Below are 134977 nucleotides of genomic sequence, written 5' to 3'. Positions count from 1 at the left end.
GTAGAAAGAACATTACTCTGAATCTTACATTTCAGTGCTCATGTTAGTTCTCACTCTCCAGTGTTCTGTATTGTTTAAAGATTTATGATCACACTCTTGATGTCACCCAAATGAAGATGGGTTCCCTTTTGGTTCCTCTCAAGGTTTTTTCCTCATAACATCTAAGGGAGTTTTTCCTTGCCACAGTCGCCATGGCTGCTCATCAGGGATAAATACACACCATTCACTTTAACTGTTTATTTCTGTAAAGCTGCTTTGAGACGATATCTGTTGTGAAAAGCGCTATAGAAATAAACTTGACTTGACTTGACTTTACTTGACTTGACTTGAACTGACTTGACTTAATAAAGATAAATCTATAATGAATGGACATTTTGTGCCACCCAGATGATGATTTTTGAGTCTGGTTCCTCTCAGGGTACCTTCCTCATACCATCTTAAGGAGATTTTCCTTGCCACAGTTTCCACTGGCTCGCTCATTTTAAAATGATCAAATTAAAATGACAAGGAACAAACAGAGGCACTAAACTTTCTAAATGTATAACCTGTAAAGCTCTCTGTAAAGCTGCTTTGAGACAATTTCCATTGTTAAAAGTGCTATACAAATACAATTGAATTTAATTAATCACCAATCCAGTGTTCTTTCCCCAAGCAATCACCCTCACTAACAACTGACCATAATTATATTCCATGCTCATATCTATGAGTACTGCACAAAACTGTCACTCATCACATTATCTGTATATGTTACACACACTAATGCTTCTATATACTGTACAAAGTTTTATAGTAACCTCTCTCATCATACCTGGCACACAATACTGTCATTTGCACTACCATGCACTCCCACACTTTATGTACATTACTGGTCTGTATCCCTATTTATTACCCACACTGTCTATACTGTCTCATATTGTCTGTTTTTGTCTTGTTGTGTCTGTTTTGTCATGTATAGGTTTTTATTTATGTCTGTACTTTTGAGTGTAACAAACAGCTGGAACCAAATTCCTTGTGTGTGTCAACACACTTGGCCAATAAACCTGATTCTGATTCTGATTCTGATTTAAAATGTACAGTAAGTAGTGCTGTGTTAATCTACTGTGATTCCTCCTGTAGTTACCTTTTCAGTCTGGATCATTCAATACACATTTTACAAGATTCAGAGGATTTTGTTTGATAAAGTGAATCCTCTGCCAGGCATCTATTGCAACTTGTTATGCTTCCCAGTCATTGTAATAATTTAATTTAATCAACAGTGACCAAATTATAATATTGTGATCTGTTCCTCCTTTTCCCCTTCTTTTAAATGTTGGAAAGTTGTTTTCATTTCTCTTACTTTCACACTTCTGCTTCTAATAATTCCACATAAAGATGGTGAATTTATGATTTACTTAGCAGTGTCTAAATATTAACTGTATCATGGCTGCTTGTTTAACTGCTCTGTCAACACTCTTTCTGTCCTCATAATCTCACTTAAATCTTTTTAATGATTGCTAGAAGTGTGTCAGTTTATGTGAGATGTTTTTGTCTGAAGACTTGGCAATCATTATCTGGATTGTTATGGTAAAGCCACAATGTCATTGTTGAAAGACATCTGTTTATTTTTCCTATTATTTATAATCCATCATTATCATTAATACTATATCAGACTTCATCAACAGAGCAGCAGATTTATTTGGCTCCAGTGTTCTGAACACTGTTAAAACTCGTTAAGGTTCATTCACCACAATTCACCTCCTGCAAATCGCTGCTTACTTTGCTCGTTAGTGTTGCCAGGTCCATATATTTCCTTCTTTAATCTGTCGACCTTTGTCTGAGACATGACGGTTGGAAATTTTGCATACATTGGATAAAGCCAAACATTAAGGCTGAACTAACAAAAAAAACGACTAATGGTAAATGTTTAGGCTGCCGAGTACTGTGAATAAACAAAAGGGTCCTCCATCATTGTTTGGCCTAATGTTTGTGGACACTTTGCCCTCACATTCATATAAACTTTTTGAGCATTTATTAATTCCAGTCATTATTTGCTCTTATAATAACCTACACTCTTCTGGAAAAAAAGGCTTTTCACTATATTTTGGAGCGTGACTGTGGGAATTCTGCCTCATGAGCTGAAGAGAATTAAAATTTATTATTGAAAACATTTTGGAAGGTGCTCTAGAGATAACCAAATCCAGTCTTTAATGAATTAGCAAAGTGCCCAGATACATCGCCCTGGTATTGTAGTTGCATTAATAAGCTACTAGAAAATAATATGAGTAGCTACTGACTTGCAGAGATGGGAAATAATGAGGTACAAATACTTTGTTACTGTACTAAAGTAGATTTTTCTGGTATGAGTATTTTACTTCACTACTGATTTTTGGACAACATTACTTTCACTCATTACATTTTACACAAACATCTGTACTTTCTACTTCTTCTTGAAAACAATATATTACTATATATACTATACTATATAGCTGTAATTCCACCCTGCAATTGACCATTTCCATTAGCAGGAAATACCTTTTCTAAAAGCCGCACCCCTTTTCCCTTTATTTTTGTACTCTGTAATCCAGCTCAGGAAATAAATCATATCAAAATATCATATCTATAAATAAGATAACTTATGTTACTAATGTCAGAAGGTCACAAAAAAGTAGCAATCATCTAGGAATAGGTCTAGTTTCACAATCAAGTGAGAAATACAGGGAATAAAAATAATCTAAGTCAATTCTTTACATTTTAGTTTGTATCGTACTTTAAACAATGGACATTGCCTCAAAACAACTTTACACAGATAATGCAGTAATAAAGAATAAATAATATATATTATTCTTTATAATATATATATATATATATATATATATATATATATATATATATATATATATATATATATATATATATATATATATATATTCTTTATTTTATATATATATATATATATATATATATATATATATATATATATATATATATATATATATATATATAAACTTTATAATATATATAAAATATAAAGTTTGTCCCTTATGAGGTGGCGATTGTGGCAAATAAAAACTCCCTGAGATGGCATAAGGAAAAAAAAACTGAGAGGAACCAGACTCAAGAGGGAACCCATCCTCATCTGGGTGGCACTGAATGTCCATGTATTACAGATAAACGTGTGATCAAATGCAACCTGCAATCCTGAGCCATTGTAGCCGACTGTTAACTACAGTCCAAATCCATCCTCAAAGCTCCTGTGGGAGCTGGGAAGATCCATGGAGGGAAGAGAGGCTGGAACAGTGGTCACTGGAACCTCAGGAGCATGTTTAACTTGACCAAAATATTGTATATATTATATGTGTTTATGTATTGGAGTTCATTTCAATGAATGTTTGAATGCTGTTTAATTAAAGTGTGTTGTATGATACTGAAAACAACAGGGCTGCTGTTAAGAAAAATAAAGCAGTGGTGTGATACAGGCCAAAACAATGCAAAAGTTACCTGCAGTGTTATTAATAATTTAAAAAGAAAACATCATTTCTGACACAGTCTATTGTTATCTTTAATGTTGTGGAATATTTGTGAGACAAGTTAGTTAGTACTTACAATAAAGGATCTGTAAACAGTTGTTACTTCTGGCCTCTCTTTTTCCTATATCTTTTAAAAATATTAAAACATATGGGAAAGTAAGAAAATGTAAATTCCTGAGGACACTCCCATGACAGAAAACTTTCACAGAAAACCGATAATGGAGACTTCTTTGATAAACGTTAAATGAAGAAACCTTTACCACATTGCTGCACATTACTATACTGATTTTACTGCCAGTAATCATCATGCAGCTCTGCTCCACTATATATATATATATATATATATATATATATATATATATATATATATATATATATATATATATATATAAGTGTATATGATCGTCATTTAATAGCATATCCTAGATTATCATCTACATATTTATATGTCATCTGTATTACACTGTATATAACTTTTTGTATCAGCATACACAGGATATCTCATGTTGAAAATTAAAATAGCTCATATTTCTCCACATATAGTGCCTTACACGCATCTTGTTCTAGGTTCATTTTCTCAAATTGTTTTTTTCTTCACACACACACACACACACACACACACACACACACACACACACACACACACACACACACACACATTTGTTTGTCTATTGTTAGATGATGAGACGTCCCTGTGAATGGCTTCTTTCTGTAGAAACAGAAATGTAAAACACATCATGCACTATTGTCAGAGTTGCTGTTGGTAATGAAAATGAATCAGCAGCTCCTGGGCAGTGAAATCTGATGTTTCAATGTGATGCTTTGAGCCCACAGAGCGGAGGCTTTTGTAATACCTGGCAACCCCGCGCATCTCCAGCGCTCTGCCTGCTGGTCTGTTTGTGTTGCTTAGCTTAGCCTGCTAGTGCTGCGGGAGGATCAGGGCAATCTGCTCAGTTCATTTGGGCTTAAAATGGACGTTTTTGCACATTTCCTCTGGACGTGCTGGTGAGATGCGTTTGCACTGTTTATTTATCTGATGATACAAGTAACTGTGTTTTATTTTCATTAAAGTGCAGAGGTTTTTCTCTGGACAGTGGCCTCCGCATGTATAGACGTTTTAAATGGACTGGTTGCTAACAGTTTCTCAGAGTGTCACGAAGCAAAATGATTATTTTGAAATGATGAAATGCAGAGAAACTGTAGATCAAGAGCTAGAAACTGATTTTCTTGCTGTGTGCTGTCACTGTCATGAAACAGCAGTAATGATGGCGAAGGAAAATGTCTTTGCCTTGTAGTTACAGCACACAAACATCTCAGAGGTACTGCATATATGTATATATGTATATATGATGTTTATAACGTGTCAGACATGAAGATGTCATGTATCATTACTGTATTGATCAAAACAGGATGATGGCAAACATTATTCAAGAAATAAAGCCGAGGTCTTGCTTGTCCAGCATGTTTACCTCTTGTCTGATGTGATGGTGTCTGATGGTGACTGTCTGATGAATATCTGAGCTTTAACACTGTAAACATTGTCTGAAATCATTCTGCAGCACTATACCGGTCAGATTACCATTTAATGCAAGTCTGTTTATTATCTATTTGATTTTATAATTGGCAATTATATTATACATACTGTATTCAGACATATAATCCCTAAACAGATGTGTTTTTATTTTTATTTGACTGTAAAGCCACTCAAGACACAAAAGTCTGACGGAAAATCATTTCTTCAACCAAGAAAACACTGCGCACGGATATAAAATTCTGTCATTCAGAATCAAATCTAACATCAAACCAGAAACGAACAGTGTTGTGAGTGATATATCTGTAATGTAATATTATTGAGGGATAAGAGAACATTTAAAATGCTTTCAGTGTTTGTGAAATATTAATCATACAATTGGAAAGCAGTTGTTTTTCCTATCATCAGTTGGAGGCAATTAAATCGGCTAAGAAATCATTCTGGTTTCATCGGAAAGCTTCCAGATTGCTCCGTTGTGAAAGGCAGAAAATGGAAACTTGATCATGCTGAACGTCCTTTCACTTCACTGGAAATTATCCCTTTTATAAACATGCATTTAAAAATGAATCTCAAGCATTTATAACAAACATGACATGCAACTAGGCATTGCTCTGGGTTTTATTCCTGTGTTAACCAAGGTCCTTCGGTTTCCTCCCACCTTCCAGAAACATGCGGATAGTTGGAATGAATGCACTGGATTGTGCTTTGGTTTAAATCAGTGTCTGGGCCTCTCTGTGATGGACCTGATATTCCTGGGTTATAGGCTCCAAATCCACAGTGTCCCTGACCAGGACAAAGTGAAACCACTGAATAAATACCTTACAAGCTCCTTTTAACAAGCCTTTTCATAGATTCTACAAGTCCCTGAACATATTGCTTGATCTGCATGAGGTCTCTGTGCTTGGATGCTTGCCCCGGCTTTCTCAAACCATTCCTAAGTCATGTTTTACTGGCCAAGTGATGTTTACACAACACCTAGTGATGGTTCTGAGACTTAAGTAAAAAAGTAAATGGTTCTTTTTTCACCCTCCACCACATGTTATGTAGTTTATCTGACAAACACAGTAAAGGGGTTTATTTTTATTTTATTATTTCAGAGCCTAAAGATGACAGACTGTGGAGACAGTTGTCCTCATCTGGACTCCATAGGTGAAGTGACTAAGGAGGAACTTCTGCAAAAATCTAAGGTAAAGCTTGAATGACAATACAACACATATGAAATCTGGTTACTTGTAGTTCTTTCTAAAGATTGAATCAATATGCTGCAGATACACTGTAAAAACTTTAGCATGTACAGGCAGAATGTTACATGACATATAGATGAAAGGCATTTCAGCACTGGATTTTCCTTTACCTTTAGGGTACCTGTCAATCATGCGGTGTAGGTGGTCCTAACCTCTGGGCATGTCTTCAGGTGAGAAGAAAAATAGAAAAATGTTGTTTCCGCACTTGAAAAAATAATGTTCGGCTTGCATTTGCTACACTATTCCTAAATTTAGAGTGTTAGTGGGGTAGTCCATCAAAAGAATGCTAGTCTCCGAAAACCCCATGTGATGTTACTCTGAGTGAGTTCTAGCAAGCAGATAGAGATGGAAATTAGTCAAAGATCTTCTGGCTATAACATACTCTGACACATTTAACACACACATTGACCTATTTATGAATAGGGCACCAGTGTCTTTGTTTTGCTTTTTATGGTGCTGTTGGTGGATTATTTTTTATTTATTATTATGATTATTATTTTTTTAGCACAATTTCTCAAGGATTGGTTTAGTGTTTAGAAGATAATTATTATAACCAGCAGATGTCCTGATCAGATTTTGGAACGAATCCAAACAAGATCAAGGTTATAGCATGGTCAAATGTCTGATTATTATTATTATTTTTTTTTTTAATAGCTCCCCAGTAGCAGGATTTTTCTCCCTAATTTATTCTTGGCCAGTTCTCCTCTAACAGCCGGCTCTTCCATATCATACAGCTACCATGTGGGAAGGCTTCATGTGTCACTTTTAAAACTGTTGATGTAACACATTTGCAGTAAAGTGCTATCCACCCTGTTACATGCATAAGCTTACAGACACATCCACCATTAGCTATTACCACTGTAATTAACGAAAGAGAAATGAATCTATTCTTCCCATAGCCAGATTTGCACTCTTGGTCTCTTAGCCACAGATGGAAGTAGAATAGTCAGGATTAAATTTATGATGACCCTGCTGCATGTCTCCTTAAAGCTCCTTAAAGTATTTTTTTGTTGAGTGTTTTTTGGCATATAAATTATTAATAAGAAGGGTTAAACTTGGCAGTGGTGCTAAAATTATCTCTGTAAATGCTGTTAAAATCAAGTTCTACTTGTTTAAATTAGAACCTGACAAGTCACAGTGAGCAAGCATCCAGTGTAATGTACAATGTATAATTATTGATAGAGCTGTTTATGAACAAAGGCTGTATTGTAATTACTTATCAAGATTGTTTATAAATGTTATTTATTATTTTGTAGTGTGACTGTCCCTATGTGGGATGTGGAGAGTCGTATTCAGACCACAGCACCACACATGCCCAGGTAACTCTGAACCTCACATACATCCTCACCGCTCTCCATCGTCTATCAGTGTCATCTTTCAGTACCTATTCTGTTTATTCATTCATCTGTGTAACTTCCCTTTTATCCCAAGGCGAAGAAACACAATCTGACAGTGAATCTGACAACATTCAGGGTGTGGTGTTATGTGTGTGAGAGAGAGGTGTTTCTGGAGCAGAGGCCTATAAGCCCATTGGCAGCAACTCAACGGTACAAATCTCTTGAACAGGTATCCCCTTATCTCCTATCTAGAAGAACTTCCCTTATGATAACAGAAAAATATTTTATTTAGGTGTTTTTTGTTTTGTTTTGCCTTACTGGCATCTGACTTCTACTCATGTTTGAAAGCATCACTGCCAACACATTCTTTTTTCTAGAGAGTGCTAAGAAAAGTCAATGGTTAAAATGGAAACCACTAACATGAGTGTAATTTTTTTTTCAACTTTGATCTTTTTCTTGACCCTATTTTAGCTTTTTCTTTTCAAATGATCTTTAAAACCCTAGTTTTAAACATGCAAGACATGTCTTCTCTGGGATTTTTTTTGTTTTATTCATCACACTCATACCCATAATATATGATTGTTTTTTTTCCAGGATTCTTCTTCCCAGAGCACATGCCACCCACTGAAGGCAGTTCCAATTGCTGTGGCAGATGATGAAGGTTCAGAGTCAGAGGAAGATGAGTTTAAGCCCAGAGGTAAATAAATAACAAAATTATTATATATATACGCAATTTTATATGCAATTATTTTTAAAACCATACAAAATGCTAGTAGAGTAATCCTAATTGTTTATTCGTTGAAGTGTCCTATGACGTCAAAAGGATACCAGTCACCGCATTCTTTTCTTTCTGTCCTGTATTAACATTTTACTTCATTTTATGATTAATAATTATAGTTTTATTAATACATTTCATTATTTCAACATAAAACTCCATAAAAACAATTCCCTATAAGTTTTTTGGTCTAACGTTCTATCCGGGAGAGACCGGGGAAATCAACGAAACAAATTAGTTAAGTGGCAAATGCAATTCCACGATAAACCGGGGCGCGAGACTCGAACCGCGGTAAAGCGGGGGGGTTACTGTAGATGGATTTGTGTGAATATGTACATGAGGAGAAATGTACACTATATAAACAAATGTGTATAGACATCTGACCTTCACACCGTTATGTGCTATTTTAAACATTTCAGTAATTTTCATTCCCTTTTGGCTGTTATAATAATCTCCCCTCTTCATGTAAAGGCTTTCCACTAGATTTTCCAGCATGGCTGTTGGCATTTGTGCCCATTTAGCCACAAGAGAATTAGTGAGGCACATTCAGCATTCTAGTTCATCCCAAAGGTTTTTGGTGGGGTTGAGGTTCACTAAAGTTCTTCTACTGCAACCTTGGCATGTCTTCATGGAGCTTGCCTTGTGCACCGGGGCAGAGTCAGGCAGGAACAGGTTTGGGCCTGCTAATTCCAGTAAAGAAACACTGTAGTGCTACTGTAATGATACTTTGTGGCACCAGTTTGAGGGAGAAGCATAATTAGGTATGCTGGTCAGGTGTCCACAAGCTCTTCGCCACATAGTTTGTCATTTATTTATTCTCATTTAATTGAATGCATATGCAATCACATTAATTCGAAAATAGTCAGTTCAACACCAGCTCCAATGTAGTAGCCCAGGTGTTTTGCTTCTTATTTGCATAAGGCTAAACAGTTTGCCATCTCAGCATGTGTCACCTCTTCTCCCTTTTACAATTCAAATGTATATCACTTATATCAATAGACATTGTCACATAACAGATCATTGATTTAAAAATCTCATAAAACCATATTTTCTTCACAATAGAACATAAAATACAGTGGTGTGAAAAAGTGTTTTGCCCTGCCTCAAAGATTCAAAGAAATTTAGAAACAAATGAAAAAGAAAGTAATTGAGATCTATCAGTCTGGAAAAGGTTATAAAGCCATTTCTAAAGCTTTGGAACTCCAGTGAACCACAGTGGGAGCCATTATTCACAAATGGCAAAAACATGGAACAGTGGAGATCCTTTCCAGGAGTGGCCGGTTGACCAAAATTACCCCAAGAGCACAGCAACGACTCACCCAAGAGGTCACGAAAGACCCCACAACAATATCCAAAGAACCTCAGTTAAGGTCAATGTTCATGACTCCACCATAAGAAAGAAACTGGGCAAAAATGGTCTGCATGGCAGAGTTCCAAGACAAAAACCACTTGATCATCAAGACTTTGGGGAAAATACTCTGTGGACTGACGAGACAAAAACTTTTTGGAAGGTGTGTGTCCCATTACATCTGGCGTAAAAATTACACCGCATTTCAGAAAAAGAACATCATATCAACAGTAAAATATGGTGGTGGTAGTGTGATGGTCTGAGGCTGTTTTGCTGCTTCAGGACCTGGAAGACTTGCTGTGATAAAAGGAACAATGAATTCTGCTGTTTACTAAAACATCCTGAAGGAGAATGTCCAGAAATCTGTTTGTGACCTAAAGCTGAAGCGAACTTCAGCAGGACAATGATCCAAAACACACCAACAAGTCCACCTCTGAATGACTGAAGAAAAACAAAATAAAGATTTTGGAGTGACCTAGTCAAAGTCCTGACCTGAATCCTACTGAGATGCTGTAGCATGACCTTAAAAAGGCGGTTCATGCTTGAAAATCCTCCAATGTGGCTGAATTACAACAATTCTGCATAGATGAGTGGACCAATATTCCTCCACAGTGCTGTAACAGACTCATTGCAAGTTATCGCAAATGCTTGATTGCAGTTGTGGCCCAAGCAGTTATTAGGTTTAGGGGCAAACACTTTTTCACACAGGGCCATGTAGTTTTGGATTTTGTTTTCCCTCAATAACAAAAACATTCATTTAAAAACTGCATGTTGTGTTTACTTGTGTTATCTTTTACTAATATTTAAATTAGTTTGATGATCTGAAACATTAAAGTGTGAAAAACATGCAAAAAAAAGAAGAAATCAGGAACACTTTTTTCTACCACTGTATATCTCAAATGAATTTTTTATAAAAATAAGGTAATTTTGGTTTGAATGGCCGCATTATGTGTCAAAAAAGTTGTGGTGAGGCAACAAAAGCATAGAAAAGTAAGTGTTACCTAAAAGAAACAGCCAAACATTTAGCAACTAATTAGGTCACACCTCAGTAACATGATTGGGTATAAAAATAGTATCTAAGTGTGGCAGAGTTTCAGAAAGAGATTCACCAATTTGTGAAAAACTGTGGAACAATTTCAGATTAATTTCCCTCAACATCAAATTATAAAGACCTTGAATTTCTCATCATCTACAGAACATAATATCTTTAAAAGTTTCAAAGGTTCTGGAGAAAACTTACATGAGACAAGAGTGAAAACAATACTGAATGCTCGAGATCTTCTGGTTATCAAGCAGGACTCCATAAAAACAGGCATAATTGTGTAATGGAGAGCACTGCATGGGCTCAGAAACATCTGAAATCATTAGGTGTGAACACCATGTTCACCACGTCATCCACAAAAGCAGGTTAGGTGGTCAGACGAATCTTAATTGGAATTCTTTTTGGAATCCATGGTACATGCCTTCGACTAAAGAGCAGAGGCGCTATTCAGCTTGTTATCAGCGCTTAGTTTAAAAGCCTGCATTTCTGATTGTATCGGAGTGCATTAGTGCCTCTGGAATGCGCAATTAGAAAGGCTCTAACAATGCTGAAAGGTATATACAGATTTTAGAGCAGCATATGCATCCGTTTAGATGGCAACCTTTGCAGGAAAGGCTTTGCATATTTTAACAAGATAATGCTAAACCTCATAGTCTATCTAATACAACAGCATGGCCTCATAGAAGAAGAGTTCAGGTGCTGAACTGACTTGTCTGCAGTCCAGACCTTCTACCATTTGAAAGTATTTGGTGCATCATGAAATGAAAATTACAACAAAAAAGACCCTGCAAGAACCCAAGCTAAAATCCGATATCAGACATAAATTGGGCAACATTCCTTACCCGAAACTCCAGCAACTGGTCTCCTCAGATCCCAGATTTATTATATAGACTGTTGTTAAAAGAAGAGGGGATGCTTCACAGTTGTAAACATGTCCCTGTCCCATGTTTTTTTTTAGATGTGTTGTGGCCATAAAATTCTAAATTACCTTTTTTTTCTTAAAATGGTACATCCCCCCAGTTTTTTGGGAATTGGGGTTTTTAAGAGTCCTGTAGAAAGGTTGAGACTTAGGCATGAACTGTCTAAAAAAAATTCAGTCTTTAGGTTATTCATGTTTGTGTATTTAAATTTTCTTCCCCCATTTTGCAGGCCTCACAGGGATGAAGAACATTGGAAATTCTTGTTATATGAATGCAGCTCTGCAGGCTCTCTCAAACTGGTTGGTTCAACATTACTTATATACTTATTAGAAACATGAAAAGAGTTTATGGATTGGTTGAAAATAATGGGAAGGAATTCTACTGCATATCCTGTATTGCAAATATTTTTCCATTGTGTGTCTAAAAAATGAATTTCTCTCAAATTCTCATCATTCTTTTCAATTCTGTGTCTTTACCAGTCCTCCTTTGACTCAGTTTTTCTTGGACTGCAGTGGACTGGTGCGTACAGATAAGAAACCTGCACTGTGCAAAAGCTATCAGAAACTGATTTCTGAGCTCTGGCATAAAAAACGGTACACACACACACACACACACACACACACACACACACACACACACACACACACACACACACACACACACACACACTGCTGCTATTCAATATGGATAGGTTGAAAATAGCCTTTCTATTTTTAGGTCTTGTCTAATAGATTCAGTCATAACAATAATAGTTTTATTACCTCCATTTGGTCCAAGATTATAATTTTTTCTGTGTCCTTTTTTAGCCCTTGCCACATTGTTTTCCATCAGCCTGTTTTCTTTCTTCCTGTCTAGGCCCAGTTATGTGGTCCCAACTAGTCTGTTTCATGGCATCAAACTGGTGAATCCTATGTTTCGTGGCTACGCACAACAGGTTTGTTATGAATGCTTTTCATATATCTACAAGCACCAACTCACTGTGCTTTAACTACAAAAGCAGTGAACAATGTTTCTGTTAGGGAAGTACGTTGAACTTTGGATCAGATGTTCGTGAGTTCAAATCCTAGCACCACCAATTAAGGCATTTAACTCTCAATTGCTCAAATGTATGAAAGAGTATTTGGATAAGGCTGGATACAGACCTATATACTATTGTTTATCATGTATCATGTATGAATACATTATTCAAAATGTACAATAGAAACAAAAATAGGTGTATAGTGAAAATGTCAGATAAGAAAATCATGGTTTAAACAAAGACCACACAAGTGTCCATGAAGCATTTGTCCTGCATTGTCCTGCAGCATGTAGTATCCATAGTTAATGCCTGATTAGGGTCAGAGAAGCCAAAATGGGATTTCTGAAATGGTTATATTTTGTACATTAGAATTAATATAATTTATTAGAAAATATTGCATGTACAAATAAAAGTTGCACACACATCTGTATTTGAGACCAGTTATGAACTCAGGCTGTGGATTTTTTTTTAGAGCCAAAATTCCCACACCCTGCTAACACCAGTTTAAATTTCTCGTTGTGTTTGGCTGTTGTAAAACATGAGTTTTCCACTTCATGGTGGTTCAGAGCAACTCAGTGCTGTGACTATCCAGTTTCTCACTAGGATTTGCCTTGACTTCGACTGCACTGCACATATTGCCCAAGGCATGATCTGCTAATGGTACAATCGTTTTTTTCTAGCCAGATTACATAGTGTGAATGAATAACTGACAATATTTTTAGAAAAGAAAAATCTTTTCAGGAACCCAGAGTTATGTGGATTTTTTAAGTTTGACAGATTATATCTTAAATATTCAACATTTGTCTAACGAATTGCTGACTTGGATAACTAACTAGCCTGGGAAATTACTTTTCTCATTAGAACCATTTTCATGGTGATCCATCTACTAACTATGATTTATCCATCCATGCAACATGTGAAAACAGTCCAGTGTATAGCATTCAGCATGTTCTGTGCTCTTCAGGACACTCAGGAATTCCTGCGCTGTCTGATGGATCAGCTGCACGAGGAACTGAAGGAGCCTTTCATTGACTACAGCAACTCCATTACTGACAATGACACAGAGAGCAACCATGACAACCAAAACCATGCTGATGGAGATCGTAGCCCGTCTGAAGATGACTTCTTGTCATGTGACTCTGGTTCAGGGAGCGAGAGAGGTGACGGAGATAGAGCAGGAGGTGAGACAGAGCTTCTTATTCAGGATGAATGCACAGGAACGCGGGAGAGCAGTGGGATCTCTGAGAAAGAGAAGCTGAAGGAGAGACGTCGAGAGGACCGAGGAGAAGAGAGAACACCGGAGATGGATGAAGACGCTGATGTAGACACGGCAGTGCAGGAGGATCAGAATGAAAGAGTTGGAGAGCAGATTGGGGATGTCAGAACTCAGGGAAATACAGGTGCAAAACTGTAAAACAAAATTGTGTTAAGGATAATTTATAAAAAAGAATTTAAATAAATTTTATAGATTAGTTTATAGAACCTATATTATTCATATAATTTAATATAAAATTCTAAAAATTACAGACCACCTGGCTATGAGGACCATGGCTCTTTTTTTCTTTGCGAGTTAAAAATTAGACTTTGAGGTATGCGAGCCGAAAATACCAAACAGTATAATGACAACCTCAATTCTAAAAAAGTTGAAAAGAGAATGCAATGATTTGCAAATCCTTTAAACCCATAGTTTATTCTCAACAGAACACATATCAAATTGGTAAATTATGGAAATGTACAATTTTGAGAAAAATATGTTACCATTGAATTTGATGGCTGCAACACATCTCAAAAACTTCGGAACAGGGCCATGTTTGCCACTGTGTAGATTCTTTTTTCACACCAGTCTGTATATATCTGGGAACTGAAAAGACCAGTTTCTGAAGTTTTAGAAAAGGAATGTTTGCTCATTTGTGTCTTTTTACAGGATTCAAGCTGCTCAACAGTCCTGAGTCTGTTTTGTTGCTCTAAATACGTTTTTCTTAAAACTAGTGCCTTTCTAGATGTGCAAGCAGCCCATTCCATAGGCACTATGCACTCCCATACCATCAGAGATGCTGAACTGATGTTTAACTGAGCGCTGATGATTAGCCGGAGGGTCCCTCTTCTCTTTAGTTTAGAGGACATGCATGCGGAGGACATGCCATTCATGATTTACAAAAAAGATTTTAAATGTCGACTTTGCCTCAAACCACTTTAGTGCAGATAAGACAACAGCATTTTAAGATCATGTTGACATATGACTTTGCATGATAGAGCTTTAACCTGCATTTGTGGATGACACAGCAGACGGTGATTTCTGGAAGTGTTTCTTCCATGCAGTAATTTCCAATGCAGAATCATTCCTGTTGTTAATGCAGTTCTGTCTGAAGATCACTGCCATCCATAATTGATTTTCAGTATTGTCCCTTGTGCACAGAGATATCTCCAGATTCTCAAAATCTTTTGATGATATTATATACTGTAAATGATAGTCTTCACAATTTTATATTGAGGCATATTATTCTGAAATTGTTTCTGTATCTTTTTAATAACTTACTATCCTTTACTTTTGCTGCTTCATCCCAAATTTTTTGAGAAGACATCAAATTCAAAATGATCTTATTTTTACCCAAATGGTATATGTCCTCAGTTTAAACATTTGATATGTTTTCTATGTTTTATTGTAAATAAAATATGGGTTTATAAGATTTGCAAACAATTTCATTTTTTTTATTAACATTTTACATTTTTCCCAACATTTTGGAATTGTGGTTCTAAAATGAAAGTTGCCATGGTTGCAGTTTTTCAATGTCTAAAGTTTTTCAGTTCAGGAAAACTTATAGTACAATTAAAACATAGAAACAATCCCATTTATAGTACAACATAGTTCAATGCCTAATACAGTACAATTCAAGCTATAATACAATACAGCCAAATGCTTGTAATATCAAAGACCTCTAATGAAAGACTATTCTGGACTATAAGGACTACTTAAGTTTTTCCAAATTAGGCTTCAGCTGCTTTACTGACAAAGTCAGGATATGTAAGTTGTATTATGTAATTATGGTTTTCCTTTTTTTTACCCCTTGTTCTAATACACGGCATAGAAGGCCCTTGTATGAAACTCTACATCCTATTGCCATTGTCTCAAGGACATTCTGTTTAGCAAAACATTTCAGACAAATGAGTCTGGATTTATGATTCTCTTTCCACTGGGCCCACATTGTTTTAAAAGTTAATTTAGTTTTTATCCTCTTCACATTTTCTCTTCTTCAGAACCAGACAATGAGGTATCCATGCATCGGCCGTCTTCTCGTCCCTGTAGCCCCACTCAAAACTTGCAGGAATTTCATTCAAAACTGTCTAGCAGCCCTCCAAGGTCCAGCCCTCTGCGAGCCAGCCCCGCCTATGCCTTCAAAAAAGGTCTGACATATGATTCCAGGTTTCATGTAATCAAATCACTATTTACAGTTAATTCATATATATTTTAGCTCAAATGTAAAGTATTGTGCAAAAATTTGAGGTAGTTGTGAAAATGCTGTGAAGTAAAATCTTTTTTGTACAAAGTGTCCAAAAATATATATTAAATCCAAAGGATAGTCACAACACATTGATTTGATTAGGATTGCATTTTTTTCACAACTGCCTAAAATTGTTGCACTGTGCTGCATTTCTAAAGATAATTTTAGTTTATATAGATGAAAACTCATTTGTAATTGATGCTTAGGTGCAGTGGTTGAGGTGATGCTGGTCTGTAGTAAAAGTTGTTGATTATAAAGGCAGTGGATAAAGAGTTGGTTAAAAATGCAAGACTTTTTCCTAAAATAAACAAAATCAATTTCAATTTATTTTTATTTGTATAGCGCTTTTAACAATGAACATTTTCTCCAAGCAGCTTTACACAGATAATGTGGTGATAAAGAATGAATAAGGTGTCTTTTATAAGTGTAAGTTTGTCCCTTATGAGCGGGACGGTGGCGACTGTGGCAAGGAAAAACTCCCTGAGATGGCAATAGGAAGAAAACCTGAGAGGAACCAGATTCAAGAGGGAACCCATCCTCATCTGGGTTGCACCGAATGTCCATTTATTACAAATAAACAATGTTGAGGTGTGCAGTGAGGTATTCTTATTTATTTGTTTTGATTTGTTTTTGATGTGAATTTTTGTTAAACCTACAGCTCAGATGCTACTGGGAACCAAGAAGAAGAAGCAGTCCCGGTTCCGCAGCGTTATATCTGACATTTTTGATGGTTCCATTCTGAGCCTAGTCCAGTGTTTGACTTGTGATCGGGTGAGGGAGCGATTGCGTTTCCACTAGAGGGCAGCACTTGTAACGTGTATAAGAAATAAGTTGGTGCACTTTGTCAAAATATTTCAAATGAAATCAATTAAATTATTATTATGCAATTATACTGTAATTAGCATAATTCCATAGCTATATTAATGCATTAATGGCTTTTATGTTTGTAAATATTAACAATGCTATTTCGTCTCCAGGTGTCAACAACAGTTGAGACTTTTCAGGATTTATCTCTGCCCATTCCGGGCAAGGAAGACCTGGCTAAACTCCACTCCTCCATCCACCAGAGCACTCCAGCCAAGATGGGTGTGTGCACAGACACCTACGCTTCCCAGGGCTGGCTCTCCTACATTATGGAGTCGATACGCAGGTGTGAATATGAATATATTCTGAGCTTGCACTGCTTATATACCTCTGCACTACATTGGGGATTCATGTCTACTTAGTTACTCCCAGTTGCTATAGATTTCTTGCAGCTTTCTTGTAATGAGTACATAGCTATACCTCTGTAATACATCAGATGCATTTTTGTCCAGGATTTTAAAAAATTATTTAGAAAATTGCATTTTTCAAAGTGCAGCTATGCAGTTTTTTAGCACAAATTATTGCTGATTATTTGCATCCAAAAACACCAGTGCCATTTTATTTAGGATGTATAAAATACTTAAAAAAAAAATGCTATGTCTTATTCTATAGAAGATATATTTGGCAGGTGGGAGGGGGTGAGAATGTTGCTTCCTTTCGCCACCATCTCTTTAGTGCTCATTCTCATTAGTGTTTTGTTGATGGTGGTGCTGACTAAAAGTTAAATCTATAATCTTTTAAAGGTGTTTAACCGAGTTGAGATCCAGGGATTATAGAGGTCATTGCATATAATATACTTCATTTTCATTAATTATTCAGTGAGTCCTTGTGTCCTTTGGATGTGACGGGGTCATCCTTAAAAAAGACATCTGCCATCACAATATTAGCGTTTCAGTATAGGTAAATTTTATCAGCCATAAATGATTTGTTTTAGTGATTATTTCCTTTCATGGGACCATGCCAGAAAAAAATCCCTCTCACCATAAAATTAGTTTTTCTTTTAATCTGAAATGTGTGTACATTCAGGTTTGTAGTGTCCTGTATCCCCAGCTGGTTTTGGGGTCCAATGGTGACACTGGAGGACTGCCTTGCTGCTTTCTTTGCTGCAGATGAACTGAAAGGTGAAACACTAATATTATTTTATTATTTTAGTCTCAATTCTTGAAGCTTGTCCTCTGTGATAACAAGAATTTATCATGCTTAAATGACTATTTTCTGTTTTAGGGGATAACATGTACAGCTGTGAACGATGTAAAAAGTGAGCAACGCCTTAAATGTTATAAAAAAAAACTTTTATTGTTAGAAAATACATGATTGTGAAAAATTCTATAATATTAAACAAATTTGCCCATCTGACCAAATATGAATTTTTCCATACAGGTTGAGAAATGGTGTGAAATATTGTAAGGTCCTACAACTCCCAGAGGTAAGCTTGAACTCACTTAACCCACTTTAAGTTTAAAGCATTTGTGTGTCCCTTCAACTGTATGTATTTCTCTCTATGTTGGACACAGATTTTGTGCATTCACCTAAAGCGCTTTCGGCACGAGGTCATGTACTCCTTTAAGATTAGCAGCCATGTTTCTTTCCCACTGGAGGGTTTGGACCTGCAGCCGTTCTTGGCCAAAGACAGCCCTTCTCAGATAACTACTTATGATCTCCTTTCTGTCATCTGCCACCATGGCACAGCCGGAAGTGAGTCAACACAGTCACTAATATGTTTCTCTCAGAATTTAAAAACCTGAAACTGAAACCTGAAGCAATAAAAGTGTTTTTTTGTTCTGTGCTTGTTATTTCTGGAGCTAATCTGTGGTTGTGGGCATTGCTAATGTTAAGGGTGTCATGTTGGCGTTTTTATGGTGCAGTTATACAAAGCGTTACGGCAGAGATAAGACGACAAGCACAATTGTGTATTTTCTTAGGGGAAAGTTTTATGATAAGAATCAGATTGAAAATAATGTTGACATTAAAGATAGCATGTAGTATAAAGGTAAATATCTAAGCTGCTTGAGAGTTTGAAAGCATTTGTCCTGTTCTCAGATATAAAAAGCTTAAATCCATTTTGTATCAGTTTAACATTTATACCCCAACCGTTTTTTTTATGCACTGAAGACATTTGGGGTTGTCTTTCCAGTTCTTGCTGATGTTGACTGGTTTGTATCTTGTGGTTTGCCCTCTCTATTTCTGCTTGAGCAGCTACTTCCCTTTCAATTCTCCCAGTTTACACTTCAACCACTATTTCATTTTATGTTTTAGAGTTTGGAATAACCAGGTTTTTTGTTCTTATGCCGATACAAAGGAAACAAAATGGTTGTGCTAATCACAAATGCAATAGATAGAGAATAGGCTAAAAATCTCTGATGTTCCTTTAAGCTACGAATGAACGAAGTAGTGTAAAGAATTTGGCATTGTGCACTATATTTATTTCTAAACCCTTAATTGATTTGACCTTCTCTTAGGTGGCCATTACATAGCATATTGTCAGAACGTTATCAATGGCCAGTGGTACGAGTTTGATGATCAGTATGTAACAGAGGTCCATGAGACAGTCATACAGAATGCAGAGGCCTATGTCCTTTTTTACAGGTAAGACATTTTTAGTTTGCAATAAATGGCTTTCCTATCTCTTACCTGTTGATTAGTTAGACCTGTTTATTGGATTGAAAGCTACAACCTGTTATCATACCGTTATTTTAAGGTAATCTTAAGACTGTTTACAGATGAGGAGTTGATAATCCCTTTTTACACTTGCCGTGGGCTTGACATGTTTGCTCATGTGTGTGTTTTTTTTTTCTTTTTTAAGAAAGAGCAGTGAGGAATCAGTAAGAGAACGGCAGAAAGTCATAGCTCTGGCTAATCTGAAGGAGCCCAGTCTACTACAGTTCTACATTTCCAGAGAATGGCTTAACAAATTTAACACATTTACTGAACCAGGACTCATCACTAATCATACTTTCCTGTGTCAGCATGGAGGTAAACAAATACTACACACAAACACAGTCTCCTCTCTGATGCATATTTCACTTGTTTCTGATATTTTAATGGAAATGTCAGGAATATAATGATTTTTCATTTCATTCACAGTACAGATTTCATTATTTAGACACAAATATTCTGAATAAGCAACTGCATTCAAGTAAAATCTATTTGGGTTGGAAACTTTTCACTATTAAAGAATCTGCTATTAGACCCACTATGAACATTTAACTAAGATGATATGATAAGTGGACAACATGAAATGTAGGGGTGAACTGTGTATTGTGACCAGTTCTGGGACACATGTGGCACCATCACATTTTGTAATGTCCCTGACATTAAAAGAACATCACTTAGTCAAATACAATGGAATCAATACATTTTTTAATTGCTTAACCACGCTTTATAATCATATTATATTAATAACATATATAACATATATTAAAGCGTGGTTGAGCAATTTATGTACACAATACACTAATTAAATATTTTTAATAAAGCCAGCAAGGTCTCAATTCACACCAGATGCATAGATTTGCTAATTACTATATGAATACAATTTATTTGAAGTGGAATTTCCAGGAGACAGTAATTATACAAACACACACACACACTTTTTATATATATAAGTAAATAAAAAAATATATTTATACTGCATCCTAGTTTATCCAAAGATTAGGAAATATAAAATTATAAATGTGAAAAAGAACAACCTTTTTGTGAAAACATTTTCTCATTTAAAAATGTTATATTTCCTATTTTACTGGTCCCAGCATTTCTTATTTCTTAATTTACCCAGACAGTGAGTGGCATATGCAGACCTCACTGCTTTAGGTCTGACACTGATTGTTAATAAAACTTAAGATGAGACAAACTGCTGACAATGGGAGTGATTCCCATGAAATCATGTAAATACCAGTAAACAGGTACTTGTAATTGACTCACCTGAGACAGACGTTAATACTATGTCCGGAAAGGGTCAGTGGCTGTGTTGTTGGATGAATGCTTACTTAGGTTGCTATGTTATTCAGGAATTCCTCCTACAAAATATCACTATGTGGATGATCTGGTGGTGATTCTGCCTCAGAATGTATGGGAATACCTTTATAACAGGTGAGTAGAACAGTCAATTCTGAGTTTATTTAAATAAATTAGGGTTGCTTGTTTTTTTCCTGAGGCTTTTGTGGTGTTCAAGCCTACATGCTGATAGCACATAACTTGCTAAAAGATTTGAAAAGGAAACATGTTAAAAGATTTGTCTGTGGTAATCCCACATATTCTACACAGAGATTTATGTGAAAAAAGATTTAAATATTCCAAACAGAATAGTTAGAGGAAATATCAGAAAAGGGTGGATTCGGCTGGATGTAACACTACACAGCACTGTTGGTACAGCATCATCCCACGTGTCCTCTTTCATAATCAGTTCATAATCTAGACAGCAGTAAAATGGTGCAACATGCTTGCGTTCTCCAATGATGCAGGTTTGGAGGAGGTCCGGCTGTAAATCACCTGTATGTGTGCACTATATGCCAAGTGGAGATTGAGGCCGTAGCCAAACGAAGGAAAACTGAAATCGACACCTTCATCAAGGTCAGAGCATGAACATACACAAGTACATGCACAAGTATGTAATGATCATTTGTTTCCTTTGGTGGTATGACTTTCAAAATTTTTACTTTTCCTTGTCTATAGCTCAATAAGGAGTTCCAGGCCGAGGAAGCTCCTACAGTTATTTTGTGCATCAGCATGCAGTGGTTTAGGGAGTGGGAGAACTTTGTCAAGGGTAAAGACAATGGTAAGAGTATATATATCTTTATATAATTGATAATAATAATAACTATAATTATAACTACTATATTGTGCTATACAAGCTTGCTTTTACTTTCTATATGCAAAGCTGCATTTTGTGTATTTTTATATACACAAAATTCCTAAGAGCTGCTTCTGTGAATATAAACACTATTCTAGGTTCATCTCAGGACTCCTATTTATAATACAATCATATAGAACAATCCATCAACACAACACAGTTCTGCCTCAAGACGTTTTTATTTTTTAACAGGGGTCTAAATCTGTAACTGTAAAGGTTGTTTGGGACAATGTCATTGTAATCTCATTATTCATACATATATTCATATATGACTTTATTGTTGAAACAGTCCTTTTTCTACTAAAACATCCCACATCATGATGCAGACAACCCCATTTTTTCCACTTGAGATGGTGTTCTTCAATTTTTTCCCCCTACATAGCACTTCTTTTATGACCAGAGATCATTATTTTAAAAGGCTGGTGATACCTGTCATCTTCAGTCTGGATTTATTCTATTTTATGCTGATTTTAGAATAAGGGCTTCCTACTTTCATAATAAGCTTTCAAACAGACAATCTTAATGGTGGATGTACATATTTATATACCTGATACCTCCAACATTTTCATCTGTTGCTTTGTTGCTGTCGGACTGAAGTTGCTGTTATTGTCTGCTTCTTTCCTGAAGTGTCTATGTGGTGTCAAGATTTTTTGTTTGTACAGAAACTCTGAAGTTGTTTGTAAAGTTCTCCTGAGGAATAACCACAGTAGCCCACAAATAATTTTCTGAGGTCTTGGCTAAATTGCTTGCATTCTCCTGTGGTTTCAAAAAGTCTTTAAACGAAGGCTACAGATGTGCTTTTATTAGACAGCTGTCCAATCAGAAGCTTTTCAAAGCCAACTTTTGGCCAACTAGAATTCTGAAATCTCAACTAAAGATGAAATAAAACTCGTCTTTTTTTGTTTTAACAAATCACTTGTTTTAAAACATCTCTGATGTGAATGAAGCAGATGCCCTGATTAACTTGAGATTTAATTTGTTTACCTTCAGAGAACAAAACATTTCCTAGTGATTTGTACTTATATATATGACAAATACAAATATATATATTTATATATTTTAAATGTATACTTAAAACTGGCAAATTAAATGTAATTGAGCTAACACTATTAAGAACACAACACCCACAGTAAAGCACAGAGGTGGAAGCATCATGATATGGGACTGCTTTTCAGAAAACAGTACTGGAGAATTCCAAGCCATAAATGGAGCATATGAAAGCACATATGACAAAACATGAATGGTGTGATGTGCCAGGGCATATTAAAGGAAAATATAATCTGATTGGTGGAGAAACTCTTCAAAACTTGCAGCCAGCATACCTACGGAAAGCCTTGAACATCCTGAACTGAATTCCACTGCCTGGCAAAAACAAAAAGGACACACACACCAATATTTCACTTAATATTTTGCTTTGATTCCAGCACACATTTGCTGTGGCATCATTTTGATAGGCAGTGTTGTATTATTTATTTCCATTCAGCATTCAGTTCTTGCCTAGATCTTAGATCCTAGATCTATTGTTGATGGGACTGTCTGACTGCTGTGCAAGGTCTTCTCCAGCACGATTCTCAGTGGGTTAAATGTTTGGACTCTGCCAATCCATGTGTGAAAATTCTGTTCATGCTTCCTGAACCACTGTTTCACAAAAGACAAAAATCTTTTTGTAAGTTTAAAGTGAACAAATGTACAGAAAGTGTATTAAATTACCAAAACAAAAGCTATGCAACTAATGTAGCTAGCAAATAATGGAGCTTTTGGCCACAAGCTTAGCACTGCATGCCTGAATCATCACACACTGAAGTGATCTATAAACAAACAGCCTTTACGAGCTGCAAGCAGACTCCACTCTTGCCTATCCGATCTCCCTCACAGCCATATACTGGCTATAAGTATATATAACATTCTGATACTGCCAAAGGCTTTCCAAGACCACCTACATACTTGATTAAAAAATATAACTGCTAAAATGTAAGCCACTTTTTATCTTTTATTCCTAACCTCATTCCTTTTATTAGCAGTCGTTTTTCTCCTGTGCCTTGATTTAGAGCCTCCAGGCCCAATTGACAACAGCAAGATTACAGTGATGAAGGGGGGACATGCACAGTTAAAACATGGTGAGTTTGATTGACAAGTGCAAATCCAAAGACAATGTTTAACTATTTTAATGTTTGTATTGTACATTGACTGACCTGTGTGTGTGTGTGTGTGTGTGTGTGTGTGTGTGTGTGTGTGTGTGTGTGTGTGTGTGCGTGTGTGCGTGCGTGTGTGCGCGTGTGCGCGCATGTACGTGTTTCTGTACATGAAAAGGGGCTGACTATGGGCAAATCTCTGAGGAGACATGGCAGTACTTGTTGGGAATTTATGGTGGCGGTCCTGAAATTGCTGTGAGGCAGAACGTCAGTTCTCCTGAATCAGACACACATGGAGAGAGGAAGATCGAGGCAGAAACTAGAGCACTCTGAGTGAGTAAGGCTTAACATGGTCACTTTATTTTTACATGATTTGACCATAGAGATAGCAGTTACGCTGCAGTCACACCAGCAAGGTTCATGTCACTGATTTGTTCCAAATTGGTCTTTTCTGTGGGCACTAAGCAACCTCTGTTGTTATTTTTTGGTGGTCTGGTCAGCTTCAAGTTCTGTTAATAAGCATTATGTTCTGGGCGACCAGTATTTCATTCAAAGTTGCCCATGGAACAAGCATGCTTTTAATATTGTTATACTGAAAATACTCCATATAGACATTTTGATATATTTGTTTAATTGTAACATAATTGTTTTATAATTTTTTTTAATGCATTGATGCTATGGCTTATTGAAAAGGATTCATTTTCCTTACTGTTTTATTGAATCCTTTTCAATAAGCCTACAGATTTCCCCTGTACATACTGAGGATTTGCTCTGTTTTTTAGAAGGAACTGTTTTTCTATTTATATAAATTATATTGAATGTAAATACAGTCTTTCCATAAACACTTAAATATTATGTGAAGAAACTGTAGTGGAAAAGTAAGAGTTCATTACATTTCCTAGTAGTTATAAGATGAGACATGGTATGTGTTATTCCTTTTTATGTCACTTAGAAGTGAGTATATAAAAGTATGGCATTTGCATTAGGAATCTGTTGCTGTTAACGCTTTATATTAAGTCCAAAAAGCTGTCAGTGGCCGTGAAGCAAGCCATCATTCTTCTAAGAGTAATCCAAACAAACCCAGCAGAGATATAGTAAAAATATTAGGAGTGGCCAGATCACTTTTCATTACCTAACACGCACAGAGTATAGTGCACTTGTGCTCAGAAACACTATAAGGCCAAACCAAACAACTGTGCCATTTTTCCCTGGGGAAGAAAAAACATTCCCAACAGTTAGATAAAGAAAGTTATCAGCATCATCAGCCAAATATGTTTAAACTTAATGGATGGTGTTTCACACTGCAGATCTACAATGAACTAAGGCAAACTTTGAAATCAACCCAAGATTTGTTAAGAGACAAAAAGATTCAGACCCTTAAGAAGTTTCAGATGTTATAGAAAATGCGAAATAAATGTGTAGGTTAGGGAAAGGATACAAAGTCATATAAAGTGATGGGATATACCAGTTAATCCCAGTTAGATCAATAATCAGGCTGTGGTATGACACCATAATACCATGGGGGCCAATCTGTAAGCATAGAGAGTGATTTCAGTCAGTCTGTAACATCCCCCCCCAGTCACAGCACTACAGCAGTCAGTTTCTCAAGTCTACATAAGGACTGTTGCTTTGTTTTCTGTCATTGTGATAGCAGGATTATACTGCAATGATCATTTTCTAATTCTTGCTTCCCTCTCATGTAGGTGGCATTCTGAATGTGGCTGAACTTTATTTGCACCATGTTTACGCCTGCTTTCCTGTAAGCACTTTGTGAGCTCGCCTAATGCTGTGGTCTGTTACTTCTATAGAACTTGGATGTGTAGTAACACAGGGTTGGTTTACTAGAAGTCTACATTTCTGGACAGTGTCAGGTTCCCCTTTACGTACATTTAAACTGTATTTATTGCAGAATTCAGATTACACATATGCAGTAATGCACAAGACCTCTAGTAGAAAAAACAAAGCTTTACATGCACTTTGTGGAATTAACAGACTGTCCTAGGTTGTAAATATTTACATATTTCTAACTGGGATTGATGCAGTACTTACTGTAGCAGGATGAGGTCTTCTGAACTATAAAAGTACACACCCACAGATGTGCATAGGCAAACTCCAACTCAATCCATTAGTTTCTCTCTCACTCACTCACACACCTGCAGACAGATAACAATCTATTCAAATTCAGCTGTTGTAGATTGAGTTCTTCACTGTGTTTTGATGAGACCCAACCCTGGTTGCTGCTTTTTAGAGCTATTCTATAACAATAGATCCTTTGGTCAGTCTTCAAAATTTTTCGAATGCGTTCTTTTAATGGCTGTTAATGTTGTTAAAAGGTGGTACATGTAGCTACAAGCCTACTCTCAGACTGAGTCATAGCAAACTGTTTAGCACTTACATCAGAACCACTTTTTACTTCCTTTTAATGTGATTAATACAACAATACTGACTCATTTAAGTCTAACACTATCATGCCAGACACTATCTGATGTAAGCTGGTTTTTAAGTTTGATAGTGGACCATTAATTTAATTAAAAGTAGACCCAGGACATTTTTGGCACAGTAAATGAAGTCATATCATGAGAGCCAGATTTTGCTGGTTCAGTAAGAGACTTCTATTATTTATGTTTGGTATGTTAGCTATTTCTCTTATATGGTTAAAGTATTAGACTCTGTTCTAGATAAAACTGGACTTGGAAGTCAAATACTGTGTGAAATGTAATTGATGGGTTATGTCTTTGTTCTTTTGTAGTTTCAAGTGTCAATGTACATATTGTGTAGGAATGAAAAGAGTGTGTTACAAAGAGTTACAAAAATCAGTCCTTTACGGTCCTTTATTTATACGTTTGTTTATGTGCCCTTGTGTTCAGGTCATGTTGAAATTCACCAACGTAGACTATTAAAAGTTCTACCAACATTTTCACTTGTGTTTTTAGTTAAGTAGTAAATTCAGGGCTTGTGCAATGAAGTCAGGCCGAGAAACCTCGACAATAAACAGTTTATGCTAAAGTAGATTTGGATTCACAAGGACTATAATTTACAGCATGTTATCCATAGTTGAGCTGATGGCAACAGGGGTGGTGTCCTAAATAAGCCCCAAATTGCTCCTGTATCATCTTAATTCTACTGTTGATCCCATCATGCATATTAAATCTTATTTCAGGTTTATAATATGATGCATATTTCTTCCCTAGTTGAAATGTCAGCTGGTTATTACATTAAGCACAATCATAGACAGCTTGATAATCTGATTATTAAAAGAAATGTTTGGAGAACTAAGAATGACTGTTTTGCTGATTATGTGAATTGTACCTATTTAAAATGCCAAGCTTAGTGCTTGTGTAATGGCTTTTCAACTCTGAGTGTGTAGATGTCACTGAACTAATAAAGCCTGTTTTTTTTTCCATCACTGTGTTCATTTTTCTCTTTTTGAATTATTAGGTTAAAAAAATGATGTGCCTTATAATGTCTGATTTATGTTGTTCACCTTACAATGTTGGCCAAATCATAACTTGTGCAGTTCATATAAGTGTAATGTGAATAATCTGAACACTAAAATGAAGCGTTTGCTTCATTTAGCTTAAGTTTTTCTGAAAAAAGTAACCTAATATGATACTCAAACGTGTGTAAATTCCCTATTTGTCATTATACTTACTGCTTAATTCTAAAGAAAATGAATATCTGAGGTGGATTCTAAAATGTTTTGTTTAGACAGGGATTAGAATAAATTACAATAAAATTGTGTGATGTTGGACTAAAATTACCCCCATAAATTAGATCAGTTTTAAATTAAAGGTTAAAATTTTAGCACAATATGAAGCATTTTATTCCTGGCTGGAAATAAAAGGTTTGAAATTATAGGTGTGCAGAATAAAAACATTATGACACCTGCCTACAGAGTAGACTCAGGCCTGAGATTCCGCCTCTTTTACTGTTTTTTTTGGTTTGTTTGTTTTTGTTTTTTTTTTTTTTTTTTTGGGGGGTGTCAGTGGAGCCTCATCTTTCCTAATAAACTGGGATTTGCAGCAGTGATGTGTTTGTGACTTGTTATTACAATAAATGTGTAAGTAGTGCAATTTTTATGCATGTTGTTTGTGTGTTCTTCTTACAGAAATCCAGCAAAAAACATTTGTTGTACGTTTTCCATTGAGAAACCGTGATCTGAAATTGATGCTTGAGGCTTAGACCATTAGAATGATGTATAATTAGTCATGGTTACTCTTCTACCTTTTTATTTAATCTATTGCTAAATATTTGATTAAATTGCTAAACACTTGAGAACAATGTGATATTCGGTGCGCTGGAGACTTAGACATCACACATTCTCCCCATTCTGTTATATTTCATGTGAACAATAACTGAAGCTCTTATTGTTCAGCTGCTGATTGGATGATGATAAATAAAAACACAAACTGCAACATTTAAGAGAAAATGAAATATGCTCTGTCCTGGATACTGTTCAAAAATGCTGATACTGGAGATTCCTTCCTTACATATTAAACACCTTTTTACACAAAGAATAAAAAAATAGTTAATGGATTTGTGCAGCATTCTTAAAAATAAGTAGATCATTTATTATATTAGGGGTGAAATGGTACACAAAATTCATGGTTCAGTATAATTTCTGTACAGTTTGGGCGGGAAATTTAGTTTACTAAAAACCAGTTTACTTTTTTTTTTTAAACAATTTAAAATAAAATGCTTGTTTGGATAAAAAATAGATAAAACAATATTTGATAAAAACGTAAATAGAATAAATCACATTAATGCAATACACTTTTTTATTATATTGATTAAATTGAGAAATCATTTAAATGAGCACAAAATAATCTGATTAAGTAAAATTAAATAAATGGAAAATTTAATTAAATAGTTTAAATTTGTTAAACCCCATTTGGGTGTGTGTGTGTGTGTGTGTGTGTGTGTGTGTGTGTGTGTGTGTGTGTGTGTCTTACCTTTAATATAAAATTTTCTAATGATATGTTCTACTTTACTGCTCTACTTATTTCAGCATACTTTAACAAATGTCTTCGTTCCTTCCATCCATCCTTCATTCATTCATTCATTCATTCACTCCCTTGATATGCAGAATTGTCAGGTTTTTCTGCTAAAGAATCCATAGCACTAGTGGATCTTATAGCATTTTCATGCATTCCCAAAACAAATGTTGTCTCTGTATGGAGTGAGGAGCCACAGTGACACAGCGCTCAGTCTAGTTTCTTTTTTATACTCATTGTATTGTTGTGCATGTTTTCAAGTTTAATCATTATTTAAAAAATGCGCTAAAAGTGTGTGGCTAAACAAGTTTGCAAGCCGCCACTTAACACGTTTTTTAACTCCGATTTTAACTAATATGTAAAAAGAACCGAAAACCCTGTACAAATTACGGTGCAAATACGTGTACCGTTACACGCTTTGTGTGTGTGTGTGTGTGTGTATATATATATATATATATATATATATATATATATATATATATATAAAATAAAAAACCTCCTTCTAACCAATCAGCCTGAATATACGTAAGTCACAGTGTATATAAAGACTGGTATCTTCCCCTAATCACATGCTGCCTGGCGCAGCTGAGCCCCATCATCTGTCCCTCATCCATCTTAATCCTTTTATTCAATAGTGCTAAAGTGAAGTCCATGGTTACGCCAAGGGAGGTGTGTAGGAAACCATGCTAGTCTTGATGTTTCTCTGTATCGCCATTCTCCTGGCTAGCAGATTCAGAAAAGAACTGAGAGAGAAAGCAGGAGATGACAAAGCAGCTCTACAAACGAGCTGCTCAGCATCACTGGCTGTGCTCAGGATCCTCTTCTTCCTTTAGAGGTGAGTAGTAACATATTTCTTTCCTCTCCTTTTTAGTATCTTCATTGGCAGCATCAGAAGACGTCGTTCACGTGTTTGTCTTAACAAAATATCAGCTCAAAAAAAAAATATATCCGCTGCACCCTCTGGTAGTGAACAATAGCATGTGGCAGTGGGAAATGTTTATAATAAGGGTGTGTCTTAGCTCAATAAAATTACTCTGTGGTTGTGCTATCAACTGTAACTGCATTAGTAGCAGTCCATTAGCTAATATTATATCTTAGCATGAATTAATGAATGAATTACTACACATAAGCTATTGGTGAGTTTGTATTTGTCAGGCTGAATTCGTGTTCAAATCTGAATATAGATCATGACCATGGCATATATATATATATATATATATATATATATATATATATATATATATATATATATATATATATATATATATATATATATAATACACATGTAGATGAAATCAATGTTTCCCTTTCTTTTTTTGCTAGGAATTCTGCAGACATCATTAAAAAACCTCAAAGCTGTTCTGTTGTCTGAATCTATACTCGCTGAATTTTTAATGCCCTGAAGTGTGATTTCAATTAATTAGGTTCATTCCTAATTATAACACAGCATTTCAATTTTTTTTTCTTGGTGGATTGCTCATACAGACAGTATTTTTGCTCAGGGCAAATATTTTGGAATGAAGGTTCAATGTTTCCGCAATTTAAACAATGACGAGGCTGAATGAGTTAACCATTTGTAATATAACATGCTGACTAACGTCTATGAACAGTGGTTGTTCACTGTTCATAGACGTTAGTCAGCATGTTATATTACAAATGGTTAATTCATGACGTTTAGAGAATGGGGTTCTGAATACAGTTTGAACATTACTTTTGGTGCAGCAAACTCATAAATCTTTCCTCTTGTTTTAATTTTTTCATGTTTTTTTTTTTCTTTTCATATCTTTAAAGCATCTGGGTGGTGCAGCTGGTAACACTGCTGCCTCACAGTTCCAGGATCTCCAATTTGATCCCAAGCTTATATAACTAAATAGAGAATTGCTTGTTCTCCACATTTCTGCATATGTTCTCCAGGTTCTTTCCACCTTCAGCAACATGCAGCCAAGCAGATTGGCCACAATAAATTGTCCCTGTGTGTGAATATACATGAGCACGGTGCCCTGCAATTAACTGTTTACATGTTAGACTCACTGCAGCCATGATCCTGATAAAGCTGTGAAAAACTTATTTAGTACTATTTATTTATTCTATTGATTCTATTTATCTATGGAAATGTCTTCTTTGTGTTTCATGTCTGTTTTAATTTTAATTTTTTCATTTTTTTTCCTAAACATTTGGATGGAGTCCAAGAATGCTGGTTTGCAACATTGGACCACTTACCCATAGCAAATTATTATTTTCTGTAAGACTTTTGCAAGAATGTACATTTGACTGGTCGAAACTGACACCCATCACACTAATTACCAGATATAGCACAGTGTTAACATTAATTGTGTGTGTGTGTTAGACCACACCTTGAATTTGACCAAATCCTTTAATGCTACTTGGAAAAAATGTTGTCTAAAGTGCCATTGCATCAAAGCTTTAGTCTGTATCAAGTGCCCCCAGTATAAAAAACTAAGTGTAAGCTTTAAAAATAAGATTATATGTAATACTCTTAGTACTGGAAGCTCATTTCATTTTACTTCTCCCAGGCAGAGCAGAAACATGAGTGTCCATCAGGATCCCTGAAACATGTTCAAGCAGCAGACACTCAAACAGGTCCGAAACACACCCAGGATTATGGATCAAGGGAGGACATTGCTGAAATCTCAGATGGCTGTTAGGATACCAGTTCCAATGGTATAAAAAGAATAAAGCTTACAGCTGGAAATGTCTCTTATCATTTGAAGGCGTGAAAAAGGCCGTGCAAGAAAGTCCTCTCCATGGAGATTTGTGACTGTAAATATTTTGACTTTTGTGTAGTGTAAAGCTGAACTGGAATGTTGTGCTGTGACCCTGTGATCTCTGACCTGCCTTCTCCAGACACACCTGCATGAGACATCTCTAAGACACACGCAACAGCAGCTTTGCTCTGTCTATCTTTCTCAGAGTCTTTTGTCCTGTGTGCCATATAATTGTCATCATTCCCCTTAAGGCAAGGGTTTGCCAGGAAGCTAAACTAAACATATGTTTAAGCATTCTGTCTTCCTGTAACACACACTGAGAAAATCAGAGGATTATTTAGGGTCTGCCATTTCTCTAATCTTATATTAACACGTTAGAGGGCTGGAAGTGTCAGAAGATGTGTCAGAAGAAGTATAATTGTTGAGTCTGATATGTGTTTAATATCGTTAGTGGATGGCTCATAATTGTGAGACTCGGCATGTGATGCTCATTTCAAAGTACAAAGAGTGTGTGTGGGTGTGAAACGCATTACTCTGGCAGTCAGTGTGTCTGTGTCAGTAGCCTATAGACACGTGTATAGCTTAGTTTGTAGGTGTGTTTGCATGATTTAGTTCAATGATTATAGGAAAGAAAAAAGTGCCGCTGCAGCTGTATTATTGGGTGACGAGGAAATAAGAGGATCGGCACCACATTGTGAATAGCTCTGGGTGTGGTTTGTCTCGATTAATCACTTAAAGCATAACACAACAATGGGCTGTGCTATATGCACACAGCTAATTGACATCTGCAGCATGTCGAATTCACAACCTGGACCGAGGGCCATGGAAATGTCTGGCTTTCCAGAAGTACCTCAGCAGGAATATCACAGGCTGTCTGGTTTACACTACACCTCTTCTTTCTCTGATGCTGAAGACTGCTGTGATGAAACCACAAGTTCAAGCTCTTCCTCAGATTACCTTGGCATGAACAATTGACAAAAAATGTTTGTTTGTTGTTAATGCTCTTTTTTTTTTTATTCATTATGACTTTATTTAACTTACATAAAGTGCACTAAAGGGCATTATTGTGTTTGGGCACCTGGTCTTAAAGTTCCTTTTCTTTGCACTGTAACCCACATTTGAAGTTCTTGGTCCTTGTCTTACACACTATGCACTATATTCTAAACACTTAGACCATGTACTTGGCTTTTAAGAACATGAATGTCTTCAACTGCACTAAAAGTAAATGCCTTTATTGCTTAACGACAACAGGACAGATCCCGCAGGAACAACTCCAGGTTTGAAATATAAAATAGATACACTAAATAGTTTGGTTATCATCTATGGAATATAATTTCATAGAATCTATTGTGTGTAATAGCAGCGGCTTTGGATGACTTGGAAGAGCAGGCTATGACCAGCAAGTGCAGAAAATCCCGTGTTATGCATTTGTTGCATTTGAGCATTAATTGTGCAGCACATTTCCCATCATGAATACACATAATTTGAGAATTAAGATCCAAACGCTACAAGACCAGCAAACAAATATTATAAACATGATGAAACAAAAAAGGAAAAGTTGCTTTACATATACTGTTACTATCATTTTTCAAATGCCTATTTCTGTGTTACAAAGGATATTTCTTTTTAGTTGGTTGATCCTATAATGGGCAGTAATGGTTTACCACATGTCCAGTGAGTGACTCTACATGTGTTTGGAGGTTTTCTAATGAAAGATAAATGTCCTGCAGCAATCTATTGGTCACTGCTGAGTCCTTGTGGTCACAGAACTGGCAAATACTAAATTAAGATAAAACATTGTAGTTTAATAAATGCCGGACACATATAAATCCATGAGTGATTCAGATCAATTTCCACTAGAGGAAAAGATTACCTCCTTATATTTCACTTTTACATTTTTATGTTTATCCATTTTAATATTAGTTATGTAAATATGTATTGCATTTCTTGGTCTTGTTCTTGTACTTCTTTCTATTGTACTACACTATACTCTCTATACCACACTACACCACACTCCACTACAATATAATGCACTACAACACTATGCACTGCACTACAAATCACTAACCTGTAAAACACTCCACAATGCAATACACTATATTACAGACTCCATTACACTACACTACACTGTAATACACTATATTACACTACACCACACTGTAATACACTATATTACACTACACTACACTGTAATACACTATATTACACTACACCACACTGTAATACACTATATTACACTACACTACACTGTAATACACTCCACCCCACTGCAATACACTATATTACAGACTCCACTACACTACACTGTAATACACTCCACCCCAATGCAATACACTATATTACAGACTCCACAACACTACACTACACTGTAATACACTATATTACACTACACCACACTGTAATACACTATATTACACTACACTACACTGTAATACACTCCACCCCACTGCAATACACTATATTACAGACTCCACTACACTACACTGTAATACACTCCACCCCAATGCAATACACTATATTACAGACTCCACAACACTACACTACACTGTAATACACTATATTACACTACACCACACTGTAATACACTATATTACACTACACTACACTGTAATACACTATATTACACTACACCACACTGTAATACACTCCACCCCACTGCAATACACTATATTACAGACTCCACTACACTACACTGTAATACACTCCACCCCAATGCAATACACTATATTACAGACTCCACAACACTACACTACACTGTAATACACTATATTACAGACTCCACTACACTACACTACACTGTAAAACTCTCCACTTCACTACAATCCTTTATAATACAATACACTATACTTTATACTACACTAAATATACTATACTACACAACACTACAATACACTATACTACACAGTGCACTCCACAACACTACAATACACTATACTACACAGTTTACTACACAACACAACAATACACTATACTACACTACACTACCCAATACGATGCTGTATTAGACTTCACACCACTACAATACACTATACTACAATCTCCACTACACTGCACAGTACTATACTACATTACACTACACTACACTGTAATACACTCCACCCCACTGCAATACACTATATTACAGACTCCATTGCACTACACTGTAATACACTCCACAACACTACAATACACTATACTACACAGTTTACTACACAGCACTACTATACACTATACTATACTACACTACACTACCCAATACGATGCTGTATTACACTTCACACCACTACAATACACTATACTACAATCTCCACTACACTACACAGTACTATACTACATTACACTACACTACACTGTAATACTCTGCACTCCACTACAATTCATCACACTACAATGCATTATATTACACACTCCACTACACTAAAATATAATACACAAATCTACAGACTGCATAACACTACACAATAGTAAGCTGCTCTGCACTGTAATGTTCTCCAGTCCACTACAATTCATTATTACACTACTTTTACACTATACTACACACACTACTACACTAAATACACTATTCTGCACTTTCCACAACACAACCCCACACTACACTACACTACACTACACTACACTACACTACACTACCCAATGCTATGCTGTAGTACACTCCACTCCACTACAATACACTATACTACACACCCCGCTACACAATACTATACTGTACTACACTACACTATTATACTCTCCATTTCATTACAGTCACAACAATTCATTACACTGCCCTACACTATACTACACAATTCACTACACTAAAATACAAGACACTATACCACACGCTACATTTCTCAAAACGACAATACACCACACTACACTGTAATATAGTCGACTTCAATACTCTACATTACACATTACACTACAGTACATAATACTGCAGAACTCTTATTTTACTTCTTTTATTTGCTGTTTAAATTTTTGTGTACTTTGTGCTCACACACTGTTGTGTTTGTGCTTCAGAACATATAAAATGTATTATTAGACCATATTTATTTCAGATTACTGGGAAGATTACCCAGCAATAATGTACAATAGTTCTTTTTTATTAATTAATCAAATAATTATAGTTATATTTAAAATAAATAGTTATTCTGTATTAATTACATTTTATTATATTCATATAATATAATGTTTCTAAAACACTTGGATAAACTGGATAAAAAAAGAAACAGCATACATAACTGTTGCATAACCAGTTTTATTTATTACATTTAATTTTGTATTGTGTATCAATTACAAATAAAATATTTATAAATAAATATCACGTCTAAAGTTATTCACAAACCTAAAGTGTACTATCTACACTTTCGTTTACTGTTGAAAAGACAATCTTTTATAGTCTGTCTGAAGATATCTGGACAAATCCACCTACAAGATCTGTCTTGATTTTTTTTTTTTTTCAACAGAATAATTATGTTGCAATGGTTCTCATGTTTCAGAAACTTTCTGTCCTGTTAGGGTAAAGCAGGAAAGCATTTGCACTGGTTTAATCCAGTTCCCTATGTCTCATTGCTCCAAGATCCTACACAGCTTTATTTAGTCTAATCCACTTTTTCCGCCATCCAATATAATGACATCATAATAATACTCAGATGGAAATGAAGACATAAGGGAAGAGTGCTGAATAAACACAAACACGAATAAACCTATCATTTGTTATAGTTAATTAAACAGTCCAGGTGATAATAATCACTATAAGTAAATAAATAAGCAATTGATTATCACTGTCGGTGATAACTCATACACTAATAGATTATTTACTACAAAGTATTAACCCAGTATATGTTCATTCTGTAGTAATAAAGCATATTTACTGCTGTGAGAATGTTAATTCAGCAGTGTAGGAGTTCAGAAGTGTAGGAGTTCAGCACTGTTGGAGCTGCTGGGAATATTTAATTACTACTTCAAGGCAACAGCATAATCATGTTTTTGCAGCCAGACACTTCATTAACTTTAAATCTGTAAAGAACTGTAGAGTTTTATTTCACAAACATAACCCAGCTATTCAAATGTGTATAATAATTCTTTAAACTAATGTTTTTAATCCAGTTATTAAATCTACAGAGCTTTTTAGAATTATTTTTAGATACACTTTCATCTTACAAACCCAGTTCCGAAAACATTTAGGACACTTTAAAATGTAAATAAAAACAGAATGCTATGATTGTTATGATAACCTATTTTCAGAACTGATTATTTGAGTTACTGGACATAAAATCAAATAAGTACTTACTGGTTAAGACCTTTGCATGATTTTCTGTTAAAAACATTCAATCAACATTATTTTTCCTTATTGATTAACAGTAAAAACAGTACTTTACATTTCAGTACATTTCATAGCTCTGATTTTTGCACAGCACTGTAAATATAATACTTTAAATAATGAAAAAATTGTGACATGATCTCATCAACAAAACATTTCACACACATCAAGCTACGTTTTATCTGAACTATATAAATGTCAAAAATGTAGACACACAAACAACTGAAAAGGATTCATTGTAAGCTGTATTTTTACAATTTCCCTTCACCACACATGTTTCAGCATAACAATGCCCCTGAGCACAAAGTGAGGTCCATGAAGTCATTGTTTACTAAGGATGGAATGGAAGAACTCAAGGGGCCACCACAGAACCCTGACCTTTGAACCCCTCTGAAAATGAACTGGAATGCTGACTACACCCCAGGCCTTCTTCTCCAACATCAATGTTCCTCCTCACTATTGGTCTTCTGACTAAATGAGCATAAATCTTCTCAACCAGGCTCCAAAATCCAGCTTGCCCAGGAGAGTGGAGACTGTTGTAACAGCATGGGAGAGACAAAATCTGGAAGCGGATGTTTAAAAAAGCATATGGGTGTGATGGTCAGATATCCACAACTCTTTGTCTATTTAGTGTCCTCCTAAAGACACATTGGGCATCGTGGATGCAGGAAATTATAACACAAGTGATAATTATAAGATTTTTCACAAATATGGTCACATTAAAAGACACATGAGTTGCAGACAGCTTTACAAAAATCAACACCATCTGATCAAATAAGAATTCATAAAATCAACAGTGCTGTAGTATAATACATCTATACTCACTGTCCACTATTTTAATACCTATACATTCATGCAGTTATCCAGCCAACTAAACAACACCTTGTTAATAAGAGCGGTCAGTGGAAAATGACCAGATTCATTTTGCGCATTGTAACTTAAATAATCACCCTTTGCATCAGTGTTGAGCAGAGAAGCATCTTAAAACATCAAACTCTGAGGTGGATAGGCTTTAATAACAGAAGCCCACATTGTCTGATCAGCCAGAAACAAGAATATGAAACTTTCCTGGACACAAGCTCATTCAAACTGGTATTTATTGGGGAAGAAAAAGACAGTTAAACATACTTTATGTATTAGATAGCTTATTACTCCCTGAAAATGGTGTAAACCAGAACCATGGTTTGGAAAAATAGGAAAATAAATCCTGTTTTCACTTATGTAGTGAAAACTGGAATGTTTTTTTTCATCTGACTTGCACAGATAATTTTCATATATATATATATATATATATATATATATATATATATAATGTAATTTTTTTTTTGGTAGACGGATTACAGGAAGTGAGATACGTGTTCAAGCAGGTAAACCACAAACGTGTAATTTTAGGGAAATTATTATGTGCAATGCGGTGATTCCAGCAGCAGTAGCATTGGAGCGTTGGGAACTTCTGGAAGTTCTGACGCAGCGCACAATGTGCACACTGAGTAATTTCAGTCATGTAGGGGGAAGAGCGGCAGAGAGAAAGGGGGGAATCATAAGGAGAGAGGGAGTGAGTGAGAGAGGGAGGGAGGGAGGGAGGAAAACGGAAACTCGTCAGTGAAAGTTTTGCTCTGGGTGACTCACAGATTTCCAAACTTAAGATTGCTTATATAAAGAGCGCTGGAGTTCAGTGCGCATTAGGATCAGGGATCCGGGGCGGTGTGGATGCGGAATGGACGCCATGCTAGAAAACCCGGTCTTCTCCTCCTTTGTGTTCTACAGCACACTGTTAATCCTGAAGATGTACACCATTGCTGTCATCACTGGACAAGTGAGGCTGCGGAAAAAGGTAACAGATTCACGATCACAAACTTCCACCCCAACCACACACACACACACACACACACACACACACACACACACACACACACACACGATTGTATCCCGTTTAATTGAGTTGTGCGTTGTTTTGAGTTTTATGTGTAAAGGCTAAAGTTTAGTACACATGCCAAATCTTTTGCAACTAATCCTAATCCTAAAGATAGTTGAGCACACTAGATTTCACACCCCAACTCTAAAATGATCACACACACACACACACACACACACACACAAGAATATGCGAGGTGGAGGTTTACAGATGTTTACAGATGTTTCTTCCATCATTACAGTCATATTCTTTTGTACCCTCTTGATCAATCATTACGGAACACGTTTTTATAAAACTTTTTCATACCATAAAAAAGATTTATCTTTGATTACAGACTGGGGTGCAGTTTTGTGTTTTACTGATATTACATTCATTAATACACTAAGTACATGGCATACAGGTTTGTCCTTGCCCACTCTAACTACACATAACTACTTTAGAATACACTCATTAAAAATACTTGTTTATTTCTTAGTGTGAATCAGTTTAACGTGTTTTTCCATGAGTCATATATTATAGGTCATTTTCTTTCTTTCTTTATTTCGATCTTTAATATCTGTGACTTTTCAAGTAAAAAAAAAAACCCAAGTTGTAGATTATAAGCAAAATTTAAAAATATATATATATTTTAGTAAACTTCTCCAGCTTGTTGTGATATTAGAACTAATACTGTTTTTTCTTTATTTGTAAATTCAAATGATGTCTGAGATGGGCTTCTCCATAGAGTGAATAAGAGCATGTTTTTTATACTCATTGTTGGATTAATGGCAATCATGCAATGACACACATAAAGATGAATACTGACTAGACTCGAGTGCTGCAATACACCTACAGACTGGTTCATGATGCATGATGAAACATTATTCTCCAGGCTTTTGCTAATCTAGAGGATGCAGAGCGCCATGGAGGAGCACAATTCTGCCGCACAGACCCATACGTAGAGCGCTGCAGGAGGTAAGAATGCAAACATTGAATATGGAAACATTTTTATCCGCAACGAACAGAATGTAAAACAACAGCAGACATCTTCCTGTATAGTACCTATAAAATGTTCAGATGGAGATGTTTCTAATGCAATAGTGGAATTTGGACAGTGTTTTTATATCCCTATTGATATTGAGACTAAAAAAAGATTATATGTTTTTTATAGCAGTTATATATGTTATGGTCAGTCTCTGCTTTCAGTCATATCCTACAATCTTACAATTATCTAGAAATGCAGTAGAAAATTATCTTCCTAAATTTTTGTGATTAAAATCACAACCACCAGGCAGGAATCTGCTCAATCTGGTAACTCTAGGAATTTGAAAACATGGAATATTTTTCCCCTTTAAGTGAAAGTGACGCAACTGTAAATTCTACACCGTATTGGCCTCTGTCCCAGAATTGTGAGAGGGGTGCTCCTTAAGGAAGGGTTTTTGTTCTTGCAAGATTTCGTTTTCTTTGCTCTTTTTTTTAATTATTTAACAACAGAAAGTCACAGCTGGGTGCATCAACTTTGATAAGTTAATTCTATGTGATGTTCCTTGAGACATCTTAAACCCTTGGTCTTTAAGAGGAAATATTAACCCTACATGAACCTAAATGTTTTTATAGATAGGATGTTCATTATGCCAGGTTATTTATTGGCCATTTATTGTTTTGCTTCAATATTTTGATGATTAACACATTAAAAACAATGCAGCGCATGTAATCTTTCCCTTGGTTTGTTTTCAAAAGTGGAATGCTGATTGCACCACTTTCTGAAAAAAAGTTAATATGGCAAACGGGAGTAGGAACATTTAATGGTGACTTCATAGTACAGGACCTGGTTACTGTGCAAATGTGAACTTGGCATAAAAGCGTGATGCAGTTCAGAAAAATGATCCTTATACCTCTCCAGGCCACAAATACACTTCCTGACAAAACTTGAATAAAAACTAGGAAAAACTTTGTTTTACAACAGTAATTCACTGTTGCCTTTTTCATACATTTTCAGTTTTATGTACAAATTAGACATCTACTGGTAGGATATTTGAGTGTATGAAGAACTTTTTGGGTTGTTTTCAAACTATAAACTGTTACTTTTATGACATCCAGAAAGCAAACAATGTATACTATTCTCTACATTTCCTCATTTCTCAGAAAGAATAATTTCTGTGGAAAGAGGTGCTGAGCGCAATTACACACTGTTTTACCTTAGAAGGAAATATTTCATACATGTTAAATAAAAGTGTCTGTCTGAAAAGTCCTGAGTTTCTTTTGATTCAGTTCCAAGTAAAGTCCATTTGAATCCAATCCTTTTCCTTCCTCCACACACAGAGGTTTGGCGAACATGAGAATGTTATCACAGTACAGTATTTCTTACAAACATTCCACTTCCATTGTGTGCTGCAATACTTTCGCCCACAGCAGCTGAAAGTCTCCCAGCTGTGTTCTCAAGTGACTCTAAAAGCTTAAATTCTTTAAAACCAACCCTGTAGTTTTGATGGTTGTGTGGAATTAGTGGGAAAAAAACATGCTTTTCAGTCTGCACGATGGAGCACTGCACTATAACAAAATTTTACCCATATGTCAATAATATGTGTAAATAAAAATATATTTTCATTTTTATTTCAGTCGTGAGAGCAGACTAAGTCACTTTGAATGCACACGTTTGCATAACATATCCACAATTACAATTAATACTTATTTCATTCATAAGTAGCAGAACCCTGAAGTCAACCAAGCAATTTAACCCCTACAACATCTACAATAGGATTGAATGAGTGATTTACAGCACTGTTATTTCTAAATCACATGAAGGACAAAAATAGTTAAAACTGCCATGTACACACATATAATGTGTGTCTAAGGCATTATAATGGTTATAAAATAAGGGTGACTTCTATGAAATTGTGCTTATATTATTACTAACAATCTCTGCTGTATTTAGTTTCTTTCTTAGTTCTTAGTCTTTAGTTCCTTCCTTTAAAAAAAAAAAAAAGAAAGTCTTTTGAAATGGTAATTGTGAGCTGGTTGAGAAGTGAGCTGGTTGAGAAGTGGAAGTTGGGTAATGCAGCATGTTGTTTTCTTTCATCTTTTATAATCTTGTGAATTTCCATTTGTAGATGTCACATATTTTGTGGGCAAACAGGATTATTTTACCATTTCAGACACTGATTTGAAGCAGTTACTGTACGTGGAATGATTATACAAGTAGAACTGAGTATGTTCCACAGTAAACCTTTTATTAGCATTTGGATGGTGTTGGCAAAGTTGTTGGTATCTGGGCGTACTGTCAAGACAATGAATCAAGTAGAACACAGGCAGATGATCCAAAACAGATGTCATGATTTTGTTGTGTATGCATACATTGAAGCAAATATCTTCAGCAGAAGCCTACAAGGAATTTCTGTCTATGCCTAATCAGGGGCCAGATCACTTCAGTTTTCTCTGTGTGTCTCTGTTTCAGGGCTCATATGAACGACATGGAAAATGTCTATCCCTTCTTTTTTCTGGGTGCCATCTACTCCATGACAGGGCCATCACTGGTGATAGCACAAGGTCACTTCCTGGTCTTCTTCTTGGGTCGAACCATGCACACTGTGGCTTACTTGCTTGCCCTTAAAGCACCAACACGCTCATTATCCTACATTATTGCTCAAGTTCCTTGTGTCTCAATGGCCATCCAGATACTTCTTACTGTGGGTTTTTAGGTGTGAGCTTATTTTGAAGGCAGAACTCAATAATATTTTAAAATTTAAAAATTATTGATAGCTAGAAGACTAAATATGATACTTAAACACAGTGGAATAATTAAATAAACATTTCATTGATGTGTTAAATGGATCATTGTTTAAAGTTGCAAGACACCATTTCCCCCTTTTTTGATGTGTGCAAAAAGCAGATGTTTCCTTTTCATGAGCTTCACCCTGTGATTAATCAACGGAACCTTTATCTTTTGAGGTTTTTTTCCCCTGATAATCTGCCCATTAGTGCAAAACACACAAAACATCATCAGCAAAATAAAATGGAAGATGGATGCCTTTTTAAACATTACATGCTTGATGCTAATTGAACAGAACAACTGAAAATCGCAAGGCAAGATTTCAATTTGTATATATGTTACTTGAGATTGTTTTTTTTTATCACACCGAAATTTCATCTATGCTGGTCTAATGTGACCTTTACCTTCAGGTAAAGGATGCCTGATATTTAATACCAGTATGTTGTAATAACATTAAAAAGTTATAGTGTATAGAGTTTTGGTACTGTATTTTTCCACAGTGTATTGTATAATAAATTATTATCTATATGTTCTAGCATGTATTTTATTTACACACACACACACACACACACACACACACACACACACACACACATATATATATATATATATATATATATATATATATATATATATATATATATATATATATATACATATATACATTTTTTTATATTTTAATGTCTGTTAGGTAAGATGTAGCTGCCAAATAAACTATTTTATAAACATATACAGAACAATCTCTGTGTGTGTGTGTGTGTGTGTGTGTGTGTGTGTGTGTGTGTGTGTGTGTGTGTGTGTGTGGAAGAATGAAAGAGTGAAATTTGCAACCCTTGGGGTTATAAAATCACTTTTAGACAAAGACAACAAACAAACAATGAAGTCCTGAATACCAGCATTCCAGTTATGCAAGAGCTGAAAAGTGGAAGAAAGAGGAAGTGAAAGAGACAATTTTTTAACATTTTCTATGAACAGTGTTACTCACTAAAGTTGTTTTTATTTCAATTATAATGTGACAAAAACACATTAGTGAATTTTTGTTTGTAAACACTAAATTGCACATTTGTGTGAGTTCCTGCAACAATATCACCGCCTTTCTCATTCAGCTTATATATACTGAGTGACCCCGTTTGTGTTTCATAGCTTTATCTTCACACTATCATAGACTCAGAAAAAAAAATCACACGGGCACACCAGTGATTGAATGATAGTAAATAAGGATGGGAACGTGTATGTGGGTTTAGATGATAATTTCAAGGAGATTTGAAGAAGCGTGCACTGGCGTGCCTCTCAGCCCAGATCTCTGTTTTGTATGTGTCAGCACTTGTCTGAGGCATTTCACATTTGTTCACTGAGGGATACTCGTTAAACATGTCATCATATGCATTACTGTTTAAGCATTGTTATTTTATACTTTAAAAGGAAGGGATTTAACAAAGAATTAAGGGGGACAAGACAAACAAAGACTGTCAGAGCTTCTATTGTGGTGGCTGAGACAGACAAATACCTTCCTTCTTGCTCAGAATGACACAGAAATACCTTTAAGTCTGGTATAGTCATGTGTCAGTGAACCTATACTGTGATATTTTTATCTGGAAAAGAATCTTAATGTGCCCAGTGTGGTGCTACACACAAAACAAAGCAGTTCACAGACATATTTGGAACAGGGCCTTCGTTTGAATGTCGACTCGATCCCAAAGGTTTAAAGAACACAACAAAACATCAACAAAAATGTTACAATGTGTTTAATAAATAAAATAAAATTTCATAAATGTAATAATGTATTAGAAGCAACAGAACTTGGAAGAAAATTCCCCAAATTCTATAGACATTTTTTTTGCACTCGTGGGAAGTGAGCTGGCATTGTATGACCAAAATTTAAATAAAAAACCAGGATGTTATATTTTTTCTGCTATTGGTACTGGCCAAACATAGTTATAGAAATTAATTAAGGGTGTAACAATGCATCATGACATGATCAATCGCACAGCAAAAATGTTAAGCTGTGTATCATTAAAATGTCACATATTGTATATGGGCATTCTATCAATTGAACATCAGAATTCCTAATCTGTTAGAACCACTGAGTTTAAACAGATAGAAATGATGGTGAACAATTCACATCATAATGACTGAGATGTATTCTAGGTTAAACAGCCACTACCTCTGAATCACCATGATCTACAGTAGCCAGGAAAAACCCATTTTAGCTTCTATTTCTGCTTAAAATGAGGTCTCATGTAATGCTAAGAGCTCATTATGGTATGAGTCAAAAACTTCCTTTAATTATACTTGTATTTTTAATGTTCCCTGACTTTTGGGGAATGAGGAGGCAGTAGGCAGACTTGGACAATGCCAGAAACATTCTTTATTTTTCTCCACACTTTGATATAGTTTTCAGCATTTCTTTATCAAGTTCCATTCCAAACACTTGGCTTTTTAAAGTGCAGCTCTTCCTATAACAATCATTAACTCAAATTTCCCCTAGGGATCCTAAAACTCACATCACCCCACTGCTGCCACAGTGTTTATTTCTTTGTAATATATGGTAACCCTCACTACATTTGCAAGATTGTTTATGTTAAATAAGGACCTGAAACTATTTAGTGTGACAAATATATATATATAAAAAGGAAATCAGGATTGGGCTTTTTGGTACTTTACCTTGGTTCTTCACTGATACTCATTATACTTGCTGAAGTATATAAAACTCAGCAAAATTTGATTGCACTGCTTATGTTTGGTTGCTTGCTTGTGTGAAAGCTACACTGAGGTGTCTGTAACATTTATTTGATCTATTACCTTTAAATAAAATTAGTTTCACATCAGTCTTATGCCCAGAGATTACATAGATCTTAATCAGCCATGATGCTCATCTCAATTCCAGGAACATAAAAAAAAAAATCACAAATTGCTTGCGTAATGAAAAATCTTAATATGATCAAGATCAAGATAAAATAAGAGTGAAACCAGATGCACAGTGCATGCTTTTCCAGCTATGTGCATGCATGCATGCTCTCTCTCTCTCTCTCTCTCACACACACACACACACACACACACACACACACACACACACACACACACACACATTCCTATCCAAATTAAAGTTGTGAAGGTGATCATATAGCCTGCATCAAAAAGCCCTCTTATTGAGTAAGCTGAATGTTATGGGTTTATGGGTTTGTCTATGGGTTTGTCTTTCTGGAGCAATCATAGCTTCGATATTTAACCCAAAAACACAACATTTGTAATAGGCAAACACTTCAATAGAGAAATACCAGCCACCCAAACCGCTTATACTGATTCATAAATATTCTACAGGATGATGTCTGTATTTGTGTATAAAAGAACATTCTCTTTTTATTTCCAGTTTATCTTGGGACTTTGTGTAATTGAGCAACATGAAACATGCAACACAAGACAGTCAAAATAGGCCAGACTGTGCAGACAGACTTTTGTCTGCTTTTTCATCTGAAATGAATGTCAGACGTCTGTGTCTTTGCTCACAATAAACCAGACATTTACTTGAGTTCTCATGCCTTTTGAGAGATGACTTTTTTTTTTTAAATATACAGCTTTTCTACAATACATTTTAAATACAAATATTTTACAGGTTGCAAATCAACACAAATCTGCAAGTAATCTGTACTATTCAAGCAACACTGCCAGCTAGTGTTTAAACTCAATATGTCAACAATATTCAAATTAAGATGTAATAGATGAAAAAGGTTTATAAACGAATAAGTAAGGGGGCATATGTAATTTAACAACCATTCGTTGTTTTAAAACATGTAGGTTACTTGATACCAAGATACATTATATTATAGAGGATAAAAAAACCCACAACTATCAATATTATAAACAGCCTCCTCTGCCAAGACCTGTAGTTAATTCAGTCCCCATGTGAAGAAACAGCTGGCAAATGGTAACTCAAAACAGCACACAGCACACTCCAAATGCTAGAGCTTCCATGATTAATATTGTATTATATATTTACCACTCCACGGGTGCTGCCAGCCTGAAGGGATGTCCAGATTGGCATCATCTATAAGGTATGTGACTGGCAATTAGGAAATAGACATGACATCTGCTTTGGCATTTGGCCTTGGCTAAATTCCCCAAATCTTAGGATATGATGTAAGTGTTAAATGAATACTTTAGTGTTTGACAACATCTCTATTTTGGTTATAAGAATCATAAACCCCCCCAAATAAGAGATAATTGTAAGTCTCTCTCGACATGGGCATCTGTCCAATGCTGTTAATGTAAAAGTAAAACCCTCTTTTTACTGTATTCCTCTAGTGCTGGAAAATCAATGAAATTAGAATGTATTAGACATTCCCTGATATTTGTCTCATCTCTTTGTTAAAGCATTGATAGTTTAAGCATTGAATTAGCAGATCTTTGCATTTTAGCATTTGTTCTATATTTAGAAGTTTTTGAGTTTGAATCCCAAATGACACCACATACATGGTCAAAAGTCCCAAACAAGTTCTTTGTCTGAGTGAGACTTACCAGTCTTGGACATCTTTGAACTTGTGTGTTGGGATGAGTGCAGTAAGTGCTCTCTTCTAAATGTTCAGATGCTCTGTGTTCTCAGACATTTTAATAGCAGGTAAAATATAATTAATGACCCCTGGTGTAAAACGTCTCAAATGATACGTTTCGTAGGCCAGGTGTATAGATAACAATAATACATTCCTGTTTTATTCACTTATGTTTAAAAATACATCAGATTGTATATAATGTATATGATATTTTGTAAATATTAATAAATATCAACCAATATCAACAAGATAAACCATATAATCACAAGGTCATGTAGTTTCTTACATATCCGCTAGGGGGATTTGGCATTCAGCGACGACCTTCATCGTGTTGAATCTGTTGCAAAGAAATTTATTTCCGTTAAAAAAAAAAACTTTAAGGTGACAAAAAAATATATCCTATAAAACATTTTGCGTATGCTTATAATTTGTATTATTTGTTAACGGATATATATTGCATAAAAGTGCTTAGTGGCGAATCGAGATATATCATTGTTTGAATAGATTTACCAGCCTGTCAAACGCACAGCTTCAACATGGCGGCGCCCGTAAGGAGCAGCGAGACTTCAGTACCCGGTGTTTCAGTTCAGTCCCCAGCAGCGCCGGGAGCCGAAAATGCCAACCTACACTACAGTGTTCTGCTGGACCATCTTATCGGTGACAAGAGACAGATTAAAGAATTGGACCCGGGCGTTATGGGCGGTTTACCGACCCCACACAAGACAGATGAGCAGAAGATGATTGAACGCGGAATGGAGAGCTGCGCTTTTAAAGCAACGCTGGCGTGTGTCGGAGGTAATGAGATCAACATCACGCCTAAACTCATGGGAATGAAGTAAGAGTGTTGTTTGATATTTGGAATAATGGTCTGAGTGTTAATCTTTTATGATTTAGACCTGAGTGGAGCTGAATAATGATGTTTAAAGTGTGACATTCACATGACGTCATTGTCTCTTTTCCATATTTATTCAGTCCTTGTGATTGAGCATCCATGACGTATTAATATGCTTTATGAAGGAGTTTCTTTGGTTACGTAGAATACAAAATAATCGTTTTTACAGCAGGATATTACTTATACTATTTATATATAAAGTATTTGGGCATGGAAATACAAACTAGTTACATATTCGACAAATGGACTCAGATACTAGTGTGTTTACAAAATGCTTACATTTCTTTCCACATCCAAGAAAAATGAAGGACCTTTAGTGAGTCGGAATAGAAACAAAGAAATTCTATTATTTCTATTATTTATTGGTTATTTCTTATATCACTAAGAGTTGATATGAGGTGATTGGTTGTAGGAACATGATTCATTTGTGGTTTAACTGCATACTTTTTTTATTGCCAGGTTTTGTATTAGGAGGTGCTTTTGGAGTCTTCACAGCTGGCATTGACACCAATGTTGGGTTCGATCCTAAAGACCCGCTGAAGACCCCCACAGCGAGAGAAGTGCTAAGAGACATGGGACAGAGAGGAATGTCCTACGCCAAAAACTTTGCTATTGTTGGTGCAATGTTCTCATGTACAGAGTGCATTATAGAATCAGTAAGTTTTTCCCCTTCACTTCCTCTTCTCATGAAGATGCACAAAGCAAATGTAGTTACATTACTACAGTACACTTTTAAACATTACTTTGTAATGCTTTAGACATTAGTTTCATTTTTACTTCCACTTGTCCTCTTAAAAATCAGTCAGACTACAGGATCACTCCTTTCTTTTGGTCTTCTGTCATTTTTCTGATGCATGATAGATAGCTATTGTTCCAGTGCTGAGTACCGAAGAGTACAAGAGTCCAAGTTTCTTACTCATTACACCTCTTACTCCTTTATAATGCTCAGCTGCAGTCAACTCCAGACTTAAAAACCCACTATGAAATTCTGTTGTTGAGGATGAACATGTAAAACCCCTTTATAATCCTCACCTTTATGTCACTCTCATCACTATGAGGGAAGAGTTTTCAACAAAAATTATCAGCATCCATGAATGGTGGAATGGTCCAAAAATCACTACATCATTTGCTAGTGTTTTCTGAGTCACTCAGTTTGCACACGTATAAAACATCTACTGTAGCCTCTGCCAAATGAATGTGAAATGCAATAGTATGTAGCTAAAAGATAAAAAGTATATTTTAAAAACTTCACAGCATCGCGGTGTATCAGACTGGAAGAACGCAGTGTACAGTGGCTGCATTACTGGAGGTGCGATTGGATTCAGAGGTAGGAGTCACATTATTAATGTTTAAATGATTAAAAAAAGAAAAAAAAAACACTGATAAAAGTTGTCCGTTACACCAGGCTTACAGGCTTAAACTACATTTTTAACCCTGATTTGGTTAAATTATAATAAAATGCACAATGTGACAGTTTTGTGTTTGGTGCTGGCAGCATAGGACACTTTTGTTATTAACATACACAGTGTGTGACTGCAGCTAAAAAACACTTTTGTGGGAACTACATATTTCAAGACAGTAGCAATACAAAAACATGCAAATGGAAAGAAAACACATTCTTCTTACTTTTAGCTCAGTTTAATTTTTCAGTTTATGCTATCTTGTATGTGCATAAGGCAAGATCACACTGATTGATTCATAATATATATTCTCGAATTTATGATCTTACTGTTCTAGAGGTCAGTAAAGATTTGATCTCCTACAGTGTGTGATACATTTCAAAAGAGCAGTGTGAACATGGTGGCAATCACTGCTATTCATTCATTTTTAACACTGTTTATCCTTTAGCTGGCCTGAAAGCGGGTGTTCTGGGCTGTGGAGGTTTCGCTGCATTCTCCGCTGCTATTGAGTATTATCTCAGATGAACTGCTGCTTCAGAATTTCCCAGGTCAGATGGGCTCTGAACACCTGTAGAACCAAGAGCAGGCTCTGAACATGACTTTTTTTGGCAGGAGTTACTTGTCAAATCATTTTGAAATTGTTCTCATGGAGAACCGACTTTCCAATTCCTTTTCCTGACTTGGTGTGTGTTTTGTGATTTCTGAACGTTGTGTTGGAGTCAGTGTAAAAGTACCAGCTTTAGGTTGGGATTGCAATGCTGACAGGTGATCTATAACCCAGCGATACCTTATAAAACCTCATGTGTTCCATGCAGTCAGAGGACTTCTCTAGTTTAAAAAACAAACAAAGAAGCTGAGTGAGATCATGGTGATATCAGCAAATGCTTAATGTTATGTAATATGATATTTTGGTCCCATAGCTGTTCATGTATATAATTGTGCAACTAATATAAAATAAAATATCAAACCATACAGTGGCTTTGGACTGGCTGAATGTCACAAAGTTTAGGGAAAATGTACTTGAAAATGGGTAATTAACTTAATCTAAATTTATGAGACTAAACTGAGACTAAATATATGAGAATTTTGAGGACTTAAAGTAAATTTATTTTATAGAAATAAAACTTAGTGTTTAATAACCATTGAGGGGTTGTCCAGGACTTCCTGTTTCACTTGGGTAGAAATGAGTTGATGTGCAGAATAGTCTGTGGAGTGGATCATTTCAATTCTTCAATACAAGGAAAAAAGAATGTACAAATAAATTGCGACCAAAGTGTGTTGAATTTTATAAATCATGCAATGGCTGTAAAAGAAATCCAGTTGTGTTTAAAAAAAAAAAAAAAAAAAAGCAGTACAACATCAGTAACCTGTAAAAGCAGTTTTTAGCAGCAGTAATGCTTCTTAAATGCAAATAATTGTGCTTGTAGATGTAGTGTTATAGAAGAATAATTTTTTATATTATTCTGAATGGCTTAAGTAAAATGGGCCATTCCAAAAGATTGCTCTAAGGGATAAGATAATTTGATTAAAATGTTGATTTGAGAGGGAAAGATGTATAAAGAAGTGCAGCAAAATATAGGATGCTCAGCTAAAACGATTTCACACGCTAAAAAATAGCAAGAAAACCAAAAACACCTGGAAGAAATCAAGCAACTACTGTTAAAACAGATCGAAGACAAAAATCAACAATTATCTAAAATTGTCTGTAAGTGCAGTTACTATAAGCTAAGCTATTAGAAAGAATCCCCTGTAAAACACCAAAAAAAGGGCATGTGCAGAACCAGTTACATTTGACTGAGGAACACATCAATTGGCCCAAAAAGAAATGGTGTAACATTCTGTGGTCTGGTGAGAACAAGACGTATTTTTGGGTCATCGACAGTATGTCAGGTGACTGAATTCAGGCCACAGTACACAATGGAGACATTAATGCATGGTGGCAAAAAATTAAGGTTATGGGGAAATTTTTTATACCATGGCGTTGGGTTTATCCTTCATATACCAGGGATCATTGATCAGTTTGAATACATAAAAATAATTTACCATATTGCTCTATGCCAAAGAGGAAATTACCCTGAAATGGGTGTACAGGTCAATGACTCAAAAGCTAGTAAGGTAAGCAAGCAACATCTTCAACCCTTTGAAAACTTGTGGGTGAAATTAAAAATGCAATTTCTGAAGCACAAACCCAAATATTCACAGGAACTCATTCATCCTGGGCTGAAATACTCGTTTCTAGGTGCCAGAAGTTGCACAGCGGTTGGTTATGCAACTGAATATTAGTTCAGTCATTTAAAGTGAAGTTAAATTAATTGGTTTATAACTGAAGAGCAAAGTGCATTTTTTGGAATTGAATCTGTGATATTTTCAGATATAAAATCTATTAAAATTATTTACACTTTTATTCAAATACTGCTATTTATTTGAACACAGTTGTAGATAGTTATCATGTCTATTATAAGGTAATATGTAAAAACCACCAGATCTTTTTCTTGAAAGAGAACGTGCTTATTTTCCTTACATGAAAGGAGGAGGATCACCAGTGGAGATTTGTTAAAGAAAGTTCCATTTTGGCAGCAAGACCAAATTTACAAATAATCACAATCCCAATAGCAACAAAGACCTGACTGAAGAAATTCTTCATCTAACTCTTAGTTCTTGGGGTTCAACAGTGATGTTTTTGTACAAAGTAATAAAAAACATTTGTATAGAGTGATATGCTGCAAGAGGTGGTCATGCTATTGTCATGTGTGTGTACGTGTGTATATGTATATATATGTATATATGTGTGTGTGTATATATATATATATATATATATATATATATATATATATATATATATATATATATATATATATATATATATATACATACATATATATATATATATATATATATATACATACATATATATATATATATATATATATATATATATATATATATATATATATATATATATATATATATATAATGTGCGTGTGTGTGTAATAATAAAAAAAAAAAACCCCAAGAATTTCGGCAAATTCTGCAAATTTACTTCTTAGCGCCGATTCACAAGGTTCAAAAAATAAATGTCTTTCCCAGCTGAAGGTTAGTTGTCTGTAATAAGCAATTTACTTTCAAACAAGACATTTCTTAAAAGGTTACACTACAAACAAAAGCCTCATTGTATATCAAATCTGATACATAAATATATTTGTATTTAAAATCAACTTGAAAATAAGAAGAAACTTTTTTTTTTGTTTGGTTTTTTTTTTTTGAGAAAATTAAAGTGACACAAAAGGATATGAATTCACATTAGAAAACAATATACAATTATAGTGTAATTGTTGTCTCAGAATGAGGTCTTTCTTCGTTTAGGACCTGAATGTGGACAACAGTAAACGAATAAATGTTTTTAAGAGTTTAAGGAGGTTGCACTGAATGATGGACTGATTTCAACATTGGAAAGCTGTTACAGTGTAGTTCAAGTACAGCAGGTAGAGTTATTGCTAAAGTTCAGTTATTAATAACTTCAGCTGTAAAGCTGATAATGCATTACATTCAGCAAAATAGGAAGAAATAAAAAGACATTAGACAATAGTAAGACTTTAGGGAGGAAATCTAATTAGAAGAAACTCATCATATAACAGACATAAGGGTGATATTGATAATATTCACTTTCTTTGATTATAATTATAATAATTAAAAAGCATACCGGCAAAACCATTATGATCAGGTTTGCGCTTATGCCTCCAGCAGAATAACAGGCAGTATATTTGTCTTGGGAGTGAAATGGGCCACAGTAAATATTTGAAGCTGAGCAGGCACAGCTGCAGTGAGAACACTACCTGTACTGAGCTGTGTACGAACCTTAAATGATTTGAACAAAAGGCACAGGATAATGACACTGGATAATATGGACTCTTTTCTCATCCCTTTACATTGTGTAATGCCTCCAATCAAAGTACAGCAAAAGAAAACTGCCTCAAACTAAGCATCTTAATACTGATTCCGACACCAGCCTAAGCAATGGAAGAGTCCAGTCTAACAAAGATGTGTTAAGACCAAAGCGGAAAGCATGACCTAAATAACAAATATCTTCCACATTCTCCTCAAACCTGTTCATCCCTTCACAAAGACAGCACTGTATACGAAAGCACTTGATATACATAAAGACTTATAGTGTGACAAGTCATATTTAATATTGTTGACTAAAGTGCCTAGCAATCTTTGGTCTCGAAGATTACACTGCGAGCCTTGTTGGACAACAATCCACCAAAAGACAAAGCACAAAAACAAACCCAAAAGACTCAGCTGTGCCATTCCATGCTTTTTCCAGTTTAACTTTCACAGTTGTGTTCACAGTTCCAGCTTTCATATATAAAGTAAATCTCTATAGCTCTATAGAGCTAACATTGTCTTTACCAAACCCTGAGCAGTAACAAAGCCTCATATGAGACAGAGTTTAGGACTTACTTAAGTCCATCTATATTAGGATTCAAAATATTCTGGTCATGTTTCTAATGTCTGAAAGGAGTAATAGATTTCATTGCACACATTTGGTGCTTTAAATAATTATTAGCACAGTACATAAGCATTTTATTTAATGGTATTTAATGACTGATGATGCACAGGTCAAATATAGGAACATTAGCAATAGTATTAATAAGAAAAGTGTCTCAGTTCCTTAAATTGGTCAGTTCACTTATTTTAATAAATGTTTCCACTATATCTACATCTGCAAACTGATTAAATCTACTCCAATACTGTACAGAAGTATATGGAGAATTGTTTTAAAGGGAGAATTTCACATTTACTCGTAGTTTTAATCAGTTAGCCATGACATGTTTACATAATTTTTTATTTTTTTTGCACCACAGTTAACCTGTAGTGTGTCTGCTTGTCCAAAATGGATGCCTCTATAATATTACATTCATTTCCTAGCTCCAGTGCAGAACTAAAGAAGTAAAGACTGGTCAGCCATTTCTTTACTGATCCATTACATTCAGAGTAAATGGAAGATTGTGTAAAAATGTTCGAGTGCACAAACTAAAGGAGGAAGAAAAAGGACTGAAAAGGTAAACTGAAGTCTATGTCACAGAACAAAAAGGAAGAAAGGACCTGTGAATTGAATGAAGTGACAGACTCTCAGGTAAGTGATATTTCTCAACTAACAAGCAACCTGGAAAACAAAGCTAATATCAGACTGGCATTATAAATATTGATTTGTATACGACGTGTACCTTTTGTTTGTATAAAAACATACAAAACGTACTTGAAGGTACATATGGAGTAGAGAAAGTACAGTAATAAAATAGTTTATCTGTAATTGGTTTTTTTTTTTACTGGTTACTTACTACCTCATATGATTGATTCTATCCTGGTGAGTTTCTATGCCATGTAATCATGCTTTAGAACACTTACTTTGAACATGAGACCTGAAACTCTGCTGCCTCCTTCTGAGCTGGAGGAATTGAATATTCTCATGACTTTCCACTCCACATGCACAAATATAAAATGCTATGAGGCTCTTTAAGGAAGACTATTAACAGTCATACAAGGTTATAATAAAACAAACAGAAATACGATCAGCCGTTATATCGGCTGATGCCAAAAAAAATCTATCAATCCTGGAGCAGTTAAGGCCAAGCAATGAGAAATGTGACATGATAAAGGGTTTATGAAACACTTACAAAAGGATAAAAGTTAAAGGGTTTTTATAGTTTAAACACCTTTCGTACATTTGAGTTAGAATTGGGAGCATAACAACCTGAATGCAAAATGTGAACAGTCTTAGTCTGCAGAATTGAAAGAGTAAAGGATGCAAAACAACCTATGCTCTGTTCACTTATTCCCCCTCCCTGCCATACATCTTACAGTAATACCACACGGCAGAGCACCAGTATGACCACACGCATCCTCTCACTGCAAAGAGGACCAGTTCACCCCCCCGCCCGCCCATTCTTTACTCCAATTAATCACAGCATATCATGATTGTAACAGCTATATACGTGTTTTGTGTTCAGAGAAATACTAGTAGACCTTTCATAAAGTAACTAACAGTAGAAGCAGTTGATACTAATCTGTACTGCAGTATCTTAGTGCTTGGTTCTCGCTGTAACATTATCAGATCCCCTTACTCTATTCTGGCTTGGTGTGAGGTGATGAAGCCGAGTTCAGGTGATTGGAGCTGCGCTGGCGCATGTAAAGACGGTAGCCCTTTCGGCAGAGCAGGATGAACCAGTACAGTTGTGGTGCAAAGATGCACATGTTTCCCAAGTTGGCGTAAATCGGGATGTGCAGGGGCACAGCATAGAGCGGGAGGCTGTAGTGTGCTCCATAGACCCAGTACATGTAGGGAAAGAGTGCAATCCGGCACACGAAGAAGCTTAGTAGCACCATGCAACCATTCACTTTGTGTAGCCAACAGTCTTGCAGACCAACCTACAGGGGGAAAGAGGGGTGGGGTAGATGGTGGTGGACAAAAAGAAGAAACATTAATAAAGGGGAAAATATGTTCACAATTTAAATGCGTCTTTTACAATCATCACATCTCAAAAGAAAAATTAACAAAATAACTGCATTTTCACACTAGGGCTGATTCTACAGCTGTGGACAAAAGTATTGAATGACAAATATTAATTTTCACAAAGTGCTTAAGTGTTAGTTATTTTTGTTAGATGTTACTATGGTATACTGAAGTATATTTTTAAACATTTCATAAGTGCCAAAGGCTTTTATTGGCAATTACATTAAGTTTATGCAAAGAGTCAATATTTCAGTGTTGACCCTTCTTTTTTAAGTCCTCTGCAATTCGCCCTGGCATGCTTTCAATCAGCTTCTGGGCCACATCCTGACTGATGGCAGCCAGTTCTGCACTTGTGGTGCCTCAATCCCGCTTTCAACTTTAGGAGATGATCCTGGTGCTTGCTGGACTTTCTTGGGTGCTCTGAAGCCTTCTTCACAACAATTGAACCTCTCTCCTTGAAGTTCTTGATAATCCAATAAATGGTTGATTTAGGTGCAGTCATACTAGCAATAATATCCTTGCCTGTAAAACCTTTTTTCCCTTGAAGGTAACCATGGCAAACAGAGGATTGTTCTAACTCAATCAGCATGACAGAATAATCTGCAGCCTTGTCCTCATCAATACTCTAACCTGTGTTAACGAGAGAATCACTGACATTGTGTCAGCTGGTACTTTTGTGGCAGAGCTGAATGCATGTGAAATATTTGTCAAGTTTACTTTCAGAATTTTCTTTAGAATTAATTGCAATTGATCTAAGCACTCCTTATAACATTCTGGAGAATATGCCAATTGGCATCATAAAAATTGAGGCAGTAGACTTTGTGAGAATTAATTTGTGTGTCATTCTCAAAACTTTTGGCCATGGCTGTAGTCTCACAGATTACATGTAGACATTGCATTCTGTCTGAATGTGTTCATGAATATAGTATAGAGAAAATAACCTTTAATTCTTCTTATTTATGCTTGTTAAAAAATTATATATATAAGTAATGTTTGTTAAATTAGGGAGGGTATTTTATTTTGTTTGCCACTGCACAGAGCATTTGGAGTAATATTTCAGTCAGAGCTGCTCTATATACAGTTATCAGCCATAGTATTATAACCAGGAACAGGTGAAGTGAATAGCAATTATTTTATTACAATGGCTCCTGTCAAGGGATAAGACACATTAGGCAGACACCAAACAGTCAATTCTCAAAGTAGTTGTTTTGGAAGCAGGAAAAATTGTGATGGCTATTTGACTTGGTTAGACATCTCCAAAATAGAAATTTGTATGGGGTGTTCCATGTTATTCAGTGGTCATGAACTTTTAAAAGTGGTCCAAGGAAAGACAGTTGGTAAACTTGCTAAAGGATCATGGGAGCTCAAGGCAAAGCTTTTGTCTATGGCTGAAAGCACCTACAAAAAGTATATGTTTTAGAGCTGAACCATGAAGCAGTGGAAGAAGGTGGCATGGTCCAATTAATCATTTACCTGCAGTGATGGCACCAAGGTACACTATGGAAAGAAGGCAAGCTGGTGTGATACTTTGGGCAGTGTCAAGTGTTCACAATTCATGTTGATATTACTGACATTCTAAACTAAACATTGTTGAAGACCAAGTATACAACTTCGTGGCAACAATAATTCCCTTAAAGTTGCCTCTTTCAGTTGGATAATGTACTCCACACAAAATTTGCCAGGAATAGTTTGAAGAACATGACCAAAAGCAATGTGTTGACAGCTTCAACCTAATCGAATCGAGCGTCTGAGTGACCGATACCACAGCACACCTTTAGAGGTCTTACGCAGTCCAGGTCTCAATAGGTCAAAGCTGTTTCAGAGGAACATGGAGGACCTACACAATATTAGACAGGTGGTTTTACTGTTGTAAAGGCTGATCAATGTATATTATACTAAATACATATATATTTCAAACACAGACACATTCACAGGTGCAGGTTTAAAGCAAGCATATTGGCAAGGGATTCGAATGTTAAAATGTACACCTTATAGAGAGACCAATATAATTTCACTTCCCTATCAAAATCACCAATTTGTGGACTACCTTTCCTCTATGTTCTTTAAACAGATAAAACAAGAAGCTATGAAACATCCAAAAAGAAATTCTTTGTTTAGCAAAAGTGTAATAATAATAATAATAAAAAAATATCAGCATCCTAAACGGTGGTTTTAGGTATTCCTTAAGACTGTAAAGTGCTAGTTGTATCAAAACAGCCCCAAAGGAATATTGCTACTTAATGTAGTTGATTTGAACTCCTTTTTCCTCCAAAACATACTTTCAGTCATTGTGGCCAAATTGTTTATTTTTCTTTCTTCCAGAAAGCCTGTTCTTTGTGATCAGCTGCAACCTTTATTTGGGCATTACGGTGCTACTTCTGGAGCTGGATCTTCCTTCTTGCATGCAAAACTTCTCAGGCATGGCAATATAAAACACGCTTGATTGTACTCCGAGACCTGTGTTCCCGCAGCTTGCAATTTATCACAAACCTTCCTTTTGTTTTTTTGCTTACTATTGCTTACTCCTTTGCCTCTTAACTACAAAAACAAAGAAGACTTTGTCCCACACCCTGGCTGTCAGAGGTTTTGCGCAGCAATCGACAAGAGCTCAGATCAGGAGACAGAAAGTGGATAAAATAAGTAATCGATGTAGACCTTGCATCTTACCGTGCACTCCTGATCACATTTTCTTCAGATGGGACTTCTGCTAAAACTGCCTTCTACAAGGAAAAGTTCAAGGCCTCTGCACAAGATCCTCGTAAGCTCCACATCATCTCTTTACTACTTAATCCCCCTGCCACACCTGCTCCATCCTCCCTAACTGCTAATGACTTTGCCTCCTTCTATGATGAGAAGATTAAGGAAATCTGCCAGACCTTCACTTCCTCACCAACAATGACTACACAACACAGTCAGGAATCCACTACTCCTCTGTTGTCAAGCTTCTCAACCTTAACAGAAGATGAGATACTGCAAATCATCCAATCTTGCAATCCCACCACCTGTCCTCTGGATCCAATCCCTTTAACCATGCTTCGGACCATCACACAAGATCTCCTGCCCTTCATCTCCACAATCATCAATGGGGCCTTAACATCTGGCTATGTGCCAACTACCTTCAAGCAAGCAAGGGTCATTCCCATCTTAAAGAAACCTGCTCTGGACCCATCAGACATCAATAACTACAGACCTGTATCACTTCTTTACTTTCTTTCTAAATCTCTGGAACGCTCCATCAGATACCACAGCTTCCTTTTGGATCTCGGCATGCTTGACAGATATATCTTCATGGATCAGTGGTCATCAACTAAAACTCAACCCCAGCAAAACAGAACTGCTGGTCATCCCAGGTGATTCATCTTCAGGTCAAGATCTCCAAATAACTCTTCATGACTCTCTGCTCTCCCCTTCAGCCACTGCTCGTAACCTTGGGGTAACTATGAACAATGAACTGTCTTTCTTCCCACATGTCGCTAATGTGGCTCGTTCCTGTCGATTGCTTCTATGCAACATCCGAGGGATTCGACTATTTCTGTCCACACAGGCTGCCTAGGTGCTTGTTCAGTCTCTTGTCATTCAAAGACTCGACTACTGCAACTCTCTGCTGGCAGGTCTTCCTCTAAACACTATTAGTCCACTGCAAATGATCCGAAACACAGCTGCACGACTTGTTTTTAATCTGCCCATGTTCTCCCACACCACCTCACTGCTGCGCTCCCTTCACTGGCTTCCAGTAGCTGCACGTATCAGATTTAAAACACTGATGCTTGCCTACAAGGCCAAAAATGGACCAGCACAATCTTACCTCAGAGACCTCATCACATCTAGCACTGCACCACGCTGTCTGAGATCCTGAGGTAAGTATACTTAAAGGCTCTTCTCTGTTCTGGCACCGAAGTGGTGGAATGAACTTCCCCTAGATGTCCGTACAGTGGAGTCCCTGACTTTCTTCAAGCGATGGTTGAAGACCTACCTCTTCCTGAAATACTTAAATTAGCACTTTCCAGGTGTGCTTTGTAGAATTCAAGAGTTACATTTATATTAAGTTTGTAATCTTGTGTACCAGTGTAGATTTATTCATTTCTAGAGGCTCAAAGCACTTTTGTACGTCGCTCTGGATAAGGGCGTCTGCTAAATGCTGCAAATGTAAATGTATATGTATTGACCATCCTGAGCAAATTTCTTTGAGAAGCAGATGATCTTGCATTTTCTTTCCGAGTCTGGTAGTGACACAACTGTCCTATACTCAAACAATAACATCTGATTTTCTGGCTCGTTTAAATCAATGATCTGAGCTTGTCAGACTTACCCATAGTTGCGTTTGTGGTGGACTCTAATGAGTGTATTAGACCAGACATATTTAAATAGAGAAATCACCAGCTGTATTCAATTAATCGTTTACTTAAGATTTAAAAAAATATATATATATAACTTAAGTTGCTGTAAGAACATTATGACTCAGCTGATTTCATCATATAATTCCAGTAATAAATTTATGATATAACCAAAATGCATTATTTTGTTAATGACAAAGATGTTTGTTTCAATGATTCAATCACAGAAAAAAAAAAAAGTTAGAATACATCTTTAAATTTAAAACTACCATGATATACATGTCCTTATAACCCCCCATTTTACTTTTCCAGAGAGGTGGTGGGAAGACGTTACCGCTTTTATTCCAAAAGAGGACAAAACGTATTTCGTTGTTGTCTGTATTAGATGGCGTCGTATCCATTTTTAACTGGCGCGAGAAAGCAAAACCATGGCAGAGGCAGGGAAGCAAACCTCTTTAAGAATTGTTTCTGCACCTTCATGTTTTTAAATCACAAGTGTGGAAACACATTAGATTTTACACACTGCCAGGAAGAGTTGCGCTGGACATGACTAAAACGGTATGCAAACTCTGCCATACAGTGATAGCATATTGTGGCAATACAACCAACTTGAGTGCCCACTTTGCTCGACACCATCCCGAGCTGAATTTCGGGTTGAACGCCAAACAACCTGCAACATCTTAACAAACTCTGGATGTGACACTGATTAAATTACCATGCACTTGGGAGAGGGCAAAACGCATCACAGAGTCGATTGCTCTTTTTATCTGCAAAGACATTTGACCTTATAGCATTGTGGAAAATGCAGGTTTTCGAAATATGATCTATATTTTGGAGCCGAGGTACGTTATACCATCGGGTTTTCTCTACCGATGGGGACATTGTGACTGCACAGAGAAGCAGCCTCACCATAGAGCATGTTGTCCAGCTCTTGTTTTTGCAGAAGAATCTTAACATTCCCAAGCATTAGTTAAGTTTGTAGCACATTTTAGTTGCAGTCTAGGGCTTAAAATTTAAATAAATGTAGTTTAATTAAAAAAAAAAAATTGTTCAGGAGCTTTTTTGTTTATTGTTATTTATTGGAACAGTTTAACAGCACTTTTATTTAATTTCAGAGAGTATTGTTTGTACCGTAATTTCTGGACTATTAAGCGCACCCAAATATATGCCGCACCCACTGAATTTGACAAAGATTTTTATTTTGAACATAAATAAGCCGCACCTGTCTATAAACCTGTCTACATTGAAACTAATGAACTTTACACAGGCTTTAACGAAAGACAGTGTCTGTAACACGGCTTGTATCTAAACAGTAGCCTACCATGAAAGTCATTGTTCACTGTCTTCCTCCTTCCTTTCACAACTATTTATCTCGGGATTTTTTCTTTTGGCAACGTCGTGCGTTTAAAAATCACCATCGGTGAAGCTTTTCTCCCGATGCCGTGCAGCTCAGAACACAGGTGAAGTGCGTTTTTTCATGCCCGGTTGTTTTCAGCGTGACGAATGATTCACATTTCCTGTTGACAGCCCGAGTGAGCAGCAGGTCAAACGTCAGAGGAACATCATCCATATTTATAATGTGGTGCGACCCGATTCATTGGGAGCGCATCTGATTTAATATAAAGAATTTCATTGGTTCACCAGAACCCGTTTGGCAAGTTCATTGGTCTAATGTTATGGGGCTCAGTGTTTTTGGCTTGAAGCTTAGCCGCTTCGTGTTTAAGCATCGGGGTTCAAAGCGTGGGAAAAAAGTAGCAGCTTATAGTCCAGAAAATACAGTAATTAATTTGTTGCACATTTGAATATTATTTTCAAGTTTTTGGTACTTGAAAGTTTTATGGTTCAAGGTTCTTTATGCACTATGTATGTGTATGCTCCTCAAATAAAAATTCAGAAAGATGTGATGCATTGTTTTCGTTAATATAACTCATATACAGTCTCTTTAAGGGTATGATCAAGTACTTGCCATTGTCTAATCTTTATTAAGCAAACAAAAATCACAATTTAAACAATGAATCGCAATAGCTACAGAATTGCAATATGTATTGAATCGGCACAAAAGTTTAGGGATAGTATTGAATCGGCAGATTAGTGAATCGGCCCAGCTCTACAGTATTAATGTACTTTCTTTCTTTCTTTCGGCTTCTCCCGTTAGGGGTTGCCACAGCGGATCCTCCGCACGTTTTTGATTTGGCACATGTTTTACGCTGGATGCCCTTCCTAACGCAACCCTCCCCAATTTATCCGGGCTTGGGACCGGCACTGAGAGTGGCTGGGGATGGTTCCCTGACCGGGAATCGAACCCGGGTCGCAGCGGTGGGAGCGCTGCATCTTAACCACTAGACCACCAGGGGACCTACAGTATTAATGTACAATGTTAAAAATAATAAAAAATAAAGAAAAACAACTAAAGGGGACAATACTATAAAAATGAAACTTGGATATATTTTAGAGTAATCAATGTGCAGCTTGAATACTAGTATAGATTTACTGTCCTCTGAAAATAATGCAACATACAGCCATTATTGTCAAAATAGCTGCCAAAAAAGTGAATACACTGTAAGTGAGAACAGCTGTACGTCGTGTAACCATGCAAAGTCACATGTACTATTCATCGTGTTCATGTTTTTGTTTGCTTGACAGGACCATACAAAATTGTGTATCTTGTACTAGAGCTGTTAACATTTAATGCTTTGATGGCACCTCATGGCAAAGAACTCTGAGTATTTGAGAATTAGAATTGTTGCCCTCCACAAAGATGGCCCAGGGTATAAAAAGATCAATAACACCCTGAAACTGAGTTACAGTACAGTGGCCAGGGTCATGCAGAGGTTTTCCAAGACTGGTTCCACTCGGAACAGGCCTCACAAGGGTCGATCAAGTTGAGTCTTTGTGCGTCAGGTGAAGTAAGCCTCTTCTGAAGATGGATCACAAGAAAGCCTGCAAACAGTTTGCTGAAGACAACCTGTCCAAGAGCATGAATTACTGGAACCATGTCCTGTGATCTGATGAGTCTAAGATAAGCTTGTTTAGCTCATATGTTGTCAAGCATGGTGGTGATGGCATCATGGTCTGGGGCTGCATGAGTGCTGGTGGTACTGGGAAACTGTGGTTCATTGACACAAACATGAATCCCAACATGTACTGTGACATTCTGAAGCAGAACATGATGCCCCTTCCAGAAACTGGGCCAACGGTAGTTTTCCAACATAATAACGACCCCAAACACACTGCCAAGATGACAAATGCCTTTCTGAGGAAGGTGATGGAGTGGCCAGGTATACCTCCAGACCTGAACACGATTGAGCACCTGTGGGGATTCTCAAGCAGAAGGTGGAGAAGCACCATGTGTCCAACATCCAGCAGATCTGTGATGTCATTATGAAGGAATAGAAGAGGATCCCAGCAACAACCTGTGCAGCTCTGGTGAATTCCATGCCCTGGAGGATTAAGGCAGTGCTACATAACAATGATGCTCACACTTTGGACACAGTTTTGACATGTTCACTTGTACTCTCTTTTGTTGCCAGCTATAATATAATAATGGATGTATTAAGTTATTTTTAGAGGACAGTAAATTTATACTGCTATACAAGCGGCACATTGAATACTCTATAATAAATACAAGTCTCATTTATATAGTATTGTCCCTTAAGATCTACTAAAGTTGTTGCTGAAATGTGAGGGGTGTACTCACTTATAGATATAGATTGCTGTTGAGGGATGAAACTGACAACGGCTGACCATGGAAGACAGAGATGTGGAGGAAGAGAAAGTGCTTAATTCTGTCTTATTTCTGCTTTGGCTTACACACAAGTTTTTAAGCTAGGTTTCAGGAAAAAGCTTGATAGACAGCACCTTTGCCAGGCTGACCTGCAGAAACAGCATTCTGGAAAGCTGCTGAGCAGAAAACACTGAGAGCAATTGTGTATCATGGCAACCTCTGTGAGAACAGTACAAAGTTAACGATTGATAGCTTCCACAGATCAGCAAATCTGTAAGCCAGTCATCAAAATGTTGCATTCAATAGTGTGTGTGTGTGTTAGTTACCTGGATCAGGATTTTGCCAAGAGAAACAAAAGGTGTGCTGATTTCTGTAAGAAAGAGGCAGCCAATGAAGAAATCACCATGGTCATTCCTGAAAAACTGATTCAGAGAAAAACACAGTCAGCAAAATATACATCGTTATTTTGCTGTAATTTTTGTGCTTTAATTAACTGTAAAATACAAAACAAACACCATGTTGCCATGTATATCAATATAAAACAATTTCCCTACATTCTCTGTCTCTCTCTATCTAGACCTCCCTTTCTCTTGCTCAGAGAAATGCTGTATAACTACATGAGCCACTTAGAACTCATCTGTTCGAGTCTGTGTGTGTAGACAAAATAGATGATGAATAAATGAGGAGCTGAAGTGTAACACTATATGCCAGAATCCCAACAGTGTGCATGTGTGAGTAAGTGAGAAAACCCGGTGATGAAATGTGTCTGAAAATGTTAAGTGTAATCAGTAAATGTATAAGCTGACATTAAATATTTTATATCATTAAAGTTACCGCTAACACTAATAATAAGATCATGTTTCATTGCAGGGGAGGAAAAAAAAAAACCTCACTCAGCAGATTCTGAAACACCATCTGGCACAGACAACCACTGTGTCACGGAGATCCCATTTCTCTCTATTCTGTTGTTCTCGACTTATATCTTTCTCTTCTCGAAACATTCAGTTATTCACTTACATACTCTGTTTGGTCATATTTTTTAGTCAATGCGTTTGTATATTTGAGTTAAACACGTGCGTGCGTGTGTGTAAGATGGTCTATGCAGCAGCTGTGTGTGAATAATAGAAGGCACAGGTAACTTGACCTCATATCACTACTGACATCACAGCATCCCGAAACAAAAGGCCAGGTTCCCTCCACACCGCAACATTACACTGCTGTGTGTGTGTGTGTGTGTGTGTGTGTGTGTGTGTGTGTGTGTGTGTGTGTGTGTGTGTGTGTACGCGTGTGTACGCGCGAAAACATCCATCAGTGCTAGCAGTGTAACAGCAGTCATTGTGATCAAACCCTCCTCCACCTGTGACAAAAGAGCTGCATTACCTTTCCTTCTCTCCACTATACTAACTGGTCCACTTGTTTGGACTTCATCTCTCCCTTCTGTGTCTCATTTTTCACATTTCACCATCCCTCCCTCCATGTCCTTTACTGTTTACTCATCCTTTAACCCCACAGCTGCTCTCTCTATCATCTGTCTCTCACCAGTGTAATAGGCAGGAGAATAGTGAGGAGGGCGATGTGATGAAGGACTAGCAGGAACTCTTTCCTCACAAATGATCCGATCGTCCTCAGCGAGTGTCCTCTGTAATCCTCATGGCCTTTTACCTGGAAACGGTAGTAATGGCTCAGGTACATTGCAAAGACGTCGTAAGCCATGTAGGGCACTCCATAACTGACGACAAATGAGGTGGCCAGCCAGTGCCTGAAAAACAAGTCCATGTAATGCTTCTGGTTTAAAAATCAATCACTATTAATTGTATTTTTGTACATAATTTTTTTTAAAAGTCGTTTTACTATAACATTTATTATGCTACTAACTATGTTAATAACTGACATACATGCATTCATTCAATTGTAATAAACCAAATTAGAGGTGTTTCATCAAAAATGTACATACGCGTATATTTAAACAGTCTATGCTTTAATGTCCATGAATGTGAACATGCTAGCAAACAATGCAGAAAAATATGAAATTGTGCCACACTTTTCTGAAATACAACAAAATATTAAGTTTCATGCTGAGACACAAGTTCTGTCATTGCTCAGAGAAAGTGTGTGCAATGTGTTGTGAATTACATACTAACTTTTAACCAAAAAGATCATAAAAAAAACTAAATTTAGTATCATATCTGTGCATTGATCTGTGCTAAAAACCATGGTGGTTTAGATAACTTTTCTTTATATGTACCATGTATTTGTATGTGTGTGTGTGTAAGATAAGATAAAACTTTATTCTTAATTTTCTGTGTTACAGCAGCAGAGAAAAAGAAATGTGCCATGATGTATAAAAAAAAGAAACAGTGTCACTGTGGTTAACTCACTCTGTCTGGGAATTTAATTTGTTTTGATTCTTTAGAGTTGTATGTATGCTAAAATGAGTAGAACACACAAATAAGTAGAACACACACACACACACACACACACACACACACACACACACACACACACACACACACACACACACACACACTTTGAATTACCCAAATTGGGTCTAACAAGTGTATACATGTTTCCATTTATTTAATTTTATGTAATCAATTTAATTTGTGCCAAGTTAATTGATTAATCAATTTAAATAATTTAATACAAAGGTTATTATATACATTTTATTAATTTTTATAAAGTAGTATAAAATATTTTATATATTTTATAAACTGTTCAATTGTTGATCACAAATATCAATAATAATAAAAATAGTAATAATAATAACAATAATAATAATAATAATAATAATAATAATAAACTGTGTTAATAAAAAACGACAAGCAATTTTATGTTGTGCATTACTTCCCTCTAACTGTACTAAAATTGAATGGAACCGTGACTTAAAAACCAAGGTGTATTTTGTGTACCGTTACCCTCCTATTACTGCTTAATATTTCCCACCTAACAGGTGCCATGGTGAAGAGATAAACAGTGTTCTTCACTTCACCTGTCAGAGGTCTACAAACAATTCCTTGGACTTCATGGCTTGGTTTGTGCTCTGACATGCACTGTTAACTGTGGGACCTCATACAGACAGGTGTGTGCCTTTCCAAATCATGTCCAATCATCTGATTTTACCACAGGTGGACAGAAACATCTCAAGAATCATCAGTAGAAACAGGATGCACCTGAGCTCAATTTTGAGTATCATGGAAAAGCTGTGAATACTTATGTACATAATCTTCCTTTTTTTTTCTTTTATAAATTTGCAGAATTTCAAACAAGCTTCTTTCATGCTGATATTATGGAGTATTGTTTGTAGAATTTTGAGGAAAATAATAAATGTAATCCATTTTGGAATAAGGCTGCAACATCACAAAATGTGGGAAAAGTGTAGCGTTGTGAACACGTTCCACTACAAACAAGTTTATTTTGAGATTTGACCCTAAAATGGTTAAACCATTAAAAGGTCGCTGTTGCAATATATTTTTTTAATCATCATTATATTGATGGAAAGGAATTTTGTACAATTGTTAGGTGGAAAACTTCTAAAAACACATTTGTACCAATACTTATTTTACTACTATACAATTTTATAAGCCATAATTGCAATGTTTTGTATCTTAAAAATAGAGAAGTTCAGATACAGGTAGTGTATTGTGGGAAAAACATTAAATAGAAGATAAAATCATTTTATTATTTTTTGTACCCAAAAAAATCTAAATAAAATTAAAAACTAAGGAGGCTGGACACAGATCAACCATAGCACTAAAAACGCTTAATACTGGGCAAGTCCCCCTTTTGCCGCAAACACAGCTCTGACACACTGAGGCATGCTCTCTGCAAAGTTTGCTATGGCGTCCGGCACAAAGCTGTTAGCAGATCAGACTTGCTATGCCTTTACTCTCATCAATGAGCCTTGGGTGCCAATTTACAGAACTAACTATTCCCTTGCTGCTAATTATCACCCTGAAAGGTGTCATTGTGAAGAGATGTCAGTGTGTAACATCGCCTCTTCATGGTTTTAATGTTATGGCTGATTTGTTTATAAGTGAAAGCAATATAACCATACTTATTTTCTTTTTCTCTTGCGCACACACACACACACACACACACACACACACACACACACACACACACACACAATGTCTGTTAAATAAAAAACAGTAGCTTGACTAGTCTAGAGAAGTGGGTAGATTAATGGACATTGACATGGCAGTGCTGATTGGTTCATTGGGGCTGAGGCACGGCATAGTATTAGATGACTCACCTGTTTGTTATCACGTTCTCACTACATGAGGACACCACAATGATTCCAGCCGTGGTGGCCATGATGGCATGAACAGAGGAGACCAGCCTGAGAGAGACAGAATGGTGGAAAGACAGCTTAGTTTAAATTATAAACAGGAAAGCAGTTAGCTCAATACACAGCAAATGTACATATAATAATAATAAAAAACACTGTATAACTGTGTGACTATATATAACTTCCACTTGTCCCACAATGCTGTATGTACCCACACAGCACTGCTGAGCAGTACAGCATTGACTGTTCAATATTCAATTCACCGAGTGGCAGCTACCAGCTTCTCATTCACTTTTCACCAACAAGCATATTTTTTTTTTGTTTAGAGAGCCAGTATACTCAGTAGGTTGCGGAATCAGCAATTACCAGAGTGGTTTAATCTATTCAGCTACAGAACAAAAAACGACTGCCACCATTTGGCTCACAAAAAAACAAAACAAAAAAAAACTGGGAAAAAAAAGGTTCATATTTCATGCAATCTACATAGTACTATGCATGTCTCTCGCTGTACTGCAAACACATTCTGGCTTTTATTTAATTATTAAATACTTTCATTAGTTAGAACAAATTGTAGTTTTTGTTTTTAGTCACTTTAAAACAGATCAAACTGATTTATGTACAAAAGGTCTATTGTTTAAATTAAGTTCAATTACTGGCAGATCTGATAAGGTTAATCAATGTGCATTTACAAATGAATCTTGGGAAAGTTAGCTCTCCCTACCCTGGGCTCTAAAGTGAACAAAGTGTGTGTGTGTGTGTGTGTGTGTGTGTGTGTGTGTGTGTGTGTGTGTGTGTGTGTGTGTGTGTGTGTGTGTGACATCATGGGTGCTGCACACACTAATAAAAGCTGATTGTGCATATTAATTATGTAAAGGGGGTTCTTCTTGTTCTGAATAGTTTGTTGGGGCTTTGCATGAGCAGCAGCTTTATTTGAAAAACACTGCATTTATCATCACTGTGTTAGTATTCCTGAAATGTACAGCAGGATTGAGATCTTGTGAGAAGCCTGTGAATAGCCTGTATTGAAATCAGCAAGAATAAAAATAAATAAATAAATAAAAATACATTTATTTATTAATGAATAAAATAAATATATTCGTCATAAACACCATTTGTCTGGCAGTAAAGAAAAATAAAATGTGAACTCTTTTGCTGTCAGGCTAAAAGATAAAAGGCTCAGTTTTCCATATGGGATGACGCGTGTTCGCCATGACAACTCTGTCACATGACCTGAGGCTGCCAGCTTACACTAGAGTTGGCCCCAGGATAAGCAGCCCCTTCCTGAAAAAAAAACACACACACGCGCACACACACACACACACACACACACACACACACACACACACACACACACAAAAACAGAGCTCTGCCCCCCAATAACCCGTAGTTTGTGAAGACTCGCAGGCTGAACACTGTCACAAGGCCCAGATTTCTACAATCTACCCTTTGTGTGTCTCTGCCTTACTCGGAGGGGTAGAGAAGGAGGGGTAAGTCAGGCAGGAGGAGAAGGTGGTCTTTGTTGTGTTTTTGTGTTGTGTGACTTTGTCTTTTCTTTCATTCTGCTTTTATGCGAGGGCCAGTCTAAAAAACAATTCCCTGTCTTTTCACTTTCCAGTTTTAACAATTCCGAAATCTAACAACATTCTTTTAATACACATCCATTGTTTAAAATGACCCTGAAATAAAAAAACTGATGTTTGTGCTTGTTCTTCTGTGTTCCTTACGCAACAATACTACAGTATATCTGTAATTATTCAGATTCTTTTGATGACATTACTATATTAATCTTATGATTGTACTGTTCAATGTTCTCTACAATGCTGACATCATGTCCCTTTTTCGGGGGGTGGGGGGGTGGGTGTCAGGTCTTGCTCTACATTAGCAGCTTGGTTTAGCCGTGGTTTTTTTTTTTTGGCTGTGTATCCATCACATTAATATCTTTGCCAACAATCACTTATTTGATGCTTGGAGTTTTTTTACTTAATACATACCAAAATCATTAGTAAAGCAATCATTTCATTAAGTTGCTTCATTAGTAACAGTCTAGCTTTCAATTCTTCAGTCATTAAAAAAACAAGCTCTCACTCTCTTCTTCGTTCATATTAATCAAGTTTGCTGAGGTTACTCTCCAGTTAGATTTGGTGGGGTTGTGGCATACCTTGAACACTATTAGCAGTTGTGTAAATCAGTCAAGCAAAAGGAAAAGAAACACTTGCACAACACTAGACTATTTTAAATAATGGTTATCTAAAATGTTGCTTCTTGTTTGTTGTCTGTTATTACAGTAACTGGATGGAAACTTCTTTACTGCATCTAGGAGTCTGTTCTTATGGGAATTTCTATACAGTCAGATTTCAGCCATCACATTACTGTCAAAGAAATCTGTCTTCAGGCCTTCAAAATCAACAGTGCAGGCATCCTGTACCTTAACATAGCTTTTTTGTGCCACGGACCGGATTAATGTCTGACAATATTTTCACGGACTGGCCTTTAAGGTCTGGCAATAAAACTGGTATTTTCTAAATATAATAAATGTGAATCCACGGTGTTGTTTTTTGTTCAATTTGCTAGCTTGGGGGTTTGAATTTAGCCGCAATGTATTATGTGTTATGGGCCGAAGCCCCTTTAAGAAGGTAGTGGATGGAGGTAAGACATGTGACCGAGGCATCATGACATGCATCAAGAGTGAGTCATAGACAGATGTAGCAGAGAATTTGATAATTTTCCAAAATAAAACATCATTCAGAATCAGATAATTAATAAAATGAAAATAATGTAAGTTATGAATTCTTTCTGTCCGGTCCGCTACCAATTGACCCACAGACTGGTGCCGGTCCGCAGCCTGGGGGTTGGGGACCACTGCCTTAAAGTACATGTTGCTTTAAGCGGTGGCTTTAACCAAGCAGATTGCAGGGTCACCGGAGCCATCTAGCAGGCATACAATAACATCTGCACATTCATGTCCTTAATTGGATGGTCAGAGAGCGCACAAGTCAGAGCTCGCAAGCCGCATCTGTTGCAAACTGCGCAAGCTCAGTTATATTAATGTGGATTTAACAGCTTTAGAGAAGAACGTGATTTGCTCACATATATACTTAGAAGGCCAAAATTAAGATCCATATAAAAACCCCCAGCCAAAAAAAACAAGTTTAAACATTTGTTAAGCTTTTTCATGAACCACTTATAATTTTGCATTTAGTTTCCTGTAGAATTTGCAAAAATTTTGCCTAAATTTAAAAAAATCTCCAAGAAAACCATAATGCATAGAAAAAATTTACAAAAATACACTGAAATCCCGAGGTCATTTTATGAGGTTCATATTGATGCTTCTGGTAGAGATGATGTATGCGGCACATGCATGTGGCTGCAGCGAAAGAAGTCTTCTTGAATGGTGCTTTAGTAATTGCATTATTTTTTGCTGCATGAGATACCTGAAGCGCTCTGTTATACTGCATTTCTGTATCATATTGATGGTTTCTATAATTGTGGCATCATAATGATGCTTTTGAGAGGTGAATTGATTCAGGCAAGAAAAACTGAAGGCCTAGGTGTCAAATGCATGGCCTGCTATTGCCACACTGCAATGACTAAAATATATGATGTGTAATTGTGGATATATATATATATAGATATACACACACACACACACACACATACACACACAGCAAAATGAGGAGGTATCACAGTTACACAGTATACTACAGAGTATGTGAAAATAGTAGGTGACACCAGTATTTATATCAGTAGTGGTGTACATGTACTGACATTTGTTAGACTAGTAGTTTGGTACGTCAACAAATCAACTAGCACAGTAACTTTCTTTTAAGGGCTAACGGTCTAGAATACAATAAAATATTAATGCCTCAGAGCTATTTGAGGCATCTCTCTTCCTGTGCACCATAAAGTGCGTCAACTTAATGGAAATATAAACAACTAAAGTTTTTTATTGATTTTATTTAATAAATGAAAGAAACAGACCATTTGTACTGATTGTTCTTAAGTACTTAAGCAAACGATTTTTGTATTTATCTTCATGCTGTTTGCTCAAATTACTGCTACCATTTCTGTTTTTCTGAACCGATGCAAGCAGCTGAACAGCCAATACTGTTTCTCTATAGCCAGTGACTACAGTCGATGGTCAGCTTGGTCTTACTCCTGTCTGGCAGATGGGTGAGCCTGCTTCTGTCTGCCAAATGGAACAGAGGCCTGGTTTATATATGTGAGGAAACACAAGCTGCATTCTTCACATTCTTGCCTGCACACCATATATACATCCGAGGGATTAAAAGTGACAACCACTGGTAAGCACCATGTATATGTTCAACCAAAGACTGTAGGATTTTTGTTAAATGTATGAACAAACTATCAACTTATTTAAATAAAAAAAAAAAAAAAAAAAAAAAGAAAGAAAGAAATTCTAAAAAAAATATACCAATCAAATTTAAAAATATTTCCAAAAGTTCTAAGTTCCAAAAGAATAAAATAAAAAACCCTTTTTGGTAGATCTAAAACAATTTCAAACTTTAACCATAAACTCAGTCAGTGTTAATACTTAAAAACTGTCAAACATTGAGGTATGACTAGACATAAGACTAATAATATTGTTGTCTCAAATATCACTACACAAAATATTGGTGAAAGTAAACTTGTTTTCAAATCAATGGTCACCATATTTTCATTTAATTTGTTATGAGCTCTCTCTCTTCTTGCACATTAGGCAGTCAAAGATCAAAGCTGGCTTTTCATCTTAAATAGTTAAGATAATCAAAAGCAGTCATCATAGTACATCTATAAAGGCCCACAGAATTATTTATTTTGGCACATGTTAATCTAAAAAACGTACAATGCCTGTATACACTAAATGATTTTGAATATTTACCACACCATTGGAAGTGCAGTTACCATAAACCAAGCATACATATGCATGTAGCAGCCTTTTTATCACAGCTAGCTTGAACTGAGGTTAAAATCTGTGTGTCACTAATTCATTTTAAAGTAAGAATAAACCCAGGTTTAAAAAAAGAAGTCATACAGGCTTAATGTCAAACGTGTGTGTCTCCTCATTATCACTTATGTGATAATTGTCTTCCTGCATTCTGGGGAAAACACACCCTTCCAATAAACCCCCCAAAATATCCAAAACTTTTCATAGGAAATACAGAGTATAGACAGCTACAATAATGATACAGTCATTAAAAGAGCTCCTGTATTTTCTCCATTTTTTGCCCCTCTGATTCCAGATCCTTTTTCTTGTTCAAGGGTACAGTTTCCAGGGACCTGAACTGTCTACAGCCTGTATTTCCTGCCCTCCCTTGCCTTCTCTCCTAATATCTTCCCCTACTCCTTTTCTAATTATAATCAGTTTATTTTATATAATCTGCTTATTTAGATGACAATCATTTATAGCAATGGCTGGCAGATGAGGTCTGTCCTGAGATCCTTCAGATGGGCGGGACTCACAACAACAAATGTGTAATGCTTCTTACATGTGTGTGATCATGGCAAGTTGACCTGTGTAATATTGTTTGTCTTTCAGAAGGCTGTGAACCAGAAAGAAGGATCTGAGCAGATCTGGGTGTTTGCATTTGTGCCTGCGAGTGGATGCTGAAATTTGCTTTGAGAATTCATTAAAATAAAAGGAGCAGAAAAGCTTTGTGAAAAGTGACTGCCAAGTCCTTTTTCCCACCCACACATGCCAGGGTTCTACACACATATTCCAATACTTATTATCATGGTATTCCCAAATGGCACTCCAAAATAGCATTGGCCTCTTTGAACAGAATAATGCCAAACTGCAAAAACTGGTCAGAAAATAGTTCAAGGTGTGGATTAAGCCTCCAAAAGGATCTGCTCCTAAAAGTGTTACCTTATATCACCGCACACCTTAAGATGTCTTGTGAAATCAATGTCTTGATGGGACAAAAATCTGTTTTGGAAACACAAGGGGATCTACACATATATGAATAAACGTTTACCAGTAAAGAACATTTACAATCCAACCAGTCTTAAGTGAATTAAGTTAGCCCTTCTTGTTGAGGGTAAGCCAGGAATTTAGTTTTTTGCCCCAGGTCAAACGATCATCCTTTTCCTTCTAAGCATGAGGACCGCAGCACATTTAATAAGAATTGCATGCTGCTCTATTGTTGGTGTAATCCACTCAAAGCAGCATTCCACTAAATTATTCATTTCTGTTAAATTACATGCTGAGTCATTTTGACTGTACAGTCTACCAGATGCTCTCTCTTAGTTCTACCTTACAGTACTAAGCCATAGTAGCAATTAGAATTTAAAAAACAAACAGATTGTTTTTACATGAGTTATAGATAGATAGATAGATAGATAGATAGATAGATAGAGAGATAGATAGATAGATAGATAGATAGATAGATAGATAGATAGATAGATAGATAGATAGATAGATAGATCTTTTTTCATCATCCCACAAGGAAAATTCTAAACCATGCCTTTAAAGTCAAAAAAATGTTTGCAGTTCTTACATTAGAACAATTATTTTACATAAGAGCTGTATTATCTGATCCTTCTCATCTTGTAATTTTATGCAATGTGTTGATCTGTTAGAAGCATGCATGCTTCCACTGGAACAGCATTCTCTTTTAAGTGTATTAATTAAAGAAATTGCCTATCTTCTATCTATACTCACTGAGCATTTTATTAGCTAATCCTCGATTAGTAGGTGATGTTACTGAGTGTATTCCAATTGTTACTACAAAGTTTGCCAGCTCCTCTGTGATTAACCACAAGATGAATTTTCTACTTTGCTAAACAAGAAAGAACAGTGGTGAATGTTTCATCATCAGCTTACTTGCCTCCCCGTCAATGACAACTAAAAAAATGATACACACCGGACACATTATCTGCTTGTCCTTAGCACCCGGGCTACTGATTTGTCCATCCCTGACAACCTGTGTTAAATATTCTCTAGCCTTTATCTGTTACTGACCACATGATCACTGTGTGATCTTTAATATATCAATATCCAGTCCAATACCCAAATCAGCAACAATCTGATAATAATCCTTTAAAATTGATTTACCACTGATTTTGACCAAGAGGACAAAGACTAGCTAAAATCTGACATTAGCATGGAAAAAATTAGGATGATGAGGCCTACAGACCAACATTGTCTAGATTTAAAGAAGAATTCACTTAATTAATTAGTGCACTGATAAATAGCTTCAATTAAACTGCACCACCATGCAGAAAAAGTGTGTACTTATGCAATAAGCTTTACACAGTTGTAAGTCTGAAGAATGGCCTGCTGCCTGAGGAAACGATGACTGGTGCGAGATCATTCTGACTAATGAGACAGTAAAAGCAATTAACAGCAATTGTGAAACAACTAAACATTCTAGTCTCTTCTGTGATAACTTGAGTTCTATACCACATCAAAAACAAAAGATTGTATTTGATGCTGTTTTTACTGTTTCCCACTTTAATAAATATTGTATTCCAATTTTGATCTCTCTTCAGCCCCTGGATTGTAGATATGAACACTGTTATATAGTTACAGACTGTGGTCCATTTGATGCTCTGCACTGATGATCAGCCCCCCAACACTTCAATGGAAACACACAAAACAACCAACCCCCAACACACACACACACACACACACACACACACACACACACACACACACACACACACACACAAAAAATATCCAGAACATACTAGCAAGTAAATAATTATGTAGTATACCACTCTTATTTATTACTGTATAAAAGCTGCATGGAAACGTTTGTACACCCATACTGGAACAAAAAACACAGATGGCATTCTGCTGAACTCATCACCTGAAACCTCAGTTTCAACTTCAGCTAAAAAGTGTACAGAAAGACAATATGAGTGCCACTTTAGAACTGCAGAGTGAAACAGCAAGCTGAGCTCACTTTCCAAAGCAAATCATGATGCTGCCATGGAAAACTGAGGTAGATTTTTAGGGCCTGCACTGGAACTGCTGACTAGGTAATACTCTCACAAGCATACAGATGATGGTTTAACAATTGCCACAGAGCCCATCTCTGCCAACAATACAAAGTCACGTTAGATACATGCTGGAAAAAAATGCCCGTCACAGAATAATTTCCCAGTAGGAAAAGAAAATTGACACCAAATTGTGACACTGTTGGCTCATTAAAAATCTATTGATTCAGTCAGACACAAACAAAGATCCATACCCAAACCAAGAAAATGCATGTCAGCATGAGCTTATCACTGTCTTGCATTACAGAGCCTTTTAAACCTAAGCCCAAATACATGGAGAACACTGATAAATCCACTATCTTCCTGCCATGTTGTAACTAATACACAGATAGGCTTACAGCAAATAGGCCCTACGTGTACCTTAACTCTGTAGCAACTTTGAAACTTAGTCCTTGGATTGTGTTTGTAATTAAACAATTTTTTTTGTTCCCATTATCTGGCCTCCAAACTGAGTGTCACATATCCTTGCACTGTCAATAACATTTTATTATGAATTATACATATGTAATTATGTATTATTCATTTCTATGGCACTGAGCTGTTGAAAGGTCATTTCCAATTGGTCAAAAGGTGTTGATTTATTTTCTACAACAGCGTGGCTCATTCAATAGCTTCAGTGGCAACATTTATATTAATGGTCTTGCTCTAATAGATCATTTCTATAGTAGCAGCAACTTGGAGTTACTTATAGGGTAAAGTTGTCTGTGAGGAGATTATTTTTAAAAGCTATTTTGAAAGGAGTGCTTTATTACTGTCACAAGCGAAGCTGTTGAGCTACATAGGAAAGTCTGAATTGAAGTCCTTGCAGTTTCCAGGTTACAACGTGCACATAGTATCATATTAATTTCAAGAGGCTGAAAAAACAGAACAGTAAATAAACAATGCTTGATATGATATGATGTGAGCTAATTTAACCCATTTAAAAATACACACTTGATTTTGTGAAATAAGTGGTGTTTAAAAAGTATTATAACAGCTCCACACACACACACACACACACACTACCATACCACTATTATGCCAGTGTCCCTGATGTGATGGGAACAATCGACCACACTAGTGGGAACAAAAATGAGCAACTTTATTATCTTTATTAATAGTCATAACATTACATTTATATGCATTTTGGAGGCTTCCTTATTTAGATAAGATTATTTATAAAATTGTGTATTAAGGGTCTTGCTCAGCAGCCTTGCAGTCATAACTGTGCAGTGCTGGGATATGAACTTACAACAACAACAAAGTCAAATGATGTCATGATCACTTAGCTACCACTTGCACAAAGAGCAAGGAACCATATTTGAGGCTGGAGGCCCACATTTAACAGCAGATAAACACCTGAGTGATTGAGGAAAAGCTTTCAGGTGACCCTGGAGGTGATGGATGATTATTTAGAAAAAGGAAAAATAACGAATGCACACAATTTTTTCCATGGAGGCATTATATTAAAATTGAAGTTGGGTCTTAATATGAAAAATAATCAACAGAAAACTAATATGTATTCGACTTCAACTAAACTAATGCAGTTTTAGTTTCCAAGGTCGAATTCAGTTAAGCTTATAGTAAAATGAGAATCCGATTTAACTTAATACTGCGATTCCGTGACCTCTAATAAAACACTGAACTGGTTCTTATTTTTTTCAAGTTTTTCCAATTGGCATTTTCTTCTTTTTTGTTTGTTTTCTTCTGCTGCTGCTGCTATATGGCACGGCAGGTCCCAGTCTGGGCATCAGACTTCATCTGAGTCTGGATAAACACACGCCGGAATCGGGTCTGAAAGCTCAGTATAACGGGCGAGGAATATACACGCTTAAAAGAGATTATCGTCCTCGTCGAGTGGACAATCTGACACACACACGCACACGCACGCGCGGGCGCAAAAAGGTATAATCTGATTAAAAGTGTCACTCTGTCCTAGGAAGCCTACAGATAAGCGGCCTAACGTTTTTTTGCTGCTCCTGTTGCTTATTATAACTTACATTCGAGCTGATTATAACGCGAACACAGCACAAAGGAACAGGTCCATGGCGCCTTGTTAGCCGGCGTTTCTGGGGTTACACCAGTCAAATGTTGTGAAGCAAAACAACACATTGCTTGATTTTTTTTTTTAATGATAAATAAATGAAAATAAAAACAAAACTTTCTTACCTCTCGCTGACCAACACCACGTCGGCATCGCTCCAGCGCCTGAAGATGAGCGGCAGCGTTTTCCTGAACACTAAGAACAGGAAGGGAAAGAGCAGAGCCCCGTTCAGCAACACCCGCCACATCCTCAGCTTCTCCTCCAACACAAACTCGTGTGGGGTTTAAGAGAGAAATTCAGCCACAGGTGGCTCTGGCTCTCGCGCGCGCGCGCGCACACACACTCTGGTTAGCACCGGTCAACAGCTTAGTTGAACTATTCCTTACATATCGCAGCGTTTTGCAGGGAGATAATGACGATTGGCTTACACACGTGCTTCGGTATCTCCTGCAACGTGAACCTCATTTTCCCACCTCAGCACAGAGGGAAAAAAGTCCTCAAGACCAGGCAACATGGGAATGAATGAGAAGTCTGTTTCCGCACTCTGCCTACTCGACAGCGCCACTCAGGGGATCAGAGGGGCGGTGCATCAGATCAGTGCTGGCCATAACAACTCACTGACATCCACATTACATTGAGATTTAGCAGATGACCTTATCCAGAGCGACTTTTACTTCATTCTTACAACAATTTAAACAGTTGAGGGGGTAAAGGCCCTGCCCAAGCGCAGCTTGGTGGTGTTGGGATTTGAAAAGCCCATCACTTTCATTATTAGGATTCTTCTAAACCATGTCTAAAACTCCTTGCACCCAGATCACACTGTATAGTGAGTGTCTTTAACTTTCTTGTAACAACAATAAGGATTTATTCCTCTCTCTCTCTCTCTCTCTCTCTCTCTCTCTCTCTCTCTCTCTCTCTTCGAGGTACCAGTTGTCAGTGTTCCTGTCCCTTTCTTCTTCAGGTTGCCTGATTCATCCCAAAACCCTACCACCAAATAAAGTTCACATAGAGAGACCACTCTATACAGCCGATGATGATTCCATAACAACAGTCTAAAGTTCTTACCGAAGCTACTGAGCAACTCAAGAACTTTGTGCATGAATTTGGACTGAAATTTATATCAGTCACTACAATGGCTTAGGAACAGTTCTGTGTTAAGCGCCATCACTGAACAGCAAAATGATAAAACTACAGTATAATAAAAAGACATTCAATGCCACCCAGAGGAGGATGGGTTTCTTCCTCCTACTATCTCTGGGTATTTCCTTTCTTGCAACAGTCAACACTGGCTTTGCTTATTAATGATAAACGTATAAGGAACAATCTTAAAATTATACATTCCATAATCATAATCATAATCATTCCACTTCATAACCATTTTAGAATATCTCTGTAAAGCTGCTTTGGGACACTTTTTATTGTATAAAGTGATTTTCAAATAAAATAGATTTAAATGTAATGTCATTTGAAATAATATCAAATCAATTTAGTTTTATTTGTATTTTTTTTCACTGTATTTGCGCTGTTTTTGAGCTTTTAACAATGAACATTTTCCAATGCAGTTTTATGAAGATAAAGAGATTATTAAATTTATGTTAGTGCCTATAAGTTTATCTCAAACGAACGAGACAGTGATGATTCCATGTGAAGTTATTAGGAAGAAACCTTGAGAGACTCAGAAGGGTGACACCAAATGTCTATTCATTCTAGTTTAATCATCTTAAAGGTTCATATCAGTTAATAGATTTAAATAGCATGACTTAAAAAATACAGTTGAATGATAAAAAACTACAGCTACTATAATGACAAAAGCACACCTACTTATAGGCATATAAACAGGTGTCTACAGATTAAAAAATATGTCTAATATCTTAATAAAATTAAGTGCTACAGTAGACTATAAGGTATTTGTTAAAAAACAACAAAACTATTTACAGTTTTGTCCAGAATTGAGATGTCAAGCTTATTTCCGATAACAGTTCAAATTATCTCGAAAACCAAAAAATCACTATAGTGACCAATAACACGCATAACAAAGATGTCAATAATAAATACATTTAATGTATTTATAACCCATGTAACTTTAAAAAAAAGATGACCAGACTTTAGCAATATTCATTTTAGCAGTGTATTCACACTTTTATATACAGTGGTGTGGGCCATGTAGTTTTGGATTTTGTTTTCCCTCAATAATAATAACCTTCCTTTAATAACTGCATGTTATGTTCAATTGTGTTATCTTTTAGTAATATTTAAATTACTTTGATGATCTGAAACATTAAAGTGTCACAAACATGCAAAAATAAAAATAAACCAGGAAAGGGGCCAACACTTTTTCACACAACTGTATGAATATCTGGTAATAAAAAAGCATGCATTCCAGTGGAGAAAACCAGTTAATCATAAAGGTTTAAAAGAAAAAAACTTAATATATAAAATATATAGTTTGCCTAGGAGTATCGCTTCTTTTCTTACCAGTCCAATTATTTAGCACAAAATAAGTTTATCTTTTAATGTATAACGTCAGAATTATTTGCATGAGCTGGTTGTGCATTACAAAATATACAGTATGTAAATTTTGGGGAAACAAAAGTACACCTTTTTTAATTCTATGGTTTTATTATTCAGGATATAATAAAAATCATTGGGTCCTTTCAGGTCTGAAATGACAATCTTTGTGAACAACAACAACATGACAGTTTACACTGTGTCATTATTTATTTTACATAAATAATACCAAAATCGAAAAGCCATGTGTTATAAACTAAGTGCACCTTTTTTGCTTCCAAAAGGTTTAAGAAGCTGAGTCATCATTCTAAAGTTGGGTCATGCAAAAAGACAATCATCCCAAGCAATCCAGAAATCTACCACAGAAAGACTAAAAAAGAACAGAATCAAATAGTGACCTCATCTCGACTGAAAAGCTGTGAATAAACAAATGGTTGCAAATATCATATGTCTGGTTCCTCTCAAGGTTTCTTCCTTATGCCATCTTGGGGAGTTTTTCCTTGCCACAGTTGCTCATCAGGGACAAACTTAATTACAAAGAACATATTTACGTTTAATCACCACATTATCTGTGTAAAGCTGCTTTGGGACAATGTTCATTGTTAAAAGCGCTATACAAATAAAAATGAATTGAATTGAATTGAAATATCAATGAATTTAAGTGACACTGTAAAGATGTTCTAAGAGATCATGATGTGAGAGACTCATAAAGTAATACAGAACACACATACTTTTTGTTATTGCTGCTAAAATGGCAGTATAAATATTAAAGAAAGTATAAAGTATAAAGAAAATACTTTATTTTATTTTTCATACATAGTTTAATTTTACCTTGATTATTTTTTTAATAATGATAATATTATTTAATATGTCATGTCTGATGTGGTATTTATTAAGAGCTGATAAGGACCAGATGATTTTTATTATATCCTAACCTGTAAAACCATAGAAATCAAAGAGGGTGTACTTATATACTATATATATATATATATATATATATATATATATATATATATATATATATATATATATATATATATTGTACAAAAATCTGTACACTATATAACCAAAAGCAAATGGACACCTGCCCATTTAAATCCATGTCTATTATTAAATGAACTACAAAGACACAGTATGGAAAGTTTGTTATGCAACACAAGCTCAGCTCTTTCTGCCCTTCATACATGCTTCATGGAGACAGGAAATTGTTTGCTTCTTTGCATTTCTGATAGGGTGGTGTTGGAGATTGCCTCCATAGCAGTCTAACAGTCTAATCTGATAATTTGCTATATCTATTTAATATTTAGTATGTTTTTTGACATTTTATCGACAAATGAGAACGAAAAAACATATGTATTCATAAGCATAAAAATCTGTTAAATAATATTTTAGGCATTTTTTTCAGCTTCCATCTTATAGATGTCTTAAGAAAGAAATGTTCAAATTTTGTTCCAGTATATTGCTACATTCATATTTCCTTTACTAAACCAGCACCATTTGCAGAGAAGCAGTTACTTGTGTTCCTCGCACCCATATTTCTCAGAAGATTCGCTGTCTTCCTGCTTGTCTTAGTGTTTCACATAAGCAGTGGAGGGCATCTGCATGCACATTTTTAAATTCTGTGTGAAAACAACAAGCAATGCCTACATTGTACTGATCAAATGACAGAATGTAATGATTTTTACTGATATGTACAATAAAAGGTATATATATATATAAATAAATCCTACAAATGTGTAAATAACTGGGTTGTTTAGATACCACTCTAATACATATCTTGGAGAGACACATGGATAGACAGACAGACAACCTCAAGTTAATATAATTTTAAAACATAAAATCTTTTTATGCTTGTAAAACATACACATGCAAATATGTTAAATAATAAAAAAAGTTCCTTGAGACAAATGTTGGTTCTTTGTCTTCAGGTTTCTACTAATAGATTTGATTCCCTATAACACTGGATTGCTTTATGTCCTAAACCATAAATCTCACATCCAATGGGAATTCACCATTTCCTTAACCATTCCTAACCATTTCCCAACCATACCTTTGATCCCATTGTAACTTCCCCTGTCTGTTTTAACTAATCAAATCAGCTTAAAATCTACACAATAATACGATCATAATTTTTGTACTGATAAGGAGGCTGCTTGGAAACAAACACAAATATAGCCATCATAAATGCCTTTCTGACATGTCTAAATTATAGGTGGCCAATGCAGCTAGTCGCTATGGTGATTGCAATTGTGGGCTGTTCGGGAAGAACTGTGTGGATATAAAACTAACAAGCAGAAGGGGACACTCTTCACGCTACAACGGATCTGAAAGAAACAGAGAAGGTTTCCATCTGATCAAAAGGTTGTTTTATTATTTTACTTGTTTTGCTTTATTTTAAAGCCAATTAATGTTAAATATTGTTAGGTTTTACTGAATTTAGACTTAAAACAAAACCTAATATAATCAAACTTTAGATGTAAGAGATGAAACATCAGTTATAAACCATGCATACTTATACTCATCATACTTATTATGATCATACTTAACTCGTTTGGTCGTTTATGAATACCTGTTTAAAAAAATTTCAATTTTAGCACTTCCCATCTCACTGAGCTATGTCTGGAAGCTGGTACATCGTTGTAATTCTGCTTGAAACAGGTAAGAGTGTAACTATATTATATGTGAGATGTCAGTAATTGAGTACAGTTTAAGGCTATTAAAATGGTTTATCAAACAATAATTTTTATTTAACAAACAAAGCTTACAAAAAGCTGGTAGACTTAAAATAACTGCAGACAAAAGGAACTCAACAAAGTACAATTTTCCCTTAGTTGGGTAAGTGTACAAATCTCAGGCTTAAATATTACACCAATAAAAGTAAAAGTGTTTCATTCACATTTCTACTTGTGGTGGATGACGTACACAAACCATGTACTTGAGTTAAAACAGAGACACACTAGGTAAAATATTACTCCAGTAAAATGTGTTCCCTTTATAATTTCACTTGAGTAAAAGTACAAAGTATTTGCCTTCAAATGTATTTAAGTGTCCAAAGGGCTATGAAATTATTATAGCTATACAAATGTTCTATTATAATTTTTGTCACAAGACCTTTGCTTAATCAAATTAGTTTTTTTTGAGAAGACTCTAATGTTACTTTTAGAAAAAAAAAATCTATTAATAATAATTAAAAAAAATGCAAATAAGGCCTTGGGTGTTATTGCAAATTAGTGTCAGGAGTTTCTTCCATCATTTATTACTCTCAAATGTTATGCTTGCTGTTGAACAGATGCTGAACTGTATCTTTGTGCAGTAGATACCTCCAAACAGAAATCAAAACAAGTTCAAACAGAGCGTGCGCTCTACCCTGATTGATAGCTTTCTGTGTGCTTGACCAGTTAAGTTTTTATCCAGTTATAATTAAAAAGAAACGACTGATTACACAAAACGGAGTTGAGTATAAAGTAAGATATTTGACTTTTAAATGTAGTGGCGTTAAAGTAAAAGTCCCCAAATAAAAATACTTTACAGATACACAAAAAGTACAGTAACAAATTACATTTACTTTGTTACCGTCTGCCACTTTCTCTGAGTAAGACTGCAACCTGCTTTTGAATGTACTTACGCATCCAAAGTAAAAGATTCCCAGAATATAAATACACAAAGTTACATATACAGTACTTGAAAAATGTAAAAACAGCAATAAAGCACAATATGTTGGCACTGATTAAATGTTTTTATATTATTAAACAAGTATTGTAAGTTTTGTTGAAATGAGAATCAAATAAAGAAAGCTCAAACTCTAAAATCCACATTTTTGTCAACACACCACATAACAGATGTTAACAAACACTCTGTGTGCATATTATTTGTTGTATTTTTATCACTCTAAATTTTTTTGTTTATGAGAATTATAAATAAGCCTCTACCACCTCTAACGCAATGAAATTTATATTTTTGTTTTATAAATCAAGTAGTAAAGTAAAACAGCAAAAACTTTCATCAATTTTTTGTTTGTTACTTTAAACAGTACTACTTGGAACAGTTTCTATGAACAATTCTACCATTTCACCCATCACAATGCCCACACCAGAGGGCACATCATCAAATAATTCACTGGCTACTAGCACTGAGCCAGCAACAAGCCCAACCTCCACTGTAACATTACAGTCCACAGTAACATCTGCTGATCCTGGGCCAGAATCACAGCAGACTGTCACCCCTGACCCCGGCTCCACTGGAGGATCACAGGAGGGTCTAACTGCAGCCGAGGCAGCTGGAGTAGCAGTAGGCACCATTGCTGGTGTGGCTGCACTGGGTAAACAAATGGAACCCGCACACACACACACAAACACACACACACACACACACACACACACACACACACACACACACACACACACACACCCAGAAAGAGAGAGGGTGAAAGAGTGAGAGAAAGAGAAATGAGTCATAAGATGTAGAATGTGTATACATGCAGTTTGAATAAAGAACAATGTATTTAAATTGCATTTATTTTTTGCATATGATATGTATTTCATTTAAATATTAAATACAATAATATAAAGTAATATGTTTAGTAATAAGACAATTGTATTGTGTGTACGTATATATATATATATATATATATATATATATATATATATATATATATATATATATATATATATATATATATACACACCAGGGTATAAATATATTGAATACTGGTGAAAGTATATATATACTATATGTTTATTATTATTATATGTTTATTATCAAATTGTAGATGATGTTCTGTAAGCATTAAGAGACAATAACCCTGTCTCTTTGTAGGTGGAGGGATATATGCAGGTTTGAAGTTCAGTGGGAAACTGGGCTAACCTCACACCTTCACCTTCATCATAATCTTCACCACCTGGACCATGCACAGGCCAGTGGACCAGCTGTTCTTCCACAGAACTTTAATGAACTTATACAAGCTCTGTGACATGACCTGCATATAAATAAATAATAGGTTTCATACAAATGTATTTTATTTGTAATAAGTTTGTATGGTTTGTATGTTATGTAATTTCCCAGTATCACTCTTTATTTTCCGTGCCTACTTCATGTTAAAATTTTATTTTTATTGTACTGATGAATGCCAGAAACAAATAAGAAGTTTATGATACGCCAGTTTAACAGGACATTGTAAACATGCACAAGAGGAACATAGAAGATAACCACAGGAGATTGCTGGGTGTGTGTGCGTGTGTGTGCGTGTGTGTGCGTGTGTGTGTGTGTATGTGTGTGTGTGTCCGTGTGTGTGTGTGTTTAAGTGAGTATGCATACAGTTACTAGAGTTTCATGTAATGACAATAACAATGGTGTGAGTTAGAACAGGAGTGTAAATCAATAAACATGGTTCCTTAACCTAAATAAATAAAGCAAGCAAGAAATAGAGATAGAGTTTATATATTCTTTGCTCTTAAAAAGATTATTCACAAACCATTTTTTTATTCTGTTCTTATTAATAAACTAAATAAAAAATATTTGGCTCCATCCTCAGCATTCTCCTACCGATATACCATCTCAATCGGGCCTCTCTCAATTTGTCCTCAAAACGTCCTACATGCGTTGTCCCTCTAATAAACTCCTTTTTTAATCCTGTCCATCCTCTACAAAATCTCAACATCAGCTCTGCTACCTCCAGCTCCACCTCCTGTCAATTCCACTGTCTCTAAACCATACAATATCGCAGGTCTCACCACAGTCCTATAAACTTTCCCTTTCACTCTTGCAGATACTCTTCTATCACAAATCACTCCTACTACTCCACAAATCTACTCTTCTCCACCCACTCCACCCTGCGGCTCTTCTCAACCTGCTCCCTACTCTCACCACAAATCACAATATCTACAGATAGGTGAACTGGCTATGCTAAATTCCCTTAGGTGTCAATGAGTGAGGACATTTGTGTGGGCATTGTGCTCTGTGATGACTGGTAGCTCATCGATTGTGAGTTCTCCAGCCTTGCACTGTACACATAGTGTTCCTCAGACAGGCTGTGGATCCACTGTAAAATAAGAATAAAATAGTTAGATGATGATGAATTAATATTCCTCAACACAACTTTACATTTGTATGCTAAGGGTGTTTACCATGTGAATACGGAACAGTTTTGTTTTAGCAAATCTACCAAATGTTTGTTTCCTTCTTTCCTTATTGCCTTAAAACAAAGGTCAGGCATTTCAACTCAGTCCTTCCCTCAAACCTCTCCCTAATCCCATGGGTGTTATTAAGAAGTATGCAAGAAGCCTTATCTCTGACTGCATCCTATGTACCGTCAGCAAGCTGGTGGTAATTCAGGATACTGTATGCTCACACTTCTCACACACACATCGCAGCTCTCATTCAAACAGTGATCTCAAAAAAGAGCTCCTCGGTTACACAAGTTATTGGGTGTGAACTTTCACTGAGAGGTTCTTTGAGAATGCTTGCCACCCTGTTATCTGAATGGCAGAAATGTATTATGATCCGCTGTGGCGACCCCTAATAGGGGAAGCCGAAAGAAAGGGTTGTTGTAGACAACTTGATATCAAAATTATATGATATAGTATATTCTGGGTCTGTGTGTCTAAATGAACTGACTGCACTGTAATAAAGCTAGAGTTAGTAAAAAAAAATTAACCTCCATGTATGTCCTCATCCCTTTTTAAACTCCAGTAAAATATAAAAGATGATTATATTTATCTTACAAACAAGCAATTCATAGATTAATTTAATTTATTCAGGCTTAAGCATCTGCTTGGACATCTGTTGTTCAAGACCTAAAATAAAACCAATCTTCTGCTCAGTGTAACTAAACCATTTCAGAGAAATGAAGCTGAATTGCATTTTTAAACAATTCAATCGTTCATCATCAGTTTGAACATTGCTATACAATATAGATAGATAGAGAAATGGATACAAGGTTTGACTTGACAGTGCAGTGGTGTATTTATTGCTGAGACAAGCAGCAGACTTGAGAGGAATCAAAGTGTTGAGAGGAAACAAAGTGCAATATAAATACTATCAAAGTGTAAACACTTTTTTTTAATTATTTGTAAATTATTTCTTTATTGATTCTGCAGCTGAGATCACATCCGTACTCTTAGGCAGGACATTTCTCTGTTTTCTGTCTTATATCGTGGAATTAATGTACTGTTTCTTAAACCATATTAGATGTTTTTTTTTTCTTTTTTTTATTTAGGTTTATTATTCATTAAAAACATATAAAATACTACTTTGTATGTAACTTATAAATGCAAAACGATTTTTAAAGCATTTGGGTTTTATTTTAAGTGGTATTTTGACTCAACAGAAAGGCTATGTTTATCTAATTTAACATATTTCCAATTGTACTTGTGCGCCCTCTGGCGTGTGTTAGTTGCATTGTTAGATAGTGATTTGTATTCTTTTAATCTGTGTTTACTTTGCTTTTGGTCCATTACACCCAAAGTTTGTTTCTAGCAATAAAAAAAACAAATACTAGTTAATATCAAGAAAAAATGATGAATTAAATGAATTAAGGTTGGTTATCAATGATTGGTCGTTTGGAGAGATTACTACTCTGTGATTGGTCAGTTTTTAATTAACACTTGCTTGCCCTCTACTGGTCAGTACTCTAAATAATAGATGATTTAAAAATTTAGTGAAAAAGATTAGTAATGTACACAAATAAAAATGTGTATACACAATTGTCACTGGATAGAAAACTTGCAGCACTTAATAAGTAATTATGTTCTTGTGTATTGCTGTGGGCTAATCTAGATTTAAATTCTTTGAACTGTTTTTATAAGAACTTCATTGTATATACTCTGTTTTTATGTAAAAACACAAGCAATGAGCTTCAAAAAAGAATATATTAAAAGTCGAGAAGTCAATTTCAATCAGTGTCAGGATTTGGATTTGCACCTGTTTGCTTAACTCAGGTATAGATGCATTGAGATCTGCATTCTTTTGGCCACACTGTGTATAAATGCCCATGATGGTGTGGATTTGGGTGAGTTACTGACAGACATGCCACTCTCACTCAACAAATGATTGCTTTACTAATGTTTAATATCCCTTGTGGTATCACAGTCACATAGAGTGGATATAAAAAGTCTACGCACCCTTATGAAATTGCCGGTTTTCAAAATAAAAAGACAGAAACAACAACATAAACGTCAAACATGTTACATGTTTAATGCAATCTTCCAACAAATCTAGAAAAAAAACGAGAAATATTTAACAATTGAGAGCCTTTAAAATAAAACAACTACAACACTCTAATTGCATAAGTTTTCACACCCCTCCCAACGAATACTTTGTGAAAGCAACTTCTAGTTTCTTCCAATTGCTATGGGATCTCCTGTGTATGGCTCTTTTGAGGTCATTACACAGGATTTTGATGGGATTGAGGTCTGGGATCTGGCTAAGCCCTTCCAGGACTTTAATTATTCTTTTCTGAAGCCATGTCTTGGTTGATTGTTGAAGTTTTCTCAACAACATTGGAGGGTCGTCCTCATCTCTGAAATGTCTCTGTGAAATGTTTCAAATATTTGATGATGGTTTTGACAGTGTTTCATGGTGCATTCAATGCCTTCGATGTTCTTTTATATCTCTCACCTGATTGGTACCTTTCAACACTTAAGTCTTGCAGTTTATTTGGCAATTCTTTGTGACCCATGGCTCTTTCTAGAATAATATCCCAACCTTTCAAGCAAATACTACAGCAACTATAGCTGAGTTTTATTTCATTTTAATCCGATTAAATTTAATTGATTGTAGGTGAATTCCATTTACATACAGACCAAATTTTTATTGTGATTGTGCAGACTTATGCAATCAGAATGTTGTAGGGTTTTTTATTTAAAACCATCATTACACATGTAACAAGTCTGACATTTTTGTTGTTATTTCTGTCATTTTATTTAAAAACTTTACAATTTTTATAAGGGTGTGTTGACCTTTTATAGCCACTGTATGTAACTACCAGTATGCAATATACAGTATGTTTGATAGAACCTCCAGAGATTTTAAAAGTGCCTTAAAAGGTACTCTGACATATATATTTGTCTAGCAAATCTTTGTGCTACTGTAATGTCTAAATGTATTCATGTGTGTATCATAAAAAGAACGTTCTACTACAACGTTCTACACTGAAACATTTGTTCAAGTATCTTTCAGCAAAATATATTGATTAATAAAAAACAGTTTGGATAGTTTAATAGTTCCTAGGTTATAGATAATGATAAAAATGTTACTTCCGGAAAGATCCACAGTCATTGACAGTAAAGAAAAAAGAGACCAACAATACATGTTATGTCATATTGATTAATTTATTAATATTTACATCTATCTGGCTTTTAAAAAGCCATAACGTACTTGACAGGAAGGACCCCTTCTGTGTTCGTCATATGATTAGGACTCACTCACATACACATACATTCATAACATGTACTTCATAAATAAAACATCACACCACTGTATCACACACACACACACACACACACCACACACACGCTCGCTCTCAAACAGACAATGTGCACAAATACACCAGGTGGCTCCATGTGCTGTAAAAGCTGTTTTCCATGTGAAAGTAATTTCTGTGGTCATAAAATTAAACAAAACCTTCATTGCAAAGATGAGCTCCACCAGGGGGCGCTTATCTGCTCTGTTTTATAAAATTATATAAAAATAATAATAATAATAATAATAATAATAAAAACTTTCTGTATATCCTAAATTTATTATATTACATGCTTCTGGAGTTTAAAGCAAAAGCATCTAACATGTGATGTATGTCTCACAAAAAAAAATATATTTTACAAACACCACAGAACTCTCACAAAACATAAGACCGCTTTTTGACTGTGTAGTTTGCAACATATGGGCATGTATTTATGAAAGATTTTGAGTGAGAGATTTTCATTAGCTCAAATGCAAAAATAAAGGTACCAAACATTGGCAAATTATATTTGGGGTAAAAAGAAAAAAAAAAAAGAAAAAAGAACAGACTGGAAAATTATATTTTTCCTGTTATGACCTATATTCACATTCAGACTCTCAAAAATAAAAACATCAAAATGTCAGAATAAATTAAATTCGCAATGCGATCATAATAACTAACTGTAGAGAAACAAAGAGCTCCAGGTACACAGTGCATAGTTCTTTTCTCATCCGCTACACACACACACACACACACACACACACACACACACACACAAACACAAAGTCCTGCTCATTGTGAGAGGTAGTGTTCCAGTTGCTTTCTTTCTTCCTACAAGGAGTGTTTTCATCCTCATCCCTTTAGCAGCAGCAGCCTACATCCAGCGGAATACAGGATGATGAAGCCCTTATATTGGGAGCTTGTTTAGGGCTGTGTCTGAAAATGTCTCAGGCTTGTAAACAAGTCATCAAGCCTCAAACATAGTTCACTTCGTGCGCTATTCTTTGTTCATAAATCTTAAAAGCAATCTCAGGTTGTGGCTCACAGCCATTGCTGAGGTTTATTCTCAAGTCCAGGCCATGGTTCTTAACCAGCTCCATAGTGATTCCAGAATCCTTCGTTAAGTTATAGATGTGACTGGATCACAAGCGCGAGGAGTTTGCAAGCTCGTAGAACAGCACATATGCATCACTGCTGCGCACTTGGCTGGAGGACATAGGGCTTACTCTAAAATCAAGAGAAAGAGAATATGTAAATCAAGCACAACTTGCCTCTAATAACTGACACTAAAGATGTAAAACTCCTACCAAACTATTCTTATCATTCTAAAAATGTGCAACATTGTGTGGGTTCGGTGAGTTACCTGGAGTCGTTGTATGAGTACCACTCTCCTGTGGAAGGGTTGCGGCAGTAAGCTGTGTAATGGCCACCCAATGTGGTGCCTGTGTGATTTGACACTGCATACAGGTTATACACAGCATGCACTATAGAAAGGAAAGAAGAGAACGAGAAACGAGATTAAATACACTTCACTGTGCATCCTGAAACATTGCAGGAAAAAAAAGAATTGCGTATTCATTTATAAAAAATAGTGGGTACGGAAAGTATATAGACCCTCTTAAATGTTTTACTCTTTGTTATATTGCAGCCATTTGCTAAAATAATGTAAGTTCATTTCTTTTCCTCATTAATGTACACACAGCACGCCATATTGACAGAAAAACACAGAAATGTTGATATTTGTTTTGACATCTGGGCCGAAGGTTTACCTTGACCCTAAGCACACAGCTAAAATAACGAAGGAGTGGCTTCACAACAACTCTGTGACTGTTCTTGAATGGCCCAGCCAGAACCCTGACTTAAACCCAATTGAGCATCTCTGGAGAGACCTAAAAATGGCTGTCCACCAATGTTTACCATCCAACCTGACAGAACTGGAGAGGATCTGGAAGGAGGAATGGCAGAGGATCCCCAAATCCAGGTGTGAAAAACTTGTTGCATCTTTCCCAAAAAGACTCATGGCTGTATTAGTTCAAAAGGGTGATTCTACTAAATACTGAGCAAAGGGTCTGAATACTTAGGACCATGTGATATTTCAGTTTTTATTTTTTAATAAATCTGTCAACAATTCTGTGTTTTTCTGTCAATATGGGGTGCTACGTGTATATTAATGAGGAAAAGAAATGAACTTAAATGATTTTTGCAAATGGCTGCAATATAACAAAGAGTGAAGAATTTAAGGGGGTCTGAATACTTTCCGTACCCACTGTATAAAAGGATAACTGGTTGCTATACATACTGCTGTTGTCGGAAGCGAACTCGCACAAGTCCAGTTCTTTGATGGGAAAGTTGACGAAAGTAGAGAGTTTGGCGGTTTTCAGGCGAGCTTCAGAGAATCGCTTTAAATCTGAATAGCCAGAGAGTTAAGGACCAACAGACATGTACGCATTAATATACTCTATATACACAGAAACCCTAGGATTATTTTCAATTAGTGTTGAAAATCGGCATTGTTTTATGTTAAATTGTGTGCAGAACTGGTGGCAGAGTGATTTCAGAAAGGATACGAAGCACCAGAACTTTGGGGAATTTCTGAATAGTGAATTTCTTTGTGCATTTCCGCCTGGCTTTACACCTTTGGCATGTCTGTTAGAAAGAAAAAAAGACAAAGAGAAAGTTTAGGGTAAGACAACAAAAAGAGAAGAATATCCTTAAATCTTGCATACAGCATAAGGATATTCCAATTTAGTCCTGGGCCACAAAAAACTGCCTGTTCTTTACATATCATGCTATATTAACATTAACATTGCATGATTATGCTAAATGAATACTTAGACTATTAGAATAAAACACACACACTACAAACACTTACAGGTTTCTCATTCCCATCCAGTACATCTTCCTTAGTGAAAAGTCGAAGGCAGTCGATCAGCATCACCTCTCCAGAGGTCTACAGAGGAAAAAGAGTTCAGTTAAGACACTCTCTGACACAGTTAACTCTGACCTGTGTTTTTGTGTCTGTGCTCGAGTGTGTTTACCTTGGCAATAGGTAAAGACAGATCCCAAAACGGATCGAATACAGTGGAGCAGAAGCCACACTCGCTGCAGGTCAGTGAACTTTTCAGCTGGCCAACAAACAGATCTGTGGGAAAAGACCAAGGCATACTTTAGCAATCCAAACACACACACACACACACACACACACACACACACACACACACACACACACACACACACACACTTTTAGTCACACTCACCAACTACTTTGCTGTCTTCTCTCTCCAGGTACTTGTTCCACATTCTCTTAGCTTTCTCATCATCCCTGATGAGTACACACATACATGGAGTGAGAGTGTGATCTCAGGATTACATTCAGTACCAATAAATACATTTATAATCACAAAATTTGCATTCAATACAAACAACACAGCTGGTAAAATTACTGTTCAGCCACAATTACTGCTTTGCCATTAAAGTCTCTTACTTCTGCCTGCAATTCCTCCAGAGTACTTTTGCTAAAAGGCTACCCATTATTATTTACTTATTATTAATAACTATTCACTAAAACCCAACCGCCACTTAACTATTGCAATGTCTACAGGAAAGTTTCTCAGTAAACAATTTTATTGAATGTTCTGTCCTGCATAAAGTTCAGGCTCACTAAATGACTTATTTTAGGTGATGCAAGTTTTTGATTTGTGTCTGTTATCTAGCAAATGAGTTACTAGTTTAGAACACTATTACAAGAAGAGTTTTACATTGATGGACTACAGGGCTCCAGCTATTTATAAACTCAGACATTTATGAGTTTGCAGATTTCATCGATCCCACTAAGCAGCCAAATCAATAACTATTAAATTAAACATTAAACAATTAAACATCAGACTGTGATTCCAGCCACTGAACACAAATAAAAATCCTGAAGATTCTCTGCTTCTGGATCTCTGCTTCATAAACCCCTCTGTACCCCATTTTGAAAACTATTAAAAATGAGAAGGTTAGAATACTGTATACGTGTGCGCTTACGAGAGGTGGTCGAAGTCCTCTATGGGTGCTCGGGGTTTCAGTGACCCTCGGTTCACTTCATTATGGAGCCCGTCCAGGAGGAAGCGCAGAAACTCCTGAGCATCCTGCTGACTGTTACAGAGACAGATATGAGAAAGGTGAAGCAGGGAAATTGAACACATTGTACTATCATGTACATCACTCTACTCACGCTCTACTCTTTCAGTTAGTTCATAAATCATTTAACTGATGACACAGACAGTATAGCAAGGGTAATTAGCACACTGACATGTTTGATCTGAAAAGCAGCGACTTACTTGTAGCCCATGAAGCGTGGAGCGTACTTCTGAATCTGAGTCTTGAAGTCAGAGGGACTGATGGCTTCGTTGCTTGCTGATGTCCACAGCGTCTGAGTGAGCTTGGCAAACTCTAAAAATGCATATGTGAATATTATGAAAATCCAAATGGGATTTGAATGTGATCTAGATTCAAATCAAAACCTGCGTGCAAAGTGCTATATAAATAAAACAGAATTAAATACTTGGTAATACTTGAAACGGATAAACAATAGGCAATAAAAATGAAAATACACTCATTTATAGAAATCTTCATGTTTCTCAGAATTTAATTTCTATTCATAGCAGCATTTTAAGATGACAAATAATGAAAATATATTTCCCTATGAATCAAAATCCAATTGTTAGAATTTTCCATCTCTATCTGATGCCTGTGATTGTCACACATATGGATGTGCACATACCCTCCATTAGAGCCGCCTTGGTCCTGCAGTTGTTGCTGAGGTCAGTACGGTGTGTGTTGCGCAGACAGTAGTCACGCAGGTCGTGTGTGTTACTCAAACACTGCAGAATGGAGTTCATGAAGCACTGTGGAAAGAGTGAGCTACATATTCAGTTGTCATCAATAATCCATGTCATTAATAATCAATGTGGTAAATATTTTCCAAGCTAACCTTTGGGTGGTAATTTATACAGTAATCTATTCATTAATGTATGCATTCATGTGGAATACTTACAGTGTTCCCCAGATTCCTTAGACCCACAAGTCCCAGAGCATTCTTGGAGTTCTAGAAGAGAAAGAACAGAAAGAAATAGAGATGATGATTATCAGCTGAGTTAAGGCAACCGCAAACACTTTTCAGCCAATATAGCATTACAGTAATAAAGCTCAACTCCATTCTGGATATATGTGCTATTGAGCACGCAGAAGAAGTCAAATGTGGTATACCAATGGTACCAGTGACTGTTAGGTTGTGTATTATATCACAAGAGGACCCTGTGAGCTGTTTCTGATTCCTTGAGAATTGCCCTTTTTCTCGACATTTTACCTCAACCATTTATGTATTGCACCTCAATTACAATTTTTAATTAACATTTTGATTATTTTAAATCATTACACTTATATTTAAAAAACGTGTTTTGGTTATAAAATGTATCCAGTGATTTGTGTTTTTATTTAGCTTTACTCTTAGTGATACAGGTACTGCTGCAGGGGTGGGCATGCTGTAATGGTGACGAACACTGATGCTGGAGACAGCCTGTGTGTGAGCTGTGAGCTTTGATTCCTCTTAACTGCATGTGGGCAGATTTGAAAAGAGACCCCGCTGGTCATCACTTCTCCTAAACAAACAGGCTCCATCTGCCGCATCACAACATGCGTGGCAACAAAAACAACACGCTGTTTATTAAACCGAGGATTAGTGTACAGTAACAGAGCGGCTGTGCTGATATAACTGTAGTTATGGAGGCAACGCTTGCGCCATTTTCTCCGGAGATTCAGATTCCAATGACAGTTAGTTTAAAAATATACACACAAACTGTGGGAGGACCACACAAATGCTTTCATGTGCTCTACAGTGATAAAGAAGGAACCTGAGTTTTATTTTATTATATTAATTATAAATTATTTTCATACTTTCTGTGTAAGTTTAAAGCTAGCCTGCAAATGAAAGAAAAAAACTTTTTTCTTCTGGTTGTTTAACCTACTTATGCAAAGATTGTTTATTTATTTATAGAAAAGAGGTCAGTGTACCGGTGATTAAAAAATGTTACAGTACAGTTCAGTGGACCAGTTCATTAACAATCAGTCGGTTCCTGCACATCTGATATCACGTCTGGAACTATTGCAACTTTCTTGGAATTCCCAATCTCTGTTCCAGGTTTAGTTCCAGTCCATTGAAAAATAACAGGTTAGGGCACTACTGCAGAGAGACTCATGGCCAGTTTTCCACTGATTAATCTCTAACACATAACTGTGTCAATAGCCTATTACAATGTGGAAAAAGAGTTCTCTCTCTCTCTCTCTCTCTCTCTCTCACACACACACACACACACACACACACACACACACACACACACACACACACACACACACATATATACACACACGCACGCCCTCACGTGCTCCTGCTCAGACTGAGAGGCAGTGTTGGCATTGAAAGTTTTCATCCCTTGCTTTTACTGCAGAACTAAGTTCAGCTACAATAGTGAAAACTGTTCAGCATTGATTGACTGTGCAAGATTGAAGTAAATATACTGACTTCAATGTGTAGGATAGTATGATTTCATTTGACCCTGATGGGTTAGTCATGCATGACTCAACTTAGTCACTTCAAACAATCAATAGCAACAGCTCGTGCCTCTCACACCTCCACAGTAATCAGATGCCTCATATGAGCACCTCTGGCTGCTCCCTCCCACACCCAATGTCGGTTACTAGGTTATACTGTTCATCACACCAGGGTGGAGGTGTGTGTCAGTCATGTTCAGCTCACCTGACATCATGATTGTATGAATAGATGACAACATTGGAGTGGGCTGACACCTGCAATAATGTAGGATTCAAATAAAAAAAATTTTAATAAATAAAAGTGCCAAAAGATTATTGTTTGGTCACTGCAATTATAGTTAGAGCTGAGGCTAGCAAAGGAAACATCTCACAAAGACATTACTACACTAACTCAGTTTGATAAAGTATCTTACAATTTTGAACTTGGCTGCTTTGGGCATTCAGTAATTGCATTAATATATGTATGTTTGCATGTTTGTATGAGATCTAGGTCTCCTTCAGCTTCATCACCACCCAGTTCTCTATGACAGAGGGCTAAGCCCAGGAGCAGCCTGCTGGCACTGCCATTGGGAGGGCACATTGTGCTGTTCACTCATTGGGAGGCGGCAGAGTAGCAGTGAAACTGATTGGACTTAATCCTGAAAGCCTAGGGCTCTATGCAAATTGGCTGGCAGGAGCTGAAAGAGAGTAAGGAGGAACATTGTGTCCTTAACCTGAGATTATACAACATGTCGTCACATGCAGGCTAAAGAGAGCTTATGTTGCCAACCCGCATCACTTTCTATCCAACACACACACATAGCCAAGTGAGCATGTGGCCAAACGCTCTAACAGGTCCATGGCTGTTACTGTACACCCATCATTTCGGTTTCTGACAAAACATCAATTTGATATAGAAATTAAAATAGGATGCTTTTCCTAGACAGACTGCTATATAAACAATGCACAATGCCTGGGTAAGCACACTAATAGTTAGGTGACTGATAACACACATTCCTCCACAAGGGAGCCTCTCAGCTGCCCACCAAATCATCCAGATTATGTAACAGCATGCTCTCCTCATTTTAGGAAATACAGTCACTAAGCTCAGGCTTTTAAGCAAAATGAAATCCTTTCTTATAAATACAGCAAAGGCAAGTTAGGTTATTGCCAGCCAGGATGCTGATAAGAATTTCCAAATCAAAGATCAAACATGTTCAAGCAAGGCCTGGCAATTTCTGCAATGTGAGTGTATACTGACAAAGTCAAACTCGGGCTGAAATGCCAAATGAACTGACCTTTAAATCAAATGTGTGTTTGATTAGGATTTTATCTGATCTGGAAAACGGTACATTAAGTGCTCGACACAGTGAAACATTTCTGAGGACATTTCATGACATTAAGCATTTCTTAAGTACAAACAATAATTTCCTGTAGTCCAGCTCCTTTAAGCTGCATTTTAGCATTTTACCTGCTCTAACACACTCATGCTACTCTCCTAAACGATTTGTTAATGAACTGATGAAGTGAGTCAGATGTGTTAGAGCAGTCAGAATATTAATTGTACCATTTAGGAAGACTCTACCAGTAAATGAATAAGCCTGTACTCCTAGGTCATCATTATTAATATTCCATTAACTGCCCCCATCAGATACAAAGGGTCCATTCCCCCCGCCCCCCCAAGCCTGTCAAGGTACCTTCAAAAGTTGTACATAAGGCCAATGATATCCCTTGATGATGTTCTATACAATTATGTTCCACTAATTGAAAGTATAAGTGATGTACCGTTGAGGGTACCAGCCTAGCAACAAGTGCTTGCGCCTTTAAATCCCAGGTTTTTTTTCTGAAGTGACTAAAGAAAATGCTCAGTATTACTCTAGAGCTCACAGGGTATTTTAACTATTCGCTTGTTGAAGGTGCATACCTCTTTTTTTTCTACTTCTGCATAACAATGGAATAGTTGCATACACCTACAGTTTAAAATATTATATAGGTGCATTGTTGCTTTTCACAAGATAGATGTATGCTTCCAGGTATAATGGAGGTTACCATTGTACACCCAGGCTGCCTTCTTGGGAGTTTTAAAGGGTCGCAATGCACACGACTGTCTTAGCTACAGTTTGGTAGATTACAATTTTGTGTTACAGAAAGTATGTAACAGGGATTTAAGATCAGTTTTCAGCATTTTCTCGGCGCAGATGCGCAGTAGAGAGTGCGCAGTAGGCGTTTGCACAAAGTGAAAGCAGCACAGAGGTGCACCAAGAGCATCCACGATCATGATTCTGGATTAAGAAACAGCTAAAACTGCAGGGTTTTTTTTTCTTGTACACGTCTAACGCATTCATTTTTTTAACGTAATAAATAATCACACGTTGAGACAGAGTTGGTTACAGGTAGGGGACAGGTTTTTTTTCGGGCTGCACAGTTCTAAAGCAAGGTGTTCTGGGAACTGTGGACACCCCAGACAAAGATTACGCACTAAATCTGGGTGTAAAGTCGACCTAAGAATACTACGAAAAGGTTAAGGGAGAGACGGACACTGGGACAGACGTCTTACCTTCGCTTGGTTAATGAGCAGACCGACGAAAGTGGACACCAGCATTGAGCGCGACACCGACGCACTTTTACTGCGCGCCTCCGCTTTGCTGAAGGGGAAAACGGACGCCGGAGGCTCCTCGGGCACCGTCACCGTGTACGACTGACGCAGGCTGGGCATAGTGACGATAAAACCGACCTTAAACACGAATGAAATCTCTTTGCGGTTATATGCGCTTAAGTCTGCAAGTCAGGGACGCTGTTGATCTCGTCTTCGGACAGATGTTTGTCTGCTGATGTGGTTACATGGCGAGTGTCCTTGAGCCCGAGTTGAAGCGAATGTGCAATGCATTCACTAAAAAAGCAAATAAATTATGTAGAAAAGATGGACAATAGTCCCTGTAGTCCGGGTTTGTCTCAGAGCGGTAGAGGACACTAATCGACAGGTCGGCGCGCCGCGGTTAGCCTTTAACTCGGAGCGCGGATCCGCCCCCTCGAGCCTGACGTCACGGTGCTGTTTTGACGTCAGCAAGCGGAGGACGAGTCGAGACGCATTTTTCTTCCAGTGACGGTGTTCGGTTTTTCTGTTCACCGTTTGTCCGATTAACTCCGTGTAGATGAGCTCACATGTATCTTCACTCAGTTCAGGGAAGTGTCCCTAATGCGGTTCTGATGTGTATGACTGTCCTGCACTAATGAACCAGCAGGAACAATCCACCAAACTGTGCTGGAATCTGAAGCCTCCAGCACCACACTTCGACTGCCTTGGCTTTTAGCTCTCTGAGTCATCCGCAGAAGTGCTATTGCTTCTGTAGTGTTACACAGGTGTGTGAGAAAATGCACACTCTCCAACAAAGCACACACACATGAACAAGCCCAGCTAAAATATACACATAATACATAGTCTCAAACACCACATCTACAAAAGGTGTGTCAGTAAATAGTTTTGGAAAGCCATAACCCTTTAGAGATTTGGGTCTCACCCCAAGAACACCCATGAATTTATGCCTGACTCATTTTAATGGTCACATGGGTCAATAAGGTCAAAAACCATGTTGCAGTTGTGGACATCATTTATGTCTAAGAGCTTTGTGGGCTTTCTATCAGCATGTTGTGAGCAGACAGACAGCACAAAACCACAATTATAGAAATGCCAGGCAAGAAATGAGTGCAAACACTGAAAAGGATGTTGATTATTCTATACTACCATTTCATTATCTTATAACCTCACAGTACACAAGCAAATCTTGTCTGTCCATCATAAATCATCATATAAAAATGCACATTAAATGACACCAGTAACTAACCAACTAATACAGTTTCATGCCATCTTCCAGTCTCTGCTCTGTTGTTGCCTGGAAGACATGAAATAATTATTTTTTATTATATTTATATTTATTTATTATATTATATATTATGCAGCTTACAGTATTTTGTTTATTGAAATCATGATTCTTGACCAAGAAACCTTCTTGGTCAAGAATCACAATCTTTGGCTTCGTTGTCAGTGAGGCTCATAAATGTGGACTGGGAATGAGAGTGAGTCAGTGTAGGTGCCATTAAAAAAAATTACCTCTGCATGCATTTCTACTTCGACAGTTTCTCAGATACTATTATTGTCAGGCATGTATGTGTTCATCGCTCCTTCATGACAGGAATTCAGAATTAATGAATCTGCATTGTGTGCCCAGACCAGAAGGTTCATTACATTTAGCTCTTCACCACATGCAAGAGTTGTGCCGCCTTTGTCAGGGACAGCTGAAAAGGTAATTATGCACCCATCAGGAACAGGCTTACTCCTTCTGTTCCTCCAGCTGTGTGGGCAGGCATCGGTCTCAGGTATTTTGGATACTCAGAAGTACATCTGTTGCATGTGTATTCAACAAAAAACAAAAGGGTTATATTCTTTACTGACGATTTGTTTCCTGAAAAATGATGTTTAGATGATGCAAAATACCTATATCTCCCCTAAAATGATTTAAAGGAGCACTTCACAATTTTCCAACTCAATTTTTTATCTTTATTACAGACCATAATAAACAAAATATTGTGAAAATATTCTACAAGATCTGCTATTATAAAGTAGTTTCTAAATGACTAAATCTTTACACAGCAGTGAATTGATAATCCATTTTCCTCCATTTGTGTTAATAAATGCATTCACTGAGAAAACATCACTCAGGATTTTGCTTATATAAGGCTTGTTTGAAGCAAATGATTCTGACCAACAATGATGGATGTGACAAACACAGCTCTGCAATGACTAAGCTGTGTTAAAAAAAAGAAGATACAAAGAGAGTGAGAGACATGAAAAGCTTTGACTCTTCATAGCCAAAAGTATGGAGCCAAAATCACATAGGAGCACATTAACTGTCTCTGTGTAACAGTTACATTATGCAGGGCTGTGCAAAGAAAAGACAAAGTAACGCCAGCTGTCTCCCTCTTCCTTTTCTTCAATTTCTCACTGAATGTAATGAACCTTTCATGCAGAACAAACACCAGATACAAAAATACAACCCTGCAGTGATCTTAGCCTGAGTTTATTAAACAAGCAGCGTGCCAATGACAAGTGGACAATGATTGAGCACATTTATCCCCGTGTTTGGCCTTGATGCAGGTTTTGAGCTACAGAACAAAGGGTCTGGTTTTTATAGCCTTGCACACATCCTTCTGCATCCCTGGGAACTGGGCACAAAGCAGGAAAACACCCTTCATGGGATTCATATGAAAGGGTAATTTAGAGTAACTAATCCACCTACTGGCCAGCCTGTACAGAAAGGCTAAAAGTTAATCGATAAACAGGAAAAAAAGAACCCAGTTAAGTTTTTTTTTTCATCAAAACCCGTTTCTCTGCAATGGAAATTGGTTTTTCACTGAAGGTCCAAATGGATAAGCTTTCTGCTTCTTTGCAGGTGATCTAATTGTCAGATAGCTCAAGGACCACACCGTGGTCCTCATCCTGCTGTCCACCAACAGACTGGTTAGAATTTAAAAATAAAGGTTTGCTTGCTTAGTCATATTTGGTTGTTGCACTATTGCATGTAAGCTTGCCTAGTAATGCTTATATGCACCACACACACACACACACACACACACACACACACACACACACACACACACACACAAAAGTTTTTGAGACAGATGCATGTTCCTTTTTTTATATGCAACAAATTAGGTAAAACTCCAAATTTTATATTTTTATATACAGGATATTTTAAGAGGAAACTGTAGAACCTGGAGGAAACCCACAAAGATATGATAAGAATTAAAATCTGCATGGACCAGAGATCAGAATTCAACCACTGACTTTAGAGGTGTGATACTGATAGATCATGCATGGTATGACTACGAACACAAACTAACAGGGTAAAATGGTCAGTCTGAGCTATTGATAAGATAAAAAGGGCATTGTGGAAAGTAGATATGGAAGTGCTAATTTTGGAATTTCAGTTAGTAGTCGATATTGTGTCAGCTTTATTGTAACTTCCAAAGTTCATAATAGTCAATACTCAATTTACCAAAACATTATATGAAACATTTTACTGCCTCATCATACTAATCTTTATAATTGAAAAGATCATTCATAAAGAGTTTACCTCCAGCATCTTTAAAGCTAGTCTTAGAAATAAATGACAAAATCAAGCTGAATCCCAAATGGCTTCCTTTTAATTTAAGCCTACTACATATTTAGTAATATAATAGCATTCTATCAATGTTTGTCTGATACCTGAGTAACATGACTAACATTTTAAACATTTAGTATAAACCAACAAGCAGGACTAAAATTGTCAAAAGTGCATCCTCATCAACTGAATGCTGGTGGACCCCATCATTCTTATTTGTCTCTTTTCTTTCAGATGCAAAAGGGGTGAGAAAGATAAGATCAGTCAAACATTACTGGTTTTGTATGAGCATTGCCTTCACTCATAAAAGCAAATTACCAATAATGAACATTTCAAATTTGCTTAAAATAGTATTTATTTTTTTATTTTTTTGCCTTTTACTTGAAATGGTTTACCTCCAGCATCTTTAAAGCTAGTCTTAGAAACAAATGACAAAATTAAACTGAATCCCATTTTAATTTAAGCCTACTACAGTAATATAGTAATATAATAGCATTCTATCACCAACTAAATGTATTACACACTCGACAAAATTACTATAAAAAATTCTGCCAAGTTGATCATGATTTCTTGAAGGACAAGGAGTAAAAAGGAAGCAGAATTATTTGTTGAAAATTCTGGAACACTGAGACTCTTCAGATATGTTCAACCATTAAACTTCAATCAAGGTGGTCTTTTACTGCACAATTTTGAGCAACACAAATCTTTACATGGTCATTTGAATTTGAGTTGTTAACTATAGTTAAATATGGCCAATGTTACACGTTTTATGGTCCGAATGCTGGCACAAATATTAAATTACTTACAGGTGGGAGGAATCATGAAGTACTGTTACCAATTAGAGCTTTAAAAAGATGATGAATCATTGCAAAGCGGTATGAGATGGCACCATATTTTATTGTCAGGTTGGCAGCAGAGGGGACCCAAATAACATCTGGCTTGTGGTGATACATTTCCACTAATTGCGAAATAGCAACAGGCGGAGCAACAGATGGGCTCAAGTCGAAAGCTTGTAGTGACCTATATGGTAGGTTTAACCGAAAGGTCAGTCAGTGGCAGTATAACAAACTTCTTATATGTGTAGATGTGCAGGAATGCTGCAGATGAACCACGCTGGTGTGGATGATGTGTGGGCTGCGTTGTTCATTCAAAAAAGAAAATGTGAGAAAGCAGTGGATGCTGTATTTAGGCAGAAATTGAAACAGTGTGCCTTCACCTTGATGCTGCCAGCATACACACTCAGACACATACACGCAGACACACGCGCTGAAAGAAAAAAGGAGATATGTCGGGGATATGTGTGCACGACAAGCTTAATCTATTATAAGCTGCAGCACAGACGGAGTGATGTCACCAAGACCACTGCAGTGACTCAGTCTGGACCCACCAGTCGAAAATAGAAACACAACATTGCACTGACCTCTAAAAGACTCCACAATGGCTCACGGCGCATGCACTGCAACAACATTCACAAACATCACAGTGACGTAAATTACGCGTCACCGACTCATAGCAGCCTACAGATGTGCAACGAATAAGACAAAGCATCAGGGTGCATTTATAGCCATGTTCCAAATAACCATGCTACACACATCTAAAACCGACTGTCATATACTCGCACAAGTCACATGACTACCAGAGAGCCATGTGATGAAGAGCTATAGTACTGTAATGTGAGCAGACCTCTAATGTCTCTGTTAAGATGCTACTTAGCAGCCAGTATTTCTGTAGGAAATTAGATAACTAAAGAATCAAAGTCAAATAATGAGAAATTCACTGGTAATGCAGCTTTATTAAAATACAAGAAAACAAAGTGTAACATTTTGAAATGTTTGTCTGATACCTGAGTAACATGACTAACATTTTAACATTTAGTGTAAACCAAAAAACAAGACTAAAATTGTCAAAAGTGCATCCTGATCAACTGAATGCTGGTGGACGACATCATTCTTTTTTTTCACTTTTCTTTCAGGAGCAAAAGGGTTGAGAGAATTTCTCTTCTAAGCAGATATCTTATTTTAGCTGCCTGAATGTGAAGAGAGCTTTGAGTGCTCTGACTGACCTTTAAATAGATCAGAATTTGAGGTTTTAATGGATCACAGCTGAATGCAACATTTCTTGAATAAACCACTATTTTTGAAAAATTATGTAAAAATGATTTCATATAATATCAGCAGTGAAGACATTTGGCTGAAATTAACATGGATCTGTCACTAAGTAAAATGAATTACTGTGATTAAAATAACTTGCTGCAGCAATTCTAATGATTATCATTCTAATGATTAAGAAAGTCAACAGTATCTGGATTACACGATACAGCAAACATACAGCAAACACTATACTGTAGCTCTGCACTATGCATGATATGAGTCAAAGGACAGCTGAGAATCACATGATTCCTGGTGAATGCTTGGAAAGTATTTTATCTGTTGAAGATTTGCACGTTTTATTGTGTTAAAGATTTAACTAAATCCCTTTTGAGTCAATAGCACATGGCATGTAAAGGAGCATGAGTAAAGATTCTCTGGTCTCGTAAAACAAAAGAAGAGTAGAGCGATATATCTCACAAAAACCAGAATAACCAACTGGTTAATACCATCCTATAGTGAAGCATAGTGGTTCTCAGTGTAAGGGATAGGAACACTCCCACTTTATGCATAAACCAGCACCACATCTTGAAAAGATTCCTGGAGTAACTTAAGTAATTAGAATACAGAAAATTGTTTAGTTCATTTAACTCCACACGAAGCACTGGGTTTCACGTAGACCCCTGCTAAGCACCTGCTGCTACGCACCACCTGCTAAACTCTGGAGTGCTCTGGACAGGAAACACAGAAGATGCTGCAGAATTTTAAAAAATGGAGGAATAGGGAGAAAATATTGAGAGAAGAAGATTTATATGAATGCCTATTTCTGACATTTAAAAAAAAGTTCAGCCTACTTTTTTTTCTTTTGCAATTCCGAGTTTTTTCTGGTAATTCAGAATTTTTCTTTCTCTCACAATTCCCTTGCAATTGCAACTTTATTTCTCTCAATTCTGTCTTTATTTCTCTCAATTCTGTCTTTATTTTTCGGGGCAAAAAATCAGGCTGAAGAAAATGCAAAAAAGTTTCCAAAGTTGGGATGATTTCAAACTAAAACATAAATAAAACAACAAATCTTGAAGGGTTCGTGGGCCTCTTTTATGAACTCTGATCTTTAGTTGATCTTAAGTTTTTTTAATTTTTTAATTGGATTTAATTCAGGTGATTGGCTGGGCCATTCTAGCAACTTTATTTTCTTTCTCTAAAACCAATTGAGAGTTTACTTGGCTGTGTGTTTGGGATCATGGCCTTGCTGAAAAGTCCACCCTCGTTTCATCTTCATCATTCTGGTGGAACATTTTTTCATTCATACTTCCGTCAATTGTACGAAGTTTGCCAGTATTGTATGCTGAAAAGCAGCCCCACACCATGATGTTCCCACCGCCAAACCTCACTGTTGGTATGGAGTTTTTCGAGTGATGTGCAGTGCCATTTGAACCTTTAGAAATATATTTACTGAGAAAAATTGTGACGTGTTCAATACTTATTTTACCTGCTGTATATATACATAAATACATATACATATATATATATATATATATATATATATATATATATATATATATATATATATATATATATATATATATATATATATATAGCCATGGTGTAATTATTAATGCAGCCAATATATGTTTTAACACACACATACACAAAGGGCACATGTACACACAGAAGAAGGCACATTATTGGTTATGAGAACTGAAGTACAGTGAAACTTGCGTCAGCAGTCTTTAAGCCTCCTCCGAATGTTTGGCCAGCAGCACTCTTATTATTTTGACTGTATACTCCAGTATTTTGAATTTGCAATGATGCAATAACCATCTTGTTTAAATTACTGACCATCAGTTTTAGGCTTACTTCTTTATATTCAGACTTGATCTTCAATGCTATTGTAGCTGTCGAGTAAGTAATAATTCAACTTTTCGATTTAACATGATTAAAGATATCATTAGCCTCAACCCATGTTCACAACCCATGTTCAGTTTTGCCACTTTTCAAACAAACTTTAATATGTGGTTTATGACACTCAGTCGGTCATATGTTAACAAAATAGAAAACAAAAAAGATGTGCCAGTGCTAAAAAAAAGGCAAGGAGCTTTATACTTGTCGTGTACTTGAAAGCACAGTGAAATTATTTCTTCACATATCCCAGCAATGTTGGGATGCTGGAGTCAGTTATCTGGGCCACTATGGGTTTAGGGCCCCAAGAGTGTCAGCTTGGTGATACCAAGGCTTGAACCTCGGACCTGCCAATTAGAAACCCAAATCCTTAACCACTGTGCAACCACCGGTAGTAGTTTAAAACAATAGTGTCGTAAGAACATTCCTGTTCTACTAAATTCAAAGAAGTCATTCCCAATGTGCACCACAATGGTATGTGTAATAAGTTACTTCACACATTCTGTGTTGTTAATCTGTGCGTCAGCACACTTTCAAGGGTCACGTTTTCAACCTACCAGTTTCCGGGCCGGATCTTACCACATCTATTAAAACTGTAAAGCTCTGAGACAGCCACCTAACTTAATCAAGTTATTTCCACAAAACTAGAAAGTCAAGTCAAGAATCAAGAAGTTAAGAAGCTTTTATTCACATTTCAACCATATATAGCTGACTCAGTACACAGTGAAATGACACAACGTTTCTCCAGAACCCTAGTGCTACATAAAACAACATAAAGCTACATCACACAACATAGAGTTACATAAGAGAACACAAAGCTAAAGTTGTTCTAGTCGCATCTATTACATCGTGTGCAAACTAGTGCAAACGATAAAGTGTAATTCTGTGATGGCAAGGCATGTAATATGTACGAAATAACTGCCTGGAAGTATGGGGGATAGTAAAGATAATGAAATGAAGACACTGTTGCACAAAATAGAGCAAAATACAATAAAAAAGATTATTTGTATGACATACCGGTAGAAGCATAGAGATGTTTAGGAGAGATGGCAGTGGAGTCTTTAACAAGATTGTTTAACAGGATTTTGGAAGGTGAGAGGATGCCTGAGGAGAAGGTGTGTGCTGGTACTGATCTTTAAGAACAAGGGAGATGTGCAGACCTGCAGTAACTACAGGGGTATAAAGTTGATCAGTCACACCATGAAGTTATGGAAAAGAGTAGTGGAAGCCAGGCTGAGAGAAGAGGTGACTATCTGTGAGCAACAGTATGGTTTTGTGCCGAGGAAGAGCACTACAGATGCATTATTTAATTTGAGAATGTTGATGAAGTATAGAGAAGGTCAGAAGGAGTTGCATTGTGTGTTTGTGGATTTAGAGAAAGCGTATGACAGGGTGCTGAGAGATGAGTTGTGGTACTGTATAAGAAAGTCAGGTGTGTCAGAGAAGTATGTGAGGGTGGTGCAGGACATGTATGAGAGCAGTGTGACTGCAGTAAAGTGTGCAGTAGGAACGACAGACTGGTTCTAGGAGGAGGTTGGACTGCATCAAGGATCGGCTCTGAGCCCTTTCCTGTTTGCACTGGGGATGGACAGGTTGACAGACGAGGTCAGACAGGAGTCTCTGTGGACTATCATGTTTGGGGATTATATTGTTATTTGTGGTGAGAGTAGGGAGCAGGTAGAGAAGAGCCTGGAGAGGTGGAGGTACGCGCTGGAGAGAAGGGGAATGAAAGTCAGTAGGAGTAAGACAGAGTACATGTGTGTGAATGAGAGGGAGGGCAGTGGAGTAGTGCGGTTGCAGGGAAAAGAGGTGGAGAAGGTGGAGGAGTTCAGGTACCTAGGGTTAACAATGCAAAGTAATGGAGAGTGTATGACGGTGGTGAGACCTGCTATGTTGTATGGTTTAGAGACAGTGGCATTGATTGGTTTATGGATGTGGTGAGGGAAGACATGCAGGTAGTTGGGTTGAAAGAGGCAGATGTAGGGCACGGGGGGTATAGAGACAGATGATCCGCTGTGGCGACCCCTAATGGGAGAAGCCGAAAGAAGAAGAAAAAGATTATTTGCACTTTACAAGTAGATTGCATACAGTATCTCACAAAAGTGAGTACACACCTCACATTTCAGCAACAATTCTATAGAAATAAAACTTGGATATATTATAGATTAGTTAATGTGCAGCTTTATAGCAGTACAGATTTACTGCCCTCTGAAAGTAACTCAACATACAGCAATTATTGTCAATATAGCTGCCAACAAAAGTAAGTACACCCCAAGTGATAACAGCTGTAGGTCATGTAACCATGCAATGCCACAGGTCTTATTCTTCATGTTCATGTTTTTTGTCTGCTTGACAAATATGTGTATCTTGTATTAGAGCAGTTAAAATTTAATGCTTTGAGTACAATTCTCTCATACTGACCACTGGATGTTCATCATAGCATCTCATGGCAAAGAACTGTTTGAGGATTTGATCATTTGAATTGTTGCTTTCCACAAGATGGTCCGGTATATAAGAAGATCAGTAACACCCTGAAACCTAGTTACAGTAAAGTTGCTAGGGGCATACAGATTTTGTCCGAGACTGGTTCCCTCTCGGAACAGGCCTTGCAAGGGTCGATAAAAAAAGTTGAGTCCTCCTGCTGTGCGTCAGGTGCAAAAGCAGACTTCAAAAAACAGAGGCATAAGTGCTGGAAGCATAGCTTTAGAGGTGGCACAAGTGAAAGGTCCACTTGTCAGTACTCAGACCATAAGCCGCACACTGTAACAAGTCAGTGTGCATGCCCTTTGTCCCAGGAAGGTAGCCTCTACTGAAGCTGGCTCACAAAAAAAGCCACCAACAGTTTGCTGAAGACAACCTGTCCAAGAGAATAAATTACTGAAACCATGTCCTGTGGTCTGATGAGACTAAGATAAACTTGTTTGGCTCAGATGGTGTCCAGCATGTGTGGTGATACCCTGGTGAGAATAACCAAGAAAATTGTGTCTTGCCTACAGTCCAGCATTGTGGTGGTAGCATCATGGTCTGTGGCTGCATGAGTGCTATATATATATATATATATATATATATATATATATATATATATATATATATATATATATATATATGTCAATAGTACAGTCAATAGCCCTATTAGTGTTCCTACAACTATTGTACAAATCCATATTATGGCAAGAAACTCAGTTAAGAAAAAAAAAAAACTCAGAAAAGACAGTCCAACATTACTTTAAGAAATGAAGGTCGGTCGGTAGAAAAACTTTAAATGTATCCCCATGTGCAGTCTCCAAAACCATCAAAGGCTATGATCAAACAGGCTCTCATGAAGACTGTTCCAGGAAAGGAAAACCAAGAACTACCTCTGCTGAAGAGGATAAGTCTACTAGAATTACCGGCCTTAGAAACCACCAGTTTACATAAATACTTCTTGGGGTTCAACTAGAGGACATATTTCAACATCCAATGTTCAGAGGAGACTGCAGAAGTCAGGCCTTTATGGTCAAATTGCTGCAAAGGAACTATTACTTTAAAATCTATACTGCCTATATTGTTATACAAGCTGCACACTGACTACTTCTAAAATACATTCAAGTTTCATTTTTATGGTATTTAGTATTGTCCCTTGAGTAGATATACTAAAATGGTTGCTGAAATGTGAAAGATGTACTCACTTTTGTGATATACTGTGTGTGTGTATATATTTATATATATTGTGTATATATATATATATATATATATATATATATATATATATATATATATACAATATATATAAATATATATAAATATATACACACACACAGTATATCACAAAAGTGAGTACAAACAGAAACCATGTATATATATATATATATATATATATATATATATATATATATATATATATATATATATATATATATATATATATAGGTTTCAGGTGATGTCACTTGTAGTTGAGAAATGCCAGTCCCATTTTCAACTTCTGTTTGTACATTGAGCTAAACATCCTAGAATAATGATCTACACAAACTGCAACTGGGAAATTAATTAAATTAATTAATTATTCACGCTCATGATTAGTGGTGCTAAAATCTTCTACAAAGCTGAATAAAAACATTCTAATCAATTTTAAAAGGCAAATTTTGTATAATTCTACTATACATTTCATCATGATATTTGTCTATTTTTTTGAGCAAGCTGATGTGTTAGACATCAGATATGTGATGGTTAGCCCAACAGCTGGTAAGATGAAAGTTGCTACATTAAATCTTAGCTCTGCCTATGCTTTCATATCCAGTTTATGTGGCTTAAAGTGACTGTTAAATATTGATGCCAGCACAAATATTGATAAAAGTAAAGGTTCTTAATCCATATGTTTTGGTAGTGAATAGAAAAGATGACTAGTGAATATAGAATAATATTCTTAGAACAAAAAGGGGACAAAAAAAAAACAGCTCACTGAAATACTGCTCACTGAAACCAGAACATATACACAATACAACTATTTGCATTTCAGAGATACAGTATAAGGCATCCACATGTACTCAGTGGTAAAATCATGTTCTACATTCTGTCTTCTACATAATTAAGATTATAATTTTCTTTTAATATACAGTATTTAAAAAAATAATTTTAAAGACATTTATTTATAAAAAAATGAAACCATAAATATAAGACACTTTCACCAGGACTGTTAGTGCATATCCATGATGCTCCTATTTATCATGAATTATCAAATATACATCTATTGTTGGAGATTTTTTTCTTCAAAGCAGGGCCAAACGCATGACTCAGTAGGTCACAAGTCTTTGTGTCCTTTGCTCTGCTCAGAGGTCAGATAATGGCAAAATTCCTCAAGTTGTGCTGTGTTCAAGACATTTCTGAGAAAGCAAAACTTGCAGCATTTGTAATCTGACCTGCTCCATGGCTTTATCGCAGTACCAATCTAACAGCTGAAGCAGTCATGCTCTCATTAGACCAGAGAGACAGAGAGATATGTATAAAGAAAGACAAGCAGAAAGAGAATTAATTCAGCAAGTGAACTTTTAGTAAATGGCTGTAGTATGTTGTATTAGTATTAGTAATGGTATAGTTAAACTAAGATTTCATAGACAGATACTGAAAGGTTATTTGTGGTCTTAGTGTTTGGAATTCTTTTACTAAACCTTTTCCACACTTTTATCTCATGAAGGCAAGTTGAAAAAAAAAGCTGGTAAACTTCCTGTAATATTTTAATATCCTGTAATATTTTTTTCCTTTACTGTCCACTATTCAAATTTTGTCTACAATATTTTATTCTGATACATTACAAATTCTGTAGAAATTTCAGTAATTCTGTGGTAAATAATTTACATGGACTTGTATAGCAGAGGCACTATATAAAAATTTCAACACTTTTCCACTGCCCGATGTCACCTCGTCTTTTGTGTCTTTTTTTCTAGATGATTTTCTGCTTACCACGTTTGAATAGAGAGATTAACATTTGTGGCCGTTTAAACCCATCATTCCCACAAATTCCATAAGTAATAATTTGAGTTCAGGCAACACTGATTTTCTTTCAAATACTTCATTAAAAGTCTTGTATTATTACTATTATATCAGAAGCAACAGATACTAATATAGGAAAAACTTCATGGCTGTTAGTGAAGAAGGCCTTGATAGTTCCTCAGGCAGCTGAAAAGCTCAGAAGCTCCCAGAATAAGCAAGTGTCAAACCCAATAAAGTAAAAAAAAAAGAGCTTTGGTGAAAAAAACCCCAACCCAAATCATTACTTCCCATTCTATTTGAACATTCCAGAGTCACACAGACTGAGCCTCTGAGTGCATTTTCTTGCAAATAAGCTGGAACATTTCTAGAGGCATCATAGATTTATGTACCTCGTAGACTCCCACATTTTAACACAGTGCAGAATTAAACAGTAACATTTCACAGAAGTGTTGCCAAAGGAAATCCTCAAGTACTTTGACCTTAGTTGAGCTGGTAAAAGTTCAACTGAACGTTCTGCCTGTTATGCAATAGCAAAGATTCATTAAGAAGCCATGATACAGCATTGTACTCCAGTGTGTATGTATGTGCAATAAGTGTAATGTGTATATACAACCCCAATTCCAAAAAATTTGAGCATTTGCAATGTTTTGCAAATCCCATAAATCCATATTCTATTCACAATAAAACAAGCAATAAAATTAAATCTAATGTTTAGGAAAAATTTAAGTAATTCTGAATTTGATAGCTGCAACAAGGCCATGTTTACCACTTTATAGTATCACTTCTTCTGTCTGTATATTTCCTCCGAACATTCATGGAATTACTCTCTCTCGCTCTGGCCACAATATATAGATCTCCAGGGCCTTATGGGTTTTTTTCTAGAGTTTGCTTACCGTATATAATTTGACCTCTTGGTCAATTCTGATAAAGTGCTGCTTTAAGGAGATTTTAATATTCACGTAGATAATGCAAATGATGCCCTAGGACTACCATTTGTGGAAACTCCTTTGGGGTTAAACAAAACATCACTAGACCGAGTCATCATTTTAATCACACGCTAGACTTGATAATATATTCCACAGAGCAGATGTCACTGATATAGATATTTTACCTCAGAGTGATATCACAGACAATTACCTCATATTGTACACACTACCGGTAGAGCAAATTAACCCACATTATAGACTTGGTAGGACTATTGTTCCGACCACTAAGGACAGATTAATAAGTAACCTGCGTGATGCATATCAACATATTACTAAACCCCTAAATGCTAATGATCTTGACAAAATATTTAACAACATAGGCACTATCCTCATAGCCCACATCCGATTAAATCATCTGGGAAAAAAATAAAGAAAAACTACATTAGAGGTTTTTAGAATTGCGTACAAAGACAGTATGCTCAGCTACAGACGCAGATGAAAATGCTGCTAGGGCCAAGACCTGGCTAAATCATATAAACCACCTAAAACAAAAGGAACAGGGTTCCTTCTTAGTACAATGGCTAGATTAACAACAAAAAAAATATCTGGAAAAAAGTATTCCATCACAGTTTAGAAGTGAGGACTTTTAAAAAAGTATCAGAAACACAATCATGGAGGTCCAACCTCTGACAGCATCTTCTGATCCAGTCTCACCTAAAACTCCACAACTACAATTACAATGCTTTACAAGTATAGGACATCACCAAAGCCAAATCATCAACATGTCTGCTAACATATCTGTTAGATCACATTCCAACTTATTTACTGAAAGAAGCACAACTTTCTATTATTGAATTCTGATAAGACAGATGTATTGCTCATCGGCCAGAAAAAACAATGCACAAAAGCTCCAGCAATTCAACTTGATATAGAACGATGTACTGTAACTAATAGTTCAACAGTAACAAACCTGGGAGTTATTTTAGACAGCAGCATGTCTTTTGAAAATCATATCACCCATATAACCAAGCTTCTTCCACCTTAGAAATATTCCTCAGCTAAGAAACATGTTGTTTTTCTGATCATTTCTGCTAGTCCATGCATTCATGACCTCCAGACTAGACTATTGTAATGCATTACTAGGTGGATGTCCTAGCTACAACAAGCTGAACAACAAGATGAACAAGCTACAATTAGTCCAGAAACCAGCAGCCAGAGTTCTCACCAGGTTGATAAAATATGACCATATAACCCCAATCTTATCATCCCTACACTGGATACCTGTTAAGTTTTGAATCGACTACAAACTATTGCTACTTACCTACAAGGCCCTAAATGGTTTGGCTCCCATGTATCTATCCAGTCTTCTAACATGATACAATTCATCACGCTCTTTGAGATCTCAAAGACTTCTAGTAGTTCCTAGAATAGCAAAGTCCACTTAAGGTGCTTCCTTCAAATTTAGCTCCTAAAACTTTGGAATAGCTTTGATGACAGTGTTCGGAGCTCGGACATACTCTCCCAGTTTAAGCACAGATTAAAGACGTGTCTTTTTCTAGCATCGCCAACACATAACACATATCACATATCAAAACAGCAGTTACGCTAATTTCTCTCCACTGCTTCTCTTTCATTAACCAACCCAAGCCATCCCGAGATTGCACCAACTCCAGGTTGTGTCCCACCTCATGAAGATTACAGACCTTCAAAGAGTAGATGCCATTTGGATCCCACTTCATGTAAAGTTTGGACATTAGACTTCTTTGAATGTTTAAAGGCTCTGGCATGAAGGAGTTGGTGTTGGATCTATTATAATCTTAGATGTTGAGCTATTTTATGAGTTGCTCACTAGCTCCTGGTTCCAAAATGTCAACTGATTGTATAAGACTGTAGAAAGGACATTATTCATAATCACACACTCATGGTAGTTCTCACTGTCTGGTGTTTTGAATTGTTTTTGAGATTTATAATCCACTCTTGATATCACCCAAACTATAATGGGTTCCCATTTTGAATCTGGTTCCTCTCAGGGTTTCTTTCTCATACCATCTAGGGAGTTTTTCCTTGCCACAATCACCCAGGCTGCTCATCTGAGATAAAAACACATAATTCCCTAGAAATAAACTTGAACTTGAACATTGTACACACTGTCCCAACTTATTTTTCACACAGCAAATACCACATAGCCAGTTCTATGCGGAAGATAATCAGAGCTCAGGTACAAACACTAATTATTTGTGCATTTGGATACTGCAGTGATTGCCAGCTGCATTTATTGCCCCTGTTCCCTATCTTACAAACACACTTTTCTATTCTTGCTTTTGCATTCATTTACAGAGAAGTGTGAAAAAGGCCCAATACAAAAAGTTCAGGAAACACAGACCATGAGGATACTGAAAGTCCAGAAAGAACATATAGGTAGAAAATGTGTAGTGAAAAGAATTTGGGTTGATGTGATAGCAGATGATGTTAGGAACAGGAATGGGGAAACCAAATTTTACTGTGAATGCAAACGTAACCATTTGCATTTCTTATTTAGAGAAATTAAAAATATAAAATGAGTAAATATGCCACTAAGGACTTGTGCTTGTTCTAAGGTTTTAAGGTATAGCTGATATATAGATTATAGAAACAGAGTGTTAGAAAAACAGTGGGAGAGAGATGGACAGAGCATGAATCAGACTGTCCTTTTGACGTCAGTCTTATAAAAACATAAACACATATTAAATCAGAGGGAGTCAAAAACAGTGGTGTCTACGAGGTTACATTGTTGTGCTGGGAATGCTTGTCACTTACATACATAGTGTATGGTTTAAAATAAAATCCATTGTTGGGTTCTACAGTTGGGGTCTTAAACACTGAGCTTAATCCGGTAGAATGTGCTTAAAAAAAGTGTCTAAACAATGTAAATGAAATAGTTATGCCTTTCATATTTGATGAACAATGGTAATGTGTTATTGATTACATCATGTCCTAATGAAATAATTTCCAGCTTTTCCGCCCTTATCTAAAAACCACTACTTTATTGTCTAAACAGACTCTATGTTCACGACAACATCCTGAGCGACTTAGATCACCAAACACAGGGGTAACAAAACAAGAGAACACATCCGTAGGGTTATTTATGTGGGATCAAATCATTCATTAATTGTGACACCTTTACTTCTGCATGCCATATATGGTATTGTTCTGGCATTTAATTTAATTCAAATTGGAAAAATGCAAAGGTTACCAGATGCAAATGGCAATGTGTTATACACTTCTGAGGAAGTGATTAAAAGGCAGCCAGCACCATACAATTAGCTCATCTAATTGTATTTAAGAAAACTAGGCTTCAAACAACAATTTAGCAGGACAGATGTTCCGATATGATGAAATATGTAGTCGAATTTAGAAAAGAGCAGAGTAGAAAGAACACTTTTTGCTTATCGAGTTGTCAGGGACCTACTGATACATTAATAGGGGTATTATTTTTGGATGCTAATATTCAGTAATATATTAAACTTAGCAACTAAATACAACATAGCAACTAAATACAACATTTTCTAAATCCACATTGAAAACCTTGAATTCTTAATAAATTAATGCAGTTGTACTCACATATTGCATGTCTCTTTAGTGGAATACTGTCATATTCCATGAAATATTAAGCATGTAAATGCAGCCTTAAAGACCACTTTGATGACTACAGTCATTCTTGCTTTGCAGATAATAAAAGTCAGTGCAATACAGTCACATTATTTGTTCGCCCCCTTAAGGTGTGAATAATGAAGTTTAAGGAAATATCTGCTCAAATGCTGAGGATTGTTTTTAACTTATGTGCTAACTTATGTGTCATATGAAGACCACGGCGTTTCAACTCTGCTTTTCATATTCTAAAGCCAAAAACTGTAAGCAGACAAACCCACAAAAGGCAGTAATTTGGTGTCCATAAGTTTGAACTTTCAGAAAGTCTTGACTACAAAGCATTTGCTTCTAACTATTAAAATATTCTTCATATTCTTAAAGATCCTTAAATTGAAAAATCTATATTGAATCTAAGTTGAAAATCTATACTTAAATCACATCTTAATTGTATGTATATATATATATATATATATATATATATATATATATATATATATATATATATATATATATATATATATACAGTGCCCTCCACAATTATTGGCACCCCTGTTTAAGATGTGGTCGTGGACCCAAATGAAAAAAAAGAGAAAAATCCAACCTTTTATTTAAGTACATAACTTTGGTGGTAAAAAAATCACACATTTAGAAAAAAAAAACTTGAAATCATGTGTGCCACAATTATTGGCACCCCTGATGTTAATACTTTGTACAACCTCAGCACTTAATCTCCTCCTATAACATTTCACAAGATTGGAGAACACAGAGAGAGGGATTTTTGACCATTCTTCTTTGCACAATCTTTCTAGATCATCCAGTGTCCTGGGTCCTCTTATGCACTCTTCTCTTTAGCTCGCCCCACAGGTTTTCGATTGGTTTGAGGTCTGGGGACTGAGATGGCCATGGGAGGACCTTGAGTTTGTGACTGCTGAACCACTTTTGTGTAGATTTTGCCACATGTTTTGGATCATTATCCTGCTGAAAGACCCAATGACGACCCATCTTCAGCTTTCTGGCAGAGGCCATCAGGTTTTTATTTAAAATATCCTGGTACTTCAAAGCGTTCATAATGCCATGCACCCTAACAAGGTTCCCAGGGCCTTTGGAAGAGAAACAGGCCCACAGCATCACAGATCCTCCACCATACTTCACGGTGGGCATGAGGTGTTTTCAGCATACTCATCTTTTGTTTTACGCCAGACCCACTTAGAGTGTTTGTTGCCAAAAGCTCAATCTTAGTCTCATCTGACCAAAGCACACGATCCCAGTTGAAGTCCCAGTACCGCTTAGCAAACTCCAGGCGTTTACGTTTGTGAGTGTTAGTGAGAAAAGGCTTTTTCCTTGCATGCCTCCCAAACAGCTTGTTGGCATGTAGAGAGCGTCTGATGGTTGTTTTGGAGACTCTGTGACCCCAAGATGCCACTCTTTGATGCAATTCTGTGACGGTGAGCTTGGGAAATTTTTTTACTTCTCTTACCATCCTCCTCACTGTGCGTTGTGGCAAGATAAACTTGGGACCTCTTCCAGCCTTGTTTGTCACTGTTCCAGTTGTTTTAAACTTCTTAATGATTCCTCTGACTGTAGATACCGGCAAGTTAAGGCGAGTGGCTATTTTCTTGTAGCCATTGCCTGACTTATGAAGGTCGACACACATCTGCCTTACTTGAATGGTGTGTTCTCTTGTCTTTGCCATGTTGACAAATGGGTAAGAGAATTCGGCCTCTGTGTCACGTCATATTTATACCCCAGGGAAACAGGAAATCATGAATCACTCATTAAAAGTCCCTAGATACCCTGACCAACCTTAGCAACTACAGAAAAATATATTAAAAAAAAAAAAAAATTAAATTTTTCAGAGGAATTGTTAGGGGTGCCAATAATTGTGGGACACATGATTTCAAGGTTTTTTTTTTTTCTAAATGTATGATTTTTTTTACCACCAAAGTTATGTACTTAAATGAAAGGTTGGATTTTTCTCTTTTTTTGCATTTGGGTTCTATGTTGTTTTAAAAAAAAGGAGAATTTTTAGAAGTCCACGACCACATCTTAAACAGGGGTGCCAATAATTGTGGAGGGCACTATATATATATACATAAGTGATTTTCACTTATGAGGAAAAAATACAGTATCTATAAGATTATATGGTATACAATAAGGCAGAAAAAAGAAGCATTGAGGTTTTCATTTCTGCTTTAATTAGAAGCTAATGAGTTGTAACAATGCCTGAGATGTATTTCTAGCAACCAAGGGCAGGCCATCTAAAATTGGGAAGTCATTTTAGCATCATAATTACTAAAGTACTGCAAACATAGTCTGTAATGGAAACATCATTATTATAGCATCAGGAACTACTGCTGCTTCTAAAAAACAATATCCATTTTCTGAAATTACAAAACCTCAGATTTTAAAGAATCCCTATAATATGTTATATATTATAGAAGCTTGGTTATGTACAAATGCAATATTCGGTGACCTTGAGTTAGACCTGTTCATGTTCTCAAAGACCTGACAAGTTGAAGATAAGATTGAAATTGAGACAATGATAAGATTATTACCCGCCCAGCATCATGCATGGTACACGTGCTATCTGCCTGTGCAGTCCTGCTCCACAGTACACACAGGCACCTGTACACTGGCTTTTTGACATTGATAGATGTACTGTAGGAATGGTATGGTAGGAATGTAGAACAAGGTGAATACCACAAACTCTTCGTCATGAGACCTGTTCTTCGCCTGACCACCATGTCAGCTTATTCAATCTTAGCCAATCAGAGCCTTGACAACTTGCTATGGGTAATACTTAAAGCATAAAAAAAGCACGTGTTAAAAGAAATCACAAGACAAGCTTCACATTATTTGTAAAAGCTTCCTTCCTCAAATCTCAAAGCAAATCTCTGGCAGTGACGTAGCAGAGTGTAAACCCACTGACTTATGGCTTTTTGCTCTAACAGCTTGTCTAATGGACCAGTGAATGGATGAAGTGAGGGAGAATGAAGCCTGTAGTGTGAACTGTTCAAGAAAAGGCCTCTAGCTGAAATGGGTTGATGCTACTGAAGTCATGAATGCCAGTATCAGTAGTGCACATGCTTTTTAAGATTAGGTAAGGCTGAAAATGTAATATATTGGGGCTGTATTATCATTATAGGGTTATTATCATTAATAGTGCAAGCAGTAATCTACATGAAGAATACACTGGATTTGAGTTCTAGTTGAGACAGAACAACATCCCAGATACTGTGATACAAACTACATAAAACTAAAAGTAATTTGCTAGTTATAATGTCTGTCACAATGTCGTTTCATATTCATTATGAGCTCTACCTCTACTAATGCAACACATGTGGTAGTGCCAGAAGCAGCAGCATACAGAGCATAGCGTTTGAGAGTTGGAAACTACTGGCTTCAAAGCATGCTTATGTAACAGTTAAAAAAAAAAGCTTCTGACACAAACCCAAGACATGCAAGTTTGTTTTATTTGACCCTGGAACTTAACTGGACAAAATGATACTGAAACTTTACTTGATATAAGTCACACTAGAATTTATATCTATTCAGAAGCAGTGTTTTGTGCTGCCAGTAACATAAACAAAAATTAATCTCAGAAGAATTAGAAATGTACAAAATTTAATTAGGGCTTGTTGTTAGTGCTATAAATCCACAGAGATGTGATCTCTCTGGAGAACATTTTAGAGAACTACCTATACTAGTGTCGTTCCAGACAACCAACTATCGTTCTCTCTTCAGATGGCTATCCTGACTCAGACATCCAGTTCTACATCAGGTGGATCCATTAACTTTTTTTTCCCCAGGGAGGTCACTCAGGTGTTTGTTCTTAACTTGTTCTTAAAGGTGATAAATACTGATTAATTAATTGCTAAAAACAATTCCGTTGGCTTTCAAGAGCTCAATATATTTAAAATACTGATAATGATTAGCAATGACAAAAGTTCTCAAATACTTTAAAGTAAGTGTCCATTTATCACTTATCACATTCGATCATTCATTTCCTTTATTCAATAATCCACAATTTTGCTAAAACCAAATTATCTTTAAAATGATCCTTATTTAAGGTATTATCTAAGCTCTAAATACCAACCAACTTAAGCCTTAAGAATTTAGTGCCCCTCCAATAAGACACTGCAAGTTTTATGAGCCTGCCTTCCTCCAATCAGCTGCATGTCTGTAAAGTTTATGCCTATAATAAAGTCTGCTGGCATGATTAGGTTGAACCAGAGAAATGCTGAGATAGGACAATTTCATCTTAAAGCTTTAGACCTTCAGACCTTTAAAACATAGTTTAATACATAAATAAAGATTTCACTGCATTGTAATAATAATTCTTCTTCATAGATAAATGTCTTCTGATAACCTGTAAGGTCTGAGGCTCATCAAACTAAGTCACTACTAAAGTCACTACTTAATCATGTCTAATTGAATAGATTGGTTATGACAGGGCAGGGTGCATCATAGCTGAACCCTCGCCTATATAATACACAGTGACATCTTCATTTGTCATAAAACACTTGAAGATTTTTTGTAATGAGTACACACACCAATAGCACTATTAGCAATGGAGACTTTGCCAGAGAATTATTTCTGGAGTGACAAAGTAACTTAGGAATGTAGACGACAGAGGGTGTTTTTTAAGAATTAGCACCTGGCGCAATTCAAAGTATAGGTTCCACTTTATTCCATTGCTTTGTCTGCCATTAAATATTGGTGTGTGTATGTAAATTGTGTTAATAAGCATACTGACATACCTATACACAAACAAAACAAACCCTTATTACATTCAAATTTCAGTACTGACTCATGAGTTAGCTCATTTATAAGGAATGGGGAACAGCACCTACAATCCTTCAACAATTTTCCTAAGATTCTTTATCTCCATGGCACATCTACAAACAGTAATAATAATAATCTACATTGTTAGCAACCTAACATGTCAACCTTTAGGTGAACCAGCTCTTCAGAGTTGTCTTCTTATCAGGGTCTCCACCCTTATGAGTTCTAGTTGAGGCTTGTGTTGTAAACATTGTTGTGGAAACTATACATGTCGTGAGTCCGACTTATTTTGTAGAATCCTAAAACTTCCAGTCATATGTCCTAACAAAGTGTACTAAAATATGTGCTATTGGTACACTTTCCAAAAAAGCATTGTTAAAGAAAAACATACAGGATTTCTTTGTACTTCTTTGGCCTTCCGGATGACAAATGACTCATTTGCCCTAAGTGTCCCGGTATTAGAAAGAATATTTTAATTCATAGCATATGGAACTGCAAAAACATACTAAATATTGACCATAAAAAACTAATGAAAATTAAAGCCCAACCAAGCTATAGAAAATATTTAAATTATTTATACTATGATTTACTTGGTTGTTAATTTATTTATTTATTTTTATTTTTTTAGCTCTTTATAGACTTCATTCCTTCTCTCTGTGTGATAAGCATATAACTGTATGTTAAACTATGGATTTCTTAGTCTTTAATCATGTAGATCACTGTCTGATCCATTAGAAGCTATTTTTTAAACTAGATTCCATCCAATTTAATAGTACATAAAATAATCTGTATTTTGCACTCACCCACTATGGGTGCTTGTTTGGCAGACAGTTAACAGGCTCCTCCACTAAGACTTACATTATGACAAGTTATCTCCAAACATTATATTCTGAACTGTCTCTGTAATACCAAAACATAAAACAAAGATCATGCTCTAAATCACTTGCCAAAATTTCAATATTAAATAGACAGTCAGCGGTGATGTTATTTAAGAGTTTATTATACATAGAACTAAACATTCTGGCGTTAGTTACTGTAGTAACCACAGTGGGCAACGAAACAAACAGCAACACACATACACACAAATGCAAACAATTGCTCACATAAAAAATGTCCTTAGATTGCATAAGGAAAACGTGGAGAATTACGAAAGCACACTGCAACGTTATGTCACACAGTTTTGATAGGATGGATGTTAAAGAAAGCTCAATAAATGCAGTGATGCAGATGCCATTATATGAAGGCCAATATTTGCTATATTCACATATATAATTCACACTATTTATTTCAACCTGCACTACGGTTTTCATGATTTCTGGTTTATTCTGGTGTCATAAAATTACTGTATACTAAGACTATGTATGACTTGTGGTAACCTGCCTGCCAAATATAGAAATACCATTGAATAGTAGTAAGAATCTAGTTTCTGAAAGTTATATAATACTGCATATTTCATAACACACACACAAAAAAATAAAAAATGAGATACACAAATTGTACACTGCAGTCTGCAGAGTGGATCCTTTGTAAACAAGTGTACAACACAACAGTTCACAATGTGTTGACTGATGATATTAATCAGTGAGAAAGACTAAAAGTAAACTGTAAATGTCTTAAAATTATGCTCTGTTGTAACAAGCAGTCGACAAAAGAACAGGCACAAAGAATGACAAAGAATCAAATGTGATGTAACTTCCTGAGCTGAAGAGTAAATATTAAATGTCCAAAGGACTAACATTCATTTAGCAGAGATGTCCCAGTATGAGAAAATGTGCTGTAAAAGATAATAGTTATATAAGAGATTTTAGACGTCTTTACAAAGACCACCAGAATCTAGCTGTCTTTTTCTTGCCTGTGTTGTTTTTGACTGGAGTCCGAAAAAACCATATCTTAAAATTGTTATAAATGTATGAACTGGCCGTACTGATACTGAGTTCCAGTATCAGTATGGCCAGTTCCAGAATTTGTGATAACCACAGTACATTTATATGCAAGTAGCTCAGTGTGAGTTACTTGCATATAAATGTACTGTGATTATCACAGATTCTTCTTTAGTGATAAGAAATTTACAGATTATTAATGTTTATTTTGCTATAAAAATCACTCAGTCATCTTGACATATCGATCTATTTTCACTTTTGTCTTGCTGCTTACAGTGATGCAGCAGCGCTTTAGTGCTTTAGTCTGTCCAGATCTCACAACTTCTTATCTGTACAGCCTGGAACTTTGAGTCCAGTCTTTGCTTTATCATCACTGCTTCTACATTCAATCATTAATATGAGAGTGAGTGCTTGAGTGAGTGAGAAAAGAAGCTCTTGTTTTTTTAACAGTTAACCAGTAAATCTGAGGGTTACTACTCATCTTTATTTTTACTATTCTTCTGTTAAAAGAATCTGCATGTGCTAGCAATGTCCCACCCGAACTGCTAAACATAGTAATATTTCAAATTTAACACATTTAAATGCTCTTGAAAGCTTTTCAATGCTTCAGAAATTTACATACAATTAATAAAGTAGGGTGCCTTTTACATAACATCCCTCATAATCCATGGGTCAAGTTTCCCATCCTGTTTAAACAGTGGTCTGACCAGTGGTCTGATTAGAGATTTATTTCCACATTACTGCAGAACACATAATCTCCACAATCCCAGATTCTGGGAACAAGGCACTTTTACTGCCGGCTAAATCCACAGTGGATTTGTCTGTAAATTTCAAGAGTGAATTTAAAGCCATACTTAAATAAAATAGTAGAATAGGTTTGCATCAGTGTCTTACAATATCACTCATAATATAACAAACTGTGTAATTTAATAAATATTATATTATTCTCTTATTCAACAAGCAACAAAGATTCATCCATGTGAAAGTTTCTAATACCTTCACAGACTGGTGATAGACAGCTGTTGAAGTGTAGAAGTGTTGCTTAACATCATCATTAAGCACTTTTTTAAAGCATTAAGTAGTGATAAGATTGATTAAATCATTAACTAATGTGGCTAATGTGTAAAGAAGTATCTGATAAGGCTACAATAATGGATAGTACATGATATTGAATACCATAGAATAAATTCTCCTTTGCAGTTTTCGGGGATTTTAGAAAAGAAATCAATATCAAAATCTGGGTTTTGAGATATTCAGTCAGAGCCTGTGATGTTGACTCCTGTGAGGTTGACTCTAATCCAGGTTGAAATTGAAGTCTGACACTGTACAATTCTCTCTACATTCTTTAAATGCCTGTAAGACATTATCTTTGCCCAGTTAAAACTGTTTGCATAAAATAGTTTTGAATTTGTTCTGCTAATTAAATAATCTTTTGTTGTGTTTACTTACATTAATTTTAAGTCTATTTTATTATAAGTCTATATTACATGTATTATATGTATACTTCTTATCTGTTCAGGTTGAATCATTAGGCTCCTACAGCAGTGTGTCATAACAGATGTTTTTTTTTTTGTCTGAGGCATTAAACAAACACTGCCCTCTAGTGAAACCTGGGCTGTGATGTGCACCAACACAAAATGCGCTCTTTTATTGTAAAATGTTTTCAAGTGCTGGGAGTTTGTTCTTTTCCAGAGTAGCCTTTTTTTCAGAGTAGCCACTGAACATATTGTAACAATACTGAAAACTACTGAAGCTTGGCATTTTGTGTAAGTAAGGGACATTGTGTTTCTGCCAAGTTTGAATGACTACATGGGAACAGTCACTACTTTGGACTTGATTAAAATATATGTTTTTCACTTAGAATCACTACCACAAACATTTCCAAAGGACTGTTTTATATTTTCTAATTCAAAGAATAGAATGACAGGAAGGGCCTACATACTGTTTACATTCACTGTGCAAAATGTAAGACTTTACAATGTAGCTATATTTGTCTTCGAAACTCTTACGTGATGAGCTAATAATTGTATAAAAATCCCATTGCTCTTGCATTACTATACAGTACATTTTTTTCCTATTCAGTAACATTTTTCAGTTTCCAAAAGCAAGATGGATGGGAGGATCTATCACAGGACACCACGTACACACATTCACACACTTGTTCAAGTCTACGGAAAGTTCAGAGCTAGTGTGCTCACTGGGAAATTTTTGACAGTAAAACAAAAGAAAGTGGAGAAAACTTGCACAGATGTGATGAAAACGTAAAGACATCCTACAAATACAAAACAAGCAACGCTTAGGATCACATTAGAGCCCATTGATCTATGAGGTGGCAATGCTAAAGCACAAAAGCTAAAAAATAAGAAAAAACAAACAAACAAACAAAAAAAAAAGAAACAGAAACTATTGCTCTTTAATCCTCGACATTTATGCAAATTAAATTAATTAATATAAAAAGTAATGACTGTAATGCTGTGCATTAATTAACTTATGCTATAACCTAGTCTAGTTTCTAGTTTTATTCTAAAGCTAGTTTAAATAGCGTTCCAGTTGACTAATAGACATTAAATGCTTAGTCTGGTTTCAAAATGTAAAAAAAAAAAAAAAAAAAAGGTAGGAAACAAATGTGTTCTTTCTATTTGCATATGTGTGGAATTTGATACTTATTATTGCAGTCCTGATCTTGAGAAATGTCGACAGAATTGCACTTTATAGGATGCAAATGCAGCCACAATTCATTAGAACGAGCGACCTCTATTGGTCAGATTGTGGCATTACAAGTTTCACTGTACTGTGCCAAACCGAGTGGTGCAAAGATTTTCCCAACATATTAACCCTAATAAAATGTACCCAGGTGTGCCAGTGCAATTATACGTTGTACACAAACATCATGACATTAAAAAACACTAGTTTTTATGTCTGGGTTTGCATACGCGTGTTTGTGCATGTAGAGTATGAGTGTAAGATTTATTATTAAAGGTTAAAGGCAGGGCACTGGGTGTTAATTAGGGTTTGGAAATTAAGTGTGCTTGTACGAAAGTGTGACCTGCATATGTGGAACTTCGATTTGCAAGTCCTAACTTGCTTCTAATTTCTTTTAGTTGTCTTCAAGCCAAATAAACTTAAAGCTCTCACACAAGAGGCTTTAATATAAAGGGAAAACTAGATCTGAAGTGCCATGTTATGCTAATTTACAGGATATAAAAATAAAAGTAAATTATATTTTTAATTACTTTGGGTTGTACAAAGTGAGTGATTTGTTCTTACAGTGTCTTTTTCTTTAAAACAGCATGACAGAGAATCAAACTTTGAGAGGTATAGTGAAATGAAGGCTTTCACAGCTGTTGAAAAAATACCCAGTAAATATGGTGGTGGGCCAAATCTAAAACTAAATCTGTTTCACTTTCTGAAACAAAATAAGCATTTTGAACCATCTATAAACATATTCAGATAAGTTTATTTAAATATTTTATCTGATCTGATTTGGATAGTCTACATGCACAAATCTGAGAATGTACAGTATGTCACATCAACACTGAAATCTCTGTCACATTACAATCCCTAAAATGCATTTCAGCATACGAAGATAGTCATTGCAAACCACGACTGCCAACCTGCTTCGCATTCTAGAGATATGTCTCCCATGGCCTACAAAACCCAATTCTTCTGTAAAATTCTTCATGATCTCATACTGATCAAACACACCATGAAATCTCACCAGGAATCATGAAACCTGTGAAAATACCCACACAAACCATCTGATCAGTGTATTCTTCTCTGACATTATGAAAACTTACATCCTGTGTGTCAGATTTTTTATCTGGTTTATGGTATTTTGGTTTTTGGCCCAAGTGTCTTGCCTTCATCTGTTTGTATATCTTCTAAACCATGTCTTTCATTTACTTTCATGACTATAATCTTGCTTAATGCTTAGGATTGATTTTTTAAATAAACCATTCTAACCATTCTATAAAGCCGCCTGAAGTGTTCCATTACAATCCATCTACAATTGTCTACACTGTAATACACAGCAGGAAGATACATATCAAACTGTAAAGGTGCCAATAATTATTACACCATTACACCATTACTGGAAATGTGGAATTCCATAAGAAATATTACGTTTAAAGTATTTACTAGAGGTGTAACATTACACAAAATTCACAGTTCGGTACGCACTAAGGTTTTTTAAGTCACAGTTTGGTTAAATTTTGGTACAGTTTGGGGGAAGAAATGAAAAACATAAAATTGCTTGTCATTTTTATTAACGCAGTTTATTATTATTAACTTTTGTGATCAACATTTGAACAGTTCCATAACAATTGTAAAACAAGCTTGGTTAAATAATATATATAAAAAAATTTATAATATTCTATAAAAAATTAAATAGAATAAATGATATTAATGCATACACTTTTTATTGTATTGATTAAATAATCAATTAAATTGGCACAAATTTAATTTATTAAATACATTTGTTATAGCCCATTTGGGTAATACAGATTCCTTTTAAGAGACACTAAAGAATACATAGTGCTAGCATTAGCTGATGAGTAGCCATAGTGACACTGCGCTCACGCTAGTTTCTTTTTATACCCCTAGCATTGTTGTGTATGTTTGCAAGCATTTATAATCTTATTTTTCTTTCGGCTGCTCCCATTTGGGGTCGCCACAGCAGATCATCGGTCTCCATATTACTCTGTCCTCTACATCCACCTCTTTCAAAACAATTACCTGCATGTCCTCCCCTTTTCGTCCTTCCTGGCGGCTCCATCCTCAGCATTCTTCTACTGATATAACCCATGTCCCTTCTCTACACATGTCCAAACCATCTCAATCGCTCCTCCCTCATTTTGCCTCCAAAACATCCGACATGCACTGTCCCTCTAAAACATTTATTTCTAACTCTGTCTATCCTCGTCACTCCCAATGAAAATCTCAACATCTTCAGCTCCACCTCCTGTCTTTTACTCAATGTCACTGTCTCTGAACAATACAACATCGCAGGTCTCACCACAGTCCTATAAACTTTCCCTTTCACTCTTGCAGAATCCCTTTTATCACAAATCACTCCTGTCACTCTTCTCCACCCACTCCACCCTGCCTGCACTCTTTTCTTCACTTCTCTAACACATTCTCCATTATTTTGCACTGTTGACCCCAGGTACCTAAACTCCTCCACCTTCTCCACCTTTTTCTCCCTGCAACCGCACCAGTCCACTGCCCTCCCTCTCTTTAAATAAATTAGAGAGATATCCACAGAATGAATTATTAAACAATATAAATTCTGAATGCTGTCCCAATTTAGATAAAGAAAGCTGTCCAGCCCACAGATTTGCCATGTCATATAAAAATGGAAATTTTTTTATTTTATTTTATTTTATAGCTTGCATCTTAGATCAGTGTCATGCTGGAAATTTTAACTGTATACACATATATCTGGTCCACTGGATCCAGTTCTCTTCAACAATTTTCTTTGTTGATTTGTATTTTGCTCTAGTCATGTTGCCCAGATTTTCCAGTAACGTCTGCTAAAAAACAGACTAAGAAATATGCTATCACAAACAAGCTGGATCATTGGAATGTTACCTAACTGTTAAGCTGTTTTTTTACATGTGCTAAACACTTGGCTCCCCAGTACCAGCAGCACTCATGCAGTCCCAGACCATTATGCTACCACCACCATGCTTGAGTGTAGACAAGACACAATTTTCTTGGTTCTCCTAACCAGGGCATCATCACACATGCTGGACACCATTAGAGCCAAACAAGTTTATCTTAGTCTCATAAGATAACAGAACACTGTTCATGCTCTTGGACAAGTTATCTTCATAAAACTGTTTGTGGGCTTTCTTGTGAGCCAGCTTCAGTAGAGGCTTCCTTCTGAGATGATGGCCATGCAAACCGACTTGTTGCAGTGTGCAGCATATGGTCTGAGCACTGATAAGCAGACCTTCCAATTCTGCGAACCTTAAAGCAATGCTGCAGCGCTCATGCGTCTGTTTTTTTTAAGCCAGCTTCTGTAACCAACGCAAAGAACAAGGACTCAACTTCTGTGATCGACCCTTGTGAGGCCTGTTCCAAATGGAACCAGTCTCAGACAACCTCTGTATATCTCTGGCCACAGTACTGTAACTTAGTTTCAGGGTTACTGATCTTCTTATAGCCTAGGACATCTTTGTAGAGAGCAACAATTAAAATTTTTAATGTCTTTGCCATGAGGTGCCATGTTGAACATCCAGTGTTGTATGAGAGAACTGTACTCAAAGCACCGAATTCTAACTGCTCTAATACAAGATACACAAATTTGAATTGTCTGTCAAGCAGACAAAAACATGAACATGATGAATAAGACTTGTAGCTTTGCATGGTTAAGCGATGTACAGCTGTTATCACTTAGGGTGTACTTACTTTTGTTGCCAGCTATTTAGACAATAATGGCAGTATGTTGACAGTAAATCTGTACTGCTATACAAGCTGCACATTGACAGCTCTCAAATATATCCAAGTAGGGCCACTCCTATTGATTATTTTAGTAATCGAGTATTATAAAGATTATTCCATAGATGAATCGGATAAGAAGTACTTTTCCTTTATTGAAGAGCAATACTAAATAAGAACGAGAAAATAAGAGAGGTCTCTTAAAATGAACAAGTAATTTGTTTTTCTTCTAATCGATAAATAAAACTCATTATTATTCTGACTCATGTATTTGTTTATTAAATCTCAAATACATCGTGATGTAGTTTTATGTCTCCAGAAAAGCTGCTTGAAATTTTCCACACACTAAATCCGTGTTTTTGGCAGCTTTAAAAACATGCTCTACTCGGCCACTGTGGAGGGACTTTTTAAACGCGCTGTATATAAATTAAAATATATAAATCAATTTCATATAAATCAATTACTTCAAAAACCTAACCACCCTGTACAGTGTTTTCTTTGTGTTTTAATTTGAAATGATCCCAAACTTTCTGGCATTTTCTTTGTCCTGAATCTGTTTTCTCCCCATTTCTCTATTTTTTCATTCTGCAGCATCTTCTGTGTTACCTGTCCAGCACTGTCCAGAGTTTAGCAGGTGGTGCATCAGTAATAATGGCCCATGGGAAACACAGTGCTCCGTGTGTAGATAAATGGACTAAACGAAGCGTTGAGGCAAATTAAATCAGAAATGCTGTACATGCACAAATGTACAAAGCGATCATGTTTTTTAGTGTGCTTATCTGGTTTATTTGAAAGAAAGCATAATTCAAGTGGTGTGAGAGAGAGCACACGTATTTTCACACATATTTTCTAATTCTCACCTCTGAACTCCAGTAGAATGGTCCTGAGCAGCTGCCACATGCCCGACTGGAATTCTCCCCAAAAGAAACCGCCCTTAATGGTCCTTTCCCACCTTCAATGTGCCCACACAGCTCCACCATTGCCAGTTCCTGCGCCAGGTCCAACTGGTTCACTGCGCGGGGCCACCCTTGTGATGGGGACCGACGTCGTATCCTATTAGAATGTAGGATTTGACCTTTGACCTGCAAACGGCCTGAGCTCTCACTGCGGAACGTTTCATGAAGGCTAGCCCGGGGCACAGGTCGCCCTCGCTCATTAGGGTGAGAGAGGGTTACTGGGGCTGGGCATGTGCTGGGAAAAAAGTAGCGTGATGTGGAGGGTGAATATCTGGAGGGCTGAGGATGACCTTGAGAGATAAAAGTCTGACTGTGCTCATATTGGTTATAGAGACCATAGGGATCATAGGGGTCATATAGGCGAAAAGGGCTGAGTAGAGTGGAGCCGGTTGTGTATTTAGGAGATGAGAAAACTGGAGACATGGTGAAAAGGTGGGTGGAGGAATTTAGCTTCACAGCAGAGTGATCCAAACTGTAAGAAAATAGCAAATACAGATAATTGCATGTAGAACTGGATAACCTTTATGTATCTTTACAGCTGGTACAAAACATGTGCCATTTATTATTGTTATAGCAGTTCACTACATTTTAAACAGGATGATTTGGGCATGCTATATTTTATTCCTACATATAGTAATACGACGAATATAGGAATAATACAAATTAGCCATTTTTGATCAGCTAAGCAAAACTATGTGATTATAAATTGATACCTGTATGAATTTATTTAGATATACATTAATTAGCCTTATTAACTACAACCTATTCCTGCTAGATCATGAATGTAGCAGGTGACAAGTAAACAATTTTCACACATTTCCAAAGCATTAATCTGGATTTAAACTTAAAAGTACCACATTGAATGTACCTGTTCTGTGCAGAATTTTAACTGAAAAACTTTTATTTTTGTTTGACATATAAGTGAGTAGACTTACCAGCATGACTTTGCTGTCATGAGCTTATATCATTCTTATATCATTATATCATTTTTTTCAAAGATTAAATGGCATGAGAATACTCTTCTCTTATGCTGCTCTGCAAATGTGATAGCCATCACTACTGGCTCTTCTTAAAGAAAATACATTTGAGTATGTTTTTTTCTTACAGATTTACAACAATACAACCACAAAGAATGATTCAAGACAGATGGTTAAAAGAAACATTTCATAATCAACATGAACAGCAAAGACGAATATAAAAAACATCTGCCGCAAGTCTAAGATTATTACAAGATTACTGAATATTCATCACCTACCGAAGAGCAACCAGAAGAGCTTTAAGGTGAAATAGCAGTGTAGTACAAGTCTGGAAGTGTACTGAACAATGCACTTTCAAATAAGATATTCCCTCTGTTGGTGTTTGATGATAGTGGTCAAAAGTCACAAGTTTCCATAGCATATTATTCTATTAAAAGCCATTTAGTGGGCCATTAGAGACAGTAGTATTCAGGGGGAAAAAGACCACTCCCAAAGATTTTCATCATGGGATAAAAGTTATCAGTCCGAAGCAATTTAAGGTGGCAAAGTGGATGAAAAAAATATCAAAATTCCCAACAGAGCATACAAAACAAACAAAAATCCAGAGAAAAAAAGGAAATATTTCATAATTGCGAGCATTTTAAATAATAATAAAAAAAAAACTATAAGACCCTGCATGCATAAAACCCTTCTATAATGGGGCTCTAACTGTCCTCACAGTTGACCAGTCACATTCAGAATTAGGTCTGCAGGTAAATAGCATACACCCGCCATCAATGGAAGAGATTCTGATTAAAACCAGATTAAAGTCAGCTGTTTGCTGTAGTATTGTTGCATGTATGTATGGAGTTGTGTTCTACTAAGTGCCATGGGCCAAAAAGAGCTGACTAAGAAACTGCAAGAGTGGTACAAAATTCCAAAGCCTAGATGTGTGAAGATTTTAGAGACTTATTCACAAAGACTTGATGCCATAATAAAGGCAAAAGGTCCTTCTACAAAGGTGTGCAATCAAGCTGTGGTAGTTTTTTTTAAATGTACATACAGTATATGTACACAGAAACGAGTTAAGGAGCTGCTTCTCTTGTCTACTGAAATGATTAAAAAAACACTCCTTTAAATGCATTCAAACCACTAGCTTGACTGATGACTATGTATTTGTTAATAGTGCATTGGTGGTCTAGCCATTCTTTTTACACTTTCTCAGAAAATGTTTTAGAGCCAAATCAAAGAATATAGAAATAAATCAATGGAGTCTCTGCAATGAATACATTAATGCAGAAATCATATGTAAGTACAGGAAAGGGTGACAGTGTTGAAGTTTTACTTTCAATTGAAAGAAATGTGTTTTGAAAAACTACTCAATAAGGAATAATTTTTGTAAAGAGTCGCTGTTGCTTAGTAAGGGCTGTGTGAACAGGCACAGAGGCTGCAGTTGCTATAAACACCCGTAGGCTCGGAAGTTACAGCTGACGCGCTCCATTAGGAGCAGAGATTTCATTTCGCATGCTTTACAATTTTAGAGGATAATAATGCGAGGTGGTAATAACGCTAGCTGGCCCTGAATATTGAGAAATAAGCAGGTTATGCCACACTTTATGGCCTAGAAACTAATCTAATCTCTCTCTCTCTCTCTCTCTCTCTCTTCCTGCGTAGCACCAAAGATTCCCTCTTACCAGCAGAGCTCCGGTTCATTCCCCCTGTTCTCCGCCTAAATGGATCCGTTCCAGAGATGAATCCCGGCAGAAAGGTCAGGGTGATGGCTGGTCGGTGTAACGCAACTGTCAGCGATCTCACACAAGCGTGTGTTAACGGCAGAGCAGGAAAAAAAGCTGCTGGGTTTAGATGTAGTCAAGGCGCCGCCCCCAAGCTATCGCCATGGCGACGTGGATGACAAACGCGGAAATGAACCGACTGTGGAAATGAGCGAGACATTCAGTGACCACTTTATCAACTGCACATCTTGTGTACCTTTGCTTTTTACATATTCCTGGGGGGACAGTCCTTTATTGTAGTCCATCCATTATTTGCTATGGACAAGGTCATGCATAGGACCACCACTGATCGCATATTATCTAGTCAGTGAACTATTCTCAGCTCAGCCATGGCACTGACATAGTGCACCAAAATGAAAAAAGAGGAAGATGGAGAGAGTAAGCTTACATGTATGTATATCAGATGCATAGTGGTGGCTCAAAAAGTGAGCATATATGTATCAGATATATGGTTGTGGCTCAGTGCCTCAGGACTTAAGGCTTTGGAGTACTTATCAGTTCAAACACCAGTACTAATAAACTAATCCTATTTAGTCCTTAGCAATGGCTTTTAGCTCTTGATTGTTTCAACTGCACCCTCTCTTAATTATAATTTATCAGCCAAAAGTACAGTTTTTGAATGTAGATCAGGTGTTGCAAGTAAATGCTGTAACAGTATCAGTTGTATCAGCTGTATCAGTGGTTGTTAATAATAATAACCAAAAATATTAAACCAACAGCACTGATTTGCTCAGAAAATGTCCCTGATGAAGTTATACACTATAAATAGTTTGCTTATACATTCATATTAAGCAACTTAAGGGCTCTATCCTGATCAGCATGGTGGTGGAGCCAGAGCTTATTAGTTATGGCAAAAAAATAAATAAAACACTCTGTGGGATTCCAGTTACTTGCATGAGAAAGATAAGAGGATACGAGACAATAAAAAGAAATAATTGTAGACACCATGCAATGATGTAGAGATCATGCAAGAGAAACCATACAAAGAGGGTGACAAAAGCTCAGGAGTCTACGACCCTTGAAGCTGTGGGATGGC

General features: G+C 36.3%; 5 protein-coding genes, 2 long non-coding RNA genes and 1 other non-coding gene across 12 annotated transcripts; 5 read left to right on the top strand and 3 right to left on the bottom strand.

Annotated features, from left to right (window-relative positions):
- Window positions 1–4353: 4353 nt before the first annotated feature.
- usp20 (ubiquitin specific peptidase 20) lies at window positions 4354–27469 on the top strand. Of its 3 annotated transcripts, none has more exons than XM_046839095.1 (25): window positions 4354–4511; window positions 6135–6224; window positions 6398–6451; window positions 7538–7600; window positions 7713–7847; window positions 8213–8315; window positions 11933–12002; window positions 12183–12296; window positions 12559–12637; window positions 13686–13902; window positions 15977–16123; window positions 16880–16992; window positions 17199–17371; window positions 18112–18206; window positions 18310–18343; window positions 18466–18511; window positions 18600–18780; window positions 19545–19671; window positions 19889–20058; window positions 21093–21174; window positions 21546–21654; window positions 21757–21859; window positions 23983–24051; window positions 24245–24399; window positions 25770–27469. In XM_046839095.1, exons 2-24 carry the CDS (start codon window positions 6144–6146, stop codon window positions 24397–24399), a joined length of 2520 nt encoding a protein of 839 aa, XP_046695051.1. In that variant the 5' UTR covers window positions 4354–4511; window positions 6135–6143; the 3' UTR covers window positions 25770–27469. The 3 variants fall into 3 exon arrangements, with proteins under 3 accessions (XP_046695051.1, XP_046695050.1, XP_046695049.1); XM_046839094.1 differs by having other exon boundaries at window positions 13686–14121; window positions 18136–18206; XM_046839093.1 differs by having other exon boundaries at window positions 13686–14121.
- Window positions 27470–29630: 2161 nt separating this feature from the next.
- LOC124378830 lies at window positions 29631–32863 on the top strand. Its single transcript, XR_006924308.1, has 2 exons — window positions 29631–29895; window positions 31595–32863. It is a non-coding gene; the product is annotated as an uncharacterized LOC124378830 (long non-coding RNA).
- A 5814-nt stretch (window positions 32864–38677) lies between these two features.
- On the top strand, window positions 38678–43258 carry ptges (prostaglandin E synthase). The gene is made up of 3 exons (XM_046839929.1): window positions 38678–38901; window positions 39854–39936; window positions 42416–43258. Exons 1-3 carry the CDS (start codon window positions 38785–38787, stop codon window positions 42657–42659), a joined length of 444 nt encoding a protein of 147 aa, XP_046695885.1. The 5' UTR covers window positions 38678–38784; the 3' UTR covers window positions 42660–43258.
- Window positions 43259–47781: 4523 nt separating this feature from the next.
- Window positions 47782–50541, top strand: timm22 (translocase of inner mitochondrial membrane 22 homolog (yeast)). Its single transcript, XM_046839256.1, has 4 exons — window positions 47782–48072; window positions 48629–48825; window positions 49424–49496; window positions 50018–50541. Exons 1-4 carry the CDS (start codon window positions 47814–47816, stop codon window positions 50092–50094), a joined length of 606 nt encoding a protein of 201 aa, XP_046695212.1. The 5' UTR covers window positions 47782–47813; the 3' UTR covers window positions 50095–50541.
- On the bottom strand, window positions 50001–78983 carry tlcd3a (TLC domain containing 3A). Of its 2 annotated transcripts, XM_046839255.1 has the most exons (6): window positions 78579–78983; window positions 68394–68480; window positions 65681–65900; window positions 64468–64563; window positions 55695–55998; window positions 50001–50137 (listed from the first exon to the last, which is right to left on the bottom strand). In XM_046839255.1, exons 1-5 carry the CDS (start codon window positions 78698–78700, stop codon window positions 55696–55698), a joined length of 828 nt encoding a protein of 275 aa, XP_046695211.1. In that variant the 5' UTR covers window positions 78701–78983; the 3' UTR covers window positions 50001–50137; window position 55695. The 2 variants fall into 2 exon arrangements, with proteins under 2 accessions (XP_046695211.1, XP_046695209.1); XM_046839253.1 differs by lacking the exon at window positions 50001–50137 and having other exon boundaries at window positions 55255–55998; window positions 78579–78982.
- On the bottom strand, window positions 62700–62772 carry trnag-ccc. The gene has a single exon. It is a non-coding gene; the product is annotated as a tRNA-Gly (tRNA).
- Window positions 69697–74531, top strand: LOC124379136. The gene is made up of 3 exons (XR_006924377.1): window positions 69697–69916; window positions 72548–72730; window positions 73966–74531. It is a non-coding gene; the product is annotated as an uncharacterized LOC124379136 (long non-coding RNA).
- An 11285-nt stretch (window positions 78984–90268) lies between the features above and the next one.
- usp2b (ubiquitin specific peptidase 2b) lies at window positions 90269–134047 on the bottom strand. Of its 2 annotated transcripts, XM_046838678.1 has the most exons (13): window positions 133843–134047; window positions 131097–131664; window positions 95436–95486; window positions 95163–95286; window positions 94720–94831; window positions 94424–94534; window positions 93655–93719; window positions 93436–93539; window positions 93270–93347; window positions 92965–93043; window positions 92697–92804; window positions 91761–91881; window positions 90269–91624 (listed from the first exon to the last, which is right to left on the bottom strand). In XM_046838678.1, the coding sequence occupies exons 2-13, from the start codon at window positions 131613–131615 to the stop codon at window positions 91540–91542; spliced, it is 1557 nt and encodes a 518-aa protein (XP_046694634.1). In that variant the 5' UTR covers window positions 131616–131664; window positions 133843–134047; the 3' UTR covers window positions 90269–91539. The 2 variants fall into 2 exon arrangements, with proteins under 2 accessions (XP_046694634.1, XP_046694635.1); XM_046838679.1 differs by lacking the exons at window positions 131097–131664; window positions 133843–134047 and adding an exon at window positions 99525–99980.
- Window positions 134048–134977: the final 930 nt, after the last annotated feature.

The sequence above is a fragment of the Silurus meridionalis genome, chromosome 25 (assembly GCF_014805685.1).
Source record: "Silurus meridionalis isolate SWU-2019-XX chromosome 25, ASM1480568v1, whole genome shotgun sequence".
Taxonomy (NCBI): domain Eukaryota; kingdom Metazoa; phylum Chordata; class Actinopteri; order Siluriformes; family Siluridae; genus Silurus; species Silurus meridionalis.
This window is presented reverse-complemented; position numbering and strand designations above follow the sequence as displayed.

What these genes read in the sequence shown, in the direction of transcription:
- usp2b (XM_046838678.1), bottom strand. Translation starts at nt 131,615, where the DNA reads ATGTCTCCAGTTTTCTCATCTCCTAAATACACAACCGGCTCCACTCTA. An exon ending in CCCCAAAGTTCTGGTGCTTC is followed by an intron (nt 92,805 to 92,964) that starts GTATCCTTTCTG and finishes CTGGCTATTCAG; the next exon opens with ATTTAAAGCGATTCTCTGAA. An exon ending in GTTCGCTTCCGACAACAGCA is followed by an intron (nt 91,882 to 92,696) that starts GTATGTATAGCA and finishes TCCTTTCTATAG; the next exon opens with TGCATGCTGTGTATAACCTG.
- timm22 (XM_046839256.1), top strand. Translation starts at nt 47,814, where the DNA reads ATGGCGGCGCCCGTAAGGAGCAGCGAGACTTCAGTACCCGGTGTTTCA. An exon ending in AACGCTGGCGTGTGTCGGAG is followed by an intron (nt 48,073 to 48,628) that starts GTAATGAGATCA and finishes TTTTATTGCCAG; the next exon opens with GTTTTGTATTAGGAGGTGCT. An exon ending in CAGAGTGCATTATAGAATCA is followed by an intron (nt 48,826 to 49,423) that starts GTAAGTTTTTCC and finishes AAAACTTCACAG; the next exon opens with CATCGCGGTGTATCAGACTG.
- ptges (XM_046839929.1), top strand. Translation starts at nt 38,785, where the DNA reads ATGGACGCCATGCTAGAAAACCCGGTCTTCTCCTCCTTTGTGTTCTAC. An exon ending in AAGTGAGGCTGCGGAAAAAG is followed by an intron (nt 38,902 to 39,853) that starts GTAACAGATTCA and finishes ATTATTCTCCAG; the next exon opens with GCTTTTGCTAATCTAGAGGA. An exon ending in TACGTAGAGCGCTGCAGGAG is followed by an intron (nt 39,937 to 42,415) that starts GTAAGAATGCAA and finishes TCTCTGTTTCAG; the next exon opens with GGCTCATATGAACGACATGG.
- usp20 (XM_046839093.1), top strand. Translation starts at nt 6,144, where the DNA reads ATGACAGACTGTGGAGACAGTTGTCCTCATCTGGACTCCATAGGTGAA. An exon ending in ACAGCACCACACATGCCCAG is followed by an intron (nt 7,601 to 7,712) that starts GTAACTCTGAAC and finishes TTTTATCCCAAG; the next exon opens with GCGAAGAAACACAATCTGAC. An exon ending in GCCTATGTCCTTTTTTACAG is followed by an intron (nt 19,672 to 19,888) that starts GTAAGACATTTT and finishes TTCTTTTTTAAG; the next exon opens with AAAGAGCAGTGAGGAATCAG.
- tlcd3a (XM_046839255.1), bottom strand. Translation starts at nt 78,700, where the DNA reads ATGTGGCGGGTGTTGCTGAACGGGGCTCTGCTCTTTCCCTTCCTGTTC. An exon ending in GTGGTGTTGGTCAGCGAGAG is followed by an intron (nt 68,481 to 78,578) that starts GTAAGAAAGTTT and finishes TGTCTCTCTCAG; the next exon opens with GCTGGTCTCCTCTGTTCATG. An exon ending in GAGAACGTGATAACAAACAG is followed by an intron (nt 65,901 to 68,393) that starts GTGAGTCATCTA and finishes CTTGTTTTTCAG; the next exon opens with GCACTGGCTGGCCACCTCAT.